At 44.8% G+C, this 144179-nt stretch overlaps 2 protein-coding genes across 2 annotated transcripts; both read left to right on the top strand.

Annotated features, from left to right (window-relative positions):
* The first annotated feature begins 33819 nt into the window (after positions 1 to 33819).
* On the top strand, positions 33820 to 140083 carry ASTL (astacin like metalloendopeptidase). Its single transcript, XM_068274840.1, has 11 exons — positions 33820 to 33885; positions 33991 to 34034; positions 74819 to 74912; positions 86604 to 86721; positions 89600 to 89781; positions 92746 to 92827; positions 109237 to 109376; positions 115877 to 117325; positions 128207 to 128332; positions 129228 to 129361; positions 139976 to 140083. Exons 4-11 carry the CDS (start codon positions 86627 to 86629, stop codon positions 140054 to 140056), a joined length of 2289 nt encoding a protein of 762 aa, XP_068130941.1. The 5' UTR covers positions 33820 to 33885; positions 33991 to 34034; positions 74819 to 74912; positions 86604 to 86626; the 3' UTR covers positions 140057 to 140083.
* Positions 140084 to 140927: 844 nt separating this feature from the next.
* ADRA2B (adrenoceptor alpha 2B) lies at positions 140928 to 142637 on the top strand. Its single transcript, XM_068272375.1, has one exon. It carries the CDS (start codon positions 141211 to 141213, stop codon positions 142411 to 142413), a length of 1203 nt encoding a protein of 400 aa, XP_068128476.1. The 5' UTR covers positions 140928 to 141210; the 3' UTR covers positions 142414 to 142637.
* Positions 142638 to 144179: the final 1542 nt, after the last annotated feature.

The following is a 144179-nucleotide window of genomic DNA, read 5'->3' as shown; positions in this document are numbered from 1 at the left end:
ACATGCGCCGCCTCTGTCATAATTTGGCATCTGTAGTTGCCAATTTGTAGTTTTGTCGCAGCTGGAGTGCCAAGGTTAGCCATCACTGCTGTAGATAATCTCTTTGAAGAAACTGTCTTATTACCCACCCCCCTCTATTGATGAAAAGGTTTTGTTTACTTCTTGGTAATGAGTGCGATAAAACAATGAAATCTCTGCGGCCAGGGACGGACTGGCAGGCTTGCTGAAGTACTGGGCTTGCCAGAGAACTGGGCTTCCTAGATCAAAGTATTTTATGGCTGCAATTCCTTATAAGTAGTCAGACTGAATCCCCAATGGAGAAAAACTGTCAGTTGCATAGTAGAAGATTAACTCTTTCAGGCAGAGAAAGAGATTCATCACAGCATAGTTATTTGTGTGCTTTGCACTGTACATACACGTCTATCTCATCATTAACCTGTTAACAACCCTGTACGCATTATCTCGAGTTCAGGGGTGTGGCAATTGGTGGTTGCAGAGGTTGCAACCATATCAGGGCCCTCCCTCAACTACAGTATTAGCTCTCTATTGGTTCTGGGCTCATAATGATCACTTCTATAGATGCTTTGAATAGTGGTAATCAGTAACAAGCTGTTCCCCATCCCCTTCTTGCACCTCTGACACTAGTTGCCATTGGCAGGTTTTGGTGCGCCGTATCAATTGTTATGTATAGAGTGATCAGGGGGCCCCAATGTAAAACTTGCATCAGGGCACACAGCTCATTAGCTATGCCTCTGCTTGAGTTAGATAATGTGTGTCAGGGCATCTTCTAATGGCACAAGCTGTTTTCCTGCCTCATGCAGCTGTGCAGAGCGACGCAGGGAGCTTGTTTATATATTTGTTTTATATTTATCTTTTCCGGCGGCGCTGCACTCCCGGCATCCTCTTCTGAGTTCCAATCACATGATATGATGTGATCCTAACCCAGAGAATAGTGGGATTAGCAGTGCTGCCTGGTGGTGGAAGAGTCTTTCATCACCCCTCTTCCCCAATCGGCAGCAGTGCAGTGCTGACACCAACCCCTGGGTTAGGATCACATGTTGTATCATGTGAATGGAACTCAGAAGAGGATGTTGGCATTGCAGCGCTGCGGGTGGAGGAAAGGAGAAGGCCGATCCAGCGCCCTGAACAGATTAATATGACCGCTCCCTGTGCCGCTCTTCCCCAGTGGCAAAAAAACAAACCTGCCCCTTTCCCAAGATACGTTATTTACAGGCATCTGCCGAGTGTATGACTTGCTGTGCTTGATTACTGGAATTAGATAAAAAATTAATGAAGCTACAGTGCATCTGGAAAGTGTTCACAGTGCATCACTTTTTTCACATTTTGTTGTGCTACATCCTTATTCCAAAATGGATTACATTCATTTTTTCCCTCAGAATTCTACACACAATACACCCCTTAATGACAACGTGAAAAAAGTTTGAGGTTTTGGCAAATTTAATAAAAATACAGAGTATATTGTCACTAAACCATACCTCAGAGGGGTTCACAATCTATCCCCTACCATAGTCATGTCTATGGGCGTAGCAATCACCCCTGCCATCACAGGGGTGCCCAGAGGCTTTGGGGGCCCCCCCAAGCACTTTATAATAATTGATACGGAGCACCAAAACCTGCCAATGGCTGCTACAGTGTCAGAGGTGCAAGAAGGGGATGGAAAACACTTTGTTAATGATTACCACTATTCAAAGTATCTATAGAAGTGATTATTATGAGCACAGGACCAATAGAGAGCTAATACTGTAGTTGAGGGAGGGCCCTGATGCGGTCGCAACCTCTGCAACCCCTATTGCTACGCCCCTGGAGAAAACCCATACAGACACGGAGAAAATACAAACTATTCACAGCCTTTTCTCAATACTTTCTCGATGCACATTTGGCAGTTATTATAGCCTCAAGTATTTTTTTAATATGATGCCACAAGCTTGGTACATCTATCCTTGGCCAGTTTTACCCATTCCTATTTGTAGCAACTCTCAAGCTTCATCAGGTTGGATGGGAAGCGTCAGTGCACAGCCATTTTAAGATCTCTCCAGAAATGTTCAATCGGATTCAAGTCTGAGCTCTGACTGGGCCATTCAAGGACATTCGCAGAGTTGTTTTGACGCCACTCCTTTGATATCTTGGCTGTGTGCTTTGGGTTGTTGTCCTGCTGAAAGATGAGCTATCGCCCCAGTCTGAGTTCAACAGCGCTGTAGATCAGGTTTTTAGCCAGGATGTCTCTGTACATTGCTGCAGTCATCTTTCCTTTTATCTTGACTAGTCTCCTAATTCTGGCTGCTAAAAACATCCCCACAGCATGATGCTGCCGCCACCATGCTCCACTCTAGGGATTTTATTGGCCTGGTGATGAATGATGCCTGGTTTCCTCCAAATGTGATGCCTTGCATTCCCGCCAAAGAGTTCAATATTTGTCTCATCAAACCAGAGAATTTTGTTTCTCATGGTCTGAGTCCTCCAGGTGCCTTTTGGAAAACTCCAGGCAGTCTGCCGAATACCTTTTAGAGTGGCTTCTACCATCAGGGATGCTCTCAAATTCGAATTCGGATGAAATTCGAATAGGGTTATTCAAATTTCATCCTGCTAATTACTGCAGCTGTGCAGGTGGCCGAGGGGTAGGGGGGTTGATCTTACCCATCAGGCATCTTCTTGTTCCGTCCCTCGGCGCCTCCCACGCTGCGTTCCAATCCGGCAGTCACGTGATTACATACACTTCCTCCTTCCGGGTTGAAGGAGGAAGTGTATCGTCACGTGACGCCGGAATGGAACACATCGTGGGAGACGCTGAGGGACGGAGCAAGAAGACAGCTGATGGGTAAGATTAAGACAGCTGATGAGTAAGATTGAGTGACCATCAGGTTCTTGGTCACCTCCCTTACTAAGGCCCTTCTCCCCTGATTGCTCAGCTTAGATAGCAAGCTCTAGGAAGAGTCCTGGTGGTTTTGATGGAGATCATCATCTGTAACTTTCCTCATTATGGGGTAGTGTAGAATTCGGAGGAAAAAAAATTAATTTAATCTATTTTGGAATAAGGTTGTAACATAAAAAGTGATGCGCTGAGAATGCTTTCCGGGCCCTGAGATGAAGAGTCTCATTCTCTAAGCCATATATGATATAGGATGCCTCTGTGTGTGTGTGTGTTTACTGAGCTTTTTCTGCCCATATTTATACCCTGACTTTCTACACGTCACCTTTGACAGTTTTAAGTACACAAGCTATATGATTTATTATCCAGACTTTCTTGACCTCTCGTTTACTTCTTTTGTATAAACATTTGGTATGTGAGCTTTGAGAAAATAAGTATATTTCTGATTCTTCTATGAATGCAAATAGTTACATGTGTTATATACCACGCAACTACTCTAGAAATCATGTAAGAATGCCAACTGTTATATGAATTATAAGCCACATTAAAGGTTTCCTAATTATATTTCTGACATGATCACTGAGATTGGCTCATAGTGATCACGGGGTCAGAAGCCAATAAAATTGGTTCCTGACTGTGATACAGTGCTCTGCATGAGCTGGCGATCACTGGTGATTGGCAAACTGAGCACAATCGCTCATAGTGTGAACCAACCCTTTCTGGCAGTGTAAAATACAGTATCCGATCTACTTTTTTACGAAAACACCTGCGTTTTTGCAGCTCCATAGGAAAGCATTGTTTGTGAATCAGGGCCAGATTTACCATTAGGTTCTGTAGGCATGTGCCTATAGGCGGACCTTTGGCCACCGCAAAGTTTCCTCTCTACTCCCCTTCCCCCCATCTGCAGAGTGCCAGCAGAGCGGTAATAAGAAGAGTGACTCACTGGCTCCCAACGTTCCAGGAATTACGCCTATTCAGCAGTAGCAGTGCGTCCTGCGCCATCTCCATAGCTACAGCGGGTCGCTGTGCATGTGACCTGGCAGCTTGTAACAGTGTGTTACATGACTCATTAGGTGACACGCTGTTATAAGTCGCCAGGTCACACACACTGAGACCCGCTGCTGCTTCTGAATGGACATCATCACTGGAACGTTGGGAACTGGTGAGTCACTCTCTTCTTCTTCGTGCTCTGCAGAGGGAGGGAAGGGGAGCAGAGGGGGCACCTAAAGCTGGCTAACCTATATTGTGGATACCTATGTCTGGCTAACCTATACTGGGGGAAACTATAGCTGGCTACCTATACTGGGGAGGGACACTTATACAGTGGGATGCGAAAGTTTGGGCAACCTTGTTAATTTTCATGATTTTCCTGTATAAATCAGTGGTTGTTAAAATAAAAAATGTCAGTTAAATAAATCATATAGGACACACACAGTGATATTTAAGAAGTGAAATTAAGTTTATTGGATTTACAGAAAGTGCGCAATAATTGTTTTAATAAAATTAGGCAGGTGCATAAATTTGGGCACCACAAAAATAAATTAAATTAATTTTTAATAGATCCTCCTTTTGCAGAAATTACAGCCTCCAAACACTTCCTGTAGGTTTTAGTGACAGTCTGGATTCTGTTTGAAGGTATTTTGGACCATTCCTCTTTACAAAACATCTCTAGTTCATTCAGGTTTAATGGCTTCCGAGCAAGGTCAGCTCTCTTTAACTCACACCACAGATTTTCAATTATATTCAGGTCTGGGGACTGAGATGGTAATTCCAGAACGTTCTACTTGTTCCTCTGCATGAATTCCTTAGTGGATTTTGAGCAGTGTTTAGGGTCGTTGTCTTGTTGAAAGATCCAGCCCTGGGGCAGCTTCAGCTTTGTCATTGATTCCTGGACATTGGTCTCCAGAATCTGCTGATACTGAATCCATGCGTCTCTGAACTTTGACAAGATTCCCAGTCCCTGCACTGGCCACACAGCTCCACAGCATGTTGGAGCCACCTTCATATTTTACTGTAGGTAGCAAGTGTTTTTCTTGGAATGCTGTGTTTTTCAGTCATGCATAACGCCCCTTGTTATGCCCGAATAACTTAATATTAGTTTCATCAGCCCACAGCACCTTATTCCAAAATGAAGCTGACTTGTCCAAATGTGCTTTAGCATACCTTAAGCGGCTCTGTTTGTGCTGTGGGTGGAGAAAAGGCTTCCTCTGCATCACTCTCGCATACAGCATCTCCTTGTGTAAAGTGCGCCAAATGGTTGAACAATGCACAGTGACTCCATCTGCAGCAAGATGATGCTGTAGGTCTTGGTGCTGGTCTGTGGGTTGACTAACTGTTCTCACCATTCATTGCTTCTGGTAATCCGAGATTTTTCTTGGTCTGCCACTTCAAGCCTTAACTTGAACTGAGCCTGTGGTCTTCAATTTCCACAGTATGTTCCTAACTGTGGAAACAGACAGCTGAAATCTCTGACAGCTTTCTGTATCCTTCCCTAAACCATGATGGTGAACAATCTTTGTCTTCAGGTCATTTGAGAGTTGTTTTGAGACCCCCATGTTGCTACTCTTCTGAGAAATTTAAAAGAAGAGGGAAACTTACAATTGACCACCATAAATACTTCTCATAATTGGATTCTCCTCTGTATGTAGGTCAGGGGTCACTGAGCTTACCAAGCCAATTTGAGTTCCAATAATTAGTTCTAAAGGTTTTGGAATCAATAAAATACAATTATGCACCAGCCTAATTTTATTAAAACAATTATTGCACACTTTCTGTAAATCCAGTAAACTTCATTTCACTTCTCAAATATCACTGTGTGTGTCTCCTATATGATGTATTTAACTGACATTTTTTATCGTAACAACCAAACATTTATACAGGAAAATCATGAAAATTAACCAGGTTGTCCAAACTTTCGCAACCCACTGTAGCTGGTTAACCTATATTGGAGAACCTATAGCTGGTGAACCCACGGCTGGCTATCATACACTGGCTAGCTACCTATACTGGGGGCACCCATAGCTGGCTAACATATACTGGGTCACCTATAGCTGGCTAACCTATACTGGGGCACTTATAGCTGGCAACCTAAACTGGGGCACCTATAGCTGGCTAACTTCTAATGGTACACCTATACCAAGTTAACCTATACTGGGGAACCATTAGCTGGCTACCAATACTGGGGGCGCTTATGGCTGGCTAACCTATAATGGTACACCTATACCTGGCAAACCTATACTGGGGCACCATTAGCTGGCTACCTATACTGGGGGCACCTATGGCTGGCTAACCTATACTGGTATGCCTACACCTTGCCAACCTATACTGGGGCACCTATAGCTGGCTACCTACACTAGTGGAACCTATAGCTGGCTACCTATACTAGGGGGGACCTATAGCTGGCTAAAATATACTGGGGCACTTATAGCTGGCTACCTATACTGGGGGCACATATAGCTGGTTAACCTATACTGGAAACCTATAGCTGGCAAACCCCCGGCTGGCTAACTTATGGCTGGTACCTATACCGGGGCACCCATAGCTGGCTAACCTATACTGGGGCACCTATACCTGGCCAGCCTATACTGGGGCACCTATACCTGGCCAGCCTATACTGGGGCACCTATAGCTGGCCACCTATATTGGTACACCTATACCTAGCAAATCTATACTGGGGCACCTACAGCTGGCTAACCTATACTGGGGCACCTATACCTGGCTAGCCTATACTGGGGCACCTATACCTGGCCAGCCTATACTGGGGCACCTATAGCTGGCCACCTATATTGGTACACCTATACCTAGCAAATCTATACTGGGGCACCTACAGCTGGCTAACCTATACTGGGGCACCTATACCTGGCTAGCCTATACTGGGGAACCTATAAGTGAGAAATCTGACTGGGTGGGGGGTGAAGCACATCTGAAAGGAGGTGAAAGGTGTGGCCTGTGTTAAGGGGCGGGTTTAGGGCGCTGGAGCTTATGTGCCTGTAGGCTCCTCAGCTGTAAATACGGCCCTAATGTGAATCGTATTTGATTTGCAAACCTTATGCAGAAATAAGCAACAATCTGTATGATTTTAAAATATGCATTGTGAATCCCAGAGAGCTGCAATTTACTATGCTGCCAATTGACTTTCATTTAGGCCTCTTTTCCACAGGCAGCTAAATTGCTTACTCAGCAAGCAGTTACCAAGCAGCAGTGTCAGTGAGCAACTGCCAGACAGCAGCAAGCAATTGTGAGAGTTTAGAGGCATTTTTTCAGCTTCCGTGAAAAAGAAGCCTTAGGCCTCTTTTCCATGAACTGTTGAGCTGTGTGCTCAGCAAGCAGTTACCAGGCAGCAGTAAGCAGTTATCATGCAGGAACAAGCAGTTACCAGGCAGCAGTGAGCAGTTGTGAGAGTTTGAGAGGCATTTCACTGCCTAACAACAGTTCATGGAAAAGAGGCCTTAATTTCCACGGACTGTTGATAGGCACCGAAATGCCTCTCAAACACTCACAACTGCTTGCTGCTGCCTGGAAACTGCTCACTGCTGCCTGGTAACTGCTTGCTGAGCACACAGCTCAACAGTCTGTGGAAAAGAGGCCTTATGCTTTCTGGGAATCTCTGGCAATTCCAAAAAACTCTATGCCAATGAAAGTGGATGGAGATGATCCCATTGCAGCGATTGCTAACTGGCCAAATTGGCATCGGTTTGCCTGCACCATTTTGCTAGTGATCATGATTCAATGCCAAGTATAGAATAGCTGCAAAATCGCTTTTCACTTGCTACACATAGAGATTTCAAATCGATTTTGCAGCTCTTGTTCTACCCAGAAACCACCAGCTTACCCAAAATCCCATGCAGAATTTGAAAACTTAAATCACTTTTTGCAATTGCTTGTACTAAAATAAAGTCGCTGCAAAAAATGCAGGGATTCACTGTTAAAATCACTTTACAAGACACTATTAACAATACGGAGCGATTGCGACTGCCATCAGCAATCTGTAATGGGTCCCAGACCTTAAAACAAGTTTGCATGCATTTCCCACTATGCGGTAAAATGCATGCGATTCAAACAAGTGTACTCCCTGCCTTATAGGATAGCAATGATAGCCGCCATGCCACAGCGGCCACACTCAGATGTGACTCAATACAGTGGTTACAAAAAGAATCTTGTGTAGGCATGCCTGTTCATGCCGTGTGGGCACTGAAGCCACAGACTGTATGTGGTAATGTCCACATACAATCCAAAGAACAAAGATTGGGCAGCACTCTGGACTCAAGGCAAATGTATTCCATAACAACCCCCAGCATATACAACTGTTTCTGGGCAATTCAATATACCCCTTCATCAAGGCAAGCATCAGGTGGGTAAGTTGCCATATACAGTGGTGTGAAAAACTATTTGCCCCCTTCCTGATTTCTTATTCTTTTGCATGTTTGTCACACTTAAATGTTTCTGCTCATCAAAAACCGTTAACTATTAGTCAAAGATAACATAATTGAACACAAAATGCAGTTTTAAATGATGGTTTTTATTATTTAGTGAGAAAAAAAACTCCAAATCTACATGGCCCTGTATGAAAAAGTGATTGCCCCCCTTGTTAAAAAATAACTTAACTGTGGTTTATCACACCTGAGTTCAATTTCTGTAGTCACCCCCAGGCCTGATTACTGCCACACCTGTTTCAATCAAGAAATCACTTAAATAGGAGCTATCTGACACAGAGAAGAAGACCAAAAGCACCTCAAAAGCTAGACATCATGCCAAGATCCAAAGAAATTCAGGAACAAATGAGAACAAAAGTACTGTAATTGAGATCTATCATTCTGGTAAAGGTTATAAAGGCATTTCTAAAGCTTTGGGACTCCAGCGAACCACAGTGAGAACCATTATCCACAAATGGCAAAAACATGGAACAGTGATGAACCTTCCCAGGAGTGGCCGGCCGACCAATATTACCCCAAGAGCGCAGAGAAAACTCATCCGAGAGGCCACAAAAGACCCCAGGACAACATCTAAAGAACTGCAGGCCTCACTTGCATCAATTAAGGTCAGAGTTTACGACTCCACCATAAGAAGATACTTGGCAAAAACGTCCTGCATGGCAGATATCCAAGGCGCAAACCACTTTTAAGCAAAAAGAACATTAAGGCTCGTCTCAATTTTGCTAAAAAACATCTCAATGATTGCCAAGACTTTGGGGAAAATACCTTATGGACCGACAAGACAAAAGTTGAACTTTTTGGAAGGTGCGTGTCCTGTTAAATCTGTTGTAGAAGTAACACAGCATTTCAGCAAAAGAACATCATACCAACAGTAAAATATGGTGGTGGTATTGTGATAGTTTGGGGTTGTTTTGCTGCTTCAGGACCTGGAAGGCTTGCTGTGATAGATTGAACCATGAAATCTACTGTCTACCAAAAAATCCTGAAGGAGAATGTCCGGCCATCTGTTCGTCAGCTCAAGCTGAAGCGATCTTGGGTGCTGCAGCAGGACAATGACCCAAAACACACCAGCAAATCCACCTCTGAATGGCTGAAGAAAAACAAAATGAAGACTTTGGAGTGGCCTAGTCAAAGTCCTGACCTGAATCCTATTGAGATGTTGTGGCATGACCTTAAAAAGGCGGTTCATGCTGGAAAACCCTCAAATAAAGCTGAATTACAACAATTCCGCAAAGATGAGTGGGCCAAAATTCCTCCAGAGCGCTGTAAAAGACTCGTTGCAAGTTATCGCAAACAGTTATTAGGTTCAGGGGGCAATTTCTTTTTCACACAGCTCCATGTAGGTTTTGAGTTTTTTTTCTCACTAAATAATAAAAACCATCATTTAAAACTGCATTTTGTGTTCAGTTATGCTATCTTTGACTAATAGTTAACGTTTTTTGATGAGCAGAAACATTTAAGTGTGACAAACATGCAAAAGAATAAGAAATCAGGAAGGGGGCAAATAGTTTTTCACACCACTGTATACATATAGTGTGCACGGGCAATGGATGGAGCCCATATGCAACATGACTCAATGTGCCGGTTGAGAATGTGTGGGGAACGCCATATAGCGGTAGTGTGGACCCTGGGGATGCTACCTCTGAATGAGGAAGTGTGGATGTGTGTATGGATGTTTAAATTGGTACCTGTATGCACCCTGAAGCCTTATACACACCTTCAATTTTGAGTGGACAATTTTACCACTTCCATTAAGTATGAGGGTCAACAGATTTTCAATACTATGAAGACATTGCGTAGGTAAACCCTTATACTACATGTAGGTAGTAAAATTGGTCAGTGATTGGCCAATCAAAGGTGTGAACCAGGCTTTAGTAGCAACGGGGAGGCGGCAAGGCCGGATTTACCATAAGGCACTGTAGGCACGTGCGTACAGGCGCCTGCTGATTAACCACTTCCCGACCGCCCACTACACAGGGGCGGCGGGGAAGTGGAGCCCTGCAGGACGGCCTCACCCACAGAGGCGGCGGTCCATTTAAGGGCATGGGCGGAGCGATCGCGTCATCCGTGACGCGATCCTCCGCCGGCGCCTGTCACCGCTCGCTCGCCGCAACATCCCGCCGGCTATACGGAAGCGCCGGCGGGATGTTAACCCCGCGATCGCCGCATACAAAGTGTATAATACACTTTGTAATGTTTACAAAGTGTATTATACAGGCTGCCTCCTGCCCTGGTGGTCCCAGTGTCCGAGGGACCACCAGGGCAGGCTGCAGCCACCCTAGTCTGCACCCAAGCACACTGATTTCTCCCCCCCCTGCCCCAGATCGCCCACAGCACCCATCAGACCCCCCCCCCTGCCCACCCCCCAGACCCCTGTTTGCACCCAATCACCCCCCTAATCACCCATCAATCACTCCCTGTCACTATCTGTCAACGCTATTTTTTTTTTTATCCCCCCCCCTGCTCCCTGCCCCCTCCTGATCACCCCCCACCCCTCAGATTCTCCCCAGACCCCCCCCCCCAGACCACCCCCCCCCTGTTTACTGTATGCATCTATCCCCCTGATCACCTGTCAATCACCTGTCAATCACCTGTCAATCACCCGTCAATCACCCATCAATCACCCGTCAATCACCCCCTGTCACTGCCACCCATCAATCAGCCCCTAACCTGCCCCTTGCGGGCAATCTGATCACCCCTCCACACCAATAGATCGCCTACAGATCCGACATCAGATCACCTCCCAAATCCATTGTTTACATCTATTCTCTCCTCTAAACACCCACTAATTACCCATCAATCACCCCCTATCACCACTTGTCACTTTTACCTATCAGATCAGACCCTAATCTGCCCCTTGCGGGCACCCAATCACCCGCCCACACGCTCAGATTGCCCTCTGACCCCCCCTTATCAATTCACCAGTGCATTAATTACATCTGTTCTTCCCTGTAATAACCCACTGATCACCTGTCAATCACCTGCCAATCACCTATCACCCATCAATCACCCCCTGTCACTGCCACCCATCAATCAGCCCCTAACCTGCCCCTTGCGGGCAATCTGATCACCCACCCACACCATTAGATCGCCCGCAAACCCGCCGTCAGATTACCTCCCAAATGTATCGTTTACATCTGTTATCTTCTCTAAACACCCACTAATTACCCATCAATCACCCCCTATCACCACCTGTCACTGTTACCTATCAGATCAGACCCTAATCTGCCCCTTGCGGGCACCCAATCACCCGCCCACACGCTCAGATTGCCCTCTGACCCCCCTTATCAATTCACCAGTGCATTAATTACATCTGTTCTTCCCTGTAATAACCCACTGATCACCTGTCAATCACCTGCCAATCACCTATCACCCATCAATCACCCCCTGTCACCCCCTGTCACTGCCACCCATCAATCAGCCCCTAACCTGCCCCTTGCGGGCAATCTGATCACCCACCCACACCATTAGATCGCCCGCAAACCCGCCGTCAGATTACCTCCCAAATGTATCGTTTACATCTGTTATCTTCTCTAAACACCCACTAATTACCCATCAATCACCCCCTATCACCACCTGTCACTGTTACCTATCAGATCAGACCCTAATCTGCCCCTTGCGGGCACCCAATCACCCGCCCACACGCTCAGATTGCCCTCAGACCCCCCCCCCCCCCCTTATCAATTCGCCAGTGCATTAATTACATCTGTCCTTCCCTGTAATAACCCACTGATCACCTGTCAATCACCTGCCAATCACCTATCACCCATCAATCACCCCCTGTCACTGCCACCCAACAATCAGCCCCTAACCTGCCCCTTGCGGGCAATCTGATCACCCACCCACACCAATAGATCGCCCGCAGATCCGACATCAGATCACCACCCAAGCGCAGTGTTTCCATCTATTCTCTCCTCTAAACACCCACTAATTACCCATCAATCACCCATCAATCACTCCCTATCACCACCTGTCACTGTTACCTATCAGATCAGACCCTAATCTGCCCCTTGCGGGCACCCAATCGACCGCCTACACGCTCAGATTGCCCTCAGACCCCCCCTTATCAATTCGCCAGTGCAATATTTACATCTGTTCTCCCCTGTAATAACCCACTGATTACCTGTCAATCACCTATCAATCACCCATCAATCACCCCCTGTCACTGCCACCCATCAATCACCCCCTGTCACTGCCACCCATCAATCACCCGCTGTCACTGCCACCCATCAATCAGCCCCTAACCTGCCCCTTGCGGGCAAACTGATCACCCACCCACACCAATAGATCGCCCGCAGATCCGACATCAGATCACCACCCAAGCGCAGTGTTTCCATCTATTCTCTACCCTAAACACCCACTAATTACCCATCAATCACCCCCTGTCACTGCTACCTATCAGATTAGACCCCTATCTGCCCCTAGGGCACTCAATCACCCGCCCACACCCTCAGAATGCCCTCAGACCCCAGCCCTGATCACCTCGCCAGTGCATTGCTTGCATCCATTCCCCCCTCTAATCACACCTTGAGACACCCATCAATCACCTCCTGTCACCCCCTAGCACACCTACCCATCAGATCAGGCCCCAATTTGCCCCGTGTGGGCTCCTGATCACTCGGCCAAACCCTCAGACCCCCTTCCGATCACCTCCCCAGTGCATGGATTGCATCTATTTTCCCTCTAACCACCCCCTGAGACACCCATCAATCACCTCCTGTCACCCCCCTAGCACTCCTATCCATCAGATCAGGCCCAATACAACCTGTCATCTAAAAGGCCACCCTGCTTATGACCGGTTCCACAAAATTCGCCCCCTCATAGACCACCTGTCATCAAAATTTGCAGATGCTTATACCCCTGAATAGTCATTTTGAGACATTTGGTTTCCAGACTACTCACGGTTTTGGGCCTGTAAAATGCCAGGGCGGTATAGGAACCCCACAAGTGACCCCATTTTAGAAAAAAAAGACACCCCAAGGTATTATGTTAGGTGTATGACGAGTTCATAGAAGATTTAATTTTTTGTCAAAAGTTAGCGGAAATTAATTTTTATTGGTTTTTTTTCACAAAGTGTCATTTTTCACTAACTTGTGACAAAAAATAAAATCTTCTATGAACTCGCCATACACCTAACGGAATACCTTGGGGTGTCTTCTTTCTAAAATGGGGTCACTTGTGGGGTTCCTATACTGCCCTGGCATTTTAGGGGCCCTAAACCGCGAGGAGTAGTCTAGAAAACAAATGCTTCAAAATGACCTGTGAATAGGACGTTGGGCCCCTTAGCGCACCTAGGCTGCAAAAAAGTGTCACACATGTGGTACCGCCGTACTCAGGAAAAGTAGTATAATGTGTTTTGGGGTGTATTTTTACACATACCCATGCTGGGTGGGAGAAATTTCTATGTAAATGGACAATTGTGTGTAAAAAAATCAAACAATTGTCATTTACAGAGATATTTCTCCCACTTAGCATGGGTATGTGTAAAAATACACCCCAAAACGCATTATACTACTTCTCCTGAGTACAGCGGTACCACATGTGTGGCACTTTTTTACACCCTAAGTACGCTAAGGGGCCCAAAGTCCAATGAGTACCTTTAGGATTTCACAGGTCATTTTGCGACATTTGGTTTCAAGACTACTCCTCACGGTTTAGGGCCCCTAAAATGCCAGGGCAGTATAGGAACCCCACAAATGACCCCATTCTAGAAAGAAGACACCCAAAGGTATTCCGTACCGAGTATGGTGAGTTCATAGAAGATTTTATTTTTTGTCACAAGTTAGCGGAAAATGACACTTTGTGAAAAAAAACTATTAAAATCAATTTCCGCTAACTTGTGACAAAAAAATAAAAACTTCTATGAACTCACCATACTCCTAACGGAATACCTTGGGGTGTCTTCTTTCTAAAATGGGGTCATTAGTGGGGTTCCTATACTGCCCTGGCATTTTAGGGGCCCTAAACCGTGAGGAGTAGTCTTGAAACAAAAATGACCTGTGAAATCCTAAAGGTACTCATTGGACTTTGGGCCCCTTAGTGCAGTTAGGGTGCAAAAAAGTGCCACACATGTGGTATCGCCGTACTCGGGAGAAGTAGTACAATGTGTTTTGGGGTGTATTTTTACACATACCCATGCTGGGTGGGAGAAATACCTCTGTAAATGACAATCTTTTGATTTTTTTACACACAATTGTCCATTTACAGAGGTATTTCTCCCACCCAGCATGGGTATGTGTAAAAATACACCCCAAAACACATTGTACTACTTCTCCCGAGTATGGCGATACCACATGTGTGGCACTTTTTTGCACCCTAACTGCGCTAAAGGGCCCAAAGTCCAATGAGAACCTTTAGGATTTCACAGGTCATTTTGAGAAATTTCGTTTCAAGACTACTCCTCACGGTTTAGGGCCCCTAAAATGCCAGGGCAGTATAGGAACCCCACAAATGACCCCATTTTAGAAAGAAGACACCCCAAGGTATTCCGTTAGGAGTATGGTGAGTTCATAGAAGATTTTATTTTTTGTCAAAAGTTAGCGGAAATTGATTTTAATTGTGTTTTTTCACAAAGTGTCATTTTCCGCTAACTTGTGACAAAAAATAAAATCTTCTATGAACTCGCCATACTACTAACGGAATACCTTGGGGTGTCTTCTTTCTAAAATGGGGTCATTTGTGGGGTTCCTATACTGCCCTGGCATTTTAGGGGCCCTAAACCGTGAGGAGTAGTCTTGAAACGAAATTTCTCAAAATGACCTGTGAAATCCTAAAGGTTCTCATTGGACTTTGGGCCCTTTAGCGCAGTTAGGGTGCAAAAAAGTGCCACACATGTGGTATCGCCGTACTCAGGAGAAGTAGTATAATGTGTTTTGTGGTGTATTTTTACACATACCCATGCTGAGTGGGAGAAATATCTCTGTAAATGGACAATTGTGTGTAAAAAAAATTAACAAATTGTCATTTACAGAGATATTTCTCCCACCCAGCATGGGTATGTGTAAAAATACACCCCAAAACACATTATACTACTTCTCCTGAGTACGGCAATACCACATGTGTGGCACTTTTTTGCAGCCTAACTGCGCTAAGGGGTCCAAAGTCCAATGAGCACCTTTAGGCTTTACAGGGGTGCTTACAATTTAGCACCCCCCAAAATGTCAGGACAGTAAACACACCCCACAAATGATCCCATTTTGGAAAGTAGACCCTTCAAGGTATTCAGAGAGGGGCATGGTGAGTCCGTGGCAGATTTCATTTTTTTTTGTCGCAAGTTAGAATAAATGGAAACTTTTTTTTTTTTTTTTTTCCTCACAAAGTGTCATTTTCCGCTTACTTGTGACAAAAAATAATATCTTCTATGAACTCACTATGCCTCTCAGTGAATACTTTGGGATGTCTTCTTTCCAAAATGGGGTCATTTGGGGGGTATTTATACTATCCTGGAATTCTAGCCCCTCATGAAACATGACAGGGGGTCAGAAAAGTCAGAGATGCTTGAAAATGGGAAAATTCACTTTTGGCACCATAGTTTGTAAACGCTATAACTTTTACCCAAACCAATAAATATACACTGAATGGGTTTTTTTTTATCAAAAACATGTTTGTCCACATTTTTCGCGCTGCATGTATACAGAAATTTTACTTTATTTGAAAAATGTCAGCACAGAAAGTTAAAAAAATCATTTTTTTGCCAAAATTCATGTCTTTTTTGATGAATATAATAAAAAGTAAAAATCGCAGGAGCAATCAAATAGCATCAAAAGAAAGCTTTATTAGTGACAAGAAAAGGAGCCAAAATTCATTTAGGTGGTAGGTTGTATGAGCGAGCAATAAACCGTGAAAGCTGCAGTGGTCTGAATGGAAAAAAAGTGGCCGGTCCTTAAGGGGTAGAAAGCCCTAGGTCCTCAAGTGGTTAACCACTTCCCGACCACCTAACGCACAGGGGCGGCCGGGAAGTGGAGCCCGCAAGGACCAGCTCATGCCCAAAGGCGGCGGTCCTTGTAAGGGCATGGGCAGAGCGATCGCGTCATCCGTGACGCGATCCTCCGCCGCCGCCTCGCTCCGCTCACCCGCCGCAACATCCCGCCGGCCATACGGAAGCGCCGGCGGGATGTTAACCCGACGATTGCCGCATACAAAGTGTATAATACACTTTGTAATGTTTACAAAGTGTATTATACAGGCTGCCTCCTGCCCTGGTGGTCCCAGTGTCCGAGGGACCACCAGGGCAGACTGCAGCCACCCTAGTCTGCACCAAGCACACTGATTTCCCCCTGCCCCCTGATCGCCCACAGCACCCCTCAGACCCCCCCCGCCGCCCACCCCCCAGACCCATGTTTACACCCAATCACCCCCCTAATCACCCATCAATCACTCCCTGTCACTATCTGTCAACGCAATTTTTTTTTATTCCCCCCCCCCTGCCCCCTGCTCCCTCCTGATCACCCTCCCACCCCTCAGATTCTCCCCAGACCCCCCCCCCCATGTACTGTATGCATCTATCCCCCCTGATCACCTGTCAATCACCCATCAATCACCACCTGTCACTGCCACCCATCAATCACCCCCCGTCACTGCCACCCATCAATCAGCCCCTAACCTACCCCTTGCGGGCAATCTGATCACCCACCCACACCAATAGATCGCCTGCAGATCCGACATCAGAGCACCTCCCAAGTGCAGTGTTTACATCTGTTCTCTCCTCCAAACACCCACTAATTACCCATCAATTACCCCCTGTCACTGCTACCCATCAGATTAGACCCCTATCTGCCCCTAGGGCACTCAATCACCCGCCCATACCCTCAGAACGCCCTTAGACCCCAGCCCTGATCACCTCGCCAGTGCATTGCTTGCATCCATTCCCCCCTCTAATCACACCTTGAGACACCCATCAATCACCTCCTGTCACCCCCTAGCACACCTACCCATCAGATCAGGCCCTAATTTGCCCCGTGTGGGCCCCTGATCACTCGGCCAAACCCTCAGATCTCCCTCAGACCCCCTTCCGATCACCTCCCCAGTGCATTGATTGCATCTATTTTTCCCTCTAACCACCCCCTGAGACACCCATCAATCACCTCCTGTCACCCCCTAGCACTCCTATCCATCAAATCAGGCCCAATACAACCTGTCATCTAAAAGGCCACCCTGCTTATGACCGGTTCCACAAAATTCACCCCCTCATAGACCACCTGTCATCAAAATGTTCAGATGCTTATACCCCTGAACAGTCATTTTGAGACATTTGGTTTCCAGACTACTCACGGTTTTGGGCCCGTAAATTGCCAGGGCGGTATAGGAACCCCACAAGTTACCCCATTTTAGAAAAAAAGACACCCCAAGGTATTCTGTTAGGTGTATGACGAGTTCATAGAAGATTTTATTTTTTGTCAAAAGTTAGCGGAAATTGATTTTTATTGTTTTTTTTCACAAAGTGTCATTTTTCACTAACTTGTGACAAAAATAAAATCTTCTATGAACTCACCATACTCCTAACGGAATACCTTGGGGTGTCTTCTTTCTAAAATGGGGTCACTTGTGGGGTTCCTATACTGCCCTTGCATTTTAGGGGCCTTAAACCGTGAGGAGTAGTCTAGAAAACAAATGCCTCAAAATGACCTGTGAATAGGACGTTGGGCCCCTTAGCGCACCTAGGCTGCAAAAAAGTGTCACACATGTGGTATCGCCGTACTCGGGAGAAGTAGTATAATGTGTTTTGGGGTGTATTTTTACACATACCCATGCTGGGTGGGAGAAAGATTTTATTTTTTGTCAAAAGTTAGCGGAAATTGATTTTTATTGTTTTTTTTCACAAAGTGTCATTTTTCACTAACTTTTGACAAAAAATAAAATATTCTATGAACTCACCATACTCCTAACGGAATACCTTGGGGTGTCTTCTTTCTAAAATGGGGTCATTTGCAGGGTTCCTATACTGCCCTGGCATTTTAGGGGCCCTAAACCGTGAGGAGTAGTCTGGAAATCAAATTCCGCAAAATGACCTGTGAAATCCTAAAAGTACTCATTGGACTTTGGGCCCCTTAGCACAGTTAGGGTGCAAAAAAGTGCCACACATGTGGTATCGCCGTTCTCGGGAGAAGTAGTACAATGTGTTTTGGGGTGTCTTTTTACACATACCCATGCTGGGTGGGAGAAATCTCTCTGTAAATGGACAATTGTGTGTAAAAAAAATCAAAAGATTGTCATTTACAGAGATATTTCTCCCACCCAGCATGGGTATGTGTAAAAATACACCTCAAAACACATTGTACTACTTCTCCTGAGTACGGCAATACCACGTGTGGCACTTTTTTGCAGCCTAACTGCGCTAAGGGGTCCAAAGTCCAATGAGCACCTTTAGGCTTTACAGGGGTGCTTACAATTAGGCACACCCCAAAATGCCAGGACAGTAAACACACCCCACAAATGACCCCATTTTGGAAAGTAGACACTTCAAGGTATTCAGAGAGGGGCATGGTGAGTCCGTGGCAGATTTCATTTTTTTTTTTGTCGCAAGTTAGAAGAAATGGAAACTTTTTTTTTTTTTGTCACAAAGTGTCATTTTCAGCTTACTTGTGACAAAAAATATCTTCTATGAACTCACTATGCCTCTCAGTGAATACTTTGGGATGTCTTCTTTCCAAAATGGGGTCATTTGGGGGGTATTTATACTATCCTGGAATTCTAGCCCCTCATGAAACATGACAGGGGGTCAGAAAAGTCATAGATGCTTGAAAATGGGAAAATTCACTTTTTGCACCATAGTTTGTAAATGCTATAACTTTTACCCAAACCAATAAATATAGGCTGAATGGGTTTTTTTTCATCAAAAACATGTTTGTCCACATTTTTCGCGCTGCATGTAAACAGAAATTTTACTTTATTTGAAAAATGTCAGAGCAGAAAGTTAAAAAAATCATTTTTTTGCCAAAATTCATGTCTTTTTTGATGAATATAATAAAAAGTAAAAATCGCAGCAGCAATCAAATAGCACCAAAAGAAAGCTTTATTAGTGACAAGAAAAGGAGCCAAAATCCAGAAATGGCCCTGCAGTTTTGGACTGGACCAATCCAAATGGGCAGGAGGACATTTTGGTGCAGTTCCGAGCTGCATACAGTTTGCAAGAAATTTGTATGCAAACTGGAATTATACGCATCTCACTGACCATCTCTTTAGGTAAGGTACCAGAAAAGTCCACTTATCATGTTACAAAGCCGTGTGTGGGGAGAGCGCGGGTGAATTTCCGTCACGCTGGCTGAGCTGCCAGTAGATATTTTTGTGTTATTGCTTTAACACTGTTTAGAACTTACCCGATATCTGACATAAATATTCCCTTCTACTTGCTGATTTAACTCAAATTGTGCAATTTGTCTGAGAAATAATTTACATTAATTACGAAGCAAAATTTGCTTAAAAGCAAACAAAAATAAAACAGGAGAAATTGCTTTTGGGTTTCACAGAAACAACAATTTTCTATAACGCTTAAGTACAATATGTGACAGATAGTTCGGCTTCCAAGAAGATTGCAATTACTGTGTTCTCTGCTTATTCAAATAGGCTGCCTTCTATTTCTCATTTCTAATAAAAACACTGTAATGTGCATTTAGGTCATATACAAGTTCTTTTAAGGGCCCTGTCAGTCACTATGCAAGTTGTGATGAGATCGCAATGCAACTAAGCCAAAAAGTTGGAACACGCTTTACAGTTACGGTGCGACTACCGGTACCTAGTGAGGCACACAGAAAGTATGCCTCTCTGCCACTGTAAACACACCCATTACCTGGTTAGTGCACAGCATGTAGTGCATTTCTGCGTCAGAATCTGCCGCACCACGCCATAACGCAATTAAAGTGAACATGAGATGGTGCCAAAGGGAAAATGTATACATACCTGGGGCTTCCTCCATCCTCCTTCGGCCTGATTGGTCCCTTGCCATCCTCATCCGCCTCCTGAATCCTCCACTATGGCTCCCGGTAATCAGGCCAGTCAAAGTGTAGTGCGCATGGGCAGCCTGGCCTCTTGCTGGGGAGCATTCTGTGCCTAGTAGTACTGTGCAGGCACCAACTGGCCAATTTACCCAAGCCGAAGTGGTGGTTCCAGGAGGCGGAGGAGGACAGCGGAGGATTGATCAGGCCAAAGGAGGCTGGAGGAAGCCCCAGATATGTATACATTTTTTCCTTTGGCACCATCTCAGGTGCAAGTTTAATATGAAAGAGTTGCGATACGATGATATGTGTGAGAGGGTCCTATGAAGGCACCGCAAACAGTAGAATTAATATGCAGAGTGTGATGACCAACATCTAATTTCAGAACTCTGAACAACTATCTAAATAGGCCTCTTTTCCACAGAGAGTGAGGCCTCCTTTCCACGAACTGTTGAGCTGTGTGCTCAGCAAGCAGTTACCAGGCAGAAGTAAGCGGTTATCATGCAGCCACAAGCAGTTACTAGGCAGCAGTGAGCAGTTGAGAGAGTTTGAGAGGCATTTCACTGCCTATCAGCGGTCCGTGGAAAGGAGGCCTTAAACTGTGTGCCCAGCAAGCAGTTACGAGGCAACAGTGGGCAGTTACCAGGCAGCAGAGGCCTCAGGCCTCTTTTCCATGGGCAGTTGATAGGCAGTGAAAAGCCTCTCAAACTCTCACAACTGCTTGTTGCTGCCTGGTAACTGCTCACTGCTGCCTCTCAGCTGCTTGCTGAGCATACAGTTCAACTGCCTGTGGAAAAGGGGCCTAAGGCCTCTTTTCCACAGACTGTTGAGCTGTGTGCTTAGCAAGCAGTTACCAGGCAGCAGTGAGGACGGAGTACATTTGAAATTGGCGCCGGTAGACTTGGGCGCAGGATACAGCCGGTATATAGCTGATCCTGCTTCTGCACAAGTCCGGGCCGATTTAATTACTATTCCCCCTCCAGGCCGCCATGGATAGTGGGGGAATGAAATAATTTGGCTTCCAGCGATTGCTGGAGGCCGAATTATTATGTTTTTAAGCAACCTCGGCTCCGTTTTTTGACGGAGCTGACGTTACTCACTGAGCGCTTCAATAGGAGTGATTCTTATTGAAGTCTATGGAGGCGCCGGCTGCGCCCAAATCTAGCAGCGCTGAAAAGCACTGCTCCGGCAGTGAGTAGTTACCAGGCAACAACAAGCAGTTACCAGGCAGCAGTGAGCAGTTGTGAAAGTTTGGGAGGCATTTCACTGCCTATCAACAGTCTTAGGCCTCCTTTCCACGGACTGCTGATAGGCAGTGAAATGCCTCTCAAACTCTCTCAACTGCTTGCTGCTGCCTGGTAACTGCTTGTTGCTGCATGATAACTGCTCACTGCTGCCTGGTAACTGCTTGCTGAGCACACAGCTCAACAGTCCGTGGAAAAGAGGCCTTAGGTCCCTTTTCCACAGGCAGTTGAACTGTGTGCTCAGCAAGCAGTTGTGAGGCAGCAGTGAGCAGTTACCAGGCAGCAACAAGCAGTTGTGAGAGTTTGAGAGGCATTTCACTGCCTATCAACTGCCCATGGAAAAGAGGCCTAAGGCTTCTTTTCCATGGACTGTTGAGGCCTAAGGCCTCTTTTCTACGGACTGTTGAGATGTGTGCTCAGCAGGCAGTTACCAGGCAGCAGTGAGCAGGTTCCAGGCAGCAGTGACCAGTTACCAGGCAGCAGTGAGCAGTTGTGAGAGTTTGAGAGGCATTTCACTGCCTATCAACAGTCCATGGAAAAGAGGCCTTGGGCCTCTTTTCCACGGACTGTTGAGCTGGGTGCTCAGCAAGCAGTTACCAGTTGTGAGAGTTTGAGAGGCATTTCACTGCCTAATAACAGTCTGTGGAAAAAAGGCCTTAACTCGGCCTGCTGATGCAGGGTCAGTTTCACAGAGCCAGCTTCCCTCACTTCTTCCTCTCCTCTCTCCCTCCCTCTCTATGCAAAGTTGCGAGCAGAGCATTAATGAGGTTACTCACCCAATCTCAGCTTCCAGTGATGATCTCCCTACAACCACGCAACCAGCGTCCCATCTCTATGACTACAACAGTGCCTCGTCATATATCTGCATAGCCATAGAGAGGACACTGGGTGCCCAGTTAAAGGTAGATTGGCGATGGAAGCTGAGTGGGTGAGTATTATGCTCTTCTTCTCTCAACTCTGTATAGAGAGAAAGGGGGAGGCACCTCTACTACTGGGAGGGGGCTGCCTAATACTGGGGGCACAGCTGGCTACCTAAACTGGGGAGGGGGACAAAGCAAAAGCAAAAAATATAAATAATAAAAATGGCTTACCTCAAATAAAGGGTAAAAGCCAATTTCAAACAAAAACTTTTATTATTCATCAGACACTATCAATGATAACGTGTTTCGCAGAACACAGTCCACTTCCTCAGATCAAATACAAAGCAGTGTCTTTATACGGTAGACAATAAGTTCGGAGCGTAATACTGTAATGTAATACTGGGGACACCCCTGGCTACCTATACTGTAGAAGGGGCTACTTAATACAGGGGGCAAACCTGGCTACCTATACTGGGGTGGAGGATCATTGGCTACCTGAACTGGAGACCCAATTAAGGACCCTGGCACATTTTGCGGGACTTTTTCATTTGTAAAAAAAAACGCTTCCATTGACATGCTTTATGATCACAATTTTTTGAAAAATGCAATCACAGCTATTTTGCCACAATTTTACTGCAATTTTAATGCAAGTCAATGGAAGTGGTTTTTTAAACGCAAACGACCTGCAAAATGCTCTCCGGTGTGCCAGGACCCTAAGACTAGAGGAGCATTTGGCTTCCAGTACGGGAGGGGGCGCACATTGGCTACCTATACTAGTCTGGCCCCTCTGTCAAATATAAGATCCCTTTGCCCACCCATGATCGAAGGTCTCTGATGGGAGGTTGAAGACAGTATATTCACAATCACCACCTCTCAGCTGCTATACACCGCCGAGTGATTGCTGGAGCTCAGCACCGCCGGTGAAGAGACGGCCTTTCCATGGAGTACCAGCTAAGTGCGACCACAGCCATACTCAGACACAACAAGTGCTGCAATTTGGCTGCATTTAAACTGCACCTGAATAGCGCTAGTGGACAGCAGCCAAGAGACCGAACTGTGCGCTTGTCAGACCATTCTACTTTAATGCTTGGTACACATATCCAATTTCAATTGGCCAGTCACTGTAGTATTAGAGCTTACCTACACAATGTGTTCATTGTATTCAATATCTGTTGATCTTCATACCACATGGAGGTGGTAAAATTGGCCAAACCACACTAAGGCCACGCTCACAGTGGCCGTTGAGCTGCATTCCCTGTGACAGCAAGAACGCAACCGATCGGGACATCGGCGTAACATATTATACTTTCGCTGCATTGGGTAGAGAGAAGCATACAGTTTGTGAAAAGTATGTTTCACTGTAACTCTTAGGCTACTTACACACCAGGACGTTGCATTTAGGGGACGTTATAGGGCACATAACGTGCCCCTAACGCAACGCCTGGTGCTCTTGGATGTGGACGTCAGAGTGAGCCGCGTTGTGCAGCTCATTCTGGCGTCCGTGATGCCATGATGCGTACTCTTGGACGCATGCTGCATCACGTGGTCCCGCCCGGCCAATCGCCGCACAGAGCGGCCGCTCCAGGAAGTAAACACTGCACGGCACATCGTGCAGTGAATATTAATTAGCCATGTGCCTGGCCGCTCTCCACTTCTCCCCAACACTACTGAGCATGTGCGCACAGTCTAACGCGGCTTAGCCGCGCATAACGCACAGCATGCAGCACTCTCAACGGATGTGCTGAGTTACAATGTAACGTAACGTGGGCACTGTGAACAGCCCATTGATTTTTCATTACTGTGCGGTGGGGCTGCGTTACAGGCGGCACTAACGTGCGCCTGTAATATCTTAATGTGAAAGCAGCCTTAATGCACACATTTAACAATAACACACTGCATTAGTTATACCAAAAAGCACCTGCTGCACTGTGAACGCCACATAGGTGGTGCGTTGCCGCGCGGTAAGCCTCGTTATAAAGTGGCCGCTACACCGCACCACTGTGAACGTGCCCAAGGCTCCTTTCACACTGCATTTTTTGCCTTCCGTAACAATTTAATCGCCACGCAATACAATTATTTCTATGGAAAGTTCACATTGGTGCATTAGCGGTACGGTAGTTTCTGTTGGAATAATGAGCAGCATACTGTGCATTTACTGGACAGCATGCACATTTACAGTTGCAGGGAATCATACTTTAACCACTTGCCGACCGCACACTCATACCGTGCTGTGGCAAAGTGGTAGCTGGAGGACCAGCGACGCAGATCTGTGTCGCAAGGTGCCTCCCTAATTAATCAGGAAAGGCCGCTCGCGCGAGCGGCAGTTTCCTGTCAGATCACTGAGCGGGTCTCCGTGAATAGCCTGCGAGCCGCTGATTGCGGCTCGCAGACTAAATGTAAATGTAGGAGACATATGTCTCCTTTGTTTACATTCTACGGCGCTGCTGCGCAGCAGCGCCGTAAGGCAGATCGGCGATCCCCGGCCAATCAGCGGCCGGGGATCGCCGCCATGTGACAGGGGACGTCCTGTCACTGGCTGCACAGGACGGATAGCGTCCTGTGCGGCCCGGATCACCGGGGATGACAGGTAGGAGAGGGAGGGGGGAATTTCGCTGCGGAGGGGGGCTTTGAGGTGCCCCCCCGCAAACCACAGGCAGGAGCGATCAGATTCCCCCCCTGCACATCATCCCCATAGGGGGGAGAAAAGGGGGGCGATCTGGTCGCTCTGCCTGCACCCTGATCTGTGCTGGGGGCTGCAGAGCCCACCCAGCACAGATCACTAAAAACAGCGCTGGTCCTTAAGGGGGGGGGGGGGGGTAAAGGGTGGGTCATCAAGTGGTTAATGTACCGTTGCTGCGTTGTACACATGTCTACATTGCATTGTGCCGCTAACACGCAATATGCATAGTTTGAAAAGAGTCAGAGGAAACGTTCACAGTCGGACATTGCGTTCTCTGTATAGCACACCTATCGCACTGTGAACGGTATACGTTGTGCATTGCCACATTACAAAGTGGCCATTATGCCGCACCTCAACGCATCACTGTGAATGAGGCCTAATGCTGGGCATACACGGCGAGGTGCGCTGTTATTAATCGAGCCGCTGATGGCTCGATTGTTAATATCCAACGTGTCCGATCACCGCAGGGATAGATTCCGCGCTCGATCCCCGCGGGCAGACAATAGCGGCGAATCGAGCGGAAGATAAGAGGCGGGGACGAGTGGGAATCGATCCGGGCGCACGCACGAACGAGCGGGGACGCGGCAGGAGTCGATCCGGCGGCTAATCGAGCCGCCGGATCGACTCATGTATGCCCAGCATAAGGGTGCATACACACATCCAATTTTCATTGGCCAATCAATGAGGGCCAGCAGATTTTGAATATTATGAACAAATTGTATAGGTAAGATCTCATATTACTTGGAAGTGGTAAAATTGGGTTATCGTTTGCCAATCAAAATTGGATGTGTGTAACAGGCTTAAAGGAAAGGTCCAGGCTAAAAAACAAAATCCACTTACCTGGGGCTTCCTCCAGCCCCTGGCAGCTGTCCTGTGCCCTCGCCACAGCTCCGGCTCCCATTGTCCTGCGCTGCAGAAGCCAATCTTACCAGGTGGGTTTCTTCTGTGCTCCACTGCGTGGGTCATGTGGTCCGGCCTACGTCATTAGCGTTGTACTGAGCAGGCACAAAACTACTGCGCCTACGCAGTACAATCCTGATGACATCGGCCGGACCACGTGATCTGTGCAATGAAACACACAAGAAGCAGACCATGAAGCCGACCTGGCGAGGAGCCACCGGAGCTGCGGCGAGGGCACAGGATGGAGTCCACAGGTAAGTGGATTTTGTTTTTTTGTTTTTTTTTTAGCCTGGATGTATCCTTTAGGCCTCCTTTCCACGAACTGTCGAGCTGTGTGCTCAGCAAGCAGTTACTAGGCAGAAGTAAGCAGTTATCATGCAGCCACAAGCAGTTACTAGGCAGCAGTGAGCAGTTGTGAGAGTTCGAGAGGCATTTCACTGCCTATCAGCGGTCCGTGGAAAGGAGGCCTTAATACTGTCAAGCATTTTTTTCAAGTTAAACTAGTTGATTCTCTAAGCTGATAGGGTATCAGGCGTTTACATCACTCACATAATATTACCCTATCAAGCATTCTTACCCCGCCCTGCACACAGGTGAATAATAAACTACATACCTGAGTATTCAGGATTAGGCGGTAACTCGGCTCTCCCCTCCCAGCATTCATTGCATCATGAGTCTCTTACTAGCAATGTGTCTACTTGGAGGTAAACATAATATTTTTAGTTAAATTTCATTTTGCAACAAGCAGGGTCATAAAATTAACAAGATAGTGACCTTTAAAACAGACATAAGTCAAGAGCTAATATGCAATTAACTTTTTTTTGTCCAATGAGTTTTTTTTTTTTTCCCCCACCTTTTCTACAAAGTAACTTTTCAGCATCTAACAACTGAAAAGTACTAAAAAGTAGGTAGAAAGTACTAACAAAATTATGAGTATTTCCTAGCTTGCTGTAGAGTTTAGGCCTAGTTCACAGTAATCAGTTGCGGTACAGACTAATTCTGCATGTTAACTCACTGCCCATACGATTCTATAGGGGCTGTACACAGTACTGCATTGTAATGGATCACGTTAAGCTGCGTACTCACCGCCCGATGGGCCCTACGATGTCCACTTGATGACAGTCATCAGTGACGCCTCTTCCTGTCGGCGGGTGTGCATGATGTCCCGCGACGAACGAGACTTCAAAAAAATTGACTGAAAAATCATGATGTGGGTACTTGGCTTTATTTTAACTCCCTGCATGCAGGCTTTGTATTAAAGTCTATGTCCAGTCTCCATTGCAGTTCACACACACTCTAATGCATGCATTATGCAACTGACCACTGTGAATCCAGACTTTTTAAAATATTTTAGTGCTAAAATGTGAAAGCATCTCGTGAGAAAACTCAGGGCAACAGGTAATAGAAAAAGGACCAAGGTGTTCTGCTGCTTGCATTTTTTTCAATTAATTTTTTACCTCACAAATGTAATAACAGATTACTTATCAATAGCTTTAAGTTAAACAGTGAGAGGCCTATTCACACCAAAAATTGCTGAAAAAAATTTGCACGAGGCAATTTTAGCAATTGTTTGGAATCCTTCCAGAAACGCAAAAAGCAATGCAATTGCTCCCAGGAATACTGCATACAACGGCTTTACAATTGCAACGCGGTTAGCAAGCGCAGCTCAATCACTGTGTGAAACAGCCCAAAGTGAAAAGGAAATATTACAATTGGTTATACCACTTATCTAAGTCAGGACTGGGAAGTGTGTGTGTGTGTGTGTGTGTGTGTGTTTTAGTTAGACTTTTTGAATGGAGTCCCATGCTGACATACTTTCCCCAGTTTGTGGAACAAAACCAGGCTCTACAGACCTCCTATGCAGGACAGTATTGTGAGAGATCTACTCAATGGGCTCTATTCACAATCGCACATGCGGTAAGAGATTTTTGGGTACTTATCCGTTAGCCGGGCGCATCCGGCAGGTGGCGCTAATTACTATTCCCCCTCCAGTCCGACATGGATAGTAGGGAAAGCTGGTGGAGTTTTGTCGCCACCTAGAGGATGCGCCCGGCTAACAGATAAGTACCGATTTTTGACCGCTATGTTACTGCCAATGATAATTTCCGCGGTTTTTTTTTTTTCCACGCATTCACTAAAAATTTTCTGCATGTTTTTCGCATGCGGGAACAATGCTTAAAAATTTGGGGAAACATGCGTAGTTACATAGTAAACATGTGGAAACTATGCGTGTAAAAAAAAAAAGAAAAAAAAAATCCAACAAACAGCGCTCAAGGCTCCAGACTCTATTTAAGTCAATGGAAAGCAAAATATATCACCAAGTACTAGTGTGATATAAAATCCGTAGTTAAGTCAGAAATAATGTGCCCCTTTTTGTTTGTGAAGTGTTTATTTTTTTGCTTTTGTTTTTTTTAATGAATTACCGACTTTTGCAGACTTTTTACACATGCGGGTAAACAGTGCGTACAATTTTACTCATGCGGTAAATGATCGTGCGTAAAATTTTGTTAATGTCAAGATGATCTGATTTCAGTCGGGAATTTACCGCAAGTGTATTTCTGCATGCGGAAAATGATTGTGGATACAGCCCAATGTGGTGCTGGCCAATTTTCTTAAAATTGACTTACCACTGTTGATGGTCACAGGTGGTCATTTGGCTGCCTGCGTTAGGCCTCTTTTCCACGAACTGTTGAGCTGGGAAACAGTAAATTCGGGCGCCTGAGGCTAGTGGACAAATCGGGCGCCGCCATTCACTCCTATAATAAATATCGTTTAATGGGCGCCCGATAGGAAAAAAGGGCGCCGGTGAAAAATAACGTTTTAAAAGCGGCGCCCGGAGACTTAATGTTTTATTACTGCTTCTCATGATTACACATTATTTAATGATTTATACATTTTTAAATATTATTTTTAAACGAAAAACAGTACAATAATTTTTTTCAAACATTATTTTTAAACGAAAAACAGTACTTTTTTTTTTTTTTTTTACATTATTTTTAAACGAAAAAAACAACAGGGGGGTCTTAGGTTTAGGCACCAACAGGGGGGTCTTAGGTTTAGGCACCAACAGGGGGGTCTTAGGTTTAGGCACCAACAGGGGGTCTTAGGTTTAGGCACCAACAGGGGGATCTTAGGTTTAGGCACCAACAGGGGGGTCTTAGGTTTAGGCACTAACAGGGGGGTCTAGGGGTTAGGGGTAGGTACAGGGAGGGTTACTTAGGCACCAACAGGGGGGGTCTTAGGTTTAGGCATCAACAGGGGGGTCTAGGGGTTAGGGGTAGGTACAGGGAGGGTTACTTAGTATTTTTTTTTTTTTAACGTTATTATACGTTTCAGTATTTTAACGAAACATTAACGTTTTTACAATTGCCGATTTAATGCACATTATTTAATGATTTATAACTTTAAAAAACATTAATTTTAAACGAAATACCGTACAATACATTTTTAAACGTTAACAATGCTTATCGTTAAAAACCCGGCGCCCTTTTTTCCCAGCGCCCCTTTTTAACGTACGCGTTGAGCTGTGTGCTCAGCAGTTGTTGCCAGGCAGCAGCAGTTGTTGCCAGGCAGCAGCAGTTGTTGCCAGGCAGCAGCAGTTGTTGCCAGGCAGCAGCGGGCAGTTGCCAGGCAGCAGCGGGCAGTTGCCAGGCAGCAGCGGGCAGTTGCCAGGCAGCAGCGGGCAGTTGCCAGAGTTTGAGAGGCATTTCACTGCCTGTAAACAGTTTGTGGAAAAGAGGCCTTACTATCAGCTAATATTTGGGCAATCACTCTAATTGAATGAGTTTAGCTGATTACTATTTTTATAAACCATATTTACCTCACCTCTTCTTCATTTAATAATGACTTTAAAAGGCCAATTGACTAGAAAACTGATTTGCAGCACCCACCATTAGCAGGTAGTTTATTGAAGCAGGTCTAGGCTGGGAGATTATGTAAGTTGCCACTAGGGATAATTCTTCTGAGTTGATGCAAAGTTTAATTTTATGTTCATTTATGCAACTCAGAAAAGGACCAATCAAATTCAGCCTGTCAGCTGCTCCTGTGTACGCCTCAACCACATGCATGCTGCATCCGAATGTGACGTTTATTACATACAATTTCATGTAAAATAATGTAATTGGTATGCATGGAAAAATCGGAATGCAAAAAAATAAATCAGATGCAAAAAAATATTAAAACGCAGAATTGGAATCACAGGGATAAATATCTCAACCTGGTTCACTTTAAGAATCATGTTTGCATCATACCCCAAGGGCATGCAAAAGAAATAGCAGCCGGAAGACTTCAGCGCAAGATACAGCCGATATATATGGCTTACCCTGCTCCCGCACAAGCCCCAACGGTGTTAATTACTATTCCCAGGTCCATGTGGATGGTCGGGAATGATGTAATTAGGGCTGCTGAAATCCGGAACCGGGAAATACCCGGATAGTTGCTATCCGGATATCTCCCAGTAAACCTGTGCGGGGGGTGTCATTCTTACCTGTCTGACGTCTTCTTCGTCCGTCCCTCGGCGCCTCCCACGATGCACTCCACGTGCGTCACATGATTACAAACACTTCCTCCTTCAACCCGGAAGGAGGAAGTGTTTGTAATCACGTGACCGCCGCTTGGAGCGCATCGTGGGAGGCGCCGAGGGACGGACGAAGAAGACGTCAGACAGGTAAGAATGACACCCCCCGCACAGGTTTACTGGGAGATATCTGGATAGAGCTCTCCGGATGTCTACCGATTCCGGATTTGAGCAGCCCTGGATGTAATTAGGGTTCCAGCTGTTGCTAGAGGCCGAATTACAGTGCTTTAAAAGTAACTTCAGCTCCGTCTTCTGACGGCGCCAAAGTTACTCCCTGTGCAGCTATGGCCATAATTCCTATTCTGACCATAAGGAGTTCCTGTTTTAACCTTCTTGCCGGTTATCCCGAGCTCAGCTCGGGGTAACCTGCGCAGGAGGATTTCTCAGGCCCCGCTGGGCCGATTTGCATATTTTTTTTTTTTTATCCTACACGCAGCTAGCACTTTGCTAGCTGCGTGTAATACGCGATTGCCACCGATTCGCCGCTACCCGTCGTGCCGAGCCGCCCCCGCCCCAGACCCCTGCGCAGTCTGGCCAATCAGTGCCAGGCAGCGCTGAGGGGCGGATCGGGATTCCCTGTGACATCCCGACGTCCATGACGTCATGTCGCCATGGCGACCGGGAAAGCCCTGCAGGAAATCCCCGTTCTGAACGGGATTATCTGCTTACTCTGATCGCCAAAGGCGATCGGAGTGGGTATGGGGGATGCCGCCGCTCAGCGGCTATCATGTAGCGAGCCCTGGGCTCGCTACATGATTTAAAAATTTTTTTTTTTTTTTAAAAAGCGCTGCCTCCTTGCCGGATTAATTAGACCGGCAAGGAGGTTAACTAGAAAATTGATCACCACAAAATCTCTCCTTTGTCTGTCTTCAGATCTAATAGGACTATTTTAAACCACCACTGCAACTTCCGGTCCAATCAACAGGAATCTGACTTTTATTTACAGCATGTCTGATCTCTTTCGATCGATAAAGGGATCCATTTTGCAAAGTTATTATTGGATAATCAACCCCTTTTTATAATTATCTTTATGTCCGTCTGCTCTATCTGCCTTTGGTAGAATGTGAATAACCTACCTGAAAAAAAGCATTTAGCCAGTGTGATGAAACTTTCGTTAAAGCATCTGATCTGCATACTTGTTGTGGGTCAATGGTTTAGGGGTTATCAGGCAAAAGTTACAAAATGAGGTTTACTCACTTGGGGCTTTCTCCAGCCCCTTGCAGCCAACTGTCCCACGCCGACCGTTCCGCTCTCCGCTGCTGTCCCAGGCTCCCTGCAAGTGCAGAGGCCAACCGCAGGGTTGGCCTTACTGCGCCTGTGCGAAGTGCCGCTGTCCATCAACACCACCACGTGGTCCACGTGCCGATGAATGACAGCGGCGCTTTGCGCACGCGCAGTAAGGCTGATCCCGCGGTCGGCCTCTGCACCATGCGGGGAGCCCAGGACGGCGGCGGAGAACAGAGCGGTCGCCGTGGGACAGTTGGCTGCAAGGGACTGGAGAAAGCCCCAGGTGAGTAAACCTCATTTTGTAACTTTTGCCTGATAACTCCTTTAAAGGATGCCTGAGGTGATGCGTGACGTGATGAGATATACATAGGTATCTACAGTGCCTAGCACACAAGTAACTATGCTGTGTTCCTTTTTTTTCTTTCTCTGCCTGAAAGAGTTAAATATCAGGTATGTAAATAGCAGACTCAGACAGGAGGTGACTACAGTGTGACCCTCACTGATGAAAAATTCCAACTATAAAACACTTTCTTAGCAGAAAATGGCTTCTGAGAGCAGGAAAGAGATAAAAAGGGTCAATAGTTCATAGATTTTTAGCTCTGGCATACTTCAAGGAATGTGTCATTGAGAAAAAACAATTAAACAGTTAAAACATAAAAAGTAGAATTAAAACTGGAGTATCTTAAAAAGTCATTTTTAGGAGAAGGAAGATGGATACAATTGTTAATTTGATTAGTTTATTTTCACCTCGGGTGTCCTTTAAAGGACAACTGACGTGAGAGGGATGCCATATTAATTTCCTTATAAGCATTACCAGTTGCCTGGCTATCCTGCTGATCCCTCTGCCTCTATCTAATCCTTTTAGCCGTAGACCTTGAACAGGGGCAAACCCAGGATTTTCAGGGGGGGGGGGGGGGGGGGGGGGGGCGGGGAGGGATTTCTGAAAGGTCTCCTCAGCTACGCAGAGGTCATTATGATAATATGGTAGGATATCCTGCTGGGTACACATAATGCAGTTTTCCGTCCAACAGGATCTGACAATCATTTCCTAAATGTCCGATTTGCTCCCGATCGACAAAGGGGTCAATAAGGAGCAGTTTGGATACAGATAATGACAGCCGACATTGCTAATGAAGGGGAAAGTAAAGTATTCACGCTGCTGCTCCATGCTCTGTACACACGCTGCTGCTCCATGCTCTGTACACGCTGCTGCTCCATCCAAAGTCAACAATAGCAGGGAAAGAAAGGGGGCAGTGCTGTGAGCTGCAGGATGTTTGCAGATATTCTGGTGTCTATATTCTGTCTCCAGACACTGCACCGTCCCTGGTTTGATTAGGGAATCAACTGCAGCCAAATAGATCACTAATCAGTAGGACTGCCAGGCAGCTGGTATTGTTTAACCATCTTAGCGGTATGGACGAGCTCAGCTCGTCCATCACCGCCGATGGCTGCCGCTCAGGCCCTGCTGGGCCGATTTTGTTCAAATAAAGAGCAGCACACGCAGCCGGCACTTTGCCAGCCGCGTGTGCTGCCCGATCGCCGCGAGCAGCGGCGAAAGAGGGTCCCCCCAGCCGCCTGAGCCCAGCGTAGCCGGAACAAAAAGTTCCGGCCAGCGCTAAGGGCTGGATCGGAGGCGGCTGACGTCAGGACGTCGGCTGACGTCCATGACGTCACTCCGCTCGTCGCTATGGCGACGATCTAAACAAAACAAGGAAGGCCGCTCATTGCGGCCTTCCTTGTTTATTCTGGGCGCCGGAGGCGATCGGAAGAACGCCTCCGGAGCGCCCTCTAGTGGGCTTTCATGCAGCCAACTTTCAGTTGGCTGCATGAAATAGTTTTTTTTTAATTTAAAAAAAACCCTCCCGCAGCCGCCCTGGCGATCTTAATAGAACGCCAGGGTGGTTAAAAGGAAATAAATATGGCAGCCTCTATATTCTTCTCCCTACAGTTGTCCTTTAACATATTAGGCAGATAATCAGCAAGACAGCCAGGTATGATTTAAAATGAAGTAAATATGGTGCCTCTCGCTACAGGTCACTTTGTCACAGAAAGGTGTTTTTTGTGTGTTTTGCTTTCAGGCTAATATGTACAATTTCCAAAGCAGCTGAGCCCATAGGATCTGTGGATGACATAATTATAATTAACCAAGGTAAGCCATATTTCAGTTCTTTTCCGGAGGTCACTAAACCTGGAATACTGGAAGCAGAAGGGAGTGTGAAAAAAATCACTACTGATGAAATACTTTTATTTTCAGCAAGAATTCAAGACGACTATCTATTGGAAGGGGACATTTTGTCAGTAAGTTCTCTACCTTTTATCAGTGCTACTAGAATTAATCAGGTATTGTCATAAAGCTAAACCAATAGTCAAATTGGCATAATTTGCCTTTTGATATGCTGCTGCATAACTACAAAACGTGGGATCTCCCTGCAAAAATGTGATGTCTCCCCCCCCCCCCCCCCCCCCCCTCCTCCTTCCCATGGCACAAAGATGTTTATAGTATAGTATGTGCAGTCACCTTTATTTCTCTTGTACAACCTTATAATCCTCCTTGCTTTTATGCTTATTTCACATATTATGGGATGCTATTTCAGTGTACTCAACTATGCACAGAGAAACGTTTTATCAAAAAAACAAAAATGCTCTCTTTGGCCTAGTGCACACCAGAGCGGTTCGGCATCGTTTTCAGATCCGTTTGCGGATGTGGAAACGCTAGGGTAATATATTTCAATGGGGTGGTGCACACCAGAGCGGGAGGCGTTTTGCAGAAACTCATACACCCGGGCTGCTGCATATTTTGGATTGCGGAAGCGTTTCTGCCTCCAATGTAAAGTATAAGAAAACCGCAAACCGCTCTGAAAAACGGCAGTTCAGAGCGGTTTTGCAGGCGTTTTTGATACAGAAGCTGTTCAGTAACAGCTTTACTGTAACAATATATGAAATCTACTACACCAAAAAGCTTCCCAAAACTGCAAAATGCTAGGTGAAACGCTACAGAAAAATAACAAAAAGCGTTTCAAAATCTGCTAGCATTTTTGGGGATCTGCTAGCGGTTTTTGGTGTGCACCAGGCCTTTCTTCCAACAGCCTCTGAAAGCTGCTGTTGCTTTTACACTTAAGTTACATGTTGTGGGACTATTTCTATGCAATTTGTCATGCGCACCAACCCCTACTTTGTCCCCCCCCCCCCCCCCAAATACTGTTCTCCTGCTGCTTACACTTGTAATTCTGCTGTTAAAGAGAAACTCCGACCAAGAATTGAACTTTATCCCAATCAGTAGCTGATACCCACTTTTACATGAGAAAAATAATGATTTTCACAAACAGACCATCAGGGGGCGCTGTATGACTGATTTTGTGCTGAAACCCCTCCCACAAGAGGCTCTGGTACCGTACGGTACTCTGGGCAAACTGTCACAATGTAACAATGTTCAGACAGGAAATAGCTGTCTGTTAAAGCCAGACCAGCTAGAAACAGCTCCATAATCTGCCCACAGTAACAATGTCACCATGTAATACAAGTCAGAATGTGAATCTGGGAGAGGAAAGATTTTACAATGAGCAAACACTGACTAAATCATGTATACATAATTATTGTAAAAATGAAGCACTTTTTTTTATTACATTATTTTCACTGGAGTTCCTCTTTAAGTCACTATTTAGCAGGTCCCGCCTATAGGATTTCCAGTTATGTCTGACGAACAGAATACCCAAGCAGCTTTAGGTGTCCCAAAACCACTAAGGCCTGGAACCCACTATAAAACGCAATCGCTAGCGTTTTCTGTGAGTGTTTTGTTAGCAATTTCATCAGTGTTTTCTGGCGTTTTGGTGAGCATTTTGCTAAAAGTGCATAGCGTTTTGTGAGCGATAGCGATTAGCGATTTGCAATTTGGTTAATTCAATTTTTTTATTTTTTTTTACCAAATTTAGCCAATGTGTAGGATTACACACCTGTATGAGTGGCAGCATCACATACTTCACAAAATAAATAATTATAATAATAATAATAATAAAGTAGTCACACAGAAACAATAGTGGTAGTTTACTGAACTTTTATTTTCTTTTTTGTTTGACACTTTTTTTTATTGATTGGAGAAAAACAACCTCAAATACAACTTTGTATCTGTATGAAGCACACATTATTTTTGGAGTGATGTATTGTGTGTACATATGTACTCACATAGTAGTTTTATAAACGTAAAATTGTTCAATGTTCAACAACACAAATTTAACATAACGTAAACACATACAAATAAGTATGTTTCTTCCAGAGTAGAATGAGACATCAATCATTTTTCCCCTATGTTGCTGTCACTTACAGTAAGTAGTAGAAATCTGACACAACCAGCAGGTTTTGCACTAGTCAATCTCCATCTCCTTAGTGAATGGCAGTTGCTCTGCACAACTGCCAAAAAGTGTGCAAACAGGTAGGGGAGCAGTCTGCATCTTTATATAAATCTTTTTTTCAGGGATTGGCTCTTTAGAAACAATAAAAGCCTTGTAGAGAATACCCCATGAAGAGATAGACTACTCCAAAACCCTGTCGGGTCTGTCAGATTTCTACTGCTTACTGTAAGTGACAGCAACATAGGAGCAAAGTCATTTATGGCTCATTTTACTCTGCGAGAAACATACTTTTTTTTTTTTTTTGTATGTATTTTAAATGTTACTTTTTTTTTCCATAGAGGTTTTTAATCTTACAGGTTATAATTTTTTTGGCTCAAAAGAACTGTAATGGGATCTCAGGTTGTGCCTAACAAACCTTAGTTTAAAGAGAAACTCCAACCAAGAATTGAACTTTTTCCCAATCAGTAGCTGATACCCCATTTTACATGAGAAAGACAATGATTTTCACAAACAGACCATCAGGGGGCGCTGTGTGACTGATTTTGTGCTGAAACCCCTCCCACAAGAGGCTCTGAATACCGCGGTACTGCTGGCAAACTGCCACAATGTAACAATGTTCAGAGACAGGAAATAGCTGTTATTAGCTGTCTAACAGACAGAGCAGCTAGAAACAGCTAAATAACCTGCCCACAGTAACAATGTCACCATGTAATACATGTCAGAATGTGAATCGGGGAGAGGAAAGATTTTACAATGAGCAAACACTGACTAAATCATTTATACATAATTATGGTAAAAAATGAAGCACTTTTTTTACTACATTATTTTCACTGGAGTTCCTCTTTAACTTGCATATTGGTGCCAAACTCTAACTAATAATTGGGCATCATCTCATCTGAGCAGGTCCACAAATGAGCTTTTGCTGGAGGCAGTATTCTCAGTTACTTGTTGTGGCCTTGTTTGTGTAAGATCAGTGTACATAACAGGCTCTTGAGTTTGCTGATTAACATTATAAGGAGGTTGGTAAGGGGGGTAATAGCCAATGTGACTTGGAGGCCTATATGGGTAATTGTGGTATGCTGCATCCTGTTCACTTGCGTAGTAACCCTGTCACTGATTGTATTGCAAGTGCCCATAGGGTGGGGGTTTGGGATATGGCTGAATAGGCACTGGAGGTGATTGTGAAGGTGTGCTGGAAGAAGAGCTTTCACTGAGTGATTGGTCCACTGTATTAGATGGGTGGGAGGTGATAAATAAATATATATATATATATATATATATATATATATATATATATATATATATATATATATATATATATATATATATATATATATATATATATATATATATATATATATATATATATATATATATATATATATATATATATTTATAATTTTTTGTTTTTTTTATGAGATCAATAATACCCTGTCGAAGGTCTAAGATTTTCTTTTCAGGAACTTTCCTTATATAGGGTACTAGACTGACAGCAAAATTATAATGATCACATCTAGCGTAATGTAATACACCAACTGCTTCCTGCATGGAACTTAGTACAGGACAAACCAGTTTTGAGATTGGTGTACTAAGTCCTGCTCTGCACCTTCCTCTTCCTGTTACATTTTGCAGGTTTTTGGCAGATGTAATTGCCTGTGAAGGAGACACTAATGGGACACTACTACTTGAATGTGAAGGAGACAGTATTGTGCCACTACTAGTGTTTGAGGTGTCATCACTTTGTGTGTCTGATACTGATAATAAAGGTGCAGAAGTATTGTCCATGCCATTTTAATCATCAGCTTCGTCACATCAGCAGGAATATTATCTTGTGTCCTATGGAAGGACAAAGCTTGGTCAATATTTCAAGTGTAAACATTACATATGTGTACATATATGCATGTGTTGTGGATGAGAACAAAAAACTTGTATGTTACAAATCCACATAAAAAGTTTACTTAAGCTCCAGGTCCACACTCCGTCTGAGGAAAGCAAGTTGCGCAGTGTAAACCTATTTGGTCCAAGTAGATGACCCAGAGCCATTTTTGCTCTCCTTTACTTCTTCCAAGAGCTCCCTTCGAAAGTTGTCCTTAATATTTTTCCATCTATTTTTTTTACTTCTTTCACTGTAAAATATACATAGTGTCAAAAACCTGAGCGGCTCTTGCCTTTTTCATGATTGCTAACTCAGTAAAGGACCAGCCTTTAAAGCGTTGCTATCATAAATCCGGCATAGCGGGGGCTAAACCCTCTATAACAGTAATTATAGATTGACGGTATACCTTGACATGAATCAGAGCACTCAGTATATGATTTTATATAAAAATTTGTATTTGCTTATCATACAGCATATATAGAAAATATGAACAGTTCCAAGTAGTGTTTCCTTCTAACAATATTCCATCTCATCAAGGCTTTATAGCCAAGCAATCAGGGGCGCCGCTAGCCCTATTTTGGGGGGCACGTGCCCCCAATCTGTCCTGAGGTGCCCCGATCTGTTCCCCAGGGGTGCCCGCTGCCCCCTCCTGGCCACCGCTGTCCCCGCTGCCAGAGCGTCAGACCTCGATCAGCGGGCGACCAGATAGAGTGGGCGCTAGGACCTTGCGGACACCGCTGATATGTGGAAGTGACATCACTTCCGCATATACAGCGTGGTGTGCCCAGCGCCTGCTCTATTTGGTTGGGTCGCCCGCTGATCGAGGTCTGATGCTGCGAGAGGTGAGGGGGGGAAGCGGCGGCCAGTAGGCCTACTGTCACTATCTAGCTGGGCGTCCCTGTCACGTCCTAACCTGGGGGTACCTGTCACTCACTACCTAAATGGGGGTCCCTGTCACTCACTACCTGAAAATGGGGGTCCCTGTCATTTCCTAACTGGTGGTCAGGGGCGTATCTGGGTAATATAGAGCCTATGGCAAACACTAAAATTGCGCCCTCCCCCCCCCCCCCCCCCGGCCCCCCGTCAGAGCCCCCTCCCATCTAAAAGCAGCATCCGTTCTAGCGTACATGTGTTATGGTTGCCTATGTTTTTTGGCTCGGGATATTGCTGAAGTAACTCTTCTTATTTCATCTTTGTCCTCTCTTTTTCTAACACTAAGCTAAGTGCACCCTACATACATAAACTAAGTAGCCATGTTTCCCAGATAACAGAATTAATTTGATCTGAAATCTGAGTCACAGGGACAGGCATGGGGCGCAGCACAAGGACAGGAATGGCGCCCATGGTGCTGTGGCGCCTATGGCAGGAGCCATGCCTGCACCCCTCTAGATACGCCTCTGCTGGTGGTCCCTGTTGCTCGTGACCTAGCTGGCTCACGATTGCTGAATTTTTCTTGTTGGGGGCCTCACGATTGCTGAATTTGTCTTGATAGGGGCCTCACGATTGCAGAATTTGTCTTGATGGGGGGCTTTATGATTGCTAACTGCTAGACTATGGGAGAAGCTGAATCCTCATCATATGAGACAATAGCATTAAACCTACTTTTTTTAGCTTTTTAAAACCGAAAATAAAACTGGGAGGTTCTAAAAAATGTAATACATTTTTCATGAGTAGGATGGATGAAATTGTTTATCTTCACAGTTTATTTTCAACTTGGATTTTCCATAATGTTCATGTATAAGTTAAAATGTTTGTACAGTATTTAGTTTAAATTGCTATTGCTACTTTGCGATAGATAAGTGACTTTTGGGTTGCAGTTTGGGCACTCTGCCTCCAAAAGGTTCGCCACCACTGTCCTAATCTAATGTCCCACCATTGCTAGGTTCATGTAAATTTGTCTCCACCCGTTACCACACCCACATTCTGGTCCATGGCCCACCCATTTTTTGGTGCAGCACGCCAAGCGCGCCGCACAACGTGACCCTCATATTTTTCGGCGCGCTAGCTGCAGTGTGCTGAATTCTGCTGCCTATATTATGTACAGTATACGCTGTTCTCTAGTGCCGGCACTGTGTGCTGATTTACCTCCAGTGTGTACAGTGTAAGGTGTTACTCTGTGCTTTTACTGATTGTAAATCAGCTGTATTGTATGCTGATCCCTGCTTCTTTCAGTATGTACAGTATTAGCTGTAAAGCCTGGTACGCACATACAATTTTGATTAGCCAATTTTAGCTCTGTTCATCAAATTCATCGTCTGTTGGCCCACTTACTGCACGGGGGTGGTAAAATTGGTCAGTGGTTGACCAATCAAAATTGTATGTGCGTATACATCTTTGATCTATGCCTATACTGATTGTAAATTATCTAAATCAAGGACAGGGGGCTCCATCCAATATTTCGATGGGCCGGCCCGTTATCCGTAGCTTACACCACGCCGTATGTACCCCCCCACCTAGTGCCCACCGGTGCCCCCAATCTCCAAGGATCCTAGAAACGCCCCTGCAAGCAATCATCAATCTTCTAAGTACATTCAAAAAAGAATATAATAGTTGTGTTATAGAGTATACGATCAAAAGTAGTTTCATTTGTATCAATAGCTGTGTGCTGCATATCTAGTAGCTGTGTAAAACTTGTAGTAATCTTCATAAAGGAGACATCGGGCAAAAAAAAAAGTTTCACTTCTATTAGCCCCATGCAGCCATCCTGTGACCTCGTAGTCACTTACTGCTGCTCTGGTCCCCCTCCGTCAGCTAGTTTAGTTTTTTGCCCACCTCTGGGTCAGCGGGCCGCATTGCGAACATTTTTACGCATTACCGCCAGTGCAGGAACATTAACACATACATTTTTACGCGTTAGCGGTTCTACGCGTAAAAATTTGCGCGTGGAACCACTCACGCATAAAAATGTATGTGTTAATGTTCCCGCACCAGCGGGAATGCGTAAAAATGTACGCAATGTGGCCCGCCGACACCGAGGTTGGCAAAAACTAAACTAGCTGACAGAGGGGGACCAGAGCAGCAGTAAGGCCTGGGGCACACTGAGCGGATTTGGATGCGATCCGTTGGCCGCATCCACCTGCAAATCCGCTTGGCTAATGTATTTCAATGGGCTAGTGCACACCGGCGGTTTGAGGTTTTTAGCAAACCGCAAACGTGCCTCCTGCTGCACGTTTGCGGTTTGCTAAAAACCTCAAACCACCGGTGTGCACCACACATTGAAATACAATAGCCAAGCGTTTTTCACTGGCTGATGCGGCCGGCGGATCGCATACAAAATCCGCTCTGTGTGCACCTGGCCAAATATCGTCTCTCTGCTCCAAAAACCGCTACCGTTTTGACGATCTGCTAGCGGTTTTGGTGTGCACTGGGCCTCTGTGACTACGAGGGCACAGGATGCGCTGCATGGGGCTGGTAGAAGCCCCAGGTAAGTGAAACAATTTTTTTTTTTTTTGCCTTATGACTCCTTTAGCCATTTCAGCCCGCGGGGATTTTTCACCTTATGCATCGGAGCAATTTTCACCTCCCATTCATTCGGTAATAACTTTATCACTACTTATCACAATTTATAGATCTATATCTTGTTTCCACCACTAATTAGGCTTTCTGTGGGTGGTAAATTTTGCTAAGAGCCACTTTACCGTAAATGCATTTTAACAGGATTAATAAAAAAAAAAAATGGAAAAAATTCATTTTCTCAGTTTTCGGCCATTATAGCTTTAAAATATTCCATGCTACCATAATGAAAACCTATGTATTTTATTTGCCCGTATGTCTCGGTTATTATACCATTTAAATTTTGTCCCTATCACAATGTATGGCGCCAATATTTTATTTGGAAATAAAGGTGCATTGTTTCCGTTTTGCATCCATCACTATTTACAAGCTTATAATTTAAAAAATGTTTGTAGTATAGCCCCTTCAAATGCATATTTAAAAAGTTCAGACCCTTAGGTAACTATTTGTCGTGTTTTTTTTTTTTTTTTTTTTTTTTTTTTTTCTTTTAATTGTAATTTTTTTTTTCTATTAAAATTTTAAAATTTTTATTTGGTTAATATTTTGGTGTGGGACATAAACAGGTCATTTTTAATGTTATCTGTGTAAATTGTAATGTAAAAAATGTGTAGCTGTAGTTTTACTATTTGGCCACAAGATGGCCACCTTCATTTTTGTTTACCCCACTTGTACTTCTCGCTAAGCGGAAGTACAAGGGGGATGCAGAAATCTGTCCAGGCAGAAGAACTGAAGCCTCACAGGTGAGCGCTTCGATTTTTCTGCGGGGGAAAGGGATCGGTGATTGGGAACCATGTTCCCTTTCACTGATCCCAGGGCTACCGGGGGACACAATGGGGGGGCGCCCGTGCCCAAGCGCGGGAGCGCTGCAGAGCTGCCGCCCGGACGTGAGCTTCACATCGGGGCGGCGGAAATGGTTAAAGAAATAGCATAAAAAAATAACTTCTAAAAAAACTTCTTGCTAACATCTTAACAAAACTTAATACTGAAAAATGTATAAAGTAATTCACCAGAATATTACGCATATTACTCCTTCTCTGTCATCTCTTCAGCATCTAGAACCACTTGTGGGAAGGTAGCTTCTGGCTCGTGTCTTCTCAGGAGATTGTTGGGCTTCTGCAAACTATGAGCTTTCAGCTCCTACTTTTATAGGGATTGGATACAATATGGCTGCCTAATCTGGAATTTCCCTGAATCCCAGGTTCTGATTGGCTAAAGCTTCTGTGCGTCAATGCTTTATCAGCAGTGGCTGGATAGTGTAATGGTTAAGGGCTCTGCCTCTGACACAGGAGACCTGGGTTCAAATCTCGGCTCTGCCTGTTCAGTAAGTCAGCACCTATTCAGTAAGGAGTTTCTTGGGCAAGTCTCCCTAACACTGCTACTGCCTACTGAGTGCGCTCTAGTGGCTGCCTCGCAAGCGCTTTGAGTCCGACAGGAGAAAGGCGCTATACAAATACTGCAATTTATCATGTTTTGAATACCTAAATCATAATATTGTTTATAAATTCTGATTAGGTCATTTCTGATGCAGTTAATTAAAAATGGACGTCACCAGCCATCTTGTCTGCTGGTTGATTTTTTTTGACCCAGACATTGAACTTCCAAACAGTAAACAATGTCATTCATGACGTATTTCTGATATGTCCTTCTGTTAATTAGTTTGGAATGTGTCTGTTTTTTCCCAGACAGAAGATTGGTCAGGTTGATACTGTAACCAGACCTGTGAGAGTCTTCAGCAATTTAAGGTTTATTGAAACATATAGGGCTTCTAATATACTTATTTAAATATAAAACTTATTATATAATTCTTCTTAAAACAATTAGTCATATAAAATATAATTGCACATTAAAATGTAATAATATAAAATCACGTTCTATAAATTTGCCTTTCTTTATGAATACATAAATGTAATCATTCCACTGACAGATGTCACTATTTCATAATTTTTAACTAATTGGGAAAACCCCTTCTTTGTTTTATATTTTATATGGCCTGTTCCCAAAACATAGCATATGTTATCAGCTATCAATGTTCAAACTTATTGTAATGTTTATACTTTTCATATTTTGACTTTCTCTGGCTGGGAAATTTTATCTTTTCTTGCTGGCCTTGTAGCAAGTACATGTTGTCAACAATCTTCGTTTACAAGTTAAAAAAATCGTATAAACTTCACAGCCTGGAATATACTGAGATGTCTCAGAGCAATATATTAAAAAAAAAGTACTCTAACTTTACAGTTTACAATGAAATTTTGCATAGAACATTAAAACTTAAAACAAACACATGACAGCTTTTCCTGCAAAAAATAAGCCGCTAGAATTCTGACAATAGTACACATTTGTAACCTATTGATTATATTGCAGGTTAGTAGGTAATGTACGTGACGATTAATATGATTTTAATTCATAATCTGTGCAGCCAGGCTTCATTATACAGTATGTCACATAAGCTATCGATTGATGATGTTCCCAACACTCAACCAAAGGATTTAAGATAAATGTATACAGCAAAACACTTTAAATACTAGGTTGAACTAATAAACTCACCTTTATTCTCCTGCAGCTTGGATGACCGCACACTCCATGTCAAGCCAGCCTCTTCATACAGCTCTTTGGTAATTTCAGTACATAGTTTTTAGGCTTGCGGGTTAACTTTGTAGTCCTCAAACCTTTTATTATAAAGCGCTTCATGGGGCTGCACTTTTACAATGACATCCTCAGAGGTAAACCACGTTTTGCGAGGCATTTCTCCGAAATTCTTCCTCTGCATGCAGCCTGCAGCTCTGTAGCACTTCCGACCATCCAGCAGACGTCACCAGGAAGTAGGAGACTGTTTTATAAGGCCTTCTGGGTAGCATTTCAGACAAGCAAAACGCTAGCTAAATCGCTCTGTGTAGGTTTTGACCAGCGATTAGGCCAGCGTTTATATACTTAGCACTAACGCTAACCGCTAACCCTAAGCGCGAAAAATGCAGCATGTCCTGCGTTTTTTGAGTTTTGGGAATTGCAATCTCTCCAGTGGAATTTGGCCCATCCATTAACATTAGCTGAGCGTTTAGGGAAATCTCTAGCGGTTTGAATCGCTCCTTAACCACCTCGGCGTTCTGATTCCCAAGGATTTCTGTGCAAAAAGCGGTACATTTAATTTCTAGCACCTTTTTTCCTGTAACTTACCAAAATGAGCCAAGCAAGAGTTTAGTAAACATTCTGAGTATAATAAAAGTGTCAAACACTAATTCTTGTCAAAAATAAAATAAAATTTATTAATGACAAACTGAAATACCTTGCATTTTTCCTCAATGCAGAAATATAAAGAAAATGCAGAAATAAATAAATCAATGCAGAAATAAATAAATGAAGGCAGAAACAAAATTTATACAGGGTACAAGTGTACCTTAGAACACTTCTTTAGTGTGGTAGATCTTGAAGCATGGTAATGCGCAAAGTGCCACGTCACAATCTGGGCAGTAAGTGCGGGTCTCCTTCCGCATCTTTTTGCCATCCTTGTCCTTCTTATTGCAGCAAACAACGCACCTTCTTGTAGGGTTTGCTTTCTGTGGGGTCGGTGGCAAGTACTCCACAAAGTGTCTCCCTGAAAGCCGTGCCGGATTCACGACATATGATGCCCTGCGCCCCGGTCTAGATGTTGACTCTAGTGGGGGGTACTTCATGCAGATTGCTTCCGTCAGCTGCCAGACAAAGTCATGGTGGGGTACAGGCCTTACTCAGCTTTTCTTGTATAGCACATAGCCATTCCACAAGCACTGCTCAAGTAAGTGGCGGAATTTTTTTTTTATAATATTTCCGCTGCTGCTTGCGGACAGCCGGATAGAAGGTCATGGCTCCATCAGCCCTGTCCACACCCCCCATAGTGTTGTTGTAATCCAGTATGGCTTTGGGTTTATCCACCTCCTGTTTACTCCTGTTGGTGGTGCGGACAGTCTCGGCATTATGAATAGTGCTGAGGACACATACATCACGTTTGTCCTTCCACCTTAGAGCCATCATTTTGCCTTTCTGCCAGGCAACGACCTCCCCCTTTTTCAGCTTCCTGGCAGAAAAGGCCGGCGGCAGATTGCGACGGTTAGCCTTCAAGGTACCATAGGCATCGGTTTTATGCTGGACCAGGTAATCAAAAGGTTCAGGGGAGCTGTAGAAATTGTCTGTCGTCAGGCAGTACCCCTGATCCAGCAATAGCTCAATTAGGGTTAGGACAGAGGAGGTGGCACACCCAAACTGGCTGAACTGAGGGGCAAATTTGGTGCCTTTGCCCGTGTAAATTACAGAGTTCCAGATGTACCCGGACTTGGCCTCACAGAGCATAAATGACTTCACCCCAAAGCGTGCCCTTTTTGATGCAATAAATTGCACCCAGCTCAGTCTCCCCTTATATGCCATGAGGCTTTCGTCAACCGTGATGTCGCGATCTGGAACATACACAGCCTTGAAGTTCGCAACAATCATCTGGTATATGTCCCAAATTTTTTTCAGCTTGGGTGCGGGATGGGTGGCCTCATCAAACTCCTCGTTGTTTCCGAAGTGCAAATACTTCATGATGAGGGTGTACCGTGGCTCGGACATAACAGATCCAAAGAAGGGCGTACTAAGGATCTTATTAGTGGTCCAGTACCACTTCTGCAGCGACTTACCAACAACTCCCTGGAGGATGACGAGCCCCAGGAACACCCAGATGTCGTTGCTGGTCACAGGTTCCCACTTCCTGCTCCGCGAGAACCTGGGTAGAGAAGATTCCTGCTGATGTTGCGCTGCATAGCGATTCGTCTCCTCAACGATCTTGCGGATGACGTCATCAGTCAGGAAGAGCTCCAGAAAGGACAGCGGACTCTCGTCGCACGCGATCTTCTGCCCGGGTGCCCCTGTGAAGGGGAACCTGGGTGGCGGAGCTTGAGTGGGGCTCCCCAGCTCACACCAGGTGCGTGCGACCGTCACTGGCTCCTCGGCTTCCTCATCACTGGTCTCCGCCTCCGAAGACAGGTTACCGGGAACCTCGCTGTCTGTCGATTCCTCTAGGAGCTCGTCTTCGCTGTCGCTTGCCTCGAGGACATCCAGCAACTTCTCGTCACGCACATGCCTCCGGGAGGACGAGGCCATGACCCCAAGCAGGGTACGGGGTCACGGGCAGCGACAAAAAAAAAACAGCAAAAGCAAACGCACAGGGATCACAGCGTCTTGAAAAAGACGGAAAGCAATACGTAATCTGACAGTAATATGAACGAAGCTAAGGCTGGAAAAAAGCAGTAATCGCACAGAAATCGCACAGAAATCACAGATGATAGCTGACAACAGACTAACAGTGGGCGCTGGGGACTCTGAAAGAGGGAGAGGCAGTAACGGTTCAGGGCTTTTATTGAGAGCTGACAGGTGTTTGTGTTTGTGCAAACAACTTTTGAATTATAGTAGCATGATTGGATTACATAGAGTTTGTTTCCCTATGTAATCTAATGATGCTGTCGCCGCAACAGACACTAGGGGGCGCAGGAGCCGGCGTCAGAGGAAGTGGCTGGGCTACGCCATCTTCCCTGACTGCCGGATCTCCGGAGAAGAGGGGAGCCTGGGACCGGAGGATCGGGGGAGCCTGGGACCGGAGGATCGGGGGAGCCTGGGACCGGCGATCAGCGCCCAGCAGGAGGGAGAGGGAGCCCCGCAGCAGCCGCAGCAGCACAGAGAAGGCGGCCGAAATCACGCGCTGCACAGCGGTGAGTGGGGAAAGTGCTGGACGAGCTGAGCTCGTCCGAAACACTAACAGCAACTTTTTCTTGGACGAGCTCAGCTCGTCCAGAACGCTAGGGTGGTTAAACGCTCACAAAATTGCTCTAGTGTGTTCCAGGCCTAAAAGACCAAAAAGCCCTCCCAATCAAAAAAATAAATAAATAAAAAAAAATAAAATATAAAAAAAAAAAATGCTTAGTGTAATTTGCCGCCTTAAAACAGAAGGTATTTGAGATGATTCATCTTTAACCACCTTACTACCCTGTAACACTGATTGCGGCCACAAGGTGGCTGCCCCAGGACCGGCTAACGCCGACTGGCGTAAAGTCCTGGGGGAGTGTATTGCAGGGGATTGCACGTGCAGATGCGTGCGCATCCCTGCTTAAGTAACGGAGCAATCTTTGCGGCACACTGTTAGTTGTACAAGGTAAATAAATTGCAGTTTCACAATCTGTCACTGAGCTGTCCCCTCGATTGGCCCAAAAGATGATGCTCCTCACAGGCTGATGCCTATGACAGCCGATCACACTGATTGGCTCTCTGAGGGGGAGAGAGGGATGCTGGGTATGGAAAATTAAAAAAAAGCATTTTTTTCTTAAATAACAAAATAAAAAAAACAAACGTTGCAGCAGCAATCAGTTGCCACCAACAGAAAGCTCTGTTGGTGGCAAGAAAAGGGGACAAAACTAATTTGTGTGCTAAGTAGTATGGTCCTGCAGCGAGCTTTTAAAGCTGCAGAGCCCTGAATTGTAAAAAATATCCTGGTCACTAAAGGGTGTAAGCCTATGGGCCTCAACTGGTTAAAGGACCACTGTCGCAAAAAAATTAAAATCTATGTTAACACATACAAATAAGTATGTTTTTTTTTTTTTTTTTTTCAGCGTAAAATCAGCCATAAATAAATGTTCTCCTATGTTGCTGTCAATTACAATAGGTAGTAGAAATCTCACATTACCGACAGGGTTTGGGCTAGTCCATCTCTCCATAGGTGATTCTCAGCATGGCCTTCTTATTTATTCTCTACTAGACCTTAGGCCCGTTACAATAATGGGTGCTAGGCCTCGGCCTCACAACCTCCCCTCCCCCCACCCCTTTTTCCATCGCCAGTGCGTGCACACACGCAACGGCCGAGACGCATACCCATGCGTGCACATGCCCGACCACTGCACATGCCCGCCCACCATGCGTGCACATGCCCGCCCTCCTGCCCTCGACCTCCTGTAGTGTGTAACGTTCGTGTGCCATGCATGTGTGCTGTCAAAAAAGCATGGACACAGTGACCGGACACAAGTTTTATTGTATAGGATACTTTACAAGGTCCCTCTTTATACAAAGATTCTGGCCAGGGGCGTAGCAATAGGGGGTGCAGAGGTAGCCACCGCATCGGGGCCCTTGGGCCAAAGGGGCCCCGAAGGGCCCTCCCTCAATTACAGTATTAGCTCTCTATTCCTCCTGTGCTCATAAGAATCACGTCTATAGATACTTTGAATAGTAGGGATCATCAACAAGCTGTTCCCCATCCCCTTCTTGCACCTCTGACACTGTAGTTGCCATTGGGAGGTTTTGGTGTTCCGTATCAATTGTTATGTATATAGTGCTTGGGGGGGCCCCATTGTAAAACTTGCATCGGGGCCCACAGCTCCTTAGCTACGCCACTGATTCTGGCCTGGCCCCCCTGTTCGCTTCACACTTTTTTTGCCAGTTGGATGGAGCTACTGCCATTCACTAATTGCTTTAGAAAAAAAATGGAACCCTGAGAATCCCCATGAGGAGAGATTAGCTCGGCCAAAACCTGTCGGTTCTTTCAGATTCCTTCTACTTACTGTAAGTGACAGCAACATAGAAAAGTAATTTATGGCTCATTTTACTCTGGGAGATGCATAATTCTTATTTGTATATATTTACATAGAGTTCAAATTTTAAGATCTTCGACAGACGTAAGTAAGCAACTGTGGTTCCCCACCATGCATCAAATAATTTCTTTATGCCCTTGAAACCAGGCTTACATCCAGAACCGATCAATAAATAAGAGTCACAAAGACTCAGATCCACAAAACAGCAGGTTTAGACTATAGTAGGGCTAGGGGTCATATAGGGTCCCTCCTGCCATACGTAAATGCGTTTAGAATGCTGCTGCTATATACACAACCAGTTTTGGAACTGAATAAACAATATAATAGGTATAACGTGTAGTATGAAAATATCAATGTATTATATCAAAAATTGGGTAAAAATAGGGACAAACATTTAAGACACAGGGCTTGATTCACAAAACGGTGCAAACTGTTAGCACGCGGTGAAAAGCCCCTTATCACACCTAAACTCAGTTTAGGCATGATGAGTTTAGGCGTGATAAGTTTAGGCATAACTATAGCACCAACTGGGTTAGCACTGCAGTGCACAGCTGATCAAAAGTTTTGCACTAGCAAAGTCTCTGGTGCGCAAAACGTCGCATAGAGTTTAAAGGGACTCCGAGCTCTGAGTAAAAATAAAATTTGAACTTACCCGGGGCTTTCTCCATCCCAGCCCTGGTCGGGACGTCCCACGCCGGCCTCCTGGCTCTTCTCCCGGCGGCTGTCCGCATAGCGCGGACAGGCCGGGCCCCCGGACGACACTGGCGAGTGTCGGGGCTTCTCCTTCCCTATACGTCACGAATGACGTCACACGCAGGCCGCCGCGCGTCATGACGGCGGCCGGCGTGACAGCACGGCGCATGCGCGATTAAACCGCGCATGCGCCGTGCTGTCACGCCGACCAGGGCTGGGACGTCCCCAGCAGTTTCGGTCCACTTATAGATATAAGGATAGCTGCAGCATAAATATTAGTAAGCGGTGCACTTTGCAGTATTCAAGCAGTTAATAGCTGTCAAGCATCATTCGTGCTGGAACATGGATAGCTTAGAAGCAAGAAAATAACTAGACAGTCTCTATCCACCCGCATGTCAAAGCATTGACAGAGAGTTCGTGTTAGGCATTCAAAAGCAATCCGCAATCTGGAATAGTTTCCTGCTTTTAACACATGCGCAGTCATACAAATGCGGGGAGAGAACGAGCTTCACAGCAAGTTATAGCATTGATCAAACCCGCATCTTCAGCCAGTTTTCAGTGTCCGGGAGTTGGCTGGTTGGTTGTCAGCAAAGAGGCCCCTCTGTAAGCGGATCTATGCGTAGTCTCCATGCTCCAGAGATAGTCTCTTGCAGCCGGCTGGCGTCCCAGCACAGCTGACTAAGCAGGCTCGGAAGTGCAGTGCGAGGCACGCTAACTGCGCAGGCCACTCGGGACCCAGCGTGTAGAGAAAGCTGGCTGGCCATACGCGCTCAGGCTCCGCCCACCAACACAGTTCACGCCGGGGGCGTTTCTTCAGGGTGTAACACACTCCCCCTGTAGGAGTAATTTTATGCTGAAGCTGGAGTACAGCCCCTTTTCGCTTCATAGCGCTGTGATCTTGAGTAACAGGTCTAGTATTTTTCACATAGTGTGCTTTCTGTATCTCTATCTCTATCGTTCAATTAGACAAATTAAGGTAAATTCCAGATCATTCTCATAGCTTGTAAGAATATCTCCTTCATGGGCTCTTGGATGAGGAATTTCTTAGTAACCGATCTTAAAGCGACAATCGCAGTCGCCTCCATCTCTGCTTACATCGCCCATAGTTATGCAACTGCATTAACCACTTAAGGACCGCCTCCGGCCGATGGGCGGTGGCAAAGTCCGGGCCCAAACGACCGCAATACGCCCATCGGCGGGGGCGGCTGCGGGAGTGGCTATGCGACTATCGCGTCATTCGTGACGCGATCAGCCGCCGGGGACTGGCTCCGCCCCCCGTTCGCCGTAACCCGCCGGCCGTTCGGAAGCGCCGGCGGGTTACTAGCACCCGGTTCGCCGCTGAAACAATGTATAATAGGCTTTGTAATGTATACAAAGCCTATTATACTGGCTGCCTCCTGCCCTGGTGGTCCCAGTGTCCGAGGGACCACCAGGGCAGGCTGCAGCCACCCTAGTCTGCACCCAAGCACACTGATTTCCCCCCCCCCCTGCCCCAGATCGCCCACAGCACCCCTCAGACCCCCCCCTGCCCACCCCCCAGACCACCGTTTGCACCCAGTCACCCCCCTAATCACCCATCAATCACTCCCTGTCACTATCTGTCAACGCTATTTTTTTTTTAGTCCCTAATCTGCCCCTACTCCCTCCTGATCACCCCCCCCCCGTGTACTGTATGCATCTATCCCCCCTGATCACCTGTCAATCACCTGTCAATCAACCCCTGTCACTGCCACCCATCAATCAGCCCCTAACCAGCCCCTTGCGGGCAATCTGATCACCCACCCACACCAATAGATCGCCCGCAGGTCCGACATCAGATCACCTCCCAAGTGCAGTGTTTACATCTCTTCTCTCCTCTAAACACCCACTAATTACCCATCAATCACCCATCAATCACCCCCTATCACCACCTGTCACTGTTACCCATCAGATTAGACCCTAAACTGCCCCTAGGGCACCCAATCACCCGCCCACACCTCAGAACGCCCTCAGACCCCAGCCCTGATCACCTCGCCAGTGCATTGCTTGCATCTATTTCCCCCCTCTAATCACACCTTGAGACACCAGTCAATCACCTCCTGTCACCCCCTAGCACACCTACCCATCAGATCAGGCCCTAATTTGCCCCGTGTGGGCTCCTGATCACTCGGCCAAACCCTCAGATCCCCCTCAGACCCCCTTCCGATCACCTCCCCAGTGCATTGATTGCATCTATTTTCCCCTCTAACCGCCCCCTGAGACACCCATCAATCACCTCCTGTCACCCCCCCCTAGCACTCCTATCCATCAGATCAGGCCCAATACATCCTGTCATCTAAGAGGCCACCCTGCTTATGACCGGTTCCACAAAATTTGCCCCCTCATAGACCACCTGTCATCAAAATTTGCAGATGCTTATACCCCTGAACAGTCATTTTGAGAAATTTGGTTTCCAGACTACTCACAGTTTTGGGCCCGTAAAATGCCAGGGCAGTATAGGAACCCCACAAGTGACCCCATTTTAGAAAGAAGACACCCCAAGGTATTCTGTTAGGTGTATGATGAGTTCATAGAAGATTTTATTTTTTGTCAAGTTAGCGGAAATTGGGTTTTTATTGTTTTTTTCACAAAGTGTCATTTTTCACTAACTTGTGACAAAAAATAAAATCTTCTATGAACTCACCATACCCCTAACGGAATACCTTGGGGTGTCTTCTTTCTAAAATGGGGTCACTTGTAGGGTTCCAATAATGCCCTGGCATTTTAGGGGCCCTAAACCGTGAGGAGTAGTCTAGAAAACAAATGCCTCAAAATGACCTGTGAATAGGACGTTGGGCCCCTTAGCGCACCTAGGCTGCAAAAAAGTGTCACACGTGGTATCACCATACTCAGGAGAAGTAGTATAATGTGTTTTGTGGTGTATTTTTACACATACCCATGCTGGGTGGGAGAAATCTCTCTGTAAATGGACAATTGTGTGTAAAAAAAATCAAAAATGTGTCATTTACAGAGGTCTTTCTCCCACCCAGCATGGTTATATGTAAAAATACACCACAAAACACATTATACTACTTCTTCTGAGTACGGGGATACCACATGTGTGACACATTTTTGCAGCCTAACTGTGCTAAGGGGCCCAAAGTCCAATGAGTACCTTTAGGATTTCACAGGTCATTTTGAGAAATTTGGGTTCAAGACTACTCCTCACAGTTTAGGGCCCCTAAAATGCCAGGGCAGTATAGGAACCCCACAAGTAACCCCATTTTAGAAAGAAGACACCCCAAGGTATTCTGTTAGGAGTATGGTGAGTTCATAGAAGATTTTATTTATTTGTCACAAGTTAGCGGAAATTGATATGTATTGTTTTTTTTTCCCACAAAGTGTCATTTTCCGCCAACTTGTGACAAAAAAAAATCTTCTATGAACTCACCATACTCCTAACAGAATACCTTGGGGTGTCTTCTTTCTAAAATGGGGTCACTTGTGGGGTTCCTTTACTGTCCTGGCATTTTAGGGGCCCTAAACCGTGAGGAGTAGTCTAGAATCCAAATGCCTCAAAATGACCTGTGAATAGGACGTGAGGCCCCTTAGCGCACCTAGGTTGCAAAAAAGTGTCACATGTGGTATCGCCGTACTCAGAAGTAGTTTAATGTGTTTTGGGGTGTATTTTTATACATACCCATGCTGGGTGGGAGAAATCTCTCTGTAAATGGACAATTGTGTGTAAAAAAATAAATCAAATAATTGTCATTTACAGAGATATTTCTCCCACCCAGCATCTGTATGTGTAAAAATACACCCCAAAACACATTATACTACTTCTCCTGAGTACGGCGATACCACATGTGTGGCACTTTTTTGCACCCTAACTGCGCTAAGGGGCCCAAAGTCCAATGAGTACCTTTAGGATTTCACAGGTCATTTTGCGACATTTGGTTTCAAGACTACTCCTCACGGTTTAGGGCCCCTAAAATGCCAGGGCAGTATAGGAACCCCACAAATGACCCCATTTTAGAAAGAAGACACCCCAAGGTATTCCGTTAGGAGTATGGTGAGTTCATAGAAGATTTTATTTTTTGTCACAAGTTAGCGGAAAATGACACTTTGTGAAAAAAAACAATTAAAATCAATTTCCGCTAACTTGTGACAAAAAAAAAAAAATCTTCTATGAACTCTCCATACTACTAACGGAATACCTTGGGGTGTCTTCTTTCTAAAATGGGGTCATTTGTGGGGTTCCTATACTGTCCTGGCATTTTAGGGGCCCTAAACCGTGAGGAGTACTCTTGAAACCAAATTTCTCAAAATGACCTGTGAAATCCTAAAGGTACTCATTGGACTTTGGGCCCCTTAGCGCAGTTAGGGTGCAAAAAAGTGCCACACATGTGGTATCGCCATACTCAGGAGAAGTAGTATATAAATAGACAATTGTGTGTAAAAAAAAATTTAAAAAAAAATAAAAAATTGTCATTTACGGAGATATTTCTCCCACCCAGCATGGGTATGTGTAAAAAAAAAAAAATACACCCCAAAACTCATTCTACTACTTCTCCTGAGTACGGCAATACCACATGTGTGGCACTTTTTTGCAGCCTAACTGCGCTAAGGGGCCCAAAGTCCAATGAGCATCTTTAGGCTTTACAGGGGTGCTTACAATTAGGCACCCCCCAAAATGCCAGGACAGTGAACACACCCCACAAATTACCCCATTTTGGAAAGTAGACACTTCAAGGTATTCAGAGAGGAGCATAGTGAGTCTGTGGCAGATTTCTTTTTTTTTTTTATCGCAAGTTAGAAGAAATGGAAACTTTTTTTTTTTTTGTCACAAAGTGTCATTTTCCGCTAACTTGAGACGAAAAATAAAATCTTCTGTGAACTCACCATGCCTCTCACTGAATACTTTGGGATGTCTTCTTTCCAAAATGGGGTAATTTAGGGGGTATTTGTACTATCCTGGAATTTTAGCCCCTCATGAAACCTGACCGGTGCGCAGAAAAGTCAGAGATGCTTGAAAATGGGAAAATTCACTTTTGGCACCATAGTTTGTAAACGCTATAACTTTTACCCAATCCAATAAATATACACTGAATGTTTTTTTTTTTTTTATCAAAGACATGTAGCAGAATAACTTTCGCGCTCAAATGTATAGGAAATTTTACTTTATTTGAAAAATGTCAGCACAGAAAGTTAGTCATTTTTTTGACAAATTCATGTCTTTTTTGATGAATATAATAAGTAAAACTCGCAGCAGCAATCAAATAGCACCAAAAGAAAGCTGTATTAGTGACAAGAAAAGGAGGTAAAATTCATTTAGGTGGTAGGTTGTATGACTGAGCAATAAACCGTGAAAGCTGCAGTGGTCTGAATGGAGAAAAAGGCTCTGGTCCTTAAGGGGCGAAAAGACTGTGGTCCTCAAGTGGTTAAGTTGATTTACAGCAATATAGCTCACTACAACATTGAGTTATCTATCTATCAAGCTTTTTATCAAGTAAGCCAGCTTCTAATCACACTAAATCAATGCAGTCACTCATAGGCATTCATACGTAGAAACGCCCTTTAGATCCAACTCTCTATTTAGGCCATGTGGCTACAAAGTATTAAACTTTATATATCCACATGGCCTCTTTACAGTACAGCAAATCATCATCATCTCCACATCTATTAGAAATGTTCAGTATCTTTTGTATTCACTATGGACCATTCTGTCCCGTAAGTTTGGCGCACATTTTGCAGTCATAAGAGGTCTTGGACCCACTATTTTCAAAATATCAGATGAGGCACTTAATATACCCCAATTTTTTTTCCAAGATATTTTGAAGACATTACCAATGGGTACCATATCTGCTGATCAGTCTCAAGTAATTATCATCTTTGAGATTTACATCCAGAACCGCTGGTGTTCTAGCAAGCTTATAGCTTAAAAATTTTACAGAGCCACATCAACCCAACATGCAAGAAAGCCTGTTTTGTACTTTTGGTTGCCCTCAGTGCATGGCAGGGATTGATATGGCTCTATGAGATAGGGCTTGGACCAGTACAACAGTTATGCCTGACGAATTAACCACCTGCTGCTGTCTGTCAGGGGTCCTGCTACATAACCATAACAATCAGGTGCTGTCTTCCTGACAGTGTAAAGATTAGAGGTTGGTAAAACTTCAAGTAGCCCATTTCATGTAAACAAAATTGGTAAATGTGGTGGTAAAAATATAAAGTGCATGGTAACCAATGCTCGGAGCCTTGCAAATAAAATAGACGTGAACTAGAGTTCATTCTGTATGACAAAGGCTATGACATTGTGGGAATAACCGAGACATGGATGGATGAAAGCCATGACTGGATAGCTAATTTAAAAGAATACAAATGTGTTTAGGAGGGATAGAACAGGGAAAAAAGGTGGTTTGTCTCTTTGTTAAGAATTCTTTTACAGCTGTCCTCAACGATGAGATGAAGGAAGATTGCGAAAATGTGGAGTCCGTTTGGGTAAATTATTCATGGTGGAAATAAAAGTTGCCAATTGCTTATTGGGGTATGCTACAGGCCACCTCTTATTAATGAAGCTGCAGAACTGCGATTACTACAGCAAACTGAAAAAGCTGCCTGCAAATAAAAATTAGGTCATAGTTATGGGCGACTTCAACTTTCCAGACATTGACTGGGGTATTGAGGCTACCCATTCTGGTAAAAGCAGCAGATTTCTGGCAGCACTACAGGACAATTACTTGACTCAAATGGTAACAGAACCAACTAGGGGGAATGCGTTACTGGATCTGATCATTTCTAATAGACCAGATAATGTATCAAATGTGCAGGTTCAAGAACATTTGGGAAATGGTGATCACAACATGATAACGTTTGATCTGGTGACTGATAGGCCACGGGGCAGCGGGACCACTAAAACTATGAATTTTAGAAAAGCAAAGTTCAATCAAATTAGGCAGGCACTAAGTTTGGTGAACTGGGATAATGTACTACAAGGGGGGGACACTGAAGGGAAATGGCAAGCTTTTAAACTTATTCTCAATCAATACTGTAGTATGTATATCCCATATGGAAACAAAATGTCTAGGAATAAAAAAAAGGCCTCTATGGATGAATAGAAAGGTTAGAGATAAAATGAAGAGGAAAAAGAGTGCCTGGAAGGTCCTAAAACAGGAGGGGACCGAGGCTGCACTAAGCAATTATAAGGAGTGCAATAAAAAATGTAAAAAAAGAAATTAGGCTGGCAAAGATCGAAGCTGAAAATCAAATTGCTAAGGATATCAAATCTAACCCAAAAAAGTTTTACAAGTACATCAACTCTAAAAAAAGAAAGGTTGACTATATAGGACTCCTAAAGGATGAGGGTGGGTACTCAATGGTGGATGACCAAGGTAAGGCAGAGTTATTAAATGCTTTCTTTGCTTCTGTCTTCACAAAGGAAACGGCACTGTTGCAAATTACAGAGGCAGAAGAGTCTCAATCTTGTAACTGTAATATGAAATACTTAACGCAGGAAGAAGTGAAGGCAAGACCAAATAAATAAAAAATAGACAAGGCACCTGGCCCGGATGGCATGCATCATCGGGTCCTAAGGGAATAAAGTTCAGTTATAGATAAACCCCTTTATCGTATCTTTTGTGACTCTTTCAACTGGCAGAGTCCCAGTGGATTGGCGTACAGCCCACGTTTTCCCATTATTTAAGGGGGGGGGGGGGGGAATCAAATCCAGGAAATTATAGACCTGTAAGCTTAACATCAGTTGTATGCAAACTATTTGAGGGGTTACTAAGAGATGCTATACATGACTTCATAGTAGAAAATAAGCTTATTTCTCAGCATCAACACGGGTTTACTAAAGACAGGTCCTGTTTGACTAACATGCTCAGCTTTTATGAGGTAGTGAACGCTAATATGGATATTGGGAATGCTGAAGATGTGATATACTTGGACTTTGCAAAGGCCTTCAACACTGTTCCCCACAAAAGTCTGGTGCAAAAGTTGAGGATGCAAGGACTGGGGAAGAGTCTGTGTGCATGGATAGGGAACTGGCTAATGGACAGAAAACAAAGAGTTGTGGTCAATTGATCGTACTCAAAATGGGAGACTGTTAGCAGTGGGGTCCCACAGGGGTCTGTACTGGGTCCAGTGCTCTTCCATTTATTTATTAATGACCTAGTAGATGCAGTAGTAAGCAATGTTGCTATTTTTGCAAATGATACAAAATTGTGCAGATCAACTCTCAGGAAGATAGTGATATATTGCAACAGGATCTGGATAGGATGGCTATATGGGCACATGCATGGCAGATGAAATTCAATGTTGAAAAATGTAAAGTCATGCATTTTGGTTGTACCAATGGTCTAGCACCATACAAAATAAATGGGATACAGTAGGGGACATCAAACTTGGAGAAGGACTTAGGAGTACTCATCGACAACAATTTAAATAATCGTACTCCATGCCAAACCGCTGCAGCTAACAAAATTTTGGGATGCATTAAAAGGGAAATAAAAACTCGAGATGCTAGCATAATATTGCCCCTGTTTAACTGTCTAGTAAGGCCACATCTGGAATATGGAATTCAGTTCTGGGCACCACATTACAAAAAAGATACTGCAGTTTTAGAGCAGGTGCAGAGACGAGCAACAAAATTGATACGTGGGATGGAAGGTCTCACTTACCAAGAAAGGTTACATAAACTGGGTTTATTTAGTCTAGAGAAAAGACGCCTTATAGGAGATCTAATTAACATGTATAAATACATCAGAGGGCAATATAATAGCTTGGCGGATGAGCTTTTTGTCCCTAGGCCTTCTCAAAGGACTAGAGGACATGATCTGCGCATGGAGGAAAAATGTTTTAGCCATTTATTTAGGAAAGGGTTCTTTACAGTAAGAGTGATTAAGATGTGGAATGCATTGCCACAGGAAGTCGTTATGGCAAACTCTATACCTGCATTTAAGGCTTAGATGCTTTCCTTGCGTTGAAAGACATCCATGGCTACAATTACTAGGTAATGCCTAATGATGTTGATCTAGGGATTTTATCTGATTGCCATCTGGAGTCGGGAAAGAATTTTTCCCTTTTGGCGCTAATTGGACCATGCTTAATAAGGGTTTTTTCGCCTTCCTCTGGATCAACAGGGATATGTGAGGGAGCAGGCTGGAGTTGTACTTTGTACTTGTTGAACTCGATGGACGGATGTCTTTTTTTCAACCAAAATAACTATGTAACTATGCCAATTTCGTCAGTAAGGACCAACTAGAAGTACTGCTATAAGCTACTAGTGCCAAACTATTATTGCCATCCTGTGCTGCTATAACTACAGTACAAAGAGACTGGACTCTCACAGCTCCTAGCACCATATGTAACAAAAAAGAGGTTTATAATGGAAATTGAAATCGTCCAATAAGAGCAAGACTGTAAATAAAAAAAAAATTAAAAAAAATAAAAACCACTGCCTATGTTTCTTGTACAAATCTTGCCTGAGATTAGGAGTTACTGTTGTCGGCTGAACTGAACTGGCTACCTGACACGATAGCTTAATTATGTCGATGGTTCCTGTGATTGTGACAACCCCAGGTTCATCTAAAAGACAAAAGACCAGGAGCCCAATGGTGCAGAATCGTGTAAGATTCAGGAAAGCAAATTGCTGAGGATATATATACTCACAAAGGTGGGTTGCAAATCCTTGCAACCCCCGTCAGAGCAGGCGGGAAATTAACCATCCCTGCTCAGTTCCCTAGGTCTGTGACAGGAACTGGGTGGTCGCACTCCGGAAGTTCTTTAAACAACTAAAAAACGATCACCTCTAAAAGAGGTATGACAAGACGGGTGGAGGCACCCAATGCATAAAAGATAGGCTTATTATTATTTATTATTCAGTATTAATAATATAGTGCCGACATCTTCCGTAGCGCTGTACAGAGTATATATAGTCTTGTCACTAACTGTCCCTCAAAGGAGCTCACAATCTAGTCCCTACCATAGTCGTATGTCTTTATTGTGTAGTGCATGTATATTTTAGTCTAGGGCCAATTTTAGAAGGCAGCCAATTAACTTATTTGTATGTTTTTGGAATGTGGGAGGAAACCGGAGTTCCCGGAGGAAACCCACACAGACACAGGGAGAATATACAAACTCCCTGCAGATAATGACCTGGTTGGGATGTGACCCAGGGACCCAGCGCTGCAAGGCGAGAGTGCTAACCACTACGCCACCGTGCTGCCCAAATGTATGTACTCTAATAAAAGCCCTTTTTCAATAAACTGGTCCAAATTCTTCAAGAGAGGTAAGATGACCTCTTTGTTTATAAGGTTAACAGCTTATTAGCCTATCTTTTATGCATTGGGCAGGCGCGTAGCTAGGGGGGGTCGGGGTAGGACAAGTGGCGCCGGGTCCCCAAGGGCGCCCAGCTGAGCTGCGGGGTTTTTTTTTTTTTTTTTCCCTTTTTGGGGAGGGGAGCAGCGCAGGGAAGAGGGAGAGCTGTGCGGACGGTGGAGAAGGGGGCCATCCCCCCCCCCTTCCCTCACCTTAGGGTGCTCTCCCTCCCTCGCTGTCCCCTCCATTATTGTCCGGGTGGCTGGCAGCGGCAGGCGGAACTCACCTCCGTCTCGCTCCAGCGCTGGAAGTTCGGGTGCCGCAGCCACTGCTCTGGTCTGGACCAGACCGAGTAGCAGCAAATCCATCCGGCGCTGCGACGAGATGGAGGTAAGTTCCGCCCGCCGCTGCCAGCCACCCGGACATTAATGGAGGGGACAGCGAGGGAGGGAGAGCACCCTAAGGTGAGGGAAGGGGTGGGAGATGGCCCCCTTCTCCACCGTCCGCACAGCTCTCCCTCTTCTCTGCGCTGCTCCTCTCCTGCTGGGGGGGGGGGGGGGGGAACCTGGCTACCTACTCTGGGCACATATACCCCTGGCTACATGTACTGGGCCCTTTTCCCCCTGGCTACATGTACTGGGCACATATACCCCTGGCTACATATACTGGGCACATATACCCCTGGCTACCTATACTGGGCACATATACCCTGACTACATATACTGGGCACATATAACCCTGACTACATATCCCCCTGACTATATATACTAAGCACATTTACCCCTGACTATATATACTGGGCACATATACCCCTGACTATATATACTGGGCACATATACCCCTGACCATATATACTGGGCACATATACCCCTGACCATATATACTGGGCACATATACCCCTGACTATATATACTGGGCACATATACCCCTGGCTACATATACTGGGCACATATACCCCTGGCTACATATACTGGGCACATATACCCCTGGCTACATATACTGGGCACATATACCCCTGGCTACATATACTGGGCACATATACCCCTGGCTACATATACTGGGCACATATACCCCTGGCTACATATACTGGGCACATATACCCCTGGCTACATATACTGGGCACATATACCCCTGGCTACATATACTGGGCACATATACCCCTGGCTACATATACTGGGCACATATACCCCTGGCTACATATACTGGGCACATATACCCCTGGCTACATATACTGGGCACATATACCCCTGGCTACATATACTGGGCACATATACCCCTGGCTACATATACTGGGCACATAAACCCCTGGCTACATATACTGGGCACATAAACCCCTGGCTACATATACTGGGCACATATACCCCTGGCTACATATACTGGGCACATATACCCCTGGCTACATATACTGGGCACATATACCCCTGGCTACATATACTGGGCACATATACCCCTGGCTACATATACTGGGCACATATACCCCTGGCTACATATACTGGGCACATATACCCCTGGCTACATATACTGGGCACATATACCCCTGGCTACATATACTGGGCACATATACCCCTGGCTACATATACTGGGCACATATACCCCTGGCTACATATACTGGGCACATATACCCCTGGCTACATATACTGGGCACATATACCCCTGGCTACATATACTGGGCACATATACCCCTGGCTACATATACTGGGCACATATACCCCTGGCTACATATACTGGGCACATATACCCCTGGCTACATATACTGGGCATATATACCCCTGGCTACATATACTGGGCATATATACCCCTGGCTACATATACTGGGTACATATTATACCCCTGGCTACATATACCCCTGGCTACATATACCCCTGGCTACATATACTGGGCACATATACCCCTGGCTACATATACCCCTGGCTACATATAACCCTGGCTACATATAACCCTGGCTACATATAACCCTGGCTACATATAACCCTGGCTACATATAACCCTGGCTACATATAACCCTGGCTACATATAACCCTGGCTACATATAACCCTGGCTACATATAACCCTGGCTACATATAACCCTCTGACTACATATACTGGGCACATATACACCTGGCTACATATACTGGGCACATATACACCTGGCTATATATACTGGGCACATATACACCTGGCTATATATACTGGGGACATATACCCCTGCCTACATATACTGGGCATATATACCCCTGCCTACATATACTGGGCACATATACCCCTGCCTACATATACTGGGCAAATATACCCCTGGCTACCTGTTTTGGGGACATCTATACCGCTGGCCACCTATTCTGGGGACACCTATAGACCTGGGGCTACCTATTTTTGGGGAACCACTGCTGTCCGATTGAGTGTATTCTGGGGAACTGCTGCCAGGTGAGAGGTGTCTACCATATTAAGGGGGCATCTGTCTATTTATGTGAAATGCTGTCTATTTATGTGCCTCATGACTGCTAAATTTGTCTTGTTGGGGGGCCTCATGGTTACTGAATTTGTCTTGTTGGGGGCCTCATATTTGCTCATGATTGCTGAATTTGTCTTGATGGGTGGGGGGGGGCTCATGATTGCTGAATTTGTCTTGGAACATGCTGGAAGGTACACACTGAGGGAGGGTGGGTGAGCGTGAGCCGGCTAACCTCCATGTACATTTGGCTCCACCCATAACCACACCCAGTTATTTGGCCACGCCCCCTTTTTCGACGCAGCACGCTGAATAAAGGGCCTTCACCTTAGGCTGTGCATTGATGGTCTTTGTCCCCGGGCACTGAAAGCCCTAGCTACGCCTCTGGCATTGGGTGCCTCCACCCCTGTTTTAAGTGACCTGACAGAATAGTTCAGGATCTGCCTGTGATGGTCTTTCTGTGGTGTGATGTGCTAAATTCTACTTTGGAAAACTCTAAATAATCTGATAACAAAAAGTAAGAAATGTTGTGAGTCATTCTATTTGTCAGTAAGAAGCTGAGGGGGCTCAGGCTTCATACTGTGTGGGGAAAAAATGACACAATAATAGTTATGAATTCCACAATATCATACAATATAAATATTCCACTTCTTTTTAAAGTTATTTTATTATTCAAATGAACCAAGACTATTGCATCATCCTGTATCCCGAAAAACCCTTATTTCAAGGCAGCAGAGAAGGTGAAACATTTGCATCGGGGGGAGCCATTCTGTACTGTGTGCACCTTCCTGAGGAGGAATGGAGCGGCTGAGGGCATGGGTGTAGCAATCACTCCTGCAACCCCTGTCATCGCAGGAGGGCCCAGAGGCTTTGGGGCCCCTTCTCATTCCTCTCCCCAACCGCAAGTGCTGCCAATTATCAAAGAAACCTTACTGTTCGCTCACAAAAACTGTCCCTGCCACCTCCTCTTGCCATGTAGAATAGCAAGTAGAGGGAGCGTCTAACTTTTTCTTGCTTCTTGACACACTCTGCTGCCATTCGCTGGATCACAATCACGTGACCCTCATGGGGTTTGGGGACCATGCTATCATTTTTGAAGGGGGGGAGGGGGCTATTAAGTCTAGTTATGCCTCTGGCTGAGGGTGAGCAGTTTGTTTGTCACAGGCTCACAGCCAGCCAGTGTGCGATTGTTTTGAGCTGCAGCATGTCATGTGAGAACATTAACCACTTAGACACTGAAGCGAAAAAAAATTATGATATTATGATTTGTATGTGTAGAACAGCTAAGAAATAAAACATTACAATCAGATACATCAGTCTAATTGTTTCCGGTACAGGAAGATTTAAGAAACTCCAGTTATCGCTATACAAAAAAGCCATTAAGCTCTACGACTTTCAAAGTCGTGGAGAGTGCTGTTATCTGACTTTTATTATCTCAAGTGTTAGTTAGTTTTTTACTTTTCCTCTGCCAGAGGAGAGGTCATTAGTTCAGACTGCTCTGAAATAATCATTTTGAATGCTGAGTGTTGTGTAATCTGCACATATTCGAGAATGATGCAATGTTAGAAAAAACACTATATACCTGAAAATAAAAATATGAGAATATTTTCTTTGCTGCTAATCTTCTAGTAATTCTTCATAGTACACAACCAATTCATTATATCATATTATTTTTTCCGCTTCAGTGTCTCTTTAACCACTTAAGGACCGCCCCCAGCCGATGGGCGGCGGCAAAGTCCGGGCCCAAACGACCGCAATACGCCCATCGGTGGGGGCGGCTGCGGGAGTGGCTATGCGGCGATCGCGTCATTCGTGACGCGATCAGCCGCCGGGGACTGGCTCCGCCCCCGTTCGCTGTAACCTGCCGGCCGTTCGGAAGCGCCGGCGGGTTACTAGCACCCGGATCGCCGCTGAAACAATGTATACAAAGCCTATTATACTGGCTGCCTCCTGCCCTGGTGGTCCCAGTGTCCGAGGGACCACCAGGGCAGGCTGCAGCCACCATAGTCTGCACCCAAGCACACTGATTTCCCCCCCCCCCCTGCCCCAGATCGCCCACAGCACCCCTCAGACCCCCTCCCTGCCCACCCCCCAGACCACTGTTTGCACCCAGTCACCCCCCCTAATCACCCATCAATCACTCCCTGTCACTATCTGTCAACGCTATTTTTTTTTTTTTTTTAGTCCCTAATCTGCCCACTACTCCCTCCTGATTCTCCCCAGACCCCCCCACCCATGTGTACTGTATGCATCTATCCCCCCTGATCACCTGTCAATCACCCCTCAATCACCCCCTGTCACTGCCACCCATCAATCAGCCCCTAACCTGCCCCTTGCGGGCAATCTGATCACCCACCCACACCAATAGATCGCCCGCAGATCCGACATCTGATCACCTCCCAAGTGCAGTGTTTACATCTCTTCTCTCCTCTAACCCACTAATTACCCATCAATCACCCCCTATCACCACCTGTCACTGTTACCCATCAGATTAGACCCTAATCTGCCCCTAGGGCACCCAATCACCCGCCCACACCTCAGAACGCCCTCAGACCCCAGCCCTGATCACCTCGCCAGTGCATTGCTTGCATCTATTTCCCCCCTCTAATCACACCTTGAGACACCCATCAATCACCTCCTGTCACCCCCTAGCACATCTACCCATCAGATCAGGCCCTAATTTGCCCCGTGTGGGCTCCTGATCACTCGGCCAAACCCTCAGATCCCCCTCAGACCCCCTTCCGATCACCTCCCCAGTGCATTGATTGCATCTATTTTCCCCTTTAACCGCCCCCTGAGACACCCATCAATCACCTCCTGTCACCCCCCTAGCACTCCTATCCATCAGATCAGGCCCAAAACATCCTGTCATCTAAGAGGCCACCCTGCTTATGACCGGTTCCACAAAATTTGCCCCCTCATAGACCACCTGTCATCAAAATTTGCAGATGCTTATACCCCTGAACAGTAATTTTGAGAAATTTGGTTTCCAGACTACTCAGTTTTGGGCCCGTAAAATGCCAGGGCAGTATAGGAACCCCTCAAGTGACCCCATTTTAGAAAGAAGACACCCCAAGGTATTCTGTTAGGTGTATGATGAGTTCATAGAAGATTTTTTTTTTTTTGTCAAAAGTTAGCGGAAATTGGATTTTTATTGTTTTTTTCACAAAGTGTCATTTTTCACTAACTTGTGACAAAAAATAAAATCTTCTATGAACTCACCATACCCCTAACGGAATACCTTGGGGTGTCTTCTTTCTAAAATGGGGTCACTTGTAGGGTTCCAATACTGCCCTGGCATTTTAGGGGCCCTAAACCGTGAGGAGTAGTCTAGAAAACAAATGCCTCAAAATGACCTGTGAATAGGACGTTGGGCCCCTTAGCGCACCTAGGCTGCAAAAAAGTGTCACACGTGGTATCGCCATACTCAGGAGAAGTATTATAATGTGTTTTGTGGTGTATTTTTACACATACCCATGCTGGGTGGGATAAATCTCTCTGTAAATGGACAATTGTGTGTAAAAAAAAAAAAAAAAATCAAAAATGTGTCATTTACAGAGATATTTCTCCCACCCAGCATGGTTATATGTAAAAATACACCACAAAACACATTATACTACCTCTTCTGAGTACGGCGATACCACATGTGACACTTTTTTGCAGCCTAACTGTGCTAAGGGGCCCAAAGTCCAATGAGTACCTTTAGGATTTCACAGGTCATTTTGAGACATTTGGGTTCAAGACTACTCCTCACGGTTTAGGGCCCCTAAAATGCGAGGGCAGTATAGGAACCCCACAAGTAACCCCATTTTAGAAAGAAGACACCCCAAGGTATTCTGTTAGGTGTATGATGAGTTCAAAGATTTTATTTTGTCACAAGTTAGCGGAAATTGATATATATTGTTTTTTTTTTTTCACAAAGTGTCATTTTCCGCCAACTTGTGACAAAAGAAAATCTTCAAGACTACTCCTCACGGTTTAGGGCTCCTAAAATTCCGTTAGGAGTATGGTGAGTTCATAGAAGAATTTTTTTTGTCACAAGTTAGCGGAAATTGATTTTAATTTGTTTTTTTTCACAAAGTGTCATTTTCCGCTAACTTGTGACAAAAAATAAAATCTTCCATGAACTCACCATACTCCTAACAGAATACCTTGGGGTGTCTTCTTTCTAAAATGGGATCACTTGTGGGGTTCCTATACTGCCCTGGCATTTTAGGGGCCCTAAACCGTGAGGAGTAGTCTAGAATCCAAATGCCTCAAAATGACCTGTGAATAGGACGTGAGGCCCCTTAGCGCACCTAGGTTGAAAAAAAGTGTCACACGTGGTATCGCCGTACTCAGAAGAAGTAGTTTAATGTGTTTTGGGGTGTATTTTTATACATACCCATGCTGGGTGGGAGAAATCTCTCTGTAAATGGACAATTGTGTGTAAAAAAAAATAAATCAAATAATTGTCATTTACAGAGATATTTCTCCCACCCAGCATCTGTATGTGTAAAAATACACCCCAAAACACATTATACTACTTCTCCTGAGTACGGTGATACCACATGTGTGGCACTTTTTGCACCCTAACTGCGCTAAGGGGCCCAAAGTCCAATGAGTACCTTTAGGATTTCACAGGTCATTTTGCGACATTTGGTTTCAAGACTACTCCTCACGGTTTAGGGCCCCTAAAATGCCAGGGCAGTATAGGAACCCCACAAATGACCCCATTCTAGAAAGAAGACACCCAAACGTATTCCGTTAGGAGTATGGTGAGTTCATAGAAGATTTTATTTTTTGTCACAAGTTAGCGGAAAATGACACTTTGTGAAAAAAAACAATTAAAATCAATTTCCGCTAACTTGTGACAAAAAAAAAAATCTTCTATGAACTCTCCATACTACTAACGGAATACCTTGGGGTGTCTTCTTTCTAAAATGGGGTCATTTGTGGGGTTCCTTTACTGTCCTGGCATTTTAGGGGCCCTAAACCGTGAGGAGTAGTCTTGAAACCAAATTTCTCAAAATGACCTGTGAAATCCTAAAGGTACTCATTGGACTTTGGGCCCCTTAGCACAGTTAGGGTGTAAAAAAGTGCCACACATGTGGTATCGCCGTACTCAGGAGAAGTAGTATAATGTGTTTTGGGGTGTATTTTTCCACATACCCATGCTGAGTGGGAGAAATATCTCTATAAATAGACAATTGTGTGTAAAAAAAAAAATAAAACAATTGTCATTTACGGAGATATTTCTCCCACCCAGCATGGGTATGTGTAAAAATACAGCCCAAAACACATTATACTACTTCTCCTGAGTACGGCAATACCACATGTGTGGCACTTTTTTGCAGCCTAACTGCGCTAAGGGGCCCAAAGTCCAATGAGCATCTTTAGGCTTTACAGGGGTGCTTACAATTAGGCACCCCCCAAAATGCCAGGACAGTGAACACACCCCACAAATTACCCCATTTTGGAAAGTAGACACTTCAAGGTATTCAGAGAGGAGCATAGTGAGTCCGTGGCAGATTTCATTTTTTTTTTTTTGTCGCAAGTTAGAAGAAATGGAAACTTTTTTTTTTTTGTCACAAAGTGTCATTTTCCGCTAACTTGTGACGAAAAATAAAATCTTCTATGAACTCACCATGCCTCTCACTGAATACTTTGGGATGTCTTCTTTCCAAAATGGGGTCATTTGGGGGGTATTTGTACTATCCTGGAATTTTAGCCCCTAATGAAACATGACAGGTGCGCAGAAAAGTCAGAGATGCTTGAAAATGGGAAAATTCACTTTTGGCACCATAGTTTGTAAACGCTATAACTTTTACCCAATCCAATAAATATACACTGAATGTTTTTTTTTTTTAATCAGACATGTAGCAGAATAACTTTCGCACTCAAATGTATAGGAAATTTTACTTTATTTGAAAAATGTCAGCACAGCAAGTTAAAAAAGTCATTTTTTTGACAAAATTCATGTCTTTTTTGATGAATATAATAAGTAAAACTCGCAGCAGCAATCAAATAGCACCAAAAGAAAGCTGTATTAGTGACAAGAAAAGGAGGTAAAATTCATTTAGGTGGTAGGTTGTATGACCGAGCAATAAACCGTGAAAGCTGCAGAGGTCTGAATGGAGAAAAAGGCTCTGGTCCTTAAGAGGCGAAAAGACTGTGGTCCTCAAGTGGTTAAAGTGGACCCAAATTAAAAATACAAGATTTCGGGAATAAAATCTATTTTCTAAATTATAAGAATAAATAGCAGCCTTTTTTCAGCTGCATGATGACAAATCTAAAATATTTTCCATTTATTGGAGGAACCCCTCCCTTCCTTTCATATTGCCTGGATTTTTCCGGCAAACTTGCGGAGGAGATAAAAAACAAAAACAAAACACAGGCTGCTACTGATGATGTCACAGGGGAGGTGATCTCAGCTTGTGTGAGATTTCACATAGGTGATGCCCCTGTGAGGTAGGGTAGCTGATGACAAACACACCCATGATCTAAAACCTCCTAATCTCAGAAGTAATGGCTGCCACCTGTATAAACCTAGTTATGAAAAGAGAAGGGTGAAAAGCATGCACTGAAATGCTCATAGGCTTAAAGGAGTGTTTATTTAGTATGTGTGTGAGTGGTACAACTAAATATTTTGAATTAAAAAAAAGTTTGGTTTGGGTCCGCTTTAATGACATGGTGACTTATAAAAACGGCTTGCTAGAGCCTCTTAATGGCTCCAGGACATTTTTATAAGTCAGACAGTGCTGCTCCCGCGCGTGCATCCCCATGCACGTGAAAATAGTGGGGGAAAAAAACCACCAAAGAAAACACCTTTCATTCCAAATACTGTATTGTCACCATACTTTGTACTAGGGACATAATTAAAATCTTGTGATAACCAGAACAAATAGGCAGATGAAATGTGGTGTTTTATGCACAGTAGCAGTGTTTCTGTTAAAACTATAGGGGATGAAATTGGAGAAATAGTGTGGCTTTTTTTTTTTTCATTTTTCCTCGTTTTTCCCTTTTAAAATGCATAGAAAATAAAGTAATTACTGAAAACAAATATCAACCCCAAAAAGCCCAATTGGTGGTGAAATAAACAAGATCTACATCATTTCATTGTGATTAGTAGTGATTGAGCTATTGGCAAATGAAAGGAATGAGCACTGAAAGCATACCTTCCAACTTTTTGAGATGAGAAAGAGGGACACTTAAGCTACGCCCCTGCCACACACCTGATCACGCCCCTGTCATGCCCCTAGTCACGCATACCATAAAGATTTCATAAGAAAAATGTTTTATAATTCAAACCACACTGGTCCTTTCAATCCTGGTTCATTTTCCTTCATATTAAAATTTTAAAATTAGCAATATATCAATTTAAAGGATGTGAATAAAGTTTATAGTCAATCAAACACATTTTTTTAGTATAAAATATATATATATATATATATATATGTATGTATGTATGTGTATGTGTGTATGTGTGTATGTGTGTATGTGTGTATGTGTGTATGTGTGTATGTGTGTATGTGTGTATGTGTGTATGTGTGTATGTGTGTATGTGTGTATGTGTGTATGTGTGTATGTGTGTATGTGTGTATGTGTGTATGTGTGTATGTGTGTATGTGTGTATGTGTGTATGTGTGTATGTGTGTATGTGTGTATGTGTGTATGTGTGTATGTGTGTATGTGTGTATGTGTGTATGTGTGTATGTGTGTATGTGTGTATGTGTGTATGTGTGTATCTCTCTATCTCTCTATCTCTCTATCTCTCTATCTCTCTATCTCTCTATCTCTCTATCTCTCTATCTCTCTATCTCTCTATCTCTCTATCTCTCTATCTCTCTATCTCTCTATCTCTCTATCTCTCTATCTCTCTATCTCTCTATCTCTCTATCTCTCTATCTCTCTATCTCTCTATCTCTCTATCTCTCTATCTCTCTATCTCTCTATCTCTCTATCTCTCTATCTCTCTATCTCTCTATCTCTCTATCTCTCTATCTCTCTATCTCTCTATCTCTCTATCTCTCTATCTCTCTATCTCTCTATCTCTCTATCTCTCTATCTCTCTATCTCTCTATCTCTCTATCTCTCTATCTCTCTATCTCTCTATCTCTCTATCTCTCTATCTCTCTATCTCTCTATCTCTCTATCTCTCTATCTCTCTATCTCTCTATCTCTCTATCTCTCTATCTCTCTATCTCTCTATCTCTCTATCTCTCTATCTCTCTATCTCTCTATCTCTCTATCTCTCTATCTCTCTATCTCTCTATCTCTCTATCTCTCTATCTCTCTATCTCTCTATCTCTCTATCTCTCTATCTCTCTATCTCTCTATCTCTCTATCTCTCTATCTCTCTATCTCTCTATCTCTCTATCTCTCTATCTCTCTATCTCTCTATCTCTCTATCTCTCTATCTCTCTATCTCTCTATCTCTCTATCTCTCTATCTCTCTATCTCTCTATCTCTCTATCTCTCTATCTCTCTATCTCTCTATCTCTCTATCTCTCTATCTCTCTATCTCTCTATCTCTCTATCTCTCTATCTCTCTATCTCTCTATCTCTCTATCTCTCTATCTCTCTATCTCTCTATCTCTCTATCTCTCTATCTCTCTATCTCTCTATCTCTCTATCTCTCTATCTCTCTATCTCTCTATCTCTCTATCTCTCTATCTCTCTATCTCTCTATCTCTCTATCTCTCTATCTCTCTATCTCTCTATCTCTCTATCTCTCTATCTCTCTATCTCTCTATCTCTCTATCTCTCTATCTCTCTATCTCTCTATCTCTCTATCTCTCTATCTCTCTATCTCTCTATCTCTCTATCTCTCTATCTCTCTATCTCTCTATCTCTCTATCTCTCTATCTCTCTATCTCTCTATCTCTCTATCTCTCTATCTCTCTATCTCTCTATCTCTCTATCTCTCTATCTCTCTATCTCTCTATCTCTCTATCTCTCTATCTCTCTATCTCTCTATCTCTCTATCTCTCTATCTCTCTATCTCTCTATCTCTCTATCTCTCTATCTCTCTATCTCTCTATATTATATTTACATAGAAAAAGGGACTAAGGCCTGAAAGAGGGACAGTTGGGAGCTATGCTGAAAGGTGAAAATTGCTCTTGTCCGTTAAGGTAAAAACGACCTTGGGGTGAAGTGGTTAAATGAAGCAGAGTAAATTGTCGATTGCTGTGCAATCATTCTAAATTGGAAGGGGGGGGGGGCGCATCCTCACAAGTTTGTCTCAGACAGCAAAAAGTCTACAACTGTGTGGTGGTGGTGTGCAAATTTGTGTATTTGGTTAAAGGCAGGGAACCTAAACTGAGGATATGGATGTTTGCTTTTTAAACAATACCAATTGCCTGCCTGACTCTTCTGCTGATGTCTTTGGCTGCAGTGGTGGCTGAATCGCACACCTAAGACAAGCATGCAGCTAATCCAGTCTGACTTCAGTCAGAGAACCTGATCTGCATGCTTGTTGAGGGGCTGTGGCTGAAAGTATTAGAGACACAGGATCAGCAGGAGAGTCAGGCAACTGGTATTATTTTAAAAGGAAAAATCCATATCCTTCTCAGTTTAGGTTCCCTTTAAAAAATAGGAGAGCTCAAGAAATGATTGATATTCGCCATGTAATTCATTCATGTTATTTGATCCACAATGAGCCAGTGGGTAATCATCTTTTCTACTGGCAGACATGAAAAAACAAAACTAGACAGCACCAACTGCCATTTATTTATAACCACACCCCACAACAATGCGATAGGTAAAAAGGTGGTCTTCCCCCCCCCCCCCCCCCTTTTTATAGATAAACATATGCACAGCGGGAGATACTTGTTGCTTGGCAGTTGGAAACCTGTTATTTCCCACAATGCAACAAGGTTCACAAACAGGAAACTGTCAGGATCTAGGCTAAAGATTTCTCGTTATAAAGGGGGTATCAGCTACTGATTGGGATGAAGTTCAATCCCTGGTTACAGTTCCTTTTTAAGAAACTACTGAAGCCAGAAAGGTCAGCAGGACTGCCAAGCAGCTGGTATAATTTAAAAGGAAATGCATATAGAAGCCTCCTATATCCCTCTTATGCTTGGTACACATGGTGCGTTTTTTTCGGGCGATTCTCCGTTCAATCAATTTTTTTTTTTACTCCTTTTTCCGCTCGAGTTTCTGCTTGATTCTCATCTTTTCTTATCAATTTCCATTCACTTCTATGAATAGAAAGTAACGATCAAAAGTAATATCGGACATGTCGGAAATTATCTATTGAACGCATCTATCTAACGTAAAAACTTATCGTGCATACCAAGCATTACTTCAGGTTCTCTTCAAGGTAACAAAGAAAGTAACTTCAAAGGCATATTATTTGCATGCATTTTGCTTGCTAGCGGAAACTGTTTTACACCCCATTGACTCTTTCTACCTCTGCCCATTGTTTTTGTCATTTATCAAAGCATAATGATTGTTCTCCGTCAACAAGTGTATGGTCACTGGGAAACTGAAGCAGTCATTATAAGCCAGTGGCCTTGTCTCTTCCTTAACCTGCTGGGCGTTCTGATTATGCGCAGCCGCATGGCTGCGCATGGTTTTTTATACCTAATTTTTTTTAATCATGTAGCTAGCCTAGCGCTAGCTACATGATACCCCCCCCTCCCTGCCAATTCCCACCCACCCTTCCGATCGCCACCGGCGCCTATGCCCGTCAGGAAATCCCCTTCTGAACAGGATTTCCTTGAGGGCTTTCCCCGTCGCCATGGAGACGAACGGAATGACGTCATCGACGTTGTGACGTCATAGGGAGTCCCAATCCACACCTCAGCGCTGCCTGGCACTGATTGGCCAAGCTGTGCACGGGGTCTGGGGTGGGCCTTATGTAGCTGCGGATCGGAGGCAAGCAGCGGCGATCAGAGAAACATGCAGCTAGCAAAGTGCTAGTTGCATGTTTCAAAAAAAATAAAATTATTCAAATCGGCCCAGTAGGGCCTTAGCGGTGGCCTCCGGCGTCTCTGAACGAGCCTAGCTCGTCCAGAACGCTAGGGAGGTTAAGTGCTGGCTGTATACTGTATAATAATGTCTTTGTATTTCTCAGGAGTCATCCAGACAAGTGGATAATTGCACTTGCCTAGGATGTAAATACTATATGAAGCATCTGAGATATCCTCTTATATCAGGCTGAGGCCTGGGATCCACTATCGGTGCTTTTCTAAGCGCCAGTGATTTGTAAAGCTCTTGCTAATGCAATGCTATGGGGGATTTTCAAAATAATCCCATCCCTCAACTGGGGTCACACACACATAGCATTACATTAGCATGACCTTTTCAAATCACAAGTGCTCAGAAAAGCTCTGCTAGTGGGTCCTAAAACAATCAGTGGCATAAGCATAACTATAGCCCGGGAGCTGGGGAGGGCGGTGCTCTGGGCAGTCCTGTACCTAATGTAAGTATGCATAATGTGCAGCGGAAGCCTTATTAAACATTAGTCTGCGTGAGGGGATGGCCATCTCATAGTTTTAATTTGTAGGTATATATGTAAATTTAGAATGAATAAATTTGTAATTTTGGAAAAATGTTTTTTCCTGTAGTTTATCGCTTCTGCCTAGATAGGACACCTGTAGTTTTACTACCTCTCCATCACTTTGTGTATACCTTATTAAACTTTACCTGTTCCCATTGATCCACTTATTCTCCACTTCCTGGTTAATTGACAAGTGTCAGTCATGCAACCAGCCAATCACCATTTGAGGACTTGGTTATTGGCTGGCTACACGATACTTGCTAACTAAAAAGGAAGTGGAGCATACGAGATCGATGGGAGAAGGTAATGTATAAGGCTTCCACTGCGCTTTCTGCATTATTACATTGGGCACAATACTGGGCCCCCTAGCTCCTGGCCCTGGGGGAGGGTGGGATCTATGCGGGGGGGGGGGGGGGGGCAGCGAAGTATAGTTATGCCGCTGAGCACAATCTTCTTAAGGCCCATAACCAGTGATTCTTGCTGCCTATTTTTTTATGACAAAGGTTTTTTTTTCACAATTCAGAGGGACATTATTTAACAAAAAAATTTGTTAATGTTTAACGACACGTCACCCGCAGTGATCGTTCGTTTTTGAACGACTGACGTCGAATTAAGTTGACGAGGATTGTTCCAATCCACATTGACTTGCGTGGGGTTTTGCTGTGATCGTGTAAATGGTCATTTACACTAGAATTTCCTCCTCCACAACTGACACTTTCCGATTCGGCTGGATGGATCGGCGACCGATTATTCGTCGGCAGAGATCCCTGATCCATCTAGCCGTTATCTGCTAGTGGGTATTTACCTTTTATATTATATGAAGGATCTGATATATCCTCTTAGATCACATTAACACAATCTTCTGTAACACTTTCCATTTAGCTAAATTCATCCACCACGTACAGTCCAGATCTTTTGCTATGGATAAAGAAACGCTCTGAAATACCAATACCCTATGTTCTTGATCCAAGTTACTGTGAGTATTTATCTTAAATTTACCATTTACATCTGTACTAAACTGATTTAACTAAGTTGGTTAATTGCTTTTCCAGCCTTCATCACCTGTAAGGATCACAAAAAGACCGTGTAACCTGGTGCCTACGCTCAGGTCTTCTGAGTGCTTCACGTACATAGTCATTTTTCTGTTGAGTTTTATAGCTTTACATTTAAGATTGTATCAGACTGTAGCAGTTGCAGTTTAGAATCCACACTGAGCCTATTTCAGCTGAAAAAGAAGCATAACTAATGTCCCATTGTACTCTTCTGCAGTAAAACCTCATGGTACTCTTTAACTACCTGAAGACCACCTAACGCCAATTGGCATCAAGTCCTGAGGCTGCAGTTTGCAGGAGATCATGCGCAGGCTGCGCGCACATCTCCTGCTTGAGGGGCGAAGCCCCCCCAAGCAGGCTGAAGCCTATGACAGCTGATCACTCTGATTGGCTGGCGAGGGGAGGAAGGGAGCAGGGAAACAGATTTAAAAAAAACAAAAAACAAAACAAAACAAAAAAAAAACAAAACAAAAAAACACATTTTATTAAAAAAAAAACCCCACATCAAAATTTAAAAAAAAAAGAAAAAAACACGGGGTTGGGGACGGCATCAGACCCCACCAACAGGGAGCTCTGTTGGTGGGGAGAAAAGGGGGGGGGGGGATCACTTGTTTGTTGTGTCGTGTGGCCCTGCAGCTTGGCCTTAAAGCTGCAGTGGCCCATTTAGTTAAAATTGGGGGGTTTAACACTGCGGTCCTCAAGTGGTTAAGAATGCCTATAGTTTACTTTTCATACATAATTGATTCGTGTATTGAAAATGTGACCATTTATTCATGAATGTAGATGTTTCAGACAGTTCTAAAATGGCATTTCCAGTGTACATGTAATACAAATAAATGTTGCCTGCTGGAAACTTTAAATTGACTTGGGCAGAGTGACAAAGTTCTGTGCCTGCATGAGAATTCAGCACAAGCTGCATTGTTTGCAGCGTTCATCTAAGTCTGGAAGGTACTGCTAGTTTCTTGTTTCCTCATCAGGCAAAGCTGTACTCTGGAGTATGTGATTAAGCAATACAGCTATTTATTTATTTATTGTATTTTTAGAGCGCCAACATATTATGCAGCGCTGGACCTTAGTTAAGGTTACAGACAATATTTAGGGGTGACATACAGCAATAAGACAATACAGGAATACATGCAAACCAGATCACAGTACGAGTACAAGGTAATTCTTAGTCAATCACTGGAGGGGAGCATGGACATTAGGCAAGTTGAGTTCACTCAGATCCATATTATGGGTGTACTGTAATGGAAGTGCGTGATCAGGTAGGAGACAAAAAGAGGACCCTGACCAAAGGCTTACAATCTAGAGGGAGAGGTGGGGACGTGAAAGGTAGGGGAGCAGAGTTCTGCTGCGGGTTTAGAGCACTAGTGGGGGGGGGGGGGGTAAGCCAGAGTAAAAAGATGAGTTTTGAGGGCCTTCTTGAAGATTTTGAAGGAGGGGGAAAGATTACTCAGTAAAGGCAAAAAGCAGACGTTTGGCACATCCCACATGCATATAGACAATCCTCAGTGATCGCTTCACAGGAAATAAACTGAACGACCCACTATATGCACTTTTCAAATGAATGTCACTGGACGTGAGCTCCGCATAAAAAATCGAGAAAAGAAAACAAACCAATGGTATGTAAAGAATCACAGAAGCGTGCACCTTCCGTCTCTGGATTTATTTCCATAACCGTGACAGTGAAACAGTACAACTTGTATCTTCATTTTTCAAAGTAAACAACATCGTTTCATACGTGCATGGGTGGATCTTACGTGTCCTCAAGATGAGATCCTCAAGATGAGGACATGTAAGATCCACCAATGCACGTATGAAACGATGTTGTTGTTTACTTTGAAAAATGAAGATACAAGTTGTACTGTTTCACTGTCACGGTTATGGAAATAAATCCAGAGACGGAAGGTGCACGCATCTGTGATTCTTTACATACCGAAGGAGGGGGAAACCCTGATGGGAGGAGGTAGGGAGTTCTATAGTTTTGGAGCAGCTCTTGAGAAGTCCTGGAGTCGTGCATGGGATTGGGTGATGATGGGGCAGTCAGGTGAAGTTCATTGGAAGAGCGGAGTGAGTGGCTAGGTGTGTACCTCTGGGTAAGATTGGAAATGTAGATTGGACAGGTTTTGTGGACAGACTTGTAGGCCATACACAGTATCTTGAATCTGATTCTGGACTAGATAGGAAGCCAGTGGAGGGATTGACGGAGAGGAGTTGCTGTAGTGGAGTGATGGGAGAAGTGGATAATTCTGGCTGCTGCATTCATGACAACAGAGGGGCTATTCTGGTCATAGGGAGATCAGACAGAAGGACGTTGCAGTAGTCAAGGTGGGAAATTGAGGGCATGGATGAGGAGTTTGGGGGTGACTGTGGTCAGGAAAAGGGAGATCTTGCAGATGTTACAGAGGTGGAATTTGCAGGACTTTGTGAGGTTTTGGATGTGGGGGATGAAGGAGAGTGCGGAGTCCGGAATGAAACCCAGACAGCGGGCTTGAGAGGTAGGATGAATGGTAGTGTGGTTAACAGTGGAATTCACTTCTGGGAGGGTCTGGGATGGCTGGGGTGGGAAGATCATAAATTCCGTTTTTTGTCCAGGTTTAGTTTCAGAAACCTAGCCGACATCGAGGAGATGGCTGATAGGCAGGAGTAGTGGTGGATAGGTCAGGGGTAGGTCAGCTCTACCTCCACACCCCTGACCTATCCATGGTAGTGAAGGATAGGTCAGGGTGTGGAGTTAGATCTGGGTGTCATGCATACAGATGATGATTAAACCCATGGAGGAGATAACCTTGCCAATGGAGGATGTGTATAGGGAGAACAGTAGGGGGCCAATTACCAAGCCTTGGGGGATTCCTACCAAGAGGTGGTTGGGGGTGGATGAGGGCCCATTGAAGGAGGTCGTGAAGGTGCAGTTGGAAAGGTAGGATGAGAGCCAGGCCAGGGCGAGGTCATGAATGCCCATGGACTGGAGGGACTGGAGGAGTAGGGGATGGTCCACTGTGTCAAAAGCTGCTGAAAGGTCGAGGAGGAGAATGGAGTAATTGCCTTCAGCTTTATCTAAGGCGAGGTCATTGACCACTTTGGTGAGAGCGGTTTCGGTTGAGTGGGTTTGCAGAAATCCAGATTGCAACGGGTCTAGCAGGGAGTTGGCATTGAGGTACTGGGTCAGGCGTTTGTGAACCAGACGCTCAGAGTTTTTAGGCAAAGGGGAGAAGGGAGATAGGGCAGTAGTTGGAGAATGAGGGGTCAAAGGAGGGTTTCTTGAGCAGGGGTAGTACAGTGGCCTGCTTGAAGTCTGAGGGGAAGGTGCCTGTGGATAGGGTGAGGTTAAACAGGGCAGTAAGGACTGGGGCCAAATCCGGGAAGTGAGGACGGAGTAAGTTAGACGGGATGGGGTCAAGGGGGGAGGTAGTGGTATGGGAAGTCTGCAGTAGGTGGTTGACTTCCTCAATGGTAGTAGGACTGAAGGAGGGGAGGATAGGATAGGATGGAGGAGGCGCTGGATGGGAGGGGGTGGGAGGTGAGGATTGAATGCTGGATATTTCCTGATGAATGGAGATGATTTTGTTGGTGAAGTGGGTGGCTAAATCCATGGCAGAGAGGGAAGAAATGGATGATTAGGGGGGTTCAAGCAGGTAGTTGAAAGTGGCAAAGAGACGGCGGGGGTTGGAAGCTTGAGCTCCGATGAGCTTGGTGAAGTATTCCTGCTTCGCATCAGCAAGGGCAGTGTGGAAATGTAGCAGGTTAGCCTTGTACTGTATGAAATCCTGATTAAGTCGAGTTTTCCTCCATTTCCGTTCAGTGGCACGTTTTACCCTCTGGAGGTTGCAAGTATGGGTGGTGCGCCAGGGCGGGGGGTTAGGGGGGCGGTTGCGGCAAAATATTTGGGGTGCAGCTTCCTCTAGGGCCGAAGAGAGTGTTTGATGATACTGAGCTGAAGCAAGATTAGGACAGTTTTGGGTGGGGAGAGAGGAGGAGAGGGCATGGGGGGGTGGCTAGGACACTAGGGTTGAGCTAACGTAAATCTCGCTGCCATCGACCAGGTGAGTGGTTGGGTGGTGCCTTGTGTGAGGAGGTTGAAGGTGAGAAGGTGATGGTCTGAGGGCGGGAAGGGTGCGATGTCATGGTCTGTAATGATGGTGGATTTAGTGAGTATCAGATCGAGAGTGTGACCTGCTGTGTGGGTTGGGGTGTTGGTATGTTGTACTAGGCTATCTGACAGAGGTTTCTGTTGTCTGGCTACCAAGCTATATGCTGGTTCCAGGGCAGTGAGCTCATGTTCTGCATCACTTTGAGTGAAATTCTTGATACCAGCACAGATTGTCCATGAACACTTGCATTAGATATGTAGGGTTTCCACAATTCCTGAAATGTGTGTAATAGAAGAGAAAAAAAAAGTAAAAAGATCTTTATGTATTTGTGTTTTTTATATGCGGTACTAGTTTGTGGCCAATTAAAGACAACCTGAACTTTTTTCAAACAAGGGATTTTTACTTACCTGGGGCTTCTCCAAGCCCCACTGTAGTGTCAGGGACTATAGTGTTAGAGACAGTGCCAAAGGAAACCTGGGGGGCCGCTTCCCCCAGCAAATTCAGTCCCCCAGGGCTGCCGCACCCTAACCACCCTCCAATCTCCCCCTCAACTTTCCTATGCTCCCCGGGGCCCCTGCACGGTATCAGCATTCTCACCTGTCCCAGCTGCTCTGTCCTGCTCCCCATCTTCTTCCCGCTGCCTGCTTCTTGTGACCCGCCACATATTATGCGTAAACGTAATGACGTGCACTGGGTCACAAGAGGCAGGCATCAGGATTAAGATGGGGAGTAGGACAGAGCAACCGGAACAGGTGAGATACAGTGCTGCTATCGTGGTATTCTTACTTTGCCGCAGGGGGCGAGGGCTTGTGCGAACAAGTGATCCTGAGAGCTATGCTGGCAGTAGCCAATAAGCACGACTGGAGTTCTTGTTTGCAGATGTTTCTGAGCTGCCAGTGGTGCAACAGAAAAGATGCCAAGGAACCGGACACATTTTGGGGGGCTGGGAGGAGCCCCAGGTAAGTAAAAATCCATTTTTAAATCCAAAATACTTAATGCTGCAAACCTTCTTAAAGGGAACCTTAACTGAGTGATATGGATGTTTCCTGTTAAACAATACCAGTTGCCTGGCAGTCCAGCTGATCTCTTTGGCTGCAATAGTGGCTGAATCACACCCTGAAACAAGAATGCAGCTAATCCAGTCTGACTTCAGTCAGAGCACCTGATCTGCATGCTTGTTGAGGGGCTGTGGCTAAAAGTATTAGAGACACAGGATCAGCAGGCGATTCAGGCAACTGGTATTATTTTAAAAGGAAAAATCCATATCCTTCTCAGTTTAGGTTCCCTTTAAACATTGTTGTGTGAATTTTTCTGTATAATTTGATACTTTAGTTAGAGATGGCCCGAACGGTTCCAGGCAAACTTCTGGGGTTCGCGATCGCGGAGAACCGCAAACTTTTCCGGAAGTTCGATTTGCCCCCATAGTGCATCATTAGGGTCAACTTTGACCCTCTACATCACAGACAGCAGGCACATTGTAGCCAATCAGGCTACACTCCCTCCTGGAGCCCCCCCCCCCCCCCCCCCCTATAAAAGGCAGGCAGCATCAGGCTTTTTATTCACTCGTGTGCCTGCAGTAATTAGAGAAGGGAGAGCTGCTGTGCAGAGACCTATAGGGAAAGCATAGTTAGGCTTTTGTAGGCTTCATAGCTTGCTCCTTGCTGATTCTTATTGCTAAGAAACAGCTCTTTTGAGAGCTAATCTTGTTCTTGTGATCCAATTTTTTTTTCCGTGTGCGTGTCCCACAGAAATTTGTGTTGCATAGACAGCCTTGGTAATTCCTACTGTGTGTGCCACTGCCAGGCCCAGCACATTCAGTGACTACCTGTGTTTGTGTGTGACAGGTGCACATTGTAATACCCATCACTGCATATACCTACCTGTTGTTCACTTCAGTGCACCCACCTACCTACATGAGCGCACGCAGTGTCACTGTGCCTGTCCGGTACCTGTCTGTGTGTGACAGGTGCACATTTGTAATACCAGTCATTGCATAATTGTTCACAGTACCTGTGTGACCATACGCTGTGTAAAATACCACTCCGAGCATACCTGTTAACTGCACTTTTGTGACAGCTGCACATTGTATTATAATACCAGTCACTGCATACCTTTCACTGCACCTGTGTGACTGCACATTGTATTAGTGAAGTCAGTGCATACCTTTCACTTCATCCCTTCCCCCTCCCCCCCCCCCCCCCCCCCCCGATATGAACAAAACCGGTAGAGGCAGGGGCAGGCCACCCGGCAGGTCTGTTCGAGGTTGTGCTGACTTGATTTTGTGCGGCCCTGGCCCAAAGTACAGTGCTCAGGAAAAGGCACGACCCATCAACTCCCAAGATTGTCAGGACGTGGTTGACTATTTAACACAGAACACCTCATCTTCCGCAGCCACTAGCGATACTACTAGCACCACATCCACTGCATTTGACACTTCACAGGAGTTATTTGGTGGGGAAATCACTGATGCACAGCCATTATTGTTACAAGATGAAGAGCTAAGCAAGTGACACCACCTCATATGTCTGAGTTAGGCGACACTATGGGCGTAAGGTGTGAGGAGGATGATGAAGTACCTGCTGTTGGTACAGTTTATGAGGTAAATGAGGAGGATGACTATGATGATGATGATACGGATGCCATGTGGGTTCCCAATAGAGGAGATGAACAGGGGGACAGTTCAGAGGGGGAGTCGGAGAGGAGTAGGAGGAGACAAGTTCCTGAAAGAAGCAGGGGGAGCTTGTCGTCAGAAACAGCTGGTGGCAGTGTCCAGTGACATGTATCACCACCTATGGGCAGCCAGCCAACATGCCCTTCAACCTCAGCTGCTGAGGCCACCATAGTGCCCACACCCCAAGGTAGCTCAGCGGTTTGGAAATTTTTTAATGTGTATGCCAAAGATCAGAGCAATGCCATCTGTACTCTCTGCCACCAAAAATTGAGCCGTGGAAAGGCCAACACCAATGTAGGGACAACTGCCTTACGAAGGCAACTGCAGAAAAGGCACAAACTGCAATGGGAAGACCACCTGAGGAAAAGCAGCACACAAAAGCAAAGCCACCCTCCTTCTCCTCTTCCTCCTTCAGGTGAATCCTCTTCAGCTGCTTTCTCCCTTGCACCTTCACAATCACAGCCTCCCTCATCCAATCCGCCTCTCACCTTGAGCGGTTCCTGCTCCTCTGCCCACAGCAGCAGCCAGATGTCCGTGAGGGAAATCTTTGAGCAGAAGAAGCCAATGTCTGTCAGTCACCCCCTTGCCCGGCATCTGACAGCTGGCTTGGCGGAACTGTTAGCTCGCCAGCTGTTACCATACCAGCTGGTGGACTCTGAGGCCTTCCGAAAATTTGTGGCCATTGGGACACGGCAGTGGAAGATACCAGGCCGCAATTATTTCTCCAAAAAGGCGATACCCAAACTGTACCATGAAGTTGAGGCAAGTGGTGTCATCTCTGGCACACAGCGTTGGATCAAGGGTCCTTCTGACCACGGATGCCTGGTCTGCCAAGCACGGTCAGGGCAGGTACGTTACTTAGCCCATTGGGTCAACCTGGTGACCGCTGGCAAGCAGGGAGTACGTGGCTTTGCAGCGGAGCTAGTGACTCCTCCATGGCTTGCAGGCAGGCCTGCTGCCACCTCCTCTCCTCCTGCTACATCCTATTCGCTGTCGTCGTCCTCCTCCTCGGCTGAGTGGCAGTTCAACTCTACTGGTGCTGCGATCTCCTCTCCAGCTACACAGCCCCAGCTTCCCAGGGCCTATGCTGCATGCTAGGTACGACGGTGTCACGCCATATTAGACATGTCTTGCCTCAAAGCGGAGAGTCAAACTGGAGCAGCTCTCCTGGCTGCTCTAAACAAACAGGTGGATCAGTGGCTGACCCCGCACCAACTGGAGATCGGCAACGTGGTGTGTGACAATGGCAGCAATCTCATTTCTGCTTTGAATTTGGAAAAGTTGACACGTACCCTGCATGGCACATGTGCTGAATCTCGTAATTCAGAGAGTTGTGTCCAAGTACCCAGGCTTAGAGGACGTGCTAAAGCAGTCCAGGAAGGTGTGTGGGCATTTCAGGTGGTCTTACACGGCCATGACACGCTTTGCCAATATACAGCGGAGAAACAACTTGCCGGTGAAACGCCTGATTTGTGATAGCCCGACTCGCTGGAATTCGACCCTCCTGATGCTGGACCGCCTGCTACAACAGGAGAAAGCCATCAAACAGTATCTGTACAACTATAGTCAAAGGACAGTCTAGGGAGATGGGGATGTTCTGGCCGAAGTACTGGACACTGATGCGAAATGCCTGCAGGCTCATGCGGCCGTTTGAGGAGGTGACAAACCTGGTGAGTCGCAGTGAAGTTGCCATCAGCGACTTGATCCTGTATGCCTTCTTCCTGGAGCGTGCCGTGCGTAGAGTGGTGGATCAAGCTGTGGAGGAGCGTGAACAGGAACAGTCTGCTGTCTCATGCACATATAAATATTTTATTTATTGCCTTGGCTGCATCTTGCTGTGACACTAACATTTAAAAACCGACACAATTAAAAACTACTACCTGGCCAGGAGTGCTATCAATCATTCAATGGGGCCTGACCAACTCGTTTGTGCGGTGCGATCGCCCAGCCTCAGCCTATGCAAAAAGCACCGCACTGAGTCAGGTCAAATGAGGCCCTCTACCACCACCGATACACCACACACTGTGAAATGTTGATCCAATGGGAGCAATTCCACATGTAGGGTCTTTTTAAGCCTCTTTGGCGCTGGTTCACCACGAGGAAACGCCGGCATGCTGAGCTATACTTCAACAATGATGCTGGGATCCCATAGCGGTATATGACAGTTACCGAGCGTCTGTAGGGGAATGCGTACAGCCTGGCTGAACAGACGGCTTCGACCCAGTGCACAATGTGAGCTAGAGCTCACCACCAACTGCGCAAGTATAAAGGCCTCACGGCAATTAATCTGCAGAACTGATATATGCCCAGCTCACCAAGTAACGCCGTGCATACAGGATCTGTAACGTTTACATGCCAGCAGCTGCCTTACCTTCCAGTGTCTATTGAATGTACATCAGCTCGCTAAGAAACCGCTCTGAGGTTTAAAAAGACCCTACGTGTGGAATTTCTCCCATTGGATCAACATCTCACAGTGTGTGGTGTATCGGTGGTGGTAGAGGGCCTCATTTGACCTGACTCAGTGCGGTGCTTTTTGCATAGGCTGAGGCTGGGTGATCGCACCGCACAAACGAGTTGGTCAGGCCCCATTGAATGATTGATAGCACTCCTGGCCAGGTAGTAGTTTTTAATTGTCTGTTTTTAAATGTTAGTGTCACAGCAAGATGCAGCCAAGGCAATAAATAAAATGTTTATGTGCATGAGACAGCAGACTAATCATTTGTTGTGTATGAAGTTGGAAGTTAATCTGCTGGCTCCTTATTAATACGTTGCACTGAGAGAATAAAGGGTAGCTCTCCATGTTAAATTATTTGTTGGTGAACAGGAACAGGAGGAAGAGTTGTGGGATCAATTCTCAGCAGAAGCAGATGATTCCTTAACACCTGCGGCAGCACAGAGGGAGGAGGAGGAGGAGGAAGAGTTGTGTGAGGAAGCGGAGTCAGATGTTGAGGAAGGTGTTGTTTTGGAGGAGGAGGATGAGGCGGAAGAACAACCGCAGCAAGCGTCCCAGGGGGCTTGTGCTGCTCAACTTTCCCATGGTATTGTTCGTGGCTGGGGGAAGGAGGAGAACTTAGCTGACTTCACTGAGGAAGAGCAAGACGAGATGGATAGTATGTCTGCATCCAACTTTGTGCAGATTGCGTCTTTCATGCTATCCAACCTGTTGAGGGACCCCCGTACAAAAAAACTCAAGGGGAATGAGCTGTACTGGGTGGCCATGCTACTAGACTCTCGGTATAGGCACAGTGACTGAGATGTTATCAACTCACCTGAAGGCAGAAAGGATGCAGCACTTGCAGAACAAGCTGGCAACTATGCTTTACAATGCGTTTAAGGGTTATGTCACAGCACAACACAATAAAGGTACCACTGCCAGTAATACTCCTCCCATGTCCATTCAGGCAAGGACAGGGCCCTCCAGCGATCTCATGGTGATGTCGGACATGCGGATATTATTTAGTCCAATGCCTCACCTTAGCCCTTCCGGATCCACCCTCCACCAACGCCTCGACCGACAGGTAGCCGACTACCTGGCCTTAAATGTGGATGTAGACACTGTGAGCAGCGATGAACCCTTGGACTACTGGGTGCGCAGGCTTGACCTGTGGCCAGAGCTGTCCCAATTTGCCATCCAACTCCTGCCTTGCCCTGCCTCAAGCGTCCTGTCAGAAAGGACCTTCAGCGCAGCTGGAGGCATTGTCACTGAGAAGAGAAGTCGCCTAAGTCACAAAAGTGTTCAGTACCTCACCTTTATAAAAATGAATGAGGCATGGATCCCAGAGGGCTACTGCTCGCCTGAAGACTAAGTCAGTCCCCACACACAGCATCTCTGCCTGCACGCCGTGTGACTGGCTGCCTGCCCCATGACTAAGTCGCTCCCCACACAGCATCTCTGCCTGCAGGCCGCTTGACTGCCTTCTCCGCCACCACCAACAGGGTCCAGGACTCCAGGCGGATTCTTGCTAGCAGCGGCTGCTATAAGTTTTCTGGTGCGTGTACATGCCTGGCTAATTTTTCTGGCTGCACTGAGGCTGCAACAACAAAACAAAAGGCATGTACGTGTGTCAATTCCCCTTTGTGATCTTTACCTTGTCGCGGTGAAGGGGCTTGCGTATCACAATGAAGCAATGACCGGCAGCTATATGCGTGTTGCTCGTTGGGGACAGACCAAATTCGATCAGCTGGACAGTCACTGTTGTCCTGTCATTGAACTACCTCAGCCTGGCAACCATTTGGGCTTGAAAACCGCTATCGCCTGCATTCTCGCCATGGTGCGCACCAGTCCAGCACGGCCGTCACTACACAAACAGCTGTTTGCGGTGCGTTACACAGTGAGTTTGGTGTGTCAACGTGAAGCAGTACTCTAATTACACTTCCTGATTGATGCATACACATGCAAGATGTTTGAAAGCACTTTAGGCCTCCAATTTAGCATGCAATGTGATGTCTGCCCTTAAAACGCTGCTTTGTGTCAAATCCAGATTTTCCCCGGGACTTAAGGCGTCTATCCCACTCATCCAATGCAAAAACTCAGATGTTAGACCCCTTGAAAAAATTTTTTTTTTTCATCACTTTTTTTTTTTTTTTTTTTTTTTTTGTGGCCAGCATATATGTCTCTAATTTTCAAAGTTTGCCTCCCCATTGAAGTCTATTGTGGTTCGCAAGTTCGCAAAAGTTTGCGGAGGTTCGCGAACCTAAAATCGGAGGTTCGGGCTATCTCTAACTTTAGTAAAGTACAGGTAAGTTAGACTGTTTTTCACCTGTGCTAGTCTCTAAATGCTGTTCTTTCTTTTGTTTTGTTTTTTTATTTGATTTGTTTCATTTTGTTTGGCTTGTAACTGCTCCTCTTGCAGCCCAAGATCACATAAAGACTATAATGGCAGCATTCAATGACTTCCACAAGAGCACCTGTATACGCTTTCTGAAACGCACGGATCAGCGAGATTACCTCTCAATCCAGCCACTTGAAGGGTGAGGAATAGCAGTCCTTGTCTATTAGAACTCTACCAATTACATTTCTAGGCAGAGAAAGCTTAATTCAGTCTTGCCTAGTCATGTGAAAATGTACATACAGCTATTTGATCCTCACTTCATAATAATGATAGCAGATAAAGGTGATTGTAATATAGCTTCTACACAAACAGTGTTTTTTTTTGTTTTGTTTTTTTGTTGTTGTTTTTTTTTTACTTATGCAATTTAAATAAACATATGCTAATTTTACATGCTGAAAAGTACATCCCTATCATTATCTCTGCCTCAGATACCTACATTTAGAATCAGGTGGGATCAGATGGGATAAAAAAGGATCTTGGCGTGAAGTGTCATATTTGAACTTTAGATAATAAAGATGGCCACACACACCCTTCCACCACAGGCACCCTAAGAAGTTGTGGCTATACTGTGACATATAGGCACCCGCACGGACCGATCCATAGCGGGCACCCTACTATATATCAGTTAGTGCTGGTGCCCAAATGTCACAGTATAGCTGCAATTTATAATGGTGCCTATGGCGGCACCCTAACATTATCGCTGTGGCACTGGTTGGTTAAAGGAATACTTAAGTCAAAATCAAAAAATTACTTTTACTCACCTGGGGCATCCCTCAGCCCCCTGAAGCTGTATGGTGCCCTCGCAGCCTCGATCCGATCCTCCCGTCCCCGCCGGCGGCTACTTCCGGGTTCGGCGACAGCCGCCGACAGGCTGGGAACGTGAGTGATTCTCCGTGTTCCCAGCCGCTATATCACCCTCTATGCTGCTATAGTGTATAACATATACGCTATAGCAGCATAGAGGATGATATAGTGGCTGGGAACGCGGAGAATCACTCGCGTTCCCAGCCTGTCGGCGGCTGTCGCCGAACCCGGAAGTAGCCGCCGGCGGGGACGGGAGGATCGGATCGAGGCTGCGAGGGCACCATACAGCTTCAGGGGGCTGAGGGATGCCCCAGGTGAGTAAAAGTAATTTTTTTGATTTTGACTTAAGTATTCCTTTAGAGGAGCGGTCAGCCATACTATCTCAGGAAAAAACACACATATAATAAGTAGATAAATACTTGCTCTACTTATGTATTACACTGTCCACATTTTGATTTTAGTGATTCTTCTACAGTAAAAAAAGATAAAATCCTTCTTAGCATTTCACATTTTAACTGGCTATTTTGAAGCCAATTCTGATGACACGTCCTCCCTTACTCTCCACTGCTTGATTGTGTAAGCATTGCCCGCCCTTTACTATAGAAAGAGCATTGTCTCAGTATGAGAAATATTGGCCAATCAGAGAGGAACAGAGGTTTGAGAGGGGAAAACAGGAGGGAAAGGGGCTTCAGCCAATCAGGCTGCATTAGTTAAGTAGAGAAGCAGAAATAGACAACCCAGCATGCCCTGCAACTTCCTTTTTGTGTACCAAATTTTGTGTGTACCAAATAAGTCAGGTAAACTGGGGAATGATCATTTATCAACAAAAGTAATAGTAATTTTAAACTTTTGGAATGCCTGGTTAGCATCCTTATTACGTGTTTACCAGATAAAAATAAAGAGTTGACTTTTGATTTTATGCCCGACAGTTACACTTTAAGGTGAGGCATGGGGGGGAGGGGGTTGGGGACAGTTGAAGATGGGGTGGGGGCTGTTTTTAAGGGTTAGGTATCAGTAAGGTAGGGTTCTGTAAGAGAATGGTGTAATACCTACCGATATTTTACTATGGTAACTTACACATTTCAAATGTAGGATATCAGTCGCCAAATTGGCGAGTGTTTACTGCCAAATACTCCATAACTGGTTACAAGTGTATGGCAGGCATTCTCACAGAGCTACATTGTAGAATAGCTGGATTATATGGGGCTTTCCCACATACACTTTTGTGTGGCTGAACAATGTAAAATAAATAAATAAATCATAAAGAGGCACTTTTCTTTTTTTTTTTTTCCTTTTTTTTCCCCCCCTTTTTTTTTCTTTTTCTTTTTTTATACACAAAAAAAATCCAAGCATTTGAACATTTTCAAAACAAAAGAAAGTAGTTAGTTTAGAAGTGGAAACATTTTAAAAATTTAATAGGCAAATTTATTCATACAACTCTTTTCTCAACTATATTGTATTTGCCCCATTTACTGTATTTTGTGGACTACAAGACTCACTTTTTTTCTCCCCCAAAAGTGGGGAAAAAAGTCACTGCGTCTTATACTCCAAATGCAGGGAGTTCCTGACTTGTGAACTCCTGCCAATAAGAACCTCCAACCCACTGCAATATAAGGGACTCCCTGTACTGTTCCCATGCAGAGGAGGACACAGGGGGACACAAAGGGGCATAGAGGAGGAGGACACAAAGGGGCATAAAGGCGGAAAAATGGGGGACACAGGAGGACACATGGGGGACACAGGGAAACACAAGAGGTACAAAGGGGGCATAATCCACAAGATGCCCCTTCACCATGAATGCACCAGGTTTAGTTTATATTTATTCCCCTGGTTTTTGTCCTCTAAACGCAGGTGCATCTCATGGTCAGGAGCGTCTTATAGTCTGAAAAATACAGTAATTACCTGTCGCATTCTGGGCATAGCTTGGATCTATATGAAAATCCTGAAAAAGTAACAGTTGTAGAGCAAAGAGGAACAGGGGAATTTGATTCCAAAATAAATGAGGGACAATGGGTAACCAATCATTAAATTCCTCAGCTCAGTATTTTTGTAATCAAGGCTGTATGTTCTGTCCAACTAACAGACTCGGGTGAAATTGCTAAGTTTTTATATTGACACTGAAATTAGCAGAGCATTAGATTTGAATATTGGCTATGCTTATAGTCTCTTCAAAGATAATATTTTCAGTAATGCAATTGTTTTGCTTTGTTTAGCTGCTTCTCCAGTATTGGCCGCAAAGGACGGAAGCAGGTTGTCTCTCTGAGCTTTGAATGCTTAGCCAAGGGGAAAGGAGTCGTCCTCCATGAACTGATGCATGTCATTGGGTTCTGGCATGAGCACTCTCGAGCTGATCGGGATAACTATATCCACATTAACTGGCCTGCAATTATCACAGGTACTTCCAAAATAAAATACAAATCTTTCTTCCATTTTGTTTTCTAACTTAATCTGGGAGCTGTAAGGTGACATTTGGTGACCATCTGCAACTGGCCTGCTCTTCCTTTTTCATAGTATAAACTTGCAAATGTATGTCCACTGGTGCCTTGTGGAATTTAAAAGTGCCCCCAATAAGTGGCCTACACAGTGCTGTCGGTATTTTATGCTCTTCTTGTCTGTGCCTAGGTCAGATGGGATAATTATCTTCTCTACACTCGAAGTCTGACTGCAGAGAGACCAGGGCCCTTGAACTGAAATGCAGCATGTATTATCTCATATACAGTATAAACTACAGCAAACATTGCTCCATATATGAAATGCAGCACACATTACCCCATATATGAGCTGCAGCAAACATTGCTCTATATATATGAAATGCATCAGTTTAACCTATATATAATTCCTTTTTTTGTAAAGCGATTTTCTCCTGTCTGACTCAAAGCGCAGACTCGAGGCAGCCACTAGAGCACACTCAGTAGGCACTAACAGTGTTAAGGAATCTTGCCCAAAGAGCTCCTTACTGAATAGGTGCTAGCTTACTGAACAGGAAGAGCCAAGATTTGAACCCAGGTCTCCTGTGTCAGAGGCAGAACCCTTAACCATTACACTACCCAGCCACCATGAAATGCAGCACACATTAGCCCATATATGAAATGCAGCATAATTCAATTCACTTTTTCTCCTACATTTTCTCCTAGGTGATATTTTTTCATACCTTGTCAAGAAAATGCATTTTAAGCCACCAGCAAGCAGGAAAATACTCAGAATTGTTTTTCAATTGCAGAGTATTGAAAAATATATATTAAAAAAATTATCTCCTAGGAGAAAACTGAATTGATGGTGAATTAGATAAGGGCACAGACTTCCCCCCCCCCCCCCCCTAAGTGTTCTAGGGGTGATGAGATGTAAACATGACTTTATAAACACGCTGAGGAGGGCATGGGAAGGTGTGGGTGTTTAAACATTTCTGATAGCGATGAAAAGTTCAGTAGATCATCATTTCTCTGTGTGGGAACTGAAGGAACAGCAGTAATGTGATTGTGATGTTAAATTTGCAGCCCCTTTCCTGCACAAGTTCTGTGCAGCTGCTGAGACTGTAAGATTTGTTCAGTTTGCCTTCTTCATTTGAACTACGTTCCCCCCCCCCCCTCCCCCATCTGGAGTCAAATTCTGAAATGTTTTTCTGTGCTAATGCTTTACTATAGTTGCAATGGCGTTTTTCTATCTTCATTTTGACATGCATTTTTTTTTTTTTTTTTTTTTACTGAAAAATGAATAGTGTTTTTTTTCACAATACCCTCAAATACTTTTGCCCTGGTTTGTGATATATACTTTATGCTTTTCACCAGGGAAAGTATGCTTTTTATTCAGGTTATACAGAGTAACCAAGCAGCTCAGGGTGACCCAAACTAATAGGAATGTATAGGGGGATAAAAGGAACCAAAAGCCCTCCTATTAAAAAAGCAAAGCTTGGTGTAATTTGCCTTCTTAAAACAGAAGGAAATTTGCAATAATTCAGCTATAAGTGAACTTTTGTGGTTACCCACAATGCACTACTACTGAATATGCAAATTATCCCTTTTCGCCCTTTTTAAGCCAAGCAAGCATTCAGAACCGCTGGTGTATAGCAAGCATATAGCTTTAAGTTTTACACAGCCATATCAAACCCACATGTAGACAGCCTGTTTCGGACTTTTGGTCCTCATCAGTACATGGCAGGGATTGATAAGGCTGTATGAGATGGAGCTTGGACCAGTACAACAGAGTAACCAAGCAGCTCAGGGTGACCCAAACTACTAGGAATGTATAGGGGGATAAAAGGAACCAAACGCCCCCACCAAAAAAGCAAAGCTTGGTGTAATTTGCCTTCTTAAAGCAGAAGGAAATTTGCAATAATTCAGGTTATAAAATACACAAAAGTAATTTCTTGAAAATATATTTTCCTGGAGTCATCTGGATAGCATAGTAGTTAAACGACAGCTATCAAAGTTAACTAAAATTCCTAATGTCACATATATTTCCAGTTATTACTAGCAAATAGCAATACAAACACTTTTTTTTTTTTTCTTTTCATGTTTTATATAAAGAAAATGACATTTACAGAGAACAGTTTTCACTGTGGGCATTACTATGGTGGACTGTGCCCAGCACATCCAGCATACAAAAATAATCTTCACTGGCTCTAATACTGTGACTGGAATCTGTTCAGAATGATAGAAAGCAGAAATATAGCTTCAAATGTGTGTAAAAAATCATCAGCTGGAGCTCTGTGTGTTCCTGTCTGCGTGTCTCTCTCTGCCAAGCAGTGTAAAGTAAACAGTTTACAGTCAGGTTGCAGTTCAGCTCGGCCTCTCCCGATGCCGACACAAAATTGTTTCAAAACAGCTGTTAAACAAGGCTTTTTTTCCACACAGGCTGTGCTGAGACCTTTTGAAAAGCATTTTAGTATTGCTGGCTAATAGCTCTCTAAGTATGTGGGTTTTACAGAAAAAGTTTCTTTGATAGTTGTTCTTTAGGTGTGTTGCGTTTGATGTAGGGTTTGAGCCTTTAACCAGGGTTCGAATACCGGGTCAAGCCAGTACGTAAAACAGAAAGGAGTTCCTGGTAGCCTTAACCTCCCTGGTGTTATTGTTTCCAGATTTAAGGTCTAAAAGCCATAACCTTTTTTCGCAAGCTTTTAGACCCTAAAAACAAGAATAAAAACATACTACAGAGAGTTCTGCAGCAGCTCCTGCATGAAGCTCACTCAGGCACGGGATTACCACCCTGTTTTGCGGCTTTCCATCCCGAGCCTGACTCGAGATTACCGCTAAGAAGGTTAAGTGGCATAGCCCTGAGGTGCTTTGAGTTCACCAGGAGAAAAGCGCAATGTAAATGTTGTCTTGTCTTGCATGGTAAGATGTTCCTGTTTTTCTTTCTTTAGGGTATCGAAAGAACTTCTGTAAATATGAGACAACAAACATGATTGTGGAGTATTGCTATGGTTCCATTCTTCATTATTCCTGGTAGGTGTCATTCACCTACATTTGTCTTGTGCCTTGAATCTAACTTTTGAAAAATTTCATATTTATATTTTATAATATTTTGCAAGCTTTGGCTTTGTGTGTGTGTGTGTGTGTGTGTGTGTGTGTGTGTACTCACGCTCTATCTATCTATCTCTCTTTATCTCTCTCTATATCGCTCTCTCGATCCCTATTCATGTGACTCCATATGTTCTCCATGGAAGCCAGTGTTTGCTTGATTAGTGAGCACAAAAGGGGTTTTCTTCATTGGCAGATAACAGCCAGGTGTGATATTTTGATACCAATATTAAGGAGCGGCGGTAAGCCATGACCATGTTATTAAACTTCTCAGTGGCAGAACATTACAACATATACCTATCTAGTGTCATAAAAATTGTCATATTCTGAGGATTATGAATTTGTGATTATTATCTGTGTGCGAGAAACGTGGGCTGAAATATGGGAAATGTCATTTGTTGGGCTCAAGCTTCCCGCCCAAAAGTTAATAACGCCCAGTCCAGCCCAGGGTCTGACTCTGAGATCCCACCCTAAAAGCTGGATCCTTCAAAAAAGAACAGGCTGAAACTCCACTCCAGTCCTCCCTTTTACCATCGTAAGGATTGCATGCAGCTAGCATGAGGACAGAGCTAGCTACCATTTTGTCTGAACTCTGATCAGGAAACGAAGAACTTTCCACGTGCACGGTTTTCCACACAAAGGGATATATTTCTTCCGAACTTAAGAACCCCTTTATTTTCTTTCCCTTTTATTTTACACTGATTTACTCTTCTCTATAATTGTTACTTTTAATGATTTTCTGTATATATTAATAATTTATATTGCATTTAGAATAAAATACTTTTAAAGAGAATCTGTATTGTTAAAATCGCACAAAAGTAAACATACCAGTGCGTTAGGGGACATCTCCTATTACCCTCTGTCACAATTTCGCCGCTCCCCGCCGCATTAAAAGTGGTTAACAGCTTTGAAAAGTTTGTTTATAAACAAACAAAATGGCCACCAAAACAGGAAGTAGGTTGATGTACAGTATGTCCACACATAGAAAATACATCCATACACAAGCAGGCTGTATACACCCTTCCTTTTGAATCTCAAGAGATCGTTGTGTGTTTCTTTCCCCCTGCATCTCTCATGCACTGAAGTTTCAGGCTGCTCTTTTCTTCCTGCAAACAGCTTTGCCCTTGTCTAATTCCTCAGTATGTGAAAGCCCAGCCAGCTCAGAGGACGATTTATCCAGCTTGTAAAAGATGAGAAGAGAGAAGCTGCCCTAATCTAAATAATACACAGGCAGTGTGCATAGAGGGGCCTGGAAGGGGGAGTTCATAGCAGAACCACAACACTGAAGAACTTGGCAGCCTTCCAGACACAGGCCGACAAGTCTGACAGGGGAAAGATACATTGATTTATTACAGAGACTGTCATAGCAGAAAGTGCTGCAGTAAGCCAGAACACATTAGAATAGCTTTTGGAACTTGTAGGATGATAAAAAACAGGATGCAATTTTTGTTACGGAGTCTCTTTAAGTCATTATTTTCTCAGCTGCACCCCTACTATTTCAGCCAACCAGAAGGAATCCTAGCTTCTGAAGATACGCTACTGGGAAGTAACTGTATTGCTATAGCCAGAATAGTGAAAAAGTAGAAAAAACAGCACTGGGCACCAACTGCACCTGATTCCAGTGATTTATTGACAGATATACATACAGAGATTAAGCCAAGGGAGTAATAGGTCTAACAGCCGTTCCCCCTTATATAGAAAAACCTATGTAGCAGATACTCACCCACTGCTGGACTTGCAAGACAGACGCCCACTGACTTGCCGTGAGCTCTGGCAGGTTAAGCCACACCCCTTCCTGGTACGTCACGCCGCTCCATTCAGCCAATCGACTGCCCTGGCTTTCGCCCAATCAAAGCGCAGAACGGGATGTCACATGGGTGCTTACGTAGGTGGTGAATTGCGGAAGAGACACTAGGGGAAGGTTGCTTAGTTACAGCTGCCTGTACTGTAAAGGCATCCTTGCGGTTTTCTCAAATTGCGTATTAGCGTTCCAAATCCTCCTTCCTGGACATCTCAAATTATGGGGGACTGAGCCTGGAAAATATTTAAAAGAAACAAAACACCAGTGTCAATAACAATTATAGGAATGGCATAAAAAATGTTTTAAAAGCAATTTATACAGCGCAGATACAGACAATGGATACATAATTGGAACAAATGCAGCTTACATATATTCAGAATTACATGAAGCTCATAACCAATCCCAGTATTCCCAGCTACACAGAGTAGTAGGTTTAATGATCCCCCTACACAATAGATCGGGATTGGATTGTTCTCACACAATATTTAGTAACACTCTAAAAAAAAAAACAAAAAAAAAAACAGTATAGTTCATTTCTTTCATTCACCCCAGCCGGCTGCAAGCCTTGAAATAAGATCTCAATCTAGCCTCTTCTTGTCTCAGTAGTTTTTCACAATCACCCCCACTGTGTAGAATACCAACTGTTTTTTCAACCCTAAAAACCGTAAGGATCTGGGTGCATCAGCATGATCCTCATTCATATGTGCTATTAAAACGTCCTGCACCTTTCTTTGTCCTCCAGGAAGTTTACATGCTGCTGAAACCTAGTGCAGAGTTGTTGGGTTGTCATACCTATATAGAAGTGGCTGGATAGTGTACTGGTTAAGGGCTCTGCCTCTGACACAGGAGACCTGGGTTCGAATCTTGGCTCTGCCTGTTCAGTAAGCCAGCACCTATTCAGTAGGAGACCTTGGGCAAGTCTCCCTAACACTGCTACTGCCTATAGAGCGTGTCCTAGTGGCTGCTGCTCTGGCGCTTTGAGTCCGCCAGGAGAAAAGCGCGATATAAATGTTCTGTGTTTGTTGTTTGTAGAAGTGGTTACAGGGGCATAAAATGGCAGACAACGTAGGTCGACCTACAGTGGATAAAATCTTTAATCAAAAGTTTTTCACCCCCCAGGATTACCTCTCCTTTTTTCCTGGTATAAATTGGGCGCAGTGGTTGCAATTGCCACACTTATAATTACCCACTGGTCTCGCTCCGGTCAGCCAATCTTTTTGTTTTTCCCTGAACTCACTTCTAACCAGCATGCTCCCAATTGTATGTGCTCTGCGAAATGTTACCAGAGGGTTTTCCTGGAGTATTTCTCAGTTCAGTGGACTCTTTTAGGTCGCCCCAGTTTTTTTTGGACTTAGTTACAAATACTTTTGTTTCTTCTCTTTCTCCCCCCCCTTCTCAATCAACTCTGATCTTGATCTCAAACTGTCTTTCTTAAACGCTTGAACCACCAATGGGAGTGGGTAACCCCTGGCTAGAAACCTCAGGCCTAGGTTGTAACTTATTGCAAGTAGAGCGGTGGGTGAGTGTATCTGCTATATAGATTTATCTATATAAGGGGAACTGAGCATTGTAACTGGGTCCTTTGGTCTCTGAGGAAGCGGACTATCCGTGAAACGGCTGTTAGACCTATTACTCCCTTGGCTTAATCTCTGCATGTATATCTGTCAATAAATCACTGGAAGCCGATGCAGCTGGTGCCCAGCGCTGTTTTTCCTACTACTTTTACTACAAGTTGTCAACTGGCTGGTGCACACTACAGTCCCAGGGGGCAGATTGCTGGAGGTCAGCCGGCATTGAGTGCCAGCCAAAATGTTTTGACTTTTTTTTTTTGTACCGAGCCAGAATAGTGTGTTCTAACCGTTTTATTCGCAGGTTTTAGAATCAGTGAGAATAGTTCCTTGGTCCTTTATTCAGGGTACAAAACTGCCACCACATCTGTAGAGTGTAGTTTGTGTTACTGTAGCTCACACGCTTCCTCCTAGCCAGTCTGCTGCCCAATTCCAGCGGTTTCAGCTCATCAATTGCGTCCAGGTTAGATGATCTGTGGGTTGAAATACATTGGAAGGCATTGAGTGGTCTGGCCACTAGGGGGCCTGTGATAGTATGGACTACATAACACATATGAGTGCTGAGATTACTATGCATGCAGCAACAGAACCTGCCAAGGATAGCAGCTGTGAGCAGTATAGATAGGGGTGGGGGAAAGGGCAGTTAAAGAGTACCTACATTATAATGAACAGTTTGCTTTAAACCCAGTAAGTTGCCAAGATATATTAAATCACACATAATTATGATTTTCTCTGGGTCTGTATTCCACATATGGTCTTGATAACCCCACCCCCTGTCTGAAATCTGGCCCGGGCATTTTTTTTCTTTCCTAGCCATGGTTCTTGTTCCAGGTGTTTGCCTACCCACCTGAAACAGATTACATCTCTTTTCACAGTGGGTGGGGGTGGAGTCATAACATCAGTCCTCCAGCATTGGCACAATGCTGGAGGACTGATGTTATGACTGCACCCCCACCCACTGTGAAAAGAGTTGTAATCTGTTTCAGGTGGGTAGGCAAACACCTGGAACAAGAATTATAGCAAACCGACATAAGAAAGGCTGCAGCTGTGTGTCCTCTCCTACACACTATGAAAAGTGATGTAATTCGATCCGGGCAGGCAGAGAGCAGGGGAGTGCTTCAGGCTGGGGGGAGGACACAATGATTAGGATGTACTTGCAAGGCATCAGCATGAGGAGAAAGATGGAAGTGCTACAATAGATATAAATGTGCACCTGTCCTATCCATTACGAAGTACCATGTGTAAACTTTATATGTTCGTCTTACTGTACTCTGTGCATAAACTACATACACTGTATATATTGCCGCCCAAACTTTTTTATTTTATTAATTACAGTGGCTTACAAAAGTATTCGGCCCCCTTGAAGTTTTTCACATTTTGTCACATTACTGCCACATACATGAATCAATTTTATTGGAATTTCACGTGTACACCAAAGTGGTGTACACGTGAGAAGTAGAACAAAAATCATACATGATTCCAAATTTTTTTTTTACAAATAAATAACTGCAAAGTGGAGTGTGCGTAATTATTCGGCCCTCTTTGGTCTGAGTGCAGTCAGTTGCCCATAAACATTGCCTGATGAGTGCTAATGACTAAATAGAGTCCACCTATGTAATCTAATGTCAGTACAAATACAGCTGCTCTGTGACGGCTTCAGAGGTTGTCTAAGAGAATCTTAGAAGCAACAACACCATGAAGTCCAAAGAACACACCAGACAGGTCAGGGATAAAGTTATTGAGAAATTAAAAGCAGGCTTAGGCTACAAAAAGATTTCCAAACCCTTGAACAGCCCACGGAGCACTGTTCAAGATTAGTCAGAAATGGAAGGAGTATGGCACAACTGTAAACCTACCAAGACCAGGTCGTCCACCTAAACTCACAGGCCGAACAAAGAGAGCGCTAATAAGAAATGCAGTCAAGCGGCCCATGGTGACTCTGGACGAGCTGCAGAGATCTACAGCTCAGGTGGGGGAATCTGTCCATAGGACAACTATTCGTTGTGCACTGCACAAAGTTGGCTCTTATGGAAGAGTGACAAGAAGAAAGCCATTGTTAACAGAAAAGCATAAGAAGTCCCGTTTGCAGTTTGCCACAAGCCATGTGGGGGACACAGCAAACATGTGGAAGAAGGTGCTCTGGTCGGATGAGACCAAAATGGAACTTTTTGGCCAAAATGCAAAACGCTATGTGTGGCGGAAAACTAACACTGCACATCACTCAGAACACACCATCCCAACTGTCAAATATGGTGGTAGCAGCATCATGCTCTGGGGTTGCTTCTCTTCAGCAGGGACAGGGAAGCTGGTCAAAGTTGATAGGAAGATGGATGGAGCCAAATACAGGGCAATCTTGGAAGAAAACCTCTTGGAGTCTGCAAAAGACTTGAAACTGGGGTGGGTGGAGGTTCACCTTCCAGCAGGACAACAACTCTAAACATAAAGCCAGGGCAACAATGGAATGGTTTAAAACAAAACATATCCATGTGTTAGAATGGCCCAGTCAAAGTCCAGATCTAAATCCAATCGAGAATCTGTGGCAAGATCTGAAAACTGCTGTTCACAAACGCTGTCCATCTAATCTGACTGAGCTGGAGCTGTTTTGCAAAGAAGAATGGGCAAGGATTTCAGTCTCTAGATGTGCAAAGCTGGTAGAGACATACCCTAAAAGACTGGCAGCTGTAATTGCAGCAAAAGGTGGTTCTACAAAGTATTGACTCAGGGGGCTGAATAATTATGCACACCCCACTTTGCAGTTATTGATTTGTAAAAAATGTTTGGAATCATGTATGATTTTCGTTCCACTTCTCATGTGTACACCACTTTGTATTGGTCTTTCACGTGGAATTCCAATAAAATTGAATCATGTTTGTGGTAGTAATGTGACAAAATGTGGAAAACTTCAAGGGGGCCGAATACTTTTGCAAGCCACTGTATATGCACAGCACATGTAGCGGTGATCACTACCAGCATAGCACCAATGAAGCGCCAACACAGGTGGGACGCTATGGTCTAGGATCCCCCCCACCACTGACCTTTGGCATTGCTGGAAGTTAGAGGAAAACGAACATCCTGTATGCAGGAGAATATGCTGTGTTCTGCTGTGGACAGGGACGTGACACTTTCAGAACAGCATTTGCACTCTGTTAGGTTCTGCCGAAAGATGCAGTTGGGATTTTGAGCGATTAATAAAAGATTATGCACAATAAGAATCAAAGCTTCAATGTTCATTTTAACATAAATTTGTCCGCATGCAATGAGCAAAGAGGCAGACGATGAAAGGAAACAGGCCTTTTATGGAAAACTAAAAAACGTTTAGGGAAATGCTGAATTCTAATGTTAAAATCCTTTTGGGAGATATGAATGCACAGACTGGTAAGAAAAAAGCATTTACGTTGGCGACTGGAATACAAAGTGTTCATGTAGTAGCGTGATAATGGCACTGGGCTGATTGATATTGCAATGGGAATAAAGTGAGAAGTACTTAGTTCTCGCACAAGAATATTTATACAGTAGCCGTATAACAGAATAGGGAACCAAATCAAACCCTCCTTAAAGCCCATCTAAAGTCAAAACAGTAAAAATATAATTATACGCTGCAAACGACACCCCTATGATAGCAAAGATTCATAGCTTAGGCCCGGTTCACATTAGCGGTGGCCGTCCGGAATCGCCGTGCCGGAGCCGCACCGCTTGCAGAACGGACGGAACGGACGCACCATTGAGTGGATTTGGTATAACATAACCCTGCTGGCAGAGGTGTAGCTAGGGCTTTCAGCGCCCGGGGACAAGGACTATTAATGCGCCCTCTAAGGAGAAACCTGCGCGCCATGCCAAAAAGAGGGAGTGGCCACACAAAATAATGTGGGTGTGGTCATGGGTGGAGCCAAATGTGCAGGAAGTTAGCAGTAGTGTAAGCAGACCTGCCAAGCAAGCTTTTGGATGAAGATCCTTCTCTTTTAAACATACATTACTGGGTATTCCGTAAAGTGCTGAAGAAGATGTTGGTGCTATATAAATACATAATAATGATATGGGAGGACATTAGACTAGGAGTATGGTACAGTTAGAGTGTGAGCTCCTCTGAGAAAACTCGGTGAAATTACTGGGGTAATCCCTAAAATGCTGCAAAAGATGTGTCAGTGCAGCATAAATGCATAATAATTATAATAAAAAGGTGGTACATTAGACTATGGCAGGAGTAGATTGTGCGCTACTCTAAGGACAGTCAGTGACATGACTATGTACTCTGTAAAGTGCTGCAGAAGATGTCAGTGCTATATAAATACCTAATAATAATATGGTAGGACATTACACTATGACTATGGTGGGATTAGAGTGTGAGCTCCTGAGGACAGTCAGTGACATGGCTATGTACTCTGTACAGTGCTGCAGAAGATGTCAGTGCAATATAAATCCATAATAATATGGTAGGACATTAGACTATGGTAGGATTAGATTGTCTGCTCCTCTGAGGACAATCAGTGACATGACTATGTACTCTGTAAAGTGCTGCAGAAGATGTCAGTGCTATATAAATACATAAAATATGGTAGGACATTAGACTATGACTATGGTAGGGATCAGATTGTGAGCTCCTCCAAGGACAGTCAGTGACTTGACTATAGTCTGGTGGGGAGGGTCTGGCGGCTGGAGGCCTCTGGCTCTGGCATGGTGGTGGTGTGTGCTGATCTCAGGCCTAGTGGGGTCTCTGGCTAGAGGCCTCAGGCATGTCTAGTAGAGTGGTGGGCTGAAGACCTTGGTCAGCAGTGAATGGGGGTGGGTAAGTGGGGGGGGGCTGGTGTGTCTGGGAGTGAGGGGTCTGCAGTAGCCAGGCAGTCTGAGGCAGAAAACTTACAACAGCCAGCCAGGTTGCAGCCTACAGCACTTGTGCACTGCCTAAATGGCTCTGGCTGGCTGGCTCTGCCGGCGTTCCACCACTATGCACGCAGCGTGGCGGCAGTGACGTCACGCACACACAGGGCTGGATTTGTACCTTTCATCACTCTAGGCCCATTGTTACTAGTAGGGTTGCCAGGTCGGCTGATGGAGAAAACCGGACAGGGGGTGGAGTTAGGGGCGGAGTCAGAAGCGCACTTTTATGTAGAGTGGGGCTAAGCAATGGGCTTTTTAAAAAATGTTTTTTACAGTATTTATATCGCACTGACATCTTCTGCAGCACATTACAGAGTACATAGCCATGTCACTAACTGTCCTCACCAGTACATGCACATAAGAGACCACTTTTCACCAGTAAATGCACATAAGAGACCGCTTTTCAACAGTAAATGCACATAATAAGAGACAGAGCAGAAAACTATTACAAAACTGGAAAACTATGCAAATAATGCAATGCATTTATGGCGTTTTTGCACAGTGAAGTGGTCGATTTCTTGCGGGAAGTTTTAAAATTTATTTTTTTTTTCCCACCAAAATTTTTTATTGAGAACAAAAAAGTGGACATACATAGGCATAAAGTTAAAATATAAATCTGCGCATACATGTATGTACACATTTTGAGCAAATATAACAAATATAACAGTATAACAGTATAAATTGCGTTGTACAATAGTATGAATTCAAGTGTAAAGTATAGTAAGCAGCGGGCTCAGGCGAGATTGAATGAGATTGAAAGTCACGCCTGGACTATACGGAGGGGAGATAGAGCGGAGCCAATGCACACAAAGAACGGAAATACAACCAGAGAATTATGGGTCACTCACTCACCATATCTCCAGACTCCTGACCTTACCTTGCTTCCTTCGCAGATGCAGAATCGCATTGCAAATGACGTGAGTGACGCACGTCATGCGTGCGTTGGCAACGCAGCGTTGGCATTGCCGTAGCAACGTCGGGAAGCGCGGGCTCGGGGGCGGTACTTAAGCTGGCGTCACTTACGCCGCGTAAGCTGGCTGGCTGTGCCTTTGACTGACAGCCAGGCAGCGAATCAGCGGTCGCGCAGCGCTGGCGGACGGGTGGCGGCAAGTGGCAAAAGGCATAAAACCGGACATCTTAATTGTCCGGTTTAACATGCCTTTTTGGACAGGACACAGCGGCCAAAAACCGGACTGTCCGGTCTAAAACTGGACACCTGGCAACCCTAGTTACTAGCCACTTCTCCACTGCACTCTCAGAAAAGGAAGCACTTGTGCATGAAAGAGAGATGTGCCCAAGTGCTTTGTCACGGGGCATGCATGGTTCGGAATTAGTGCATGCCAAGTTCAGATGCACTTGTTCACAGCCCAGTAAACTTCTGGGACACTGAAGAGTTATCCTGAAGTCAAAGAGCAGCAGTAAGTGTCAGCAGCAGTAAGTGCTCTGGCCCCCTTAGATTTTTATGTCCACAGCGCTGTACAGAGTATATGGTCTTGTCAGTTAACTGTCCCTCAGAGGAGCTCACAATCTAATCCCTACCATAGTCATATGTCCGTATGTACTGTGTAGTGTATGTATCGTAGTCTAGGGATAATTTAGGGGGAAGCCAATTAACCTCTCTGTATGTTTTTGGGATGTGGGAGGAAACAGGAGTGCCCAGGGGAACCCCATACAGACATGGTAAGAACATACACACTCCATGCAGATAGTGCCCTGGCTGGGATTCAAACCAGGGACCCAGTGCTGCAATGCGAGAACGCCAACCACTACACCGCTGTGCTGCCCAGTTGCTTGGGGGGGGGCTTCTTCCTTTCCTCCTCTCATGCCTCCCTAGCTGTTGCCACTCATCCTCCCTTTAATTGACCCACAGATTAGTGCAGTGATAGTGGTAAGGCAGAACAGTGTGAGATGGTGATACGGCAGAAATAGTTGATGGTAGCAGCAGTGGCGTACCTAGAACGCAATGGGCCCCCCTGCAAAACTTTGGATGGGACCCCCCCTTGACCCTGTTTAACACTGAAAAGGGACTGTCTACAAATCTTTGTCTGCAAAACTCTGATTCCTTATCAGTGGCTGAGCAGATGCAGTCATTTGACAACTAAGGGCATGGAGAGAAAAACATTTCTGCTCTCGGCACAATTTTTCTGTCTCTAAGGACAGGGAATATAAACTTCTCCCCCCACGGGGCCCCTGCAGCTTCTGGGCCCCCTGCAGCTGCATCCCTTGCAGGGTCTATTGTTACGCCCCTGGGTAGCAGCTGATAGTGGGAACATCAATAGTGATGGCAGAGCTAAGCCTACACCACATATGACCTCAAAGCAGCTGGAGATCAATAGGTGACACACAGACAGTTACAGACTATGTACAGAGAGACTCACTGACTGTCCCAGGTGCTGCGTCTGTGTCCCTGGCTGTCCTGTACTGCACTTTCAACTCTGCACATGGATTCCTCTGTCCTGCCTTCTTTCTGCTTCCTTTCCAAACAGATTAGGAGCAAAGCAGAACAGCGGTGGGGGGCGGGGCCACCCGCTGTGCATAATGCTAACAGCCAGTGTGGACTGTCATTAGGCATAGTCACTGAGAGTCAGCCAGGGGCTGTGCGGGACATGGAAGAAAGCAAGCAAGCAAGGGCACTGACCTCCGTGGCCACACTGTTTATTTCCTGACATCTCGCCCTGCTCTGCAGCGATAAGCTGGAACTTGAGAATGGGCGGAGAGATAGTGCAGCAGAGTGCAGTGATTGGCTGCTGCACCCTACAACAAGGCAAGGCCCCCTGTTTGAAATGCTGCCACTGAATATTGTTTCCGTCTCCAAATATATACAGCGGCGTACAGCGGCAGCAGGACTGATGCCCGCCAGGAATAGCGCGGGCTGCATGGCGGGTGGCAGGACACACTCTCTGCTTGGCAATGCGCAGTCCTCTTTGTTTAAATCCGGCCATTCACACACAGGAACTGCAAGGCAGCGGCGACATAGAGGGGAGTAAAAAACACCGTATGGCTGGCTGGGCGCCCTTGGGGAGTCAGCGCCCGGGGGCACATGTCCTACCCCGCCCACCCCAAGCTACGCCCCTGCCTGCTGGACCGTATCCATGCCCTTAAAATGAAGCACTTCCCAAACTTCTCTATCTATTTAGTTCCCGGCAAATACGAATGTGTTTTTCAGATATCGGGAAGCTTCAGTTACATTTCACTAGCTTTGTTTGGGCTGGCAAAATTCCCTGCATCCAGTACACACCTATCTGGCTAGGGATAAATCTAGAGGGGACCTAGTTGCACCTAAGCTGCTCCATTATTACTATGCCTACACGCTGGCTCAGCTGCCCCAATGGTCCACTGCTCCTTCTGTCCTCACTATTCTGGACCAAACGCCCCTCCCCGGATAAGTTCCATTCACAACCGGTCGTCCTGGAGCCTCTGGCTATTTGGCGCCCTTTATCCGGCAAAATGAGCCTCTCCAAACTGTACTCCATTTGCAGGGGCATAGCAATAGCCATAGCAGCCATAGCGGCTGCTATGGGGCCCTGGAGCAGAGGGGGCCCAGGTGGATCATAATGTATTCACTATTAATTTTCTTGGGTTCCTCCACCCTCTCAGTGCCCATGGAGTATATGCAGTGTTGATTGCATGAGAATGTACATTTCCAGTTAACTCATGTCTTTAGGTTAGGGGTAGGTGGCATAGCTAAAGAGTGCCCACATTAGAGGGCCGTATGAAACTTTTGCTATGGGGCCCCATAATCTCTAGTTACATCACTGCTCCCTTGAGGAGTGTAGCTCAACAAGGATTTTAGTCCTGGGCTACACCTTGCTGGTTGGGTCTCTTGGCTATAAAAGGGCCCTAAAGATCTCCTGATAGATGGCATCCCCATATCATGGGAGCAGGCCAGACTACAGTTTGACTTATGCCCAGCTGAATTTTTCGGTTTTGCGCAGCTTCGCCATTTTCTTCTGTCCCGTATCAGGTCGGGCCTAGATTTAACACCGGTGCCTATATCCTCTGAATTTAATTCCTATGCCCATAAACCTGGTTTAATTTCTGTAGCGTACTCAGTGACATAGTATTCTTCCTTGATGGATATATCTCCTGCCGTGATCAAATGGCAGGACAGGTATCGGTGTTCCTGGATGAATGTGGGATGGGATGAGATGTTTTTGGGTATGGCCAAATCTTCTATTAACTGCTCTATCAAAGAAGGGATAATTGGATCATCTATGACTTGTTCAGAACTCCATCTTTACTACATAAGAGGGGCATGGCTCCCTTTGAGGCATGTTTTCTGGGTTGTGGAGCAGATGCAGGCTGGTGGGGGTGCCCGGTTGTGTATCTCTTTTGGGAGGAGTGCTTCCAGTTAATTTCTGTAATTCTTGAGGCTCAGTTGCCCCGAATCTGTGGGTTGGCTCTCTTCTGTCAGACAGTCCCTACTTTAGATAAAAATCTAAATGCCTCGCTGGTACAACTTTGCAATGTCACTGCGGCAATTATAGCCAGAGACTGGAAGTTCTCCTTCCTGAGCAATATAGCCTTTAAAAATAGGGTCCACGGAATGTATTTGCTAGAGAAGATTACCTACTCTCTCAACAAAAGGGGAGATTTCTTTCTCTGGGTTTGGTCCCCCTGGTCAGACTGGAGATGGTCTCATCACTTGGGCTAGAAGATCTCTGGTGTCTGGTTTTAGGCCTTTGTTTGTTCATCTATACTGCGGTGTTTGTTTAGTTATACTCACTCACTTGGTTTAATAAATTCTTGTTGCGGGGGAGGGGGGGGGGGAGTGGATGAATTATATGTCTATACAGTGCTTTGGGTTCTCAGTATAAGCCTATAGTTAGTTAAGGGATATATAAGTAGGTCCTATGTGGACCTACTTATATACATCTTGGCTACAGCTGATTTAGCCCCTTAAAGAGTAACTGTCAGGCTACAAAAGCTAATTTAAACCTCTATTCTCCTGTGTTAAACAGTTTAGAAGGAAGCCAAAAAGGCATTACTGAAGATAAAAATCTCTCTTACATTTGATGTGTGCTTATCAGCAAAGCTGTTATTCCCAAGCTCTTAAGAAGACGCAAGCCGCATTCCATACTGCAAAGCATTCTGGGGCTCTCCCCTCGGCTGCTAATGAGAAGTTACAGGGTCAAGTAACAATAGCATGTAACTCAGTCCAGCGCACAGCACTGATAAATCTCCCGGCAGAGTACACTGCAGGAGTCCGCTATTGTTCCTAGCCACATGGCTAATTAATATTCACTGCACACTACTGTTATTCAGTACGAGCTTTTCTGTGATCAGGAAGCAGGGAGGACATGACGACACATTTGGCTTCATAGGAGACAGACAAACATGGAACCTGCCATGAGCTGTCAGGAGCATCAATCTCTGCATATACTGTATACAAATTCTGTGAAATCCAAACGTGGACAGTGAAATGCATATGTAATGTAAGTACAGCCTATATTTAGCTACTGATATATGTGTTTATTTTCTCTGAGACCTTATACCTAACAGCTCCTCTTTAAGCTGTCAGTGTCGGTAATCGAACTCCAACCCTCCCCTCCGCTCCCCACTCTTTTTTAATTGTTGTGACTTTTTTTATGTGGTGTCACACTTTGGAAGTGTGGACTAGCTTAACCTCCCTGGCGTTCTATTAAGATCGCCAGGGAGGCTGCGGGAGGGTTTATTTTAATTAAAAAAAACTATTTCATGCAGCCAACTGAAAGTTGGCTGCATGAAAGCCCACTAGAGGGCGCTCCGGATGCGTTCTTCTGATCGCCTCCGGCGGCCAGAAGTAACACGGAAGGCCGCAATGAGCCATGGCGACGAGCGGAGTGACGTCATGGACGTCAGCCGCCTCCGATCCAGCCCTTAGCGCTGGCCGGAACTTTTTGTTCCAGCTACGCTGGGCTCAGGCGGCTGGGGGGACCCTCTTTCGCTGCTGCATGCGGCGGATCGCCGCGCTGCAGCGGCGATCAGGTAGCACACGCGGCTGGCAAAGTGCCGGCTGCGTGTGCTGCTTTTTATTTGAGCCAAATCGGCCCAGCAGGGCCTGAGCGGCAGGCTCCGGCGGTACTGGATGAGCTGAGCTCGTCCAGACCGCTCAGCAGGTTAAACAACTAAGTGGGGTTTTATGCTTGTCTAGTCTGTGGTAGTCAGACAAGTGTTTTAGTGTTATTAAATGACCACTGAATTTAGAGGGATATGGAGGCTGCCATATTGATTTCCTTTTAACCAGTTCACCCCCAAGGGTTTTTATCCTAACGGACCAGAGCAATTTTCAGTTGTCAGCGCTCCTCCCTTTTATTCCCTAATAACTTTATTACTACTTATCACAAGAAAATGATCTATACCTCGTTTTTTTCGCCACCAATTAGGCTTTCTGTGGATAGTACATTTTGCTAAGAATTTTTTTATTCTAAATGCATTTTAATGAGAAAAACAGAAAAAAAAAGAAAAAAAATCATTATTTCTCAGTGTTCAGCCTTTATAGTTTTAAAATTAAACATTCTCCTGTGGATAAAACAAACACGTTTTATTTTCCCAGTGGTCCCGATAATTACACCGTTTAGATTATGTCCCTACCACAATGTATGGCGACAGTATATTATTTTGAAATATAAGTGGTTATTTTTCTGTTTGTTCTGGCCATAATTACAAGCCCCTATGTAATAAATTAAAATTAATTTTCCCCCATAAAATATAGAATAAAAAAAGCTGAGTCCCTAAGGCAACTATTTATTTATTTTTTTTAAGCTGATTTTTTTTTTTACAAGTGTTTTTTTTGGGGGGGAGGGTTGGAAGTGTAATTTTATTAATGATGTGTATATACTTGAAAATGTATGTATTTTGTAGGTGTAATATACTTTTTGGCCACAAGATGGCGCTAGTGAACACTCATAGGACGTGTTTATTTATTTTTATTTTTTTTTACACTTTATTAAACTGTTACATTTCCTGTTTATGTGAATGGACGTAGCCGCTGTTCGCGGTCACGTCCATTCACTCCAGGCACTGCGATTGGGTAGAGGACTGTTCGGTCCTCTTCCCCAATCACCCAGCACGGGATCCCGACGATAATGGCGGCGGTAGCGGCGGACACACGGCGGTAGCAGCGGCGGGAATGTGCGACGTATTAAAACGTCATGTTGCTGTTAATAGCGGTAAGCATGACGTTTTAATACGTTAGGATGGCGGTAAATGGTTAAGCAATACCAGTTGCCTGGCTGTCCTGCTGGTCCTTGCCTTTAATACTTTTAGCCATAAACCCCGATCAGGTGTTTGACATTATCAGATCTGACAAGATTAGCTACATGTTTGTTTCTGGTGTTATTTAAACACTACTACAGCCAAATAGTTCAGCAGGGCTGCCAGGCAACTGGTATTGTTTAAAAGGAAATAAATATGGCAGCCACTATTCTTTTCACTTAGAGAGAACCCAAGGCGGTAAAACCCCTCCCACAGTGTGATGTCATGACCAAGGTCCTGGCAGCTACGTGTCTGTGAACCTCGTTGCATCGTAACCGCTTTTTCCAACTGCCAAGCAAGCAATATCTCCCTCTGTGCATAGAACTCTGTTACAAACTTTCCGCAGAGATCACCTGGCAGATTTCACCACCACTCAAATTTTAGAATGTAAATATAAATCGGGGAGAGGAAAGATGTTACAATGGGCAAACACTGACTAAGTAATGTATGAATGAATATTGAAAAACAATAAGCAATTTTATTCATTATGATGTTTTCACTACAGTACCTCAGATGGGACAGCTTGGTTGCTAAGCATCCTTCTGCTGGCACCAATCAATGAGGCATAGTGTCACAAGTGTAACCCTTATTGTGTGTCATGGCTTGTTTATGCCACACTGATGCTTTGTTGTGAAGGAAATCCATTCATAACAGTGAGCTATTATCATGCTCTGGCAATGCATACATAAAAAGATAATTATAGAACTAATGTTTGTATTTGCATAATTATCCCATGCATAATAATCCGTATTCACTATTTGAGCTGTCCCTGTTGTTTCGTTGCTTCTGTAGTGCACTTTACTGGATGGAGATGTAAGATTGTGGCCATACTAAATAATAATCTTTTTTTGCAGGTCGGCTTTTGCTTATCAAGGGGAAAAAACAATCGAAACGTTGAACAATACTGAAATTGGCCAAAGGGTAAAACTTCATGAACTAGACATTGAAAGAGTCAACAAACTGTACTTCTGTCCTCAGTACACCCCTGCTGAAGGTAAGCAAAGTGTTTCTTGTTTTTCTGCAGGTATTTGTTTTTCTCCTAAGGCCCCGTTCACACTGCACGCGTTCCCATCAGCGTTTCCGTAACTTCAGTGAATGGGATCAGCCATGCAATGCATACAAACGCGGATGGCGTGCGTTTGTATGCATTGCGTTCCGAACACACGGCCGTCCGCGTTTGCTAATGTAAACAGGGGTACAAAATGTAAAGCAGTAACACAGAGGTGCCAAGTAGAGTAAAATCTATTAAAAACTGTTTAAAAGGGGGAAGCTGGTAGACTCACCTCCCTCGTAGAAAGCAAGATCGGACGATGGGACGTTACTCACAGTATAAAGTAACTTTTTATTAAAAGCTTCAAAGGTGCAACGCGTTTCACGGGTCACAATCCTGCTTCATCAGGCAAGAATTTTTGGAGGGTACAAAATCGGGTCAATGGCCTGGCTGAGCGTCTCTGTTATACACGGTACATTTTTGTACCGTGTATCAACCAGCTGATACGGCCAGCTGATAATATTGAGCTGGCCCGATCAAGCCGCTCCACAGCCGCCCGCTCGATTCCCGCCTGCGGACAATGGCAGGTAATCGAGCACTGATAAGGAAGCACCGGCGGGGGCGAGCGGTAATCGATCCGTGCGGACGAGCGTGGACGCCGCTGGGGTCGATCCGGCGGCTAATCGAGCCGCCGGTCGACCCGTGTATCCCCAGCATTATATTATCAGTTTAAAAACATACATAAATAGCTGCCTTAGGGACTCAACTTTTCTTTTTTCTTTTTTTTTGTAAATTCTTTATTTAAAGTCATTTTAAAATTGTATAACAAAGAAAAACCGTGCAATATATAAGACAGTACATTGTCACAGCCAGGGATCATACATCCCAGTACACCTGCAAAAGTTATAGATGCGAAGAACCCAAATTTGGCATACCCTATCTTTTCTGAGTATAGTGATGTAAAATATTTTCAGCTTTCTTAATATGTATGTCACGAGGCTATATTACTGTTATTTTAGTAAATACGCTTGTAATTATTGGTCGGATATAAAAAATAAAAAAAAATAAAAAAAAAAAAAAAAATACACCTTTATTTCAAAAGAATATATTGTCAACATACATTGTTCTAGGAACATAATTTAATTGTTGTGATAACTAGGACAAATGGGCAAATAAATTGAGTGGGTTTTATTTATAGTAACATTGCTAAATTTAAAACCTATAGGGGATGGAATTGGAGAAATGGTGTATTTTTTTATATATATATATTTTTTTAGTTTTTTTTTTTCTTGTTTTTCCCTATAAAATGCATAGAAAATAATTACTGAAAACAAGTATTGTCCACAAAAAGCCTAATTTGCGGCGAAAAAAAACCCCAAACAAGATATAGATCATTCAGGAGTGAGAAGCAGTGATAAAGCTATGGACAAATGAATGGGAGTAGCATTGACAGGGAAAAATGGCTCTTGGTGGTAAGGGTAAAATGGCCTGTGGGCTGATGTGGTCTAATTGGGCGACAGGACTTGCACCTAATTAACCACTTCAGCCTACAGTGGTGTTTCACCTTCTACACCTGAGCAACTTTTCCCTCCCATTCATTGGCCAATAACTTTATCACTACTTATCACACTGAAATTATCTATATCTCGTTTTTTCTGCCACCATTTAGTCTTTCTTTGGGTGCTACATTTTGCTAAGAATTATTTTATTAAAAATCCATTTTAACAGGAACATTAAGAAAGAAATGAAAAAAAAAATTTCTCAGTTTTTGGCCATTATAGTTTGAAATTAATACATGCTAACGTAATTAAATCCTATGTATTTTTTTTTTGCCCATTTGTCCCTGTTATTACACCATTTAAATTATGTCCCTATCACAATGTATGGCACCAATATTTTATTTGGAAAAAAGGTGCGTTTTTTCAATACTTTTTAATATGCATGTCAAGTGCAGAGCAGTTGAGCGCCGCTTCATAGTAGCAGCTCCTCTCAACATAGCACTCAGGTTACCCCTCTGGTCCTCCTCAGCTACGTTTGTATTTATGGTGTTCATATACTTTGTATACCCACACTTTACATTAACTGTATGCATTTGAACTGTACCATCACCGACCCTGTATGTGCCAAAAACAATTCCAGGTACAACTCCAGTTGTACTTGGTGAAATAAACGAATTTTGATTCTGAAGAGAGTATATTACTATAATTTTTTTTAATTATAAGTAAATAGTCCATCACTATTTACAAGCTTATAATTAAAAAAAAATTATAGTTATATACTCTCTTGACGTGCATATTAAAAAAGCTCTGACCCTTAGGTAACTATTTACGTTGTTGTTTTTTTTATTGTATTTTTTTTTTAATTAATAAAATTTATTTTGGTAATTTTTGGTGTGGGAGGTAAACTGTTAATTTTAAATGTAATATACGTTTATTTACAAAAAATTGTATGTGGATGTAGTTTTTACTTTTTGGCCACAGTGAAAACACTTTTTTTTTTTTTTTTTTTTTTTTTGTCCTGGAAGCGAACGCTCTCACTTCCAGGAACCATAAAGAGGATGGGAAACTTTTTTTGCGCAGAAAGACTGCGGCCTCTGATAAGAGGCCGTCTGTTTTTCTGCCGGGGACTTAGATCAATGAATTGGAACCATGTTACCATTCATTGATCTCGGGCCAAACGGAAGGCAGCAGGAGCGTGTGCAGGAATGTGCGTGATCGCGTTCCTGGCAGAGCAGCAGCAGGGCGGGCTATCTGCACCTAAGTGGGTAAATTTCATTTAGCAACCTCTTGGGTGGTTAAGAACTCACTTTGGCAATAAACTGCCCATTAAGTTCTCTTTATTAAGTTGTTAAAATCCCCCCCCCCCCCCACCACCACCGAAGCGATTCTTCCCGACTGCTCAGAGCAGGTGAAAAGTCTCTGTCGCCTATGTGCCATCAGCTGCTTTAGGCATCTGGGAGCTTTCTTTACTAAGGAGACCCCAAATGCCTGTATTTTAAATATGTAAAGGAGTCCTGTTTGATTCTCTATGCAAGGAAATAAACCATTCTCCCTGCTGCCCGGCAGGACCACCTGTGATTCGATCACTGGCCGCCGGTACCACCCGTCTCTCTCCACTGTTTGCTTCCGACAGACCCCGCACGCCACTCCTTTTTCTGCCAGCTCTCTGGCTGCAGAAAAGCCTTTTTTAGCCTACCACTAGGGTTCCTCATTGGTCTTTTTTAGCCTACCACTTGGGGCTCCCCATTGGTCGTGAGATTGAACCAGTGACAATCCTCCCTGAGGAGTGTTTTCATTGGTCCTCTAAAGCAGAGTTCCCCAACCCTGTCCTCAAGGCCCATCAACAGTACATGTTTTACAGGAAACAAGAATCATTCACAGGTGGAGTAATTAGTGTCTCAGCAGAGCTGATCAGCTACCTGTTTCTACAAAACATGCACTGTTGGTGGGCCTTAAGGACAGGGTTGGGGAACACTGCTCTAAAGGACCCAGTGGAAGTCTCAAAGATACTCTGCAAACAGAGTAGCTGGAGAGCCACAAAAAGGAGGGGTATCTGTCGGCAGAGTGAGATGGGTGGTTCAGCAGCCAGTGATGGATAGACAAGTGGTCGCTAGAGTGGTGACTAGCCAAAGGGACTGTCAACTGAGGACCCTTCAATGAAGACTTAAAGGACAACCGAGGTGACATGTGACATGATGAGATAGACATGTGTATGCACAGTGCCAAGCACACAAATAACTAGGCTGGGTTCCTATTTTTTTCTTTCTCTGCCTGCAAGAATTAAATCAGGTATGCAAGTGACAGTTTCTGTCCGGATCGGGACTGGGTCAGACTGGATCGGACTATAACCTGGCCATCACTGATAAGGAATTACAGCCATAAAATACTTTCTTGTCAATAATTCATAGATTTGAGCTCTAACATTCTTCAATGAAGGTGTAATTGAGCAGAGACCATGAAATAGTAAAAACTAGATTTAAAAATAAAATAAAATTGTGGGATATCTAAAAAAAGGTCATTTTTAGGAGAAGGATGACAGATACAATTGTTTTTCTCATTTGTTTCCTTTCCCCTCGGATGTCCTTTAAAGGAGAACAAAGAAAGAAGTAAAAGAAGAAATAAGTTACAGATGAGAAACCAAAAAATACAGAAGAGGAGCCCCCCCCCCCACCCCACCTCATATAATGTATTACTCTTTTGTTTTACATTAAATAGGTATAGGGTCTAAAGTGACCCTTTATGCTCCTTTACCTAGAGAGAACAGGACATCTGGGGGTCCCCAGCCGTGTACTATGTGGGCTGGTATTGTTAGCATGGCAGATCCCCAAGGACAAGGTGGGAGTGCAAATGTTCTGGGGCTTATGGTGGAATCTGGGAGTCCCCTTTATTAAGGAGACCCCCAGATGTCCTGCCCCCCTCGAGGTAAATCAGTGTACTTTGGCCCCTATACCTATTTAGGCTTAAGGCTTCTTTCACAGTGAGACATTACAGGTGCACGTTAGAGCAGCCTGTAACGCAGCCCACCGCACAGCAATGAAAAATCAATGGGCTGTTAAGTGCCCATGTTGTGTTACATTGTAACGCAGCACGTTTAAAGAAAGTGCTGCATGCTGTACGTTATAGCGGCTTTAGCCACGTTAGGCTGTTTGCACATGCTCAGTGATGTGTTTGTTTTTTTTTACTTTGGGGCAGGAGAGGAGGCGGGGAGAGTCCGCTATTGCGGCCAGCCACATGGCTTATAAATATGCACTGCAGTGTTTACTTCCTGGAGCGGCCGCTTATTGGGTGGCGGGACCACGTGATGCGGAGTGTTCCGCTCACGTGGTCTCCACCGGTGCATGCGTCAAAAAGTACACATCACGGACGCATCAAGAGCCGCTAAACGCTGCTCTATGTAGCGTCCTCCAATACCATCACCATGCGTTGCGTTAGGGGCACGTTATGCGACCTTAACGTTGCATATAACGCAACGTCTTGGTGTGAAAGTAGCTTTAGTGATGAATAAACTTTATTTGGGTTAAACACACCCTCTTCTGTATTCCTGGTTTTCACCTGTAACTTCTTTGTTCTTTTACTTCTTCCTCCTTCTCCTTTAACCTTTTTTCCAGCCATTTTTATTTTTTGCACACACTGCAGCACCACATTCTTTTGTGCCTCCCCAGCCTGCCAGTGTGCATCCCAGAGCCTAACAGAGAGTGGCCTAGGGGACGCTTGATAATTACCTGTTGTGAACACAGGATTGTCTCTACTCTTAGCCCGGTATAGCCGATTGCAGCAGCCCTGCCTCAAGTTATTACTCGATAACACGTTCATGGGTTAAATCTTGATTTGAAGGGTCATCTGGTGGCCAGTCCCCATCACTAACCATTCATCCAACGTCTGCGCGCTGCTGGTAGGTGACCGCCGCCTAGCCGTTTTCTTTTCCGTCTTCTCTGATCCCTGACAGAAGCATCTTTGAATGTTCCAATGGGGATGCTCTTTCGTCCTCTAAGGCTACTTTCCCACCAGGACGTTGCGTTTTAGGGGACGTTGTGGTCGCATAACGTGCCCCTAACGCAATGCCTAGTGGTGTTGGATGTGGACGTCAGAGCGAGCCGCATTGTGCAGCTCACTCTGGCGTCCGTGATGCGTACTCTTGGACGCATGCAGCATCAAGTAATCCCACCAGTCAATCGCCGCACAGAGCGGCCGCTTCAGGAAGTAAACACTGCACACGTCAAAGTGCAGTGAATATTAATTAGCCATGTGCCTGGCCGCTCTCCCCTTCTCCCCAATAAAGTACTGCATGCAGTACGTTCTCTTGACGTGCAGCGTTACAATGTAACGCAACGTGGGCATTGTGAAAAGCCCATTGATTTTTCATTACTATGCGTTGGGCTGCGTTACAGGCTGCTCTAACGTGCGCCTGTAACGTCTCACTATGAAAGCAGCCTAAGTGTACCAATGAGAATCATCCTGTGTTCTGTAAGTCAGCCTCGGCGTTAAACATGGTTCACACTACTAACATAATGCGGTACACCGCTGGCAGTAGTAATGGTAATCTTGCCGGACACGACTTGCAAACGGCGGTATTACCGGCGGTCAGTACACGAACCAAATTGTTAGAAGATATTTTATAAACAAAGCACTTTTTTGAAGTAGTAAACTGGAACACTAGTAATTACTGGAACACCCAGCAAGGGGAGGGGAAATCCTCATCAACTGATTTTATAACACTTTAAAAAAATACAGCATGTGTATATGTTTTTTATTATTACATTTAACACCTGTAAAATATCTATCTATCTATCTATCTATCTATCTATCTATCTATCTATCTATCTATCTATCTATCTATCTATCTATCTATCTATCTATCTATCTATCTATCTATCTATCTATCTATCTATCTATCTATCTATCTATATATATATATATATATATATATATATATATATATATATATATATATATATATATATATATAAAATCTCTATCTAACACAGTTTGTGTTTATATTTATAGGTGAAACTGAATTTTTAGCTAATGTTTCTCCTCCGGAAAAATACGACTGTGGCCCAGAAGTCACAGGTGACTTGGAAATAAGTGCAGATGCTTTATTAAACACATCTACAGATCTCAATTCTACTTTTGGACAAGAACCCAGCTTCACTTTAGCCCCTATATCTACAGCTGCTAAAGAGGTTGCTCCTGATTCACCTCCCAGAGACATCAATACTCCAGCATTTGGTCTTCATCCAGCTACCACCTCTTCTATGACTCAAACAGAGCAAACTGCACTCACTAGATTTCCTGTCATTCAAGAAACTGATATTAGCCCAGCTGGCAGTTTTCTAACCAAACAAGGACCTCCATTCAGTCCATCCAGTCCACAATCTGAGTTTTCTGCAGCTCCCACCTTGTTAACTTACCTAGGCTCTTCACTCAGCTCAGTGCCTGTCTCACCATCCAGTCCAGAAGAGTTTTCTGCAACTCCTACCTTGTCCACCAGCCAAGAATCCAAGGTTCATTTAGCGGACAGCCTACCTTCTAATCAAGGATCCCAGCTGAATTCCACCATCCCTTTCTTCAGTCAAACATCTAAACTCATCTCAGAGCCCACAAATTTTTCCATACAAAAACCCATGCCCACATCGTCATTATTTTCTTCTTCCAATAAAATACCCACATTTATTTTGTCTACAACTCTTGTCTCTGCACTGGCTGAAGGTACAAAAGCCTCAGCTTCAGATTATACCACTGATTTTTCTCTAGGTCCCGATATAACAGAAAAGGTTTCACATACCCCTGGAAAACCTATATCTAGCATATGGACAGCCTTTAATATAAAAACCCCTTCTTCAGAATTAAAGACAACTTCTAAGAGTGGAAGTAACGTAACATATGAGAAAAATGAAACTTTCTCCACAGTGGGATATCCAGAAGAACCATTACTTTCTAATGACAATGCCAGCTCTCCACTAACCCCAGTGCCAAGTGAAATGTTAGCACCACATATTGTTCATCCAGCCCCCACTATGCCTACCAGTAAAAAGGAGAATGCAACTGTGAAAGAAATGACAGATTCATTTTTCCGAAGCACAGAGACAAAGCACCAGCCCAACTCTGGAGAGGTGTCTCCTACAATTGGGAATGGATTTAATTATTCGCATGATCAGGAAGATGGTCATCTGCAAACAGAACTGGCAGCAACTACCAGCACAAATCTGCCACTTGACTCAAGAGAACCTACTGACACAACAGTGAAAGAGATTCAGCAAAAGCAAGGTGTATTAAAGACTCTTTATGAAATATTCCACCCTGATCGACCTTTGACTGTGACCACCATGCGTGAATCTCTATGCGGGTTTGAACGTGGAATGTGTGGATGGAAACAAGGTCACCATGACGACCTTGACTGGAGTCTTGCTTGGGGAACTGTGGATCCATACACTGGCGTTTTCAAAGCTCAAGGTTAGTTTAAATTGAAAATAAACTGATGAGAAAAACAATAGTATCTGTCCTCCTACTCCTAAAAATGACTATTGGGTATACCACAGTTTTATGTTTTATATTCTGTTTGAAAACGTAAGTAGATTTATTGTTTTGTTTCTGCTTAATGACAGTCTGCTCAGTGTCTTGAGATCAAATATATAAACTATTGACCTTTTTACCTATCCCCTGCTCTCAGAAGCCCAGTGCTCTGCCAGGAAAGTGTTTTATGGCTTTTATTCCTTACATTAAAGGATGCTGGACCAACCCGGTCCCGACTGGAGAGATACTGTCAGTTGAATAGCTGATGCAGAGGAAGAAAATGATTAGAGTAATAGGCATTTGTATGCTTGCCACTATATATAGATGTCTATCTCATCATAACACATGAACTTCCAGTTCTGACAATATTTTGTCAGGACTGAAATATGCCAGTTGCTGTCAGTTATATAGCAGCTGCTGTCAGTTGCAACTGATGAGCAAGGTAATGTCCATGTTTCCATATGGCTCAAGTGGGCGATATTACAGTTGAACAGCACCGCTCTCTGTCCTCAGGAGTGCCCCAGGATGAATTAATTTGCAAGAAAATAGCTGCAAAACCTTTAGCTAGCACTAGGCTAGCTAATACAAGTGTCTGGCACCCCCGTGATTTCCCCCCCCCACCTGTTTATACATTACCCAGCCTGGATCCAGTGATCGCGCAGCCTCCCTGCACAGCTTTGGTTTCTCTATGGGGAGGATGGGGTTTGCGCATGTCATGTCAAGACCGGAGCTGTCCGGGGAGGCTGCGCCGATTACTGGAGCCAGGCTGGGTAATGTATAAACTGGCTAACTCGGGGGGTGCTGGACACTTGTACTAGCTAGCCTAGTGCTAGCTAAAGGTTTTGCATCTATTATGGCAAAATAATTCATCCTGGGGCACAAAGTAACAAAACTTCCTGAGCGGCATAATGCTCAGGAGGTTAAACAAGTTTTCTCTAACCCTTAGCTGGGATACGTCCTTAGGAGTATGGTGACGCCCAGTCACCTGATGAAACACAAAATGGAAAAGTATAAAAAGCTCCCGCCCTCTCCAATCCCCAGTTTATTTTGTGTTTCTGCCCGGAAACACAGGGGAAAGTTCTGCTCCCGTTTGTTGTTTTTTCCTTTCTCACCAGAGGGTGAGAAGGTTTACCTGGAGGGGGATCTCTGGCGGAGGACAGCTGAGCAGGAGAGGAGTCTCGGGTCTCATGTGCCGCCATTACGCGCTGGACGCCTGGATAGGGTTGGGCGGGCCAGTAGTTTTCCTTCCTCCTGCGCGATTCACCTATGCCGGCTTTATGTGGATTCCGGCAAGTGAGGCGCACGCGTACTTCCGGCGGAAGAGGGGAGAGCGGGCCGGAAGTGGTAATCAATGCGGGGCCTTCCTGGATTATTTCAACGAGCGCCGCGCTGATGGCCGCGCCGTTACGGAGGTTCCTGCTGCCAAACCTGTGGTGATGTCTACCTCCTCAGGAGCCCCCGCGGCAGCGCTGCCGGCAGAAGGCAATTCTACAGCCGCAGTAGCGTCCACATCTCCAGCATCGGCTTCACAGCCTGAGGGTGTGGTAAGTGGGAGATTTGGTCTCCCTGTTATGTAACCCTGGTTTTCACTGTGCAGTAATTTTAACTAGGGTTGTTCTATGTCTCCCTTTTTCTCTCCTGTTGTTTGTTTTCAGGGAGTGGAGTCTAAATCTGGTGGATCTGGCAAATCCAGATCAAAAAAGTGCTGCCAGTGTTCTTCTAAATTACCTGCTGGCTATGCTAAAACCCTATGTCAAACTTGTATTGACGCTGTGATAGCCTCTGAGTCCTCTTCTATTTTTAAAAATGTGATGCGATCTGTTAGGAAATATATGACAGTGGCATTTGACAGGTTCAGAGAATCTATTATTCCATCCATTCCCCCTGGGCCGGCTGCTGTTCCTTCTACGTTTCCTTCGGGATCTGTTCCTTCTCCTGGTCCTCCGGATGCCACTCCTGGTCCTTACGGGGGTCTCCTGGTGGATCCCTTTATTCCCATTGGGGGGGTGGAGGAGGAGGAGGAGGAGGATTTTCAGGGAAGAGAAAATTTTTCTGATATGGAAGAAGGGGAGGCAGTAGATTCAGAGGGAACATCTGAGGACGAGGGTAAAAAACCTGCTCGTTTTCTTTTTAGTACAGATGAAACTGACGAGCTACTCAAGGCAGTCTATGCAACAGAGCAGATTCCTGAGGTTCAAAGGGAACTTTCGGCTCAGGATCAGGTTTACTCCGGTCTGGCGCAGCAATCTGGTCGGGTTTTTCCTTTTCATCAATCCCTTAAAGATATTATTTCCTCTCAATGGAAGGAGCCTGAGAGGCGTTTATTTATTCCAAAATCTGCTAAAAGGAAATATCCGTTTGCTCCGCCGGACATGGATAAATTCACTAAATGTCCTAAAATTGATGCCTCCTTATCCAAATATTCAAAGAATGCTGATTTATCATTTGAAGATGCAGGTATTTTGAAGGATTCAATGGATAAAAGGATTGAGGTATTATTAAAGAAAGCATGGGAGTCGGCTTCCTTTGCTTTTGTTCCGGGAGTGGCGGCTACATGTATTTCCCGTAATTTGAAAGTCTGGATGGATAATTTACTATCTCATATCTCCAGGGGGTCTAGTGTTAATGATTATGTAAAATCCTTACCGGTGGTGTTAAAATCAGTAGCCTTCTTAGCAGATGCTGCTGTGGAAATTATTCGTATCTCAGCCCGCACTACGGCCCTTATCAATGCGGCCAGAAGGGCCCTTTGGCTTAAAACATGGGAAGGCGACCTGACTTCTAAGTATAGATTATGTTCCGTACCCTTTGAGGGTAATTTATTATTCGGGGAGGAATTAGGAAACACATTGTCTAGATCTGCTGAAAACGGCAAACAATTTCCCAGCAAACGCAAAAATTTAAGAAATAAGAGATTTGAGGGGTTCAAGAAAGCTGAACAGGATCAGCCTCGGTCTCGTCCTCAGCAGAAGTGGTCCTTTCCTGCCGGGAGAGGCCGAGGGGGGTTTGCACTTGCAAAACCCGGTACCCCCAAAGAAAACAAATGACTTCTTGCCAGTGGGAGGGAGGCTTCTTTATTTTCATTATCAATGGAGCCTTTTAAATCCAAATCCTTTTATTTGCCAAATTATAAAAGAGGGGTATCGTCTTCAATTTTTTGTTCCTCCACCTCCCAGGGTTTTCATCAACAATCTTCCTCGGGATCCGATCAAGGCTCAGGGTCTCCAGGGAGAAATATCCAAATTAATTCAAAAGAATGTGATAATTCCAGTTCCGCAGAAGGAACAATTTCTGGGCTTCTATTCTCATGTTTTTCTGGTGACAAAAACCAGCGGGGATTTCAGATTCATACTGAATCTGAAATCCCTAAATCCTTATTTAGTGTACAAAAGGTTCAGAATGGAAAACATTTTTTCAGTAAAATCTCTTCTTCTAGGGAAAGAATATTTTGTATCGATAGACTTGCAGGATGCGTACCTGCATATACCAATTGCCCGCTCCCATCCGAAGTTTCTAAGGTTTGCGGTCAGAACAGAGAACCAGATTATCCACTTTCAATTCCAGGCTCTTCCCTTCGGGATAGCTTCAGCTCCCCGTATTTTTACCAAGGTGCTAGCAGAAGTAATGAAAGTTTTGAGACACCAAGGGATCTCCATAGTTCCATATCTGGACGATCTCTTAATTTTTGCAAAGTCAGAGGAAACTTTGATCTCTCACAGAGACCAGGTGATTCAGACCCTAACAGGATTAGGCTGGATCATAAATTTTCAAAAGTCAAGTTTAAATCCCACTCAATCTATTGTGTTCCTGGGCTACACAATCGACTCAATCAGGGGGAGAATTTTTCTTCCTTCTCCCAAGATAGAGAGGTTACAGTCAGAGGTTCGGTCTCTACTTTTACTCCTGGAGGTGTCAATAAGGAAGATCATGAGAGTATTGGGTTTATTCACAGCCTCCCTCCCGGCAGTCACCTGGGCTCAGTTCCACAGTCGAGAAATGCAGAGATGGTTATTAACAGTGTGGGACAAAAAACAGGATTCTCTAGATCAGGAGGTAGAGATTCCCCCTCAGGTGAAGCAGAGTTGTCATTGGTGGCTGAATCAGCTAAATCTTACCAGGGGCAGGTGGTGGAGACGAGAAGATCCGTTAAGAATACACACGGATGCCAGCGCCTGGGGCTGGGGGGCCACAGTCCTGGGGTACCACGCTCAGGGCAAATGGGACAAGAGAGTAGCCAGGTGTTCGTCCAATTTCAGAGAGTTACGGGCAGTGAAGGAAGCACTTTTGGCCTTCTCTCACCTAATTCTCGGCAAACATGTACTAATTCTGTCCGACAACGTGTCGACAGTCGCTTATATCAACAAGCAAGGGGGGACCAGATCGGTAAATCTGTCACTCCTCTCGGCGGAAATTTTTCTTTGGGCAGAGTCCAGTCTGCTCTCAATCGAGGCAATTCACGTAAAGGGTGCTTTAAATCGGGAGGCGGATTATTTGAGCCGCCACGAACTAGACCACGCGGAATGGGAATTGAACCAGGAAGTGTTTTTGGAGTTGATAGGCAAATTGGGGGTTCCAGAGATCGACCTGTTTGCCTCTCCGGGAAACGCGAAAATTCCTCAGTTTTTCTCCCTCCATCGGGGCCCGCATTCTCTGGGACTGGATGCTCTATCAGTCCCGTGGACATTCAATCTAGGATATGCTTTTCCTCCTCTAAAACTGATTCCTCGTGTGTTGGAAAAATTACAGAGAGAAAAAGCAAATCTGATTCTCGTAGCTCCAGCGTGGCCAAAGAGGGTTTGGTTTGCCACACTGTTGAAATTGTCGGTACAACCTCCTTTGCCTCTGCCAGTGAGACCAGACCTCTTGAGTCAGGGGCCTCTCTGGCATCCCAAGCCGGAATTGTTCAAACTCTCGGCTTGGATCCTGAAAGGTTAATTTTGAGAAATAAAGGAGTCTCGGATAAAGTTATTGACACCTTACTTAAGTGTAGGAAACCAGTTACGCATAAAATTTATAGGAAAGTATGGAAGGTTTACCAATCCTATTGTGCAATCCGCAATAGATCTCAAGCGGAGATAGGAACCATTTTAGACTTTTTTCAGGACGGCCTGGAGATGAATTTAGCTCTAAGCACGCTGAAAGTGCAGTGCTCTGCTTTATCAATCCTTTTGGATAAACCCTTAGCACGAGAGGTTGATCAAAGATTTTTTTCGTGCCATTCAAAGGTCCACACCAATCAGACAGAAAGTAGTTCCTCAATGGGACTTATCCTTAGTCTTGAACATTTTGACAAAACCGCCTTTCGAACCTATCGGGGACATTGATTTAAAATTTTTGACAATTAAGGTTGCCTTTCTGGTGGCAATCACGTCGGCTAGGAGATTGGGCGATTTACAAGCCCTTTCTATTAAAGACCCTTTTTTGACTGTCTTTCCAGATAAAATTATACTCCGTCTCGATCCCAATTATCTACCTAAAGTTTCTTCGGATTTTCATAGATCTCAAAGCATCTTTCTTCCCTCTTTTTGTGATAACCCTTCTTGTGCTAAGGAAGCAGAATTCCATTGCCTAGATGTGAGAAGGGCTGTGTTAAGTTATCTGGCGAGAACCAGGGACTTTAGGTCCTCGTCTCATTTATTTGTTTTATTTTCGGGGAAAAACAAGGGTAATCAGGCCTCGAGACAGACGATTGCTAGGTGGATTTGTGAGGTTATCTCCCTAGCCTACAAGATTTCAGACTCCACTCCACCACCCAGCATTAGGGCGCACTCTACCAGATCCATGGCTACGTCTTGGGCAGAGAGAGCGGGGGCTACAGTTCAGCAAATTTGTCAGGCGGCTACTTGGGCAAGTCCGTCCACCTTCGTTAAACATTACAGGGTGGATGTCCTGTCTCAACAAGATTTGTCGTTTGGCAGGAAAGTGCTACAGGCTGTAGTCCCTCCCTAGGTGGGTATTACTTGTGTATCACTCCTAAGGACGTATCCCAGCTAAGGGTTAGAGAAAGCACCCTTTATACCTACCGGTAATGGTGTTTCTTTCCCGCAGCTGGGATACTGTCCGCTACCCAACCCTATCTATTTGCACTTTCCTGGTATCCTTGTCTTTTCTGTTGAGGGGTCACTAGGAGGTGCTTAGGCTTCGCTCCTCTCTTTCCTGGTGTTCGGTCTTTTTACTTTGATACACTGGGGATTGGAGAGGGCGGGAGCTTTTTATACTTTTCCATTTTGTGTTTCATCAGGTGACTGGGCGTCACCATACTCCTAAGGACGTATCCCAGCTGCGGGAAAGAAACACCATTACCGGTAGGTATAAAGGGTGCTTTGGCTTTGCTCTCACACAAAGTAGAAATTCCAGTGAAAACAGACATTTGGCGGGAAAGCAGTAGAGGCAGATATACGATAACTCGTTAGCGCAGTAGTTGTCAGTGCTCACCCAGTACCATCAGCTCTGCAGGTAAGTTCATTTGCAACTCCATATAACAATAATTTTAGCGCAAAAAAACAGAAGTTAATCCCCCAAAGCAAAATACAGTATTTACAAAATAGTAAGTCAGAATACAGCAGCTGCCGGTGCTCAGGGCACACGTGCAAGATATACAGTAGGTTAGGGTACAAAGGTGATTGACATCACACTCCACTCCATGTGCACTAAGAAAGATCAAGAAGGCATCCCCCAAGAAACGCCACAAATTTCACAGCTCTGGCCATCCAGGTTAATAGAATAGCTGCACAATATTAATAATGAATGTACAACCTATAATATATGGACTTGAGGCTTGGGGAATTTTAATTCAGGTGATATCATCTGTACCAGCAAAGCAACAACCAGTTTTCTGGCAGCTGCTGTTTCCTACGTCGCATGGCTTATGGAATAGCTGCATCAAATATAAAGATTGTGTGAGTGTAACGATAGGTGTAACACAGAGAGGATCTGATTACCGGTGAACTGCAGTCTCACCAGGAATACAGAATATACCCGATTATTGGTGATCTGCAGTATCACCGATAATCAGATATATCTACTAACCTCTGGACACCAGAGAGAACAAGTGAGTGTTAGATGCAACAGTATACTTGAGTACTTTTCCAGAAGTATGTTCCTTCCTATGGCCTAGACTCTCCAGGGGGGAGGAGCCAGGCTGAAGGTAGGAAGGTCAGAGCGTGAGTGACACCCGAGCGGGAGGGTGTCACTAACCGGTCTGGGAACTGCCTCTAAAGCCCCATCTACACCATGGGACATTGTAGCGATCCGGCGGCTCGATTAGCCGCCGGATCGCCTCTTCAGCGTGCCCAGCATTCGATTTCCCGCTCGTGCCCGCTTATCTCCCGCACGATTCCCTGCCATTGTCCCCTCGCGGGGATCGAGCAGGGAATCGGCGGTGCGGAGACCCGTCCTGTCGGATCTTATCAATCGAGCCGCATTAGCGGCTCGATTGATAAGGAGCATCGCGGCCGCATCTACGCGTGTAGATGCGGCTTAACAGTAAGGCCAGTTCTCGAGGTCGGCAAGCCAGGTCGTTAACACACAGACAGATAAGGTACAGATTCAGGAGACAGATACGGAATCCAATATTCAGACAGGGTTTAGCAATGGAGTATCAGAATGGCACAGTACAGAATCAGGAGGCAGATACAGAGTCCAGGAACGAGCAGAGTTTGGCAACAGGATATCAGAAATAGCAAGGTACAAGATCAGAGTTCAGAGGAATAGTCAGGCTGGCAGAAGGTCATAACAAATAATACAATTCAATATTCCTAATGCTAAGGTGTGAACTCCTTGATGTCAACACCTTTGTAAACTATGCTAGAACACAGATGCAGACAAGGTCTGAGTGCTACCACGTTGTGATCGCAACGGCAGACAACCAGAGAATGACCAGCACCCAGTATATATAGTAAAGCGCTCTCCAGCGCCTCCCCTAAGTGCTGGACCTATGGCAGGTGGTGAAATTGTCAGCTGACCCGCCTGGTCAGCTTACCATTTTCTGGCTGTCATATAAGCTCTGCCTCTCAGCGCGCGCGCGTCCTTCTGAACCTATGTGGACTAGCAGTCCTAGCCACACCAGACATGTCTTACAATGTAACCCTTGACTCAGGCGCGGTGACCGCCGCCCCGCTCTCTAAGCGAGCGGCGGTTTCCCTGCGTCCGGCCGCAATGTCAGCTGCTTTGCCCTGCGTGCAATCCGCCGCCTCCAATGCGGAATCCACCGCTCTGCCCATGCGGCATGCAGCAGTTTCTCCGCGTTGTGCCGCCATGTTAGACGCGGAAACAGCCGCCTCACTCTGAGTCCTAGCGGCGGCTTTTACGCGTTTCCTCACAGTGAGTAATCACATAGTCCGATGCAGTCCATCTCCTTAAATTGCGCCTAAATGGACATGTGACATGATGGGTAAACAGGTGTACATAATGTACTAATCCTATGAGGAGCCCTCCTTTTTTGGCAATACAAGGGTTAAAAAAGCAAAAACTTTTTTTTTATATATATCTGTGCAAATAGAACAGATGAGCAGCAGTTGAATTCAGCTCCAGTTCTACTGAGAAGTACAGTAAAGGCAAAGCCGTTCTGGTGGCTGAAGAAACACTGCTGACAACTAGACAGAGCTGTTAAAGGATACATGAGGTGACCCAAGAAAACAAGTTTTCTTCCAGCCCCTAGAAGTCCCCAGTGGCTGGATAGTGTACTGGTTAAAGGCTTTGCCTTTGACACAGGAGACCAGGGTTTGAATTTTGGCTCTTCTTATTTCAGTAAGCCAGCACCTATTCAGTAAGGAGTTATTGGGAAGACTCCCTAACACTGCTACTGGCTACTGAGTGCGCCCTTAGTGGCTGCCTTGCAAGCGCTTTGAGTGTGACAGGAGAAAAGCGCTATACAAATATTGGAATTGTTTAAGATCACCACCTGCAGCTGGGTTGTTGTCTTCTGCACATGCACAGCCCTCTTGTGACTGTGCTCCCATTGCTGGGAGCCATCTACGCTTGGCCAGTTCAGAGATAATGAGAGGCACATGGCGCATCAGTGTTTTCGGGGAAAACCACGACCCAGCCACGGGTTACAATCTTACGTGACCCTACCAATGGTCTCGCACCATACAAAATAAACAGGATACAGATGGGGACATCAAAGTGGAGAAGGACTTAGGAGTACTCATCGATTTTGTCTGTCAGGACCTGACCTAGTGTACTGAAAATGAAGCAATGTATTGCTCATTGGGTTGCCCAAGTCAGCAGTGTTTAGTGACTTATGGGTTACCACAAAGGCAAAAAAAACCTCAGTGCAAGTGGGAGGTCCTTGCTTATCCCTCCACACACACAGCAGTAACACATTTTATAAAAAATACAAACTATGTGGGGTGTAGCTATCCCCATTGCAGAGGAGAGGTCAGTTGTGTGTTGAGGGATGGTTCCACTCAACCACAACTAAAACACAAACCAGCAAGTACAAATTGGTGCACTAAATTTCAATAAAGCATAGGTCATAATAGTTTGCCTACTGCTATGCATCTCATTGTAGCTGGACCAATAACATAACCTTAACCGGTATTAAGGGTGATCATAAAGGCTGTGCCTATACATATATACAGTGTTAGTGTCAACTAGTGCTAGTTTCACGCTACACGGACGTCATCAGGACAAATTAAGTGTACAAAAAAAAAAAAAATAAATAGCAGAGCATCCCACCACCAACATAACATCCCCCAGCAATGCAGCCCAAGACAGAGCTCTGACCAATGGCTATAGGTACAGGATATGTGTTTACTAAGCAATTCTTAGCTGGAAAAATGGATTAGGATTTGGCATCTTTATACGTTTAGCACTGTGCTCTGTGGGCGACCACACATTTATTGATCTCGTGTCCAATTTCATCAGGTGGACAAGTAACGAATATCCAGAGTTTTTCTTTTTAATTTTCAAACTCTTTTTATTGTGTTTGATCATATGGAAGACCATAACAGGCTGCCAGTGTGCCACTTAATTCTCGCCAGCCAAAATCCTGCCTAACTCAGTAGGTGGAGAATGGACCGATGCTTCTTGCTGTAGAATAGACACCGGTCTATGACCATGCTTTGAACAGTGAAGCAAATCTGGAAAATACATAGAATGAGTCCTATGCTTTATTTTATTGTAAATCTGTTAGTTTTCTTAAGCAGGGATCACGCTTGTTTGAATCGTGCACATTTAGATGCACGTAGCAAAATGAGCACTGCTGCATTGGCCATTAAAGTCAATGGTCTGTTCAAGGTTTTTTTGGGGGGATTTGTCTGAGCTTTGTTCTCTCATTTTTCCCTATTATTAAAGTTAGACAGCCTTTTGCTTTTTTCCTGCACAACGTGCATTTGAAATTACAATCTATTTAGCTCCAGAAAATCGTAACGTAATGTGGAAAACCTGATTGCAATTGCAGAGTGCTATAACTCAACAAAAATCTGGAAAAATAAAGGGACAAGTGTGCTCCCTGCCTTAGCCAACTAGAGTTCCCCTTAATTGGCTGGATAGTGTAATGGTTAAGGGCTCCGCCTCTGACACAGGGGACCTGGGTTTCGAATCTTGGCTCTGCCTGTTCAGTAAGCCAGCGCCTATTCAGTAGGAGACCTTGGGCAAGTCTCCCTAACACTGCTACTGCCTATAGAGCGTGTCCTAGTGGCTGCAGCTCTGGCGCTTTGAGTCCACCAGGAGAAAAAGCATGATATAAATGTTCTGTGTCTTAATACCCGATAAATGCCATATTGGTAACTATGTGAACTGTTGCTGTGTCACTGCAGTGAATGTGGAGGACATTTCTGTCTCTTATCAGAGCTCTTCTTCCTTATTCCTTTATAGGATTCCATTTAATACTAAAGGTAAAAGGAGGACCAGTGACCTCACGGCGAGCAATACTAGTGAAAGCCATCACACAGCCAACTCATTGCATCTCTTTCTGGTATGGCTCTGACAACAGCATTATGAGTAAGTCGCATTAAGATGCTTAAATCGCATCTTATTTTTTATTTTTTAGATGTGAGTTTTTTTCTCTTTTGTATTCATTTACAATGAGGTGGTGATTGATGTGTGATATCTGTGATCATACTCCTAGAATTACAGTTGAGTAAATTTGTTTTTACATATTTCCCCAAAATGCATTAAATGGGAAGGCAAATTTGCAGTTACAGTGATTACAGTGATTACAGTGATTTTTTTTTTTTTAAAGGATAGTTTTTGTAAACCGTTCAGGTTTTTAAGGAACCTTCAAGAAAGTTATGCTTGATCTGTAGTTTCTCTATCTTTTATTTTCAAAGCAAACCAGAACTGATCTAAAAAGCTGCAAACCCCTTATACTGTTTTTCAGCTCCCCTTCCATGTGCTGCAGTGCCCCTCCCATTCCATGTGTAACATGTACTGTAGCTCCTCTCTCACATGTACAGCTCCCTTGGATATTAGCTTTTGTTTTTATGTGTTGCTCCACATATTTAACCTTCTCTTTCATTTGTAGCAGCCCCTATTTCATGTCCAGGTGCCCCCTTGGGCTGCAACTGCCCAAGGCCCGGGCCTCTGTGGCTTTTCCAGAATTCGAGCCCTGAGTACAAGTTGCGTAAGACTACTATTCCACTTGACTTTCAACAATCTCACCTATGATCTGATATGGCACAGGTGATGGGTGCAAGCTAATGGCACCTAATATAAGGAAAAAAGCAGACAGTCGTGCAAACCACGGTGATCCTAAGAGGAAGATCCATTCTGTAGTACAGATCACAGGCATCTCATATTGGTGAAATATTTGCACTTGGAGCTCAATTAAAGTGTTTGGTAACCTTGGCTCTCAGTAGAACTGCTTTGAGAATGGAACAATGCTTTTATTTTGTAGACCATCTAAATGTATATACCGTGTCTGATATTGGAGAAACAACTCTGTTGTGGTCATCTGAAAGGAAAAGACATGTCAGCTGGACTAAAGTACAAATGGGCTTAAAACTGGTTTCCTGGCATCATAATGTGCAGGTAAGGGCCACATCTGCTATTTTTACTAGACAAGCTTAGTGATATCTAGCTCAACCTCAACACAGCTCCAGCATTAGATCAGTGGCCTCTGGGGGCTCGGCGCAGACGGGTGCACGGGTCTCCACGTGTATTGAGCATCTCTGCAGGACCCATGGGATTGCGTGGATGGACTCCCTCTGGCATTGTAGGGCGACATGGATGCTCAGCGTCCGCTCTCCGGTGCTCTCTGAACCAGGAAGTGATTGACGTTCTGTGTCAATCACTAGAGACAGGCTATGCATCCCAATGGTTGGCTGCTGTGGAAAAGTCTCCTGATTGGTTGTTTGGAGTATTTACCATAGTTGCCACTGCATAAGACACACTTTTTCTCCCATTTTAATACGGTATCAGGCAAATCGGGCGCATAGACTTTAATTGGAAATATCGACTAGCCAGCACCAAAAGGGAAATTTGGGTGCCAAGTGACGCCCCAAAATTATAATTGTTTTGCAGAGTTCTTTCTCTGTTTCTAAGCTGGTAACAAAATGGAAATTCAGGCACCAAGCGGCACCAAGTAACTATAGTTTTTTGGGGTTTTTTTGTGCATGGTGGACACAGCCTCGTTTCTAGGCAGGCAGCACGGAGGACGAGAGGAAGGGAAGGAGAAGTTGGGCCGCCCTCCCCACGGCTGAGTGCCCTCTCTATTATGGGGCACCGACATATGTAACATATAATGCGGGCACCAACCTATCTAACCTATACTGGGGCACCTACATATATAACCTATACAGGGGGCTCCTACCTATCTAACCTATACCGCAATTATTACACACTCGCCCTGGGTGCAATTTAGCATAGAAACTGCCCTGGGTGGATGGTTAGGGTTAGGTGTTAGGAAGGGGGTTTGTTCAGGGGGAGCGGTTTGGGTTAGGCACCACCAGGGAGGGTCTTAGGGTTAGGCCCAACCAAGGGGAGGGGGGGGGGGGGGTCTTAGGGTTAGGCACCACCAGGGGGGGTTAGGGTTTGGCATCAGTAGTGGAAGGTTCTGTGTGAGAGTAGGGTTAGGTTTAGCTATAGCACAATATCGGTAACAGTGTTCCGTGGGATGTTCAAGGCTTTGGAAATCTTTTTGTAGCCTTAGCCTGCTTTAAATTTCTCAATAACTTCATCCCTGACCTGTGTTGTGTGTTCTTTGGAATTCATGGTGTTGTTGCTCCCAATATTCTCGTAAACAACTTCTGAGCCCGTCACAGAGCAGCTGTATTTGTACTGACATTAGATTACAAAAAGGTGCACTCTATTTAGTCATTAGCACTCATCAGGCAATGTCTATGGGCAACTGACTGCACTCAGACCAAAGGGGGCTGAATAATTACGCACAACCCACTTTGGAATTATGTATGATTTTCACTTCTCACGTGTACACCACTTTGTATTGGTCTTTCACGTGGAATTCCAATAAAATTGATTCATGTTTGTGGCAGTAATATGACAAAATGTGGAAAACTTTAAGGGGCCCAAATACTTTAGCAAACCACTGTATTTGCCTCTATATTCTAAAAGTCAGTGGGTATCAGGCAGTGAAAAGACTTATGGTGGCCTCACATACCATATAACAAAAAGATCCAACTTTACACCAATTCAATAAAAACGATCGGTTGTACAGAAAACTAGAACTTTTTTGCTATTTAAGTGAGAACTTCCTGTTTTTGTTTTTTTTGCTTTTTTTTTTTGCTTTTTTTGCTAGTTTGAAACAGCTGTAAACGGCTAATTCCCACAATGCAACAAGGTTCACAGACAGGAGACTGCCAGGAGCACCATGGTCCTCAGAGTTTCTTGTGGGAGGGGTTTCACCACAATATCAGCCATACAGAGTGCCCTGATGATCCGTTTGTGAAAAGGAATAGATTTCTCATGTAAAAGGGGGCATCAGCAGGGCCGGCCCTAGACTTTTTGCCGCCTGAGGCAAACTTGGAAAAATCGCCGCCCCCCCCCCTCCTCAAGCCGTGAGTGGGGGGCTGCCAAGCTGGAGGGGGTAGCGGGCAGGAAGGTGGTATTGGGCAAAGTGGTGGGGAAGGGGGTCAGACCCCCCCTCCCTCGCCTAGGTCCCCTGATCTGCGCTCCCCCTCCAGCTTTAAAAAGTTAAGTAGCAGCCGCTACTAGTAAGAGGCAATGGGCGGGGATGACTCACCTCTTCCACGTTCCAGTGTGCGTTCCACTGTCGTCACTTCCTGCAATGCCGCCCACTGTATTGTAAGTGCTACTTAACTTTTTAAAGCTGGAGGGGGAGCGCAAACCGGGGGACCCAGGCGAGGGAGGGAGGGTTCCGACCCCCTCCCCACCGCTTTGCCCAATACCCCCTTCCTGCCCGCTACCCCCTCCAGCTCGGCGGCCCCCCACGGACAGGCGGGTGCCAACCCCCAGAAGTGCCGCCTGAGGCATTTGTTTCACCCCGCCTCATAGGCGGACCGGCCCTGGGTATCAGCTACTGATTGGGATGAAATTCAATTCTTGGTCATGGCTTCTCTTTAAACTGGAACTGCGTTTAATGCCTGTGACCCGTGGTTGTTAAATAAACATAACTTAAAGAGGAACTTTAACCCAGGACTGAACTGCATCCCAATCAGTAGCTGATAATTCCACCCCCCCCCCCCTCCTTTCCCAGGAGAAATCTTTCCTTTTTTTCCCCCTGAATAGTGCATCAGGGGGTCTGTGTGGCTATGTGGTGAAACTCTTCCCACAGTGTGATGTCATGAGTTTGCTGTCTGCGAACCTCGTTGCATTGTGGGAAATAACAGCTATTTCCAACTACCAAGGAAGCAACATCTCCCTCTGTGCATAGAATTCTCAGGAACGAACATTCCATACAGATCACCTGGCAGGACTAATGATGTCACCACCACTGATAAATTACAGAATGTAAATCAGAGAGAGGGAAGATTTTACATTGGGCAAACACTAAATAAACTATAAATGAATATTGTAAAAAATAAGCAATTTTATTCATTGTTTTTTCACTACAGTTCCTCTTTAAAGAGACACTGAAGTGAAAAAAAAATTGATATAATGAATTGGTTGTGTAGTGCGAATCATTGCTAGAACATTAGTAGCAAAGAAAATATTCTCATACTTATTTTGTTATACTTGTTTTTTTATAACATTGCATCATTCGCTAACATTTGTAGTGTACACACTACTCAGCATGCTAAATGATTTTACAGAGCAGGCTAGTGAACTTTTGAACTGTTCTTTGCAGAAGAAAAACCATACAGTTCCAGACAGTTGAGATAATAAGCTTCAGAAGACAGAGCTCTCTGCAACTTTGAAAGTTGTGGAGCTCAATGGCTTTTTTGCATAGATAACTGGAGTTTCTTAACTCTTCCTGTACTGGAGACAGTATTAGACTTATGTATCTGCTCCTAATGTTCTATTTCTTAGCTGTACTACACATACAAATCATTATATCAATTTTTATTTTTATTTTTTTGCTTCAGTGTCTCTTTAATTCTGGTCATGTCTTAAAGGACCGATGCGAGCAGGAAAAAAAGCTTTGGTGTCCCGGGATCCCCTCCTGACGAGGTCGGCATCTGCAACGAAGGGGATCCAGAGTAGAGATGTAGCGAACGGTTCCAGGCGAACTTAGGGGATTCGCGTTCGCCTGCATCAGGCGAATTTTTGCGGAAGTTCGATTCGCCCCATAATGCACTATGAGGGTCAACTTTGACCCTCTGCATCACAGTCAGCAGGCACATTGTAGCCATTCAGGCTACACTAAGCCCTGGAGCCCCCCCCCCCCCCTTTTATAAGGCAAGGTCTGGCGGCCATTAGCCTCACTCGTGTGCCTGCTAGAGAGAGGAAAGGGACAGCTGCTGCAGACTTTTTCTCCTAGGGACAGGTTAGTTAGGTTCTAGGCTGCTTTGCTTGCTCCTGACTGATTATTATTGCTTTTAAAGCACCCAGCAACAGCTCTTTTCAGAGCTCAACCTGTACATTTTTTTTTTCTTTTCTGTGTGTCAAACTGACACTTTTGTTGCATGCACAGCCTTGCTAATTGATATTGTGTGTGCCACTGCCAGCAGCCCAGCACATTCAGTGACTACATGTGTGTGTGACAGGGAGCTGCACATTGTACTACCCAGTACTGCATATACCCCAGTACCTGTTGTGTTTACTTAACCCACCTCATCACTGCATATACCTAGCTTTGTGTTGAGTGAACCCAGCTCACTGCATCTAACTACCTGCTGTGTTGAGTGAGAACCCACCTCACTGCATCTTAAGTACCTTTACTGTTCAGTGAACCCAGCTCACTGCATCTAACTACCCAGTACCTGTTGTGTTTACATAACCCACCTCATCACTGCATATACCTAGCGTTGTGTTGAGTGAACCCAGCTCACTGCATCTAACTACCTGTTGTGTTGAGTGAGAACCCACCTCACTGCATATAGCTAGCATACCCCCGAGATGGACAAAATGGACAAACCAGGTAGAGGAAGAGGTAGAGGCAGACCCAGAGGAAGGCCACCAGGCACCGGCAGGTCTGTGGCTGTGCGAGGTGGTGTTGCTGTGATTTCGTGCGAACCTGCCCCAAAATACAGTGCTCAGAAGAAGGCACTTGCCATCACTTCCCAAAATCGTGAGGAGGTGATTATTTAACACAGAACACCTAATCTCCCGCAGCCACCAGCGCTACAACAAGCACCACATCCGCTGCATTTGACACTTCGCAGGAGTTATTTGGTGGTGGTGGTGAAATCACTGATTCCCAGCCACTACTGCAACAACAACAAGAAGGCGCAGGTACATCACCGCATACGTCTGAGTTAGGTGGCGATAGTATGGGCGTAACGTGTGTGGATGGGGATGATGGTGGACCACCTGAAGTTGGTGCACTTGAGGAGGTGTCTGAGGAAAGCGCAGCTGGCCAGGAGGATTATGATGACGATTATACGGATACCACATATGTTCCCGGTAGAGGAGATGACCAGGGGGACAGTTCAGAGGAGGAGTCAGAGAGGAGGAGTAGGAGGAGACGACTCCATGATAGAAGCAGAGGGAGCTCGTCCTCAGAAACAGCTGGGGGGCAGTGTCCGGCGCCATGTATCACCAGCTATGGCCAGCCAGCCAACATGCCCTTCAACGTCAGCTGCTGATGCCACCCTAGCGCCATCACCGTTATAAACTGTTCTAAATCACCTTGCTTCGATACCATCAACTTCTTATAGTTGCGTCTCACAGACTGTGAGATAACTTGACTCTCAACACAGCAAGCAGGAGATAGACTTTCTCAGGCTTCTTCAAGGTTTACGTTATTTATTCAAGAAACAGAAATACAGATAAGACACAGTTCATCATATCCTAGCCACGCCAATCTTCATGTTGCGTTACAAGCTTCTTGATTAGACTTCCTGCTGAAGTCAATCCGGTACCTTCTTTCTAACCTAAGTTACACTAGACTACCTATGTACAGCATACATTATATCAGATTACATCTAGAATGGAGATACTTAGAGGTTCCAGTCAGCCTTTAGATCTAGTGGGAAAGTCCGAAGCAGAGTGAGCTCTGATCGCCCACCTCGGTTTTAATACCGACTAGGAAAGAGTTAAATGTGACATCATATTCGCCCTCCCCTAGACCAGACTATTGGTTGGGCCACCTCGTGGTGCCATAATACCCACCCACTCGATTAATATTTAATGTCACCTTTCCTTTACTTACTGGAATGTGGATGTTTATAAAACATGGCTGATGTTTATTGTTCTAGTGGCGTACAAGCTGATATCAGTGAGACCTGCGGCCTTGTCCATAGAACAGCTTCTTGGTATGTTCTAGTTCTGCTGACAGAACTGCAGATTTTCTCTCTAAGAGAAAATCCCTTAAAGGGCAGGTCTGCTCCTCAAGCCTTTTTGACTAACTCAGTCCAAATAACTGAGGCCTACTTAAATTATAACACACCCCAGGGGGGTTCAGCGGTTTGGAAATTTTTTCACGTGTGTGTCTCAGATCGGAGCAAAGCCATCTGTTGTCTCTGCTAGCAAAAATTGAGCCGTGGAAAGGCCAATTCTCACGTAGGGACAAGTGCCTTACGAAGGCACCTGGAGAGAAGGCACAAACAGCTATGGCAAGAACACCTGAGGAAAAGCAGCACCCCTCAAAAGACAAGCCACCCTCCTTCTCCTCTTCCTCCTTCAGGTGCATCGTCTTCATCCACTTTCTCCCTTGCACCTTCACAGCCACCCTCCTCCACACTGCCTCTTCACTTGAGCGGTTCCTTCTCCTCTGCCCACAGCAGTACCCAGCTGTCCGTGAAGGAAGTATTTTGAGCGTAAGAAGCAAATGTCTGCCAGTCACCCTCTTGCCCGGCGTCTGACAGCTGGTGTGTCGGAACTATTAGCTCGCCAGCTATTACCATACAAGCTGGTGGAGTCGGAGGCTTTCCGTAAGTTTGTGGCCATTGGTACACCGCAGTGGAAGATACCAGGCCGCAATTATTTTTCACAAAAGGCCATACCCAAACTGTACCGTGCAGTTGAGAGGCAAGTGGTGTCATCTCTGGCACACGGCTCTGGGTCAAGGGTCCACCTGACCACGGATGCCTGGTCTGCCAAGCACGGGCAGGGCCACTACATTACATACACAGCCCATTGGGTCAACCTGGTGACCGATGGCAGCAAGCAGGGAGTACGTGGCTGCGCAGAGGACCGACTTGTCACACCTTCTCGGCTTGCAGGCAGGCCTCCAGCCACCTCCTCTCCACCTGCTATCACCGCTTCGCTGTCGTCATCCTCCTCCTCCTTGGCTGGTGCCGCCATCTCCTCTCCAGCTACACAGCCCCAGCACCCCAGGGCCTATGCTGCATGCCAGGTGCGACGGTGTCATGCAGTGTTAGACATGTCTTGCCTGAAAGCGGAGAGTCACACTGGAGCAGCTCTCCTGGCTGCTCTTAACAAACAGATGAAGCAATGGCTGACCCCGCACAAGCTTGAGATCGGCAACGTGGTGTGTGACAACGGCAGCAATCTCATTGCTGCGTTGAATTTAGGAAAGCTGACACACATACCCTGCATGGCACATGTGCTTAATCTGGTCGTGCAAAGATTTGTGTCCAAGTACCCAGGCTTAGAGGACGTCCTGAAGCAGGCCAGGAAGTTGTTTGGGCATTTCAGGCGCTCTTACAAGGCCATGGCACGCTTTGCGGACATTCAGCGTAGAAACAACTTGCCGGTGAGACGCCTGATTTGCGATAGCCCGACTCGCTGGAATTCCACCCTGCTGATGTTCTCTCGCCTGCTAGACCAGGAGAAAGCAGTCACCCAGTACCTTTATCATTACAGTACAAGGACACAATCTGGGAGAATGGGGATGTTGTGGCCCAACAACTGGACACTGATGCGAAATGCATGCAGGGTCATGGAGCCCTTTGAGGAGGTGACCAAACTGGTGAGTCGCGATGAGGGCACCATCAGCGACTTGATCCCCTACGCCTACTTCCTGGAGCGTGCCGTGCGTAGAGTGGTGGATACAGCTGTGGAGGATCGTGAACAAGAAGTTAGGGCAGCAGGAGTCGTGGGAGCCATTTACACACGAACCCGATGTTTCCACAACACCGGCGGCAGCACAGAGGGGGGAGGAGGAGGAAGAAGAGGAGTCGTGTGGGGAAGGAGAGGAGTCAGACTCTGATGATGAGGAAGGTGTTTCTGTGGAGGAGGAAGAGGCGGCGGAAGGAGAACAACCGCGGCAGCCATCAAAGGGGGCTTCTGCTGCTCCACGTTCCCGTGGTATTGTTCGTGGCTGGGGGGAGGAAGAGGAGTTGCGTCCCGTCACTGAGGAAGAGCAAGAGGAGATGGAGTACATCTGCATCCAGCTTTGTGCAGATGTCCTCTTTCATGTTGTCCAGCCTGTTGAGGGACCCCCGTATCAAAAAACTCAAGATGAATGACCTGTACTGGGTGGCCACGCTACTAGACCCTCGGTACAGGCACAAAGTAGAGGACCTCTTAGCAACTCAACAAAAGGCGGAAAGGATGCAGCACTTGCAGAACAAGCTGTCGATGATGCTTTACAATGCATTTAAGGGTGATGTGGCTGCACAACGCAATCAAGGTATCACTGGCAGTAACCCTCCTCCTCCCAAGTCCACGCAGGCAAGAACAGGACGCTCCAGCGATCTCAGGGTGATGTCGGACATGCGGACGTTCTTTAGTCCAACTCCTCCCGGATCCACCCTCCACCAACGCCTGGACCGGCAGGTAGCCGACTACCTGGCCTTGGGTGTGGATGTAGACTCTGCGAAAAGCGATGATGAACCCTTGGACTACTGGTTGCGCAGGCTTGACCTGTGGCCAGAGCTGTCCCAATTTGCCATACAACTTCTCTCTTGCCCTGCCGCAAGCGTCCTGTCAGAAAGGACCTTCAGTGCAGCTGGAGGCATAGTTACTGAGAAGAGAAGTCGCGTAAGTCACGACAGTGTTCAGTACCTGACCTTTATCAAAATGAATGAGGAATGGATCACGGAGGGCTACTGCACAACCGAAGACTAAGTCAGTCCCCACACACAGCATCTCTGCCTGCAGGCCGTTTGACTGCCTTCTCCGCCACTACCCAACAGGGTCCAGGACTCTAGGCGGATTCCTGAATTTTTAAGGCCGCTGCTAGCAGCGGCCGCTACACTAATTTTTCTGGTGCGTGTACATGTGCCCATCCCCCTTCGTGATCATTACCTTGCCGCGGTGAAGGGGCTTGCGCATCACAATGAAGCAATGACCGCCGGCTATTTGAGTGTCTCAGGTGGGGGTGGCACACAAAAGATAAGGTCGTTGCTTCATTGTGGTCAGACCAAATTTGATCAGCTGGACAGTCACTGTTCTGTCATTCAGCTACATCAGCCGGGCGAGCATATGGGCTGAAAAGCCACCATCCCCTGCACTCTCGTCATGGTGCGCACCAGTCCAGCACGGCCGTCACTACACAAACTGCTGTTTGCAGTCACTGCATACCTTTCACTGCATCTGTGACTGCACATTATACCTGGCAGTCAGTGCATAACTTGCACTTGAATGGATACATTTTTAAACAATTTAAAAATACAACCATCTAAACTTTCAAACAATTTAAAAATATAACCATCTAAACTTTCAAACAATTTAAAAATACAACCATCTATCATTTTCAAAAATTTTAAAAAAAGGGCAAAAAAACTTGCCCTCCGTAAAACATACTTGGCAAATGCCTTCGACTTGGTTGGTCTTCCACAGGCTCAAGGGTCCATCTGACCACAGATGCCTGGTCTGCAAAGCACGATTAGGGCAGCTACAGCATGGGTCTCAGCAGGCTCCCACTTCGGGCTGGAATCCAACCTTCATTCCCCACGGTGACAATGGCAGACTTGCCCTCCATAACGGATTCCCGTTAAAGGATTTAAAGTTAATTCATTTCAAATACACAGCAGGGCCTGTGAGGGCCACACCGGATTCCATCCCTCATTCCCCGGCCATTACCCGGGGTCACAAATGGCAGACTTGCCCGCCTCCATATGATTCTCGTGAAAGGAATGTGGTGTCACCTTTGCCCACCATAACTGGTTCTCGTTAAAGGATTTCAAGTACATTCATTTCAAATACACAGCGGGGCCTCGAAAGTCCTCCTCCTGTATTGTTATTTTTGGTCACTACCTCGGGGCGGGCGGGCGTGCATGCCTGCCCGCTGCCCTCCTTGGATGTGTAGTGGTAGCCGTTGCTCAGGCTCCACACCGGATTCAAACCCCTCATTCCCCGGCCATTACCCGGGGTCACAATGGCAGACTTGCCCGCCTCCACAGGATTCTCATTGTAGCGGTACTGAACAAGTACACAGCAAGTAGAAAATGTAATTTAAAAACAAAACGTAAGCTTTTTAACAATGCCATGGAAAGTTGAGAAGGAAGTCACACATTACCTGACATCACTGAGTGAGGAAGAGCAATCTCGCCATGTTGCGCAGTAGTCCAGCATGGCCGTCACTACACAAAGAGCTGTTTGCGGTGCATTACACAGTGAGTTTGGTGTGTCAGTGTGAAGCAGTACTCTTATTACACTCCCTGATTGATGTATACACATGCAAGATGTTTTAAAGCACGTTAGGCCTGCAATTTAGCATTCAATGTGATTCCTGCCCTTAAAACGCTGCTTTGCGTCACATCCAGATTTTTCCCCGGGACTTTTGGCATGTATCCCACTCCGCCATGCCCCCCTCCAGGTGTTAGACCCCTTGAAACATCTTTTCCATCACTTTTGTGGCCAGCATAATTTTTTCTATTTTTCAAAGTTCGCCTCCTCATTGAAGTCTATTGCGGTTCGCGAACTTTTCCGCGAACCGAACGTTCCGCGGAAGTTAGCGAACCAAAAATCGGATTTTCGCCACATCTCTAATCCAGAGCTGCAGCGAGGGACACACAGGCTGCCAGGGGCTGGAGGAAGACCCAGGTAAGTAGATCTTATTTTTTTTTCCTGCTCGCACCTGTCCTTTTAAACTGGCTACATGCTAAATTGCACCAGATTCATTTTTGAATTTTATAATTGTTACTTTTGTTTGTTGTATCCTTATTTTTGTTAAATGTTAACTTAAAATATAACTTTCACGTTTTTTTCTTCTAGGTGATTGTGGAAGGAGTTGTGGGTCCTGGAGATGCAAGTAAAATAGTTATTGATAATCTATACATTGGGAACTGCAGCTAACATAAATAAAAGCATATTTTTATGGAAGCTTTCGTACTTTGTTTTATTTTGGAGGAAAATAACCTGTAGTCCCTAAAATTCTATGAAAAATAGAAGTTTGCCTTCTTAAAACTGAAGACAACAAACTTCTGTTTTGCATAGCATTTTAGTATGGAGGCTTTTTTGATCTCTTTCAGCCCCTTACACACTCCTAGGAGTTCTGGTTCGCCATGAGCTTGTTGGGCAATCTGTAGTTCCCTGAAATGGCCAGCAGGTGGAGGTGGTGCTGTAGTTTACCTGAGCTATCCTTGGTGCTGAATTCCAAGCTTCGCTAATGGAGGGGTTAAAACAGTCAACACTTAACCATTAACTTGTGTCTTGAGAGCTCAAGTTCAGTTTGCCTTTTGTTTGTTTTTCCAAGAAGCTGACAGAATGGTAATTGTAACAGGGTACGCTGTGTGTGCTCACAGTATTCTTCTCTACGGCAGGGGGTGTTGATGAATCTATTTGCTTGTGTAGAGCTGCAATGCTGCAAAGAGGTCTGTGATGTTTTTTATGCACAAACATATTCCTAAGGCTGTATTACTAATAAGTATGCCATGTGAATAAAAGGAAATTACTATATAGTGCTGGAGATAAGCAATGGCTTGGTGCAATATGCAGCCATCAAACTATCTTCCTACAGGAGTGTGAACAATGAGCAGCTGAAGTGAGGAAAAACATCTGTGGAGTGATGAGGATCCAGTCTGTGGCTCCCTCCTCCTCCCCTCCTCTAGAAAGAGGCTGAGCTGCTGTGTGTGACATCACTCGGTGGGTTTGTGGAAAACTAAACATTCAGTGCTTTAAAAGCGGAGGATCTACCGTTCCCCACCTCAGTAAGAGAACTTGTGAGCAAGACCACTCATGTCATAGCTAAGAACCTATGAAGGACTTCTCACCAAAGGGACTGATTGATACTTCTTACCACCTGGATGAATTCCTAACCAAATGAGCTATTTATACAGAACCACAACATGCTCCTCTGAACTTTTTCATGAAGTTCTTCAAAGTTTTCTGATCATTTGCTGCTGAAGAGCTGTGTGGACTGATGGAGCCAGGAGCTCTCAGTTTATCATCTTCCTAGAGAGGCTAGCTGGTGTCTCAGAAGAGTTGCTCATCTTGTCCTGCTTGACTCAATGGATATGGCCTCACCACTGTCATACTCCATACAGGCCACTGCAGTTATAGCAGCACTCATTACCTTCCTTATACTTTTCACCATTCTTGGCAATGTACTGGTGGTTATAGCTGTGCTGACTAGTCGCTCCCTTAAAGCTCCCCAAAATCTCTTTCTGGTGTCACTAGCTTCAGCCGACATCCTAGTGGCCACTCTTATTATTCCCTTCTCCTTGGCAAAGGAGCTGATGGGATACTGGTACTTTGGGAAGACTTGGTGTGAGATGTACTTGGCACTGGACGTCCTCTTCTGCACATCCTCTATAGTGCACTTGTGTGCCATTAGCTTGGACAGGTACTGGTCAGTCAGTCAAGCCATTGAGTACAACTCCAAGAGGACTCCTAGGAGAATAAAGTGCATCATCTTAATGGTCTGGACTCTGGCAGCAATGATCTCTTTACCACCCCTGATCTACAAAGGGAAGAAAGAGGACCATGACAAAGAGGAACCTCAGTGCAAGCTCAATGAGGATTCCTGGTATATTCTCTCCTCTAGTATCTGCTCTTTTTTCGCTCCCTGTCTGATCATGATCTTGGTATACCTCAGAATTTATCTCATAGCTAAACGACGAAGCAAAAAGAACACTTGTGGTAACTGCAAAACCAAAGAAGGGACATCTAAGCCTTTTGGTCATACTGGAGATAATTTAGAGGATCCTGCTTGCCCTAAACCTGAAGAGGCTCCTAATTCTGAACTGCACAATCACCTCTTTGTTGACAAAGTCACTCATCCCGTCCCAAAGAACAACAATGGTCAACCAGAGCCTGGCAGCCTTAAAGAAACCAATGGCCATGGGCCCTCCATGATGGACAGTCTCATCACTACCAGAGGTGTTGTGCTGTTACCAAAAAAGCCAAAAGACTCTGCATCTGCCCTGTCTAAAAAGAAAAGCCATATCAACCGGGAGAAAAGGTTTACCTTTGTTCTTGCTGTGGTGATTGGAGTATTTGTCTTGTGTTGGTTTCCTTTCTTTTTCACGTACAGCCTTCAAGCCATATGCCCCGACCTCTGTTACATCCCACAAAGTGTGTTTCAGTTTTTTTTCTGGATAGGGTACTGCAATAGCTGCCTCAATCCCGTCATATACACCATATTCAATCAGGACTTTAGGAAGGCTTTCCGTCGGATTCTGTGCAGTCATTGGACTCATTCAGTCTGGTGAGAAGTCGTCATCCTTGCAGAACTTTCTATTTATTGGACACGTGAGGGAACAGATAGAGAAGGGGCATAGAGTGCCAGGTTTAACATTCTCTAGGAAACCAAATTCATCACTGCTAAGCCTCATCATTGTGTTCCTAGTGGTGATGTGGGATGTCTCCCGATCCACACAATATTGCTAATCCCAAGCTGAGCTGGTTGAATAAAAGTGTTTATATTTGTGTTTCAGCTGTTTTTGTTTTTCTTTTTTAATGCTTATCAGCTGCTATATGCTTGTGTGCTGTGGGACAGAATACTGTCTGTCTGTCTATCCTAAGCCACTGTCTTTTGTAAACTACATCACAGCTTCTTGTGATCCAGGAGAAGATATATATGTCAAATCAATGATGGAGATAGATGTACCATCTCAGTAGTTTTGTAAAGCCTGATACACACTTTCAGTTATGACTGGCCACTTACTGACCAATTTTACCACCTCCATGTAGTATGAATGTTTGTTTATTCTATCTGCTCATAATATTCAGTGTCTGTTGACTCTCATACTTACATGGAGTAGGTAAAATTGGTCAGTGATTGGTCAATCATCATTGAAAGTGTGTACTAGGCTTAAGTCTGATGACCAAAAATTGTCTTCAAGGTGCAAAGCAAATTAGGTTCCGTACGCACATCCAATTTTGATTGACCAACACCTGGCCAATTTTACCACCACCTCCATGTAGTATGAGAGTAACCAGATCTTAAATACCATAAACAGATTGTGTAGGTAAGCTCTCATATTACACGGAAGTGGTACAATTGACCAATGATTGGCCAATTGAAATTGGATGTGGGTACCAGGATTAAGTGATCATGTAATGACACGGAAAAACACAAATGGTTTCATGGGCCAATTGAGTAAGTAGGAAAAGTTTACATCTATTAAAAATTGCAGCCAAAGTAAACTGGTAAAGCTGTTGCCTAGAACAACCACAATTCTCATTTGTCGTGAGAGAGATACAGAGGCTGACATGTTTGTTTCCTTTTAAATAATGCACATTACCGGACTATCCTTCTGATTCTCTGCCTCTAATACTTTGAGCCATAGACCCTGAACTAGCATGCAGATATCTGACAAATCTGACAATATTAGCCACATGCTTGTTTCAGTCGTGTGATTTAGACTCTACTGACCAGAAAGATCTGCAGGACTGCCAGGCAACTGGTATTGTTTAGAAAGAAATAAACATGGCCGCTTCCATAGGTCTTGCACCTCGGGTTCTTTTTAAACTTACAAATGAAAGATGAAACCAGATCTGCTGTCACGGGATGCAGCTCTGATATTGCTAATTTTTTGGGGACTTTTATACAATTATTTGTGATGTGACTGCACTGTTATACTGTACTTTGTGGTTTTTGATGTTTCTATACCTCCTACAATGAAGCTGTTCTATACAAACTGTAGGAAAAGGGTCTGTTGGTTATATCGCCTGTCACATGGCAGCTCTGCTTTATTTCCTAGTGGAAGTTACAAAATGAAAGTTAACATCTGATAGCTATGGGCAATATACATCCAGTTTCCCTTCTGCAGACATGATTCTCAGTATTTGTGTGTCCCACAGACCTTGTGATTGGTCTCTGCAAAACTCACAGGCTTCAGTTTATTCATAGCGGACGGAATAGTGACATCACTGGCACAAATTTAAGTAGATCTTAATGTCCTGAAGCGGCACATACCGGTCTTTTTCAGAACCAGTTTTATCTAGAGACTAAATGGGAACATTCTCTGGAGCT

This window comes from Hyperolius riggenbachi, chromosome 3 (assembly GCF_040937935.1).
Source record: "Hyperolius riggenbachi isolate aHypRig1 chromosome 3, aHypRig1.pri, whole genome shotgun sequence".
NCBI classification, from domain to species: Eukaryota; Metazoa; Chordata; class Amphibia; order Anura; family Hyperoliidae; genus Hyperolius; species Hyperolius riggenbachi.
The sequence above is the reverse complement of the archived record's forward strand: the minus strand, read 5'-3'. Positions and strand labels throughout refer to the sequence as shown.

What these genes read in the sequence shown, in the direction of transcription:
- ASTL (XM_068274840.1), top strand. Translation starts at nt 86,627, where the DNA reads ATGGCAGCATTCAATGACTTCCACAAGAGCACCTGTATACGCTTTCTG. An exon ending in CTGGCCTGCAATTATCACAG is followed by an intron (nt 89,782 to 92,745) that starts GTACTTCCAAAA and finishes TTCTTTCTTTAG; the next exon opens with GGTATCGAAAGAACTTCTGT. An exon ending in CCTGGCATCATAATGTGCAG is followed by an intron (nt 129,362 to 139,975) that starts GTAAGGGCCACA and finishes TTTTTCTTCTAG; the next exon opens with GTGATTGTGGAAGGAGTTGT.
- ADRA2B (XM_068272375.1), top strand. Translation starts at nt 141,211, where the DNA reads ATGGATATGGCCTCACCACTGTCATACTCCATACAGGCCACTGCAGTT.